The 139870-nt window shown below is 69.6% G+C and overlaps 4 protein-coding genes across 4 annotated transcripts in view; 2 read left to right on the plus strand and 2 right to left on the minus strand.

The window, feature by feature from the left end:
• Positions 1–7096: 7096 nt before the first annotated feature.
• Positions 7097–90258, minus strand: PLEC (plectin). Its single transcript, XM_080338925.1, is given in 35 exon segments — positions 7097–7454; positions 7684–14609; positions 15219–18599; positions 19939–20037; positions 20244–20348; positions 20474–20557; positions 20646–21002; positions 21138–21276; positions 21847–22025; positions 23462–23619; positions 23711–23894; positions 24443–24569; positions 25862–26016; positions 26092–26244; positions 28041–28166; positions 28249–28344; positions 29445–29549; positions 35713–35874; positions 37048–37125; positions 38046–38063; positions 38066–38342; positions 39611–39765; positions 39835–39928; positions 41695–41822; positions 43061–43156; positions 43719–43838; positions 44469–44575; positions 44671–44786; positions 46232–46398; positions 46512–46604; positions 46712–46789; positions 48654–48743; positions 50119–50180; positions 86746–86935; positions 90134–90258. Coding segments are annotated over 33 exon segments (13782 nt in total). The 5' UTR covers positions 86906–86935; positions 90134–90258; the 3' UTR covers positions 7097–7454; positions 7684–8276.
• A 10120-nt stretch (positions 90259–100378) lies between these two features.
• Positions 100379–108199, minus strand: PARP10 (poly(ADP-ribose) polymerase family member 10; the record flags this gene model as incomplete). Its single annotated transcript, XM_080339475.1, has 10 exons — positions 100379–100712; positions 102298–102475; positions 102550–102683; positions 102761–103609; positions 104665–104803; positions 104883–105095; positions 105167–105789; positions 105869–106102; positions 106832–107101; positions 108037–108199. 10 exons carry the CDS (start codon positions 108197–108199, stop codon positions 100381–100383), a joined length of 3135 nt encoding a protein of 1044 aa, XP_080195601.1. The 3' UTR covers positions 100379–100380.
• Positions 108200–109114: 915 nt separating this feature from the next.
• GRINA (glutamate ionotropic receptor NMDA type subunit associated protein 1) lies at positions 109115–120558 on the plus strand. Its single transcript, XM_080364306.1, has 7 exons — positions 109115–109172; positions 114893–115248; positions 115747–115859; positions 115934–116134; positions 117390–117518; positions 119144–119287; positions 119946–120558. The coding sequence occupies exons 2-7, from the start codon at positions 114921–114923 to the stop codon at positions 120093–120095; spliced, it is 1065 nt and encodes a 354-aa protein (XP_080220432.1). The 5' UTR covers positions 109115–109172; positions 114893–114920; the 3' UTR covers positions 120096–120558.
• Positions 120559–129774: 9216 nt separating this feature from the next.
• Positions 129775–139870, plus strand: part of LOC308037590 (sphingomyelin phosphodiesterase 5-like) — a gene marked incomplete at both ends in the record, with an annotated part of 12583 nt that continues 2487 nt past the window's right edge. The window contains 6 exon segments of the mRNA XM_080339476.1: positions 129775–129802; positions 134593–134885; positions 134887–135765; positions 135840–135912; positions 137100–137240; positions 137621–137710. Coding sequence (XP_080195602.1) covers positions 129775–129802; positions 134593–134885; positions 134887–135765; positions 135840–135912; positions 137100–137240; positions 137621–137710 — 1504 coding nt within the window.

Here is a 139870-nt window from a genome sequence, read left to right on the forward strand (position 1 = left end):
GCACGGCTGCACACCCCTTGTGCACAGCTGCACTCTGTGTGTGGCTGCACACTGCATGCACTACTGCACACTCTGTGCACAGCTGCACACTCTGTACACGGCTGCACACACCTTGCACATCTGCACATTTTGTGCACAGCTGCACACTCTGTGCACTATTGCACAATGTGCACAGCTGCATGCCCCTTGCACGGCTGCACACTCTGTGCACTATTGCACACTGTGCACGGCTGCATGCCCCTCGCATGGCTGCACACTCTGTGCACATTGCACACATCTGTGCACGGCTGCATGCCCCTCGCACGGCTGCACACTCTGTGCACTATTGCACACTGTGCACGGGCTGCATGCCCCTCGCATGGCTGCACACTCTGTGCACCATTGCACACTCTGTGCATGGCTGCATGCCCCTCGCATGGCTGCACACTCTGTGCACTATTGCACACTGTGCACGGCTGCATGCCCCTCGCACGGCTGCACGCTCTGTGCACTATTGCACACTGTGCACGGCTGCATGCCCCTCGCACGGCTGCACACTCTGTGCACCATTGCACACTCTGTGCACGGCTGCATGCCCCTCGCACGACTGCACACTCTGTGCACTATTGCACACTGTGCACAGCTGCATGCCCCTTGCACGACTGCACACTCTGTGCATGGTGGCATCATGCCCCTTGCATGGCTGCACACTCTCTGCACTATTGCACACTCTGTGCACATTGCACACTCTGTGCACGGCTGCAACCCTCTTGCATGGCTGCACACTCTGCACTATTGCACACTCTGTGCACAGCTGCATGCCCCTTGCACGGCTGCACACTCCGTGCATGGCTGCAACCCTCTTGCATGGCTGCACACTCTCTGCACTATTGCACACTCTGTGCACAGCTGCATGCCCCTTGCACAGCTGCACACTCTGTGCACTATTGCACAATCTGCACATCTGCATGCCCCTTGCACAGCTGCATGCCCCTTGCATGGCTGCACACTCTGTGCACTATTGCACACTCTGTGCATGGCTGCACGCCCCTTGCATGGCCACACACACCACGGGGGCAGCGACTTAGCCTGGAGCAGCCAGTGCAGCAGCCAGTGCAGCAGCTGGTGGCCCCATCACCCGCAGGGCTGCGAGGCGGCGATGCCACCGCCCTGCAGGCCATGGCGACGGGACCCCCGCGCTCACGGACTGCGGTCAGTGGGGAGGGGGGCTGTGGGGGGCCACGGGCTGCGTGGGCACTGCCAGAATGGCATCAGGAACCGGGGACATGGGCCCTTGTCTGGCCCGCGGGTGTCACCAGCAGGCGCGGGGGCCGTGCCGAAGGGTGTCGCCGCTGCCACCATCCTCGCTCTTGGTGACCAGGACGGGTCCCGCCCGGCTCTGAGCGGTTCTGCCGTGCACCCCGGACGAGCCCGTTACCTGCGGGGCCGGCAGCCGCTTCTCCACCGCGTCCAGCCAGTGCCGCAGCGCCAGCAGCTGCTCCTGCACCTCCAGCCTCCACTGCGGCCCGCTCGCCGCGCTGCCAGGCTCTGCCGAGAGAGCAGGACACGCTGGGGACCGGCTGGCTCCACCGGGCTGGGGACCAGGGACACGGGGACCGCGAAGGTGTCCCCAGCCTCGAGCACCCGTGCACCCCGCCGCCCGGCCAGTCTGCACACCGGGACCCCCCTCGCAGGGCCCCCATCACCGCCCTGCTCCCCGTGCCGACGGCGTGGCCGGTGCTGCTCGGTCACGTCTGCCCCGGCCTTTCGGAGCCCCTACGTGTCCCCAGCCCCACATGTCCCCTGGCGGGGGACACCACACGGGGAGCAGCCCCGGGGCTGTGGCCTCTGCCGGTTCGCTGCCGGCGCCGCTCCCTGAGCCAGTTGGTGACAGAAACCCAGGCTGTCCCCATGTTCCCGTGTCCCCAGAGCCAGCGCCCGTGGCTGCTCCCGTCCCAGCCCGCTGTCCCTGGGGGGGACACTCCGCCCCCACGCGTGACCTGCGCCCTCCCCATCCTGCGGGGACCAGGGCCGGCGGTGCGGGATTCGCCACAGCTGCACCATCGCAGTGCGGAGCCCATCGCACGCACATGGCGCCCGTACCTCTCCACGTCCTCCCCGTCTGGCGACGACCCCTCCGCGCTCCCTCCAGAGACGCCGGCGTTGGCCGCGGCGCCGCGGGTCTGCAAGAGGAGCAGAGGGACGGGTGGGGACGAGGCGCCGGGACCGGCAGAGGGGCAGGGGACGTCTCGGGGTGTCACCGCGTCCCCATGGGGACTGGACCCCCCCAGCTCCGCCCTCTGCTCCCGCCTCGCAGCGGGGCACCGGCGGCTCCGGCTCTGCCGGACCAGCGCAGCGGGGATGCTGCGGTTCTCCCGGATTGCCCCGCTCCTTTCACCGCGGGGTTCTCCCGGGTCTCACTCTGCACCCGCCAGCCCCCTCGGCCCCTTTGGTGTCCCATATCGGTCCCCCACAGAGCACAGTCCCCCACAGAGCACCCGGCTAAACCCAAACCGTGGCCACGGCAAACTGCCCCCGGCACTGCTGTGGCTACACCATTCCCAGCTTGTCCCCACAGCCGCCCTGTCCCCACGCTCAGGATCGGGCCCAGTGCCCCGGCACGGCCCGGGGTGCAGGTGTGGGGCAGGTGTGGGCGAGTGGGGGGATGGTCCTGGTTTGGGGCTTTTCCGGCGTGAGGAGCCGAACCCACGCGCCCCGGAGCATGGAGACGGCACGGGGCTGCGGCACCTGGGACAGGAAATCCCGTCACCGCGCCCCGGGACGTGACAGCGGAGCAAGGGGAGTTGGTGCCGCCTGACAGCAGCGGCGCGGTGCCTGTGGAGGGGTCACCGGTCAGCGCACCGCGGCTGCCGCGGCTCGGAGCACCCCAAGGCTGCTGGGCCACACCGCTGTCCCCACCGCTGTCCCCACCACCGTCACCACCACTGTCCCCGCTGCCATCCCCACTGCTGTCCCCACCGCTGTCCCCACCGCTGTCCCCACCACTGTTCCCACTGCCATCCCCACTGCCATCCCCGCTGCCGTCCCCACCGCCGTCACCACCGCTGTCCCCACTGCCATCCCCACCGCTGTCCCCACCGCCGTCCCCACCGCTGTCCCCACTGCCATCCCCACCGCTGTCCCCACCGCCGTCCCCACCGCTGTCCCCACCGCTGTCCCCACCGCCGTCCCCACCGCTGTCCCCACCGCTGTCCCCACCACCGTCCCCACCGCTGTCCCCACCACTGTCCCCACTGCCATCCCCACCGCCATCCCCACCGCCATCCCCACCGCTGTCACCACCGCCGTCACCACCGCTGTCCCCACCACCGTCCCCACCGCTGTCCCCACCACTGTCCCCGCTGCCGTTCCCACTGCCGTCACCACCGCTGTCCCCACCGCTGTCCCCACTGCCGTCTCCACCGCCGTCCCCACTGCCATCCCCACCACTGTTCCCGCTGCCGTCCCCACGGCCATCCCCACCGCTGTCCCCACTGCTGTCCCCACCGTCGTCCCCACCGCTGTCCCCACTGCTGTCCCCACCGCTGTCCCCACCGCCGTCCCCACTGCTGTCCCCACCGTTGTCCCCACCACTGTCTCTACCACCATCACCACCGCTGTCCCCACCACTGTCCCCACCCCCATCCCCCCTGCAGGGGGTTCAGCAGCCCCGGCGCAGCTCGTGCGGGCCGGTGCCCCCCGGGCTGTCCCTGGGGTGAGGTGGGACGCCTGCGCTGCGGGGGTCCGTGCCCAGGGCAGCGGCCGTGCCGGGGGACGCGGCGCTGGCAGCCCCCCCACGGCGGGGTCAGCGCTGGCGAGGGGCCGTGGGAGAGGCCGCCGCGGCTTTGTGGCCGCGGTACAGAGCGTTCCCAGCGCGGCGCACACCGCGCCGGAGCCAGCAGCCCCCGGGGCGGCGGCAGCGCGGAGCTGGCACGGCTGCGTGCCAGGGGGCCGAGCGGCTGCCGCGGCCCCGCTTGGGCGGCAGCCACGGGAACAACGCGCTCGGAGCGGCTGCGGCAGCGGGACGGGGACCCGCGGCTGACGGTGACACCAGTGACAGCGCTCGGGGCGGGGATGGTGCCCACGGGGGGCCCGGCGCAGCCTGGCTCAGCCGCAGCGTGCCGGCACGGCAAGCGTCCTGCCGGCACATGGCACAGGCTGTTCCCACTGCCCGGTGCGCCGGGGGCTCTGGGGACAGCGAGAGGCCACCGCGCGTCCCCAGGTGCCGCCTGGGGTGACGCTGCCCACGGGAACGGGCTTTGGGGGGCCCGAGTGGGACATGAAGTGGCACAAGGTGGCTGCAGCGGGGGGGACACCCGCCTGGGGGGGACAGGCCTGTCCCACGGCTGGCCCCACGGCACCAGGGCGCACACAGCGCGGATTTAGGGGGTGTCGCTCCCCACCGCGTCCCCTGCGCCCCACACCGGGGCCTGTCCCTCCGCCCGGCCCGTGCCGGGGCTGACACGGGGCTGGGGGGGCATGGGGGTCCCCTCGGCACAGGGGCGCCGGGCCCGGGGCCGTGCAGGACCCGCCGGGTTCCTCTCCCCACAGATGTGGGGCCGGGCAGGACCCGCCAGGTTCCTCACCCCACACATGTGGGGCCGGGCAGGACCCGCCGGGTTCCTCTCCCCACACATGTGGGGCCGGGCGGGGGGTGGGCGCTGGCCGCAGGGTTCCGGGTGGTCTCGGGGGCTGTGAGGGGCGTCCGGCCTCGGGGGAACAGGGACCCCGGTGTCCAGCGGGCAGGGCCCTGCTGCTAATTGCAGGTGCACACTGTAATTCATTAACGGCTCCCGCGCTGCTGCCATCTGCCCTGCGGCTGCTCCCGGCACAGCCTGCGGCTCCCGGCACAGCCCCACAGCTTCTGGCACAGCCCCATAGCCCCTGGCACAGCCCCACAGCCCCCAGCACAGCCCCACAGCTCCCGGCACAGCCCCACAGCTCCCGGCACAGCCCCACAGCTTCTGGCACAGCCCCACAGCCCCCAGCACAGCCCCATAGACCTCGGCACCACCTGCAGTCCCTGGCACAGCCCCCAGTACAGCCCTAAAGCTCCCAGCAGAGCCCCACAGACCCTGGCACAGCCCCCGGCACAACCTGCAGCCCCCAGTCAAACCCAAAGCTCCCGGCACAGCCCCAAAGCTCCCGGCACAGCCCCAAAGCTCCCGGCACAGCCCCATGGCCCCCAGCACAGCCCCACAGCCCCCGGCACAGCCCCACAGCCCCCGGCACAGCGCCATGGCCCCCAGCACAGCCCCATAGCCCCTGGCACAGCCCCCGGCACAACCCGCAGCCCCTGCTCAGACCCCATCAGCCCCAGACGCTGCCCCCAGGGTCCCACGTGGCTGCGGCGCCCCCGGCACAGCGCCCGGCACCACCGCAGGCCGAGCTCCCGGCACCGGGCTCACCTGGCCGGGAGATTCCAGAGCCACCCAGGGCAGCGCCGGGAACTGCCTGAGCAGGCGCCTGTGCCGGCGCCTCCCGGCTTTGCCGCGGCTGCTCCCACTGAACCCTCCAACCTGCCACCAGCTGCCGGGCCAGAGCAGCCCCGGCCCCCCGGCAGCACCGGCACATGCGGCGCAGAGCCCGGGGCGCGGGCGCAGCCCGGCACACAGCGGCACAGGCACCCGGGGACAGCCGCCACCGCCCCGCCGGAGCCACGGAACCTGCCGCACCATGAGCCACCACTGCTCATCCCAAACCAGGGACCCGCAGCACGGGCGGTGCCGTGGGGACGCCAGGCAGGGCTGGGCATGAGCCTGACCTGCCGGTGCCGGTCAGAGCTCTGGGGCCCTGGCACATGGGTGCTGGCGAGACCCCCGGTGCCCTGGTACACCGGTGCCGGTCAGAGCTCTGGTGCTCTGGCACATGGGTGCTGGCGAGACCTCCAGTGCCCTGGCACACCGGTGCCGGTCAGACCCCCGGTGCCCTGGCACACGGGTGCCGGTCAGACCCCCGGTGCCCTGGTACACCGGTGCCGGTCAGACCCCCGGTGCACACTCCATCACAACCCGCGGCCCACGGCACAGGTGAGAGGTCACCGGGCGCGGCGATGCCGCGGCACAGCCACGGCGAGGAGCCGCGAGGGCGAAGAGACGACGCGGAGCTGTTTTCATCAGATCTTTACTGGCGGCGCTGGGAGAGCCCTGGGCCCAGACCGCAGGTTTCACAAACACGCGGCCGTATGTACACGTCATGTTTTAGTGTTTTGCCCCCAAAAGATGCTTTGGATGGCGGACCAGCCCCAGCCGCCCCGCCGGTGACGCCGGTGACGCCGGTGCAGAGCGCGGGGCGCCGAGCCCCAGCTCGCCGGGCCGTGGTGCCGAGCCGCCGCGTCAGCGTGTCATGCAAAAGCAAAACTGGGTAATGAGAATAATGATGATGATAATGGGTGCGCAGCAGTAACGTGAGCGATGGACACGTGGCGATGAGAGCGGGCGAAGGAGGAGAGGAGCGGTGGAGGTCGCGGCTGAGCCGCGGCACCGCGCCGGACGCCGGCCCTGGGGAGGGGGGCACCGCGGACACACGGGGCGAGGGGGGTCACGCCACCGCGTGGGCGTCCTGGGGGCTCCGGGCCCCGTGGGGGCCGGTGCGGTGTCACCGTCACTGAGTCACTTATTGCTTCAGCCCCTGCCCGGGGCCCGGTGCAGCGCGGCGGGGGCCGGGGGGCACCGAGGCAGCCCCCCCGCCTCGGCAGCGCGGCCCCTGGTCCCTTCCCGGGGAATCTGGCAAGCGCCAAGGGAGGGGGAGCGCGTCCCAGCGTCCTCCGGTGCGGTGCCGGCCGTGCCGGCGGTGAGGGGAGGTGGGATGGACATCCAGCCACACTACAACAGAGCGACAGAGAAGATGGGATGAGACGGGGGATGAGACGGGGGGCTGCTGAGCCCCGCGGCAGCACCGCGCGCCCGCCCGCGCCCGCCGGCACAACCGCAGCCGGGAAACCTGCACCACACCCCAAACTGCGCCTGGAGGAATATCGCAGCCCCGGACGCCTCGGTGTCCCCCCCGCGGAACGCGGCACCCGGCAAAGCCCCCGCGCACGCCCGGCGTGGCGATCCCCGGCGCCGGGGCAGGTCGGGGAGGTCGGCGTTACCTGTGCCGGCGAGCGCGGCCGCGGAGCCGCCGCGTCCTGGGCTCCCCCGGCGCCCATCCACGACTTGCCGACGGTGGAGACCCAGCTGAGGAACTCGCCCAGCGGCGCGGGGACGTCGTGGGTGGGACTGGAAAGAGACGTCTGCCAGAGAGAGAGCGCGTTACCGCGGCGCAGCACCGGCGAGGGAACCAGAGCCGGCAGCGGGAGCGGGAAAAGGAGTCCGGTTTACAGAGATGCGCCTGGTTTCTACCGAGAGCGCCGGGCTGCTGCGGCATCCCACGGCGCCCCCGCGCCGGAGGGTCCCAAGAACCTCGCTGGCGAGGGGGGTCCAGGCGCAGGCAGTGCCGGCTCTGCCGAGCTCGGCGCGGGCTCTGGCGGACGCCTGTCAAAGCACCAAGCCAGGTCAGTGTCAGGAAATCAACCTCGTGCGAGCACTTCCCAGATACACCAGCGACAGACAGACAGACAGACAGACGGGCAGCGCGGCCGCCGGCGTGTGCCAGGCGGCCGGGGAGAGCCGAGCACGGCGGCTGCGTCCCGGCGGGCGGGCTGGCGGAGGCGGCGCTGGGAGAAGCGGCGGAGCGGAAGCACCGGGCAGCGCCAGCACTTACGGTGGGGGCGCCGGCTCCGCGGTGGTGGGATGTGCTGGGGGACGTGCCGGGGGATGTGCCGGGGGACGTGCCGGGAGGCCGAGCCGGGGTGGCTCGGGGCCGGGGTGCGGAGGCCCCTCCTCGCCATGCCGAAGGGTCCAGGCGACGGCTCCGGCGCTGGCGCGGGGGGCCGGGTGCGCGGTGCTGGCGCGGAGCTCATGGCGTCCTCCTCTGCGGGGAAAGGGTCGTCTCCTCCTTCGGGGGGCGGGGATGAAGCCGGCAGGGTTAATTAATTACAAAAGAGCCGCTATAGTGGTGAGATCAAAAAGACGAACGGTTTTCCGGCTCTGCCGCGGTGTGGGTGTCGGAGCGGTGGGGGCCGGCAGGGCCGGGGCGGCAGGTCTGGGAGGGTAGTGTGTCTTCTCTCTCATCTCTTAATATACAAATACTGACAGAATAATTGTATATATTAATATATTAGTCTAGTCTTTTTGGTTAAACTTCAGGCACTGCTTTGGAAGAGAACGGAGTTTAGAAGTTAGGAAAGGTGCGGGTGGCCGGGCAGCAGCGGCGCCACCCGCGAGCGGGAGGCGGCGGGATCCTCGGGACGGGGCTCAGGCCACGCGGAGCGGGGTCCCCGGCGCCCCGGGGCGCCCCCCGAGCGCCTCCCGCCCGCAGCCGCCGCTCGGCAGCGCCAGGGCCAGCGCGGCCGCCAGCGCGGCCGCCTCCACGGCGGTCCCGGCGTATCGGCGGCCAAAGCTGGAGGAGGAGTAGGAGGAAGAAGAGAAGGTCATGGAGAAGCCGGAGCCGGTGGCGTCGAAGCTGCCGCGCCGGGAGCTCGAGCGGGAGCCGGTGCGGGAGCCCGAGCGGGAGCCGGCGGCGGAGCCGGCGCCGCTGACGTTGTAGGGGCTGTAGTAGCCCTTGCTGGACTGCGAGGAGGCCTCCAGCAGCCGCAGGCCCGTCCCGTCCTCGATCATGCTCCGGTCCATGGCGTCCTTGTAGGAGATCTTGAGCTTGGTTTTGGGGCAGGTGAGGTACTTGGAGTAGGTGTTGACGTCGCGCAGCTTCTGGGCCGTGCGCGTGTCGATGGTGCCTTTCTGCAGCGCCTCGTCCAGGGACACGCGGCCCGCGGCGTCGGGCTCGATCAGGCCCCCGGTCAGGTACTGCACCTCCAGGAACCGCTGCCCGGCCTCGTAGTACAGCCAGCCCTTCTTCAGCGCCTGCGCCGCCGACATCTTCGTCTTGGTCCGCGGGTCCTCGAAGCCGTAGAAGGCCTTCTGCGCCAGGTTGATGCGGTCCACCATGATCTTGTCCACCAGGCCCTTGCTGACGGCGTCGGCGACGGAGCACTTCTCGCCGGTGCTGGGGTCGATGATGCCACCGGTGCAGGCCTGGGCCTCCAGCAGCCGCTGCCCCGTGATGTTGTCCACCAGGTTGCGGCGCATGGCCTCGGTGATGGACACCTTCTCCAGGGTGTCGGTGTCCAGGATGCCGGCCACCGGCCCGGTCTCCTCGGTCGGGTCGCTCCACATGGAGATCGGGGTGCGCGTGGGGGCCGGGCTGACGGTGTAGGAGGAGGACGAGCCCACGGAGGACGACCGCGACCGGAAGCCGCTCATGTTGCCGGAGAGCATGTCCGCGAACTCGGTGATGGAGAGGGTGCCCGAGCGGTACTGGTCCAGCGCCGACTGGTCGATCAGGCCCTTGCTGATGGCGTCGTCGATGTCGTACTGGCGCCCCGAGCGCCGGTCGATGATCATGGACTTGACCACGCCGTCCGAGGAGGACGTGGTGATCTCCTCCCACTCGCACTCCTGCTCCGACAGCTCCAGGTAGGTGGGGTGGTCGATGAGGCCCTTGCGATAGGCCTCGTACACCGACATCTCCTTGCCCGTCTCCGGGTCGACGATGACCACCCTGCGCTTGCGGACGGAGGACTTGGAGGACGTCTTCCTCTCCCGCTTCTTCTCCTTCAGGGGCAGGAGGCAGAGGCCGGTCTCCGGGTCGGTGATGCACCGCTCCATGAGCTGCAGGTAGGTGAGGTTCTCCTCGGTGTTGGGGTCGAAGAAGCCCTTGGTGTCGTCGCTGGGGTCCAGCAGGATCTCGTTCATCTCCTCGTCGAAGAGGCCCCTCTTGTAGGCGATCTCCACGGGCAGGCGGTGGCTCTCCTCGGGGTCGATGATGCCGCCCGTCGCGATCTGCGCCTCCAGCAGGCGGATCCCGTGGTCCTTCAGGATCAGGCCCTTCTTCATGGCCTGGAAGAGGGAGATGAGCTTCCCGGTGTAGGGGTCCCGGTAGCCGGTGACGGCCCGCTCGGCCGAGAGCAGCTTGTCCTTGAACTCGGGCCCCACGATGCCCATGCGCACGGCGTCCTCCACCGTCAGCTTGAGGCCCTTGATGGGGTCGATCACGTAGCCGGTGGCCGCCTGCGCCTCCAGCAGCTCGAAGGCGGTGCCCGGCCTGATGATGCCCTTCTTCATGGCCTGGTACACGGACAGCCGCTCCTTCGTGGAGTCCACGAAGACGCCAGCGATGCAGCTGGTGCCCTCCAGGAACTTCTTAATGTTCTTGGAGACCTCCTCGACGGAGGTGAGGCCTTCCTGCAGGCGCTGGGCGGTGGCCTCGTCCACCACCTGCGAGCGGACCAGCTCCTCCACCGTGATCTGCTTGCGCAGCCCGCGGAACGTCAGCTTCCTGGTGTCGCAGAGCGGGAGCAGGAGGAGCCCGCTGCCCTCGTCCCGGCGGCAGCGCTTCAGCAGCTGCGTGTAGCTCAGCTTCTCCTCCGTGGACGGGTCCACGTAGCTGCGCACCTCGCTGGGCTCGGACAGCATGTCGTGCGTCTCCTTGTTGATGAAGCCCCGCTGGTAGGCCACCTCCAGCGGCAGGTGGAAGCCCAGGTGCGGGTCGATGATGCCACCGGTGGCAATCTGGGCGTCCAGGAGCTTGAGGGCCTCTTCGCTGGGGATGAGGTCCTTCTTCATGGCCTGGAAGATGGAGATCTTCTGCTCGCTGTACGGGTCCCTGTAACCGGTCACGGCCCTCTCCGCGGACAGCAGCCGGTCGTGGATTTCGGGCCCCACCACGCCCTTCCTGACGGCCTCGTCGACGGTCAGCCTCTCGTTCTTTATGGGGTCGATCATGAAGCCGGTGGCCGCCTGGGCCTCCAGGAGGCAGCGGGCCACCTCGGGGTTGATCAGCCCCTTCTTCAGCGCCTGGTAGATGCTGAGCTTCTGCTTGGAGGACGGGATGTAGATGCCGGCCACGCAGCCCGACCCGTACAGGTACCTCCAGATGGTCTCCACGTCCAGGAGCTCCCGGAAGGACTTGGAGCCCTGCTTCAGCAGGTTGTAGATCTCCTGGGAGATGATCTTGGCCTCGTAGAGGTCCTCGGCCGAGATGCGGCGCCGGATGTAGTCGTAGGAGGTGAGATTCTGCTGCCTGATGATCTCGGTCTTCTCGATGATCTCGATGATGATGATGATCATGCGCTCCTTGGACACGCGGCCCGACTGGAACTCCTCCATGAGCTGCTTCCGCTGCTCCTCGGGCAGCAGGTCCGAGTGCATGATCTCCCACAGCGACATGGAGGAGCCGGCCCTGCTGCCCACGGGGATCTCCACCTGCGTCTCCTCGAACACCTTGCGCGTCTCCGCCTCCGTGTACACCTGCGTGGTCTCCACCACCGCGGGCTTCTCGGGCTCCCGCAGGGGCAGCAGGTACAGGCCCGTCTCCGGGTCCTCGATGCACTTCTCCTTCAGCTGCCTGTACGTCAGGTTCTCGTGCGTGTTGGGGTCGAAGAAGCCCTTGGTGTCGTCGGTGGGGTCGGAGAGGGTGCGGTTCAGCTCCTCGTCGAAGTAGCCGCGCCGGTAGGCCACCTCCACGGGCAGCCGGTGGCTGTTGACGGGGTCGATGATGCCGCCGGTGGCGATCTGGGCCTCCAGCAGGCGGATGCCGTGCTCCTTGACGATGAGTCCTTTCTTCATGGCCTGGAACAGGGAGATGGTGCTGCCCGAGTAGGGGTCGGTGTAGCCGGTCACAGCCCTCTCAGCCGACAACAGCTTCTCGTGCAGCTCAGGCCCGACCACGCCGGCCTTCACCGCCTCGTTGACGTACAGTTTGCGGTTCCTCACGGGGTCGATCAAGAAGCCGGTGGCTGCCTGGGCCTCCAGGAGGACCACGGCAGTGCTGGGCCTCAGCAGGTTCCTCCTCATGGCCTCGTAGATGTTCAGCTTCTCCTTGGTCGCCTCCACGTAGACGCCGGCGATGCAGTCGCTGCCGTGCAGGAACCTCCTCACCGCGTCCGTCTCGGCGAGGTCCTTCACCGTCTTCTTGCCCTCCTTCAGCTGCTCGTACTGGGCTTTGCTGATGATGTGCGACTTCAGCAGCTCGCTGGCGGGCACGGGTGCCCGGAGCCCGCTGAACGTCAGCTTCTCCTGCCTCTTGGTCTCCGCCTCCTCGATGATGGTGATCACAATCTTGATGATCTTCTCGATGGTCACCTTGCCCGTCTTGTACTGCCGGAGGAGCTCCCGCCTGTGCTCCTCCGTGAAGTACTCGGAGTGGATCAGCTCCCAGATGGTCATGGTCCGGCCCTTCATGCTGCCCATGGGCACCTCCACGGTGGCCTTGTCGAAGCACTCCCTGGCCTGGCTGTCGGTGTAGAGCTCCTCCTGCTGCGCCTGGATGGCTCTGTCGGAGAGCGGCAGCAGGCACAGCCCGGTCTGCTTGTCGCGGTGGCAGTTCTTCTGCAGCTGCCCGTAGGTGAGGTGCTCCTGGGTGTTGGGACAGTAGAAGGCCTTGGCGTCGCCTTGCAGCTCGGCCAGAGCCTCGTGGATCTCGGGGTCCAGGTAGCCGCGCTTGTAGGCGACGTCGAGCGGGAGCCGGTGGCTGTTGACGGGGTCGATGATGCCGCCGGTAGCCAGCTGGACGTCCAGCAGACGGACGCCGGTGTCGGTGGGAATGAGGCCCTTCTTGAGCGCCTGGAAGAGGGAAACCGTCTGGCCCGTGTAGGGATCCTTGTAGCCCGTGACCGCCCGCTCTGCGGACAGCAGCTTCTCGTGGAACTCCGGCCCCACCACCTCGGCCTTCACCGCCTCGTCAACGGAGAACAGCTCGTTGCGCACCGGGTCCACGATGTAGCCGGTGGCAGCCTGGGCCTCCAGTAGGGACAGGGCAACCTCTGGCTTCAGCAGGTTTCTCTTCAGGGCGTCATAGAAGGTCAGCTTCTGGCCGGTGGACTCCACCAGGACGCCGGCAATGGCGTCCGTGCCCTTCAGGTACTGCCGCACGGACTCCATCTCCGCCACGTCCTTCACGGTCTTCTTGCCCTGGTGCAGCTGGTTGTAGAGGTCCTTGGTGAGGATTTTGCTCTCCAGCAGCTCGGCGGCCGGCACGGGGGCCCGGAGCCCCTCAAAGCACATCTGGCTCTTCTTCTCGCTTTCCTCCACAACCGTGATGATGATCTTAATGATCTTCTCCACCGTGATCTTGCCGGTCCTGTACTGCTGGATCAGGTCCCGCCTTTGGTCCTCGGTGAAGTATTCAGAGTTGATGATTTCCCAGATGGTCATCGTCTTCCCTTGGAACTTGCCGAACGGCGCTGTCACCGTGGCCTTCTTGAAGACGTCCTTGGCTTCTTTGTCGGTGTAGAGCAGCTCTCTCTCCTTGGCCGCCTGGTCGGTGAGCGGCAGGAGGCACAGCCCCGTGTCGGGGTCGGTCACACACCGCTCCATCAGCTGCATGTAGGTGAGGTTCTCCTGCGTGTTGGGGTCGAAGAAGCCCTTGGTGTCGTCGCTGGGGTCGGACAGCACCTGGTTCATCTCCTCGTCGAAGTAGCCGCGCCGGTAGGCGGCTTCCACGGGGAGCCGGTGGCTGTTGACGGGGTCGATGATGCCGCCGGTGGCGATCTGGGCCTCCAGCAGGCGGATGCCGTGCTCCTTGACGATGAGCTCCTTGGTCATGGCCTGGAACAGGGAGATCTTGTCGCCCGTGTAGGGATCCTTGTAGCCGGTGACCGCCCGCTCAGCCGACAGCATCTTGTTGTGCAGCTCCGGCCCGATCACCCCCTCCCTCACCGCCTCGTTCACCGAGAGCCTCGCGTTCCGCACGGGGTCGATGATGAAGCCCGAGGCCGCCTGCGCTTCCAGGAGGACGAGCGCGGTGCCCGGGCTCAGCAGCTTCTTCTTCATGGCTTCGTAGATGCTCATCTTCTGATTGGTGGGTTTGATTAACAAACCGGCAATGCTGCTCTTGCCCTGCAGGTACCTCTTGACGTCTTCCCTCTGCGAGAGCTCGCCAACGCTCACCGCGCCCTTCGCCAACTTGTCTAGGCTCTCCTTGCTCAGAATGCCGGCGTCAGCCAGCTTCTCCGCGGACACCTTCTGGCGGATGCCCTCGAAGGCGAACTCGGGCTCCCCGTTCTGCGCCAGCCCGTCCACCGCGTCCCTGCCGTTGGGCATGGCCTTGATATCCGGCAGCTGCGCCGCGGTCACCGCGGCCTCCTCGGGCAGGTCGTCCGTCTGGATCATGATCTCTCGCGTCTGGGCCAGGGCGGCCTTGTACTCCTCCTGCATCTGCTCCAGCCTCTCCCTCAGCTTCTTGTTCTCCTCTTCCAGGAGCTTCTCCTGCTGCTGCCGCTGCCTCTCGAGCTGCTGCAGCTCCTCCTGCTTCTGACGGACGTTCTCCTCCGCTTCCTGCTGGTGCTTCTTGGCTTCATCCAGCATGGCTTTCAGCTGCTGCTTCTCCTGCTCCATCTCCTTCTGCTGCCGCTCCTGCTCCGCCTTCAGGTTCTGGGCTTTGTCCACCTCGTCCTTGAAGAGCTTCTCCAGCTTCGACTTCTCCTCCTCGATGAACTTCTCCTTCTGCAGCAGGGCGTCCTTCTCCGTCAGGAACGTCTGCTGGAGGAGCTGGGTCTCCTGGCGGAGCTGCGCCTCCTGCGCCACCTGCATCTGCGGAGGGAGAGAGGACGGGGGTGAGACGGCGGCAGCGCGGGGGACAGGCAGCGCGGTGGCACCAGGCGGGGCTGCGCGGTCACTCTGCTGCGGGGTCATGGGTTAGGGGAGCAGTGCCGGGTTAGGGACAAGCAACACGGGGTGGGACGAGCGGGGAAAGGACACGAGCTCCTGCGCGGGGTCAGGGACTCCCTGCCCGGCACCGCGGCGGCAGCCGGGGACAGCTCTCATCTCTGGAGAGGAACAAGGACGCACCGCGGCGCCGCAACGCTGGCATGGAGGGTGTGGATCCCCCTCCACGGCAGCAGCAGGGGGTGGGAGCTCCTGTGCCGACGCCTCCCGGCCGGGTTCGCCTCACTGCGCCTGGTGCTGGCTCCGCGCACGCCCTGCCCCACGCACGGGGGTGCTGCCCCACACCTGGGGGACGAACGCTGGAGCGGGGGCTCAGGGACGCCGCCTCCTCCCGGTCGGTGCCAGCAGCCGGCTCTGCGCCTGCCCGCGCCGCAGCGAGGGCGTCCCCGTGCACCGCAGCCAGGGCGTCCCCGTGCACCGCAGCCAGGGCGTCCCCGTGCACCGCCACCACCAAGGGGACCCGCAGCCCAGTACCTCCTCGGCCTTCTGCTGCAGCAGCGCTGCCTCCTGCTTCAGCCTCTCCTTCTCCTGCTCCAGGTCGGCAATGGCCTTTCGCAGCTTCTCCGCGTCCTGATCGCTCTGGTGCCGCTGGATCTCCAGCGTGTGCACCAGCGTCATCTTCTCCTGCGTGGCCAGCTCGGTCTCGTGCAGCCTTTCGCTGATGTCCTCCGCCTGCCTCTTGAAGCGCTTGGCCTCCTCCTCGGCCTTGGCCTGGGCCACGCTCATCTCGGCCACCTGCAGCTTGAGGCGCTCGGCCTCGGCCGTGATCTCCAGCTGCCGCCGGCGCTCGGCCTCCAGCGTCTTCTGGAAGCCCTCAGTCTCCTCGGCCAGGCGCTGCTGCATCTGCTCCTTGTCCTCCTGCAGCCGCTTGGCGTGCTCCTGCGCCAGGTCCTTCTGCTTCTGCAGCATCTCCGCCTCCGCCTTCAGCCGCGTGGCCTCCTGCACCGCCTGCATCTTCTCCTTCAGCATCTTCTCCGCCAGCGCCCGCTGCTGCGCCAGGTCGTCCTCGGCCAGCTGCCGCAGCCGGGCGGCCTCCTGCGCCTCCACGCTGAGCCGCGCCACCTCCTCCGCCACCTGCTTCATCTTCTCAGCCTCCTCCGCCAGGAACTTCTGCGTGTTGTCCTTGTCCTTGAGGATCAGCGCCTTGTTCTCCTCCTCGATGCGGCTCTTCAGCTTGGCCAGCTCCTCCATCTGCACGCGCACCTTGAAGAGCTCCTCCTCCACCTGCGCCTTCTGCCGCACGGCGTCGCCCACCTCCTCCTTCAGCCGCTGCAGCTCCTCGTCCAGGATGCCCTTCTGGTGGTCGGTCTCGTCCAGCTGCAGCTTCACTTTGGTCAGCTCCTGCTCCACCTGCGCCTTCTGCCGCAGCGTCTGCTCCGCGAACTTCTTGTGCTTCTCCATCTCGGCGTCCGCCAGCTGCTTCTGCCGCAGCGCCGCCTGCTCCGCCTGCGCCCGCTTGGCCGCCTCCAGCTCGGCCTCCTTGCGCAGCTTCTCCGCGTCCGCCTGCGCCTGCGCCTGGGCCTGCGCCTCCTCCTCCGCGCGCTGCTTCAGCCGCTCGGCCTCCTCCACGCGCTGCCGGGACAGGCTGGCGTCCTGCTCGGCGCGGCCGCGGGCCAGCTCGGCCTCCTCGGCCGCTCGCCGCGCGCGCTCGGCCTCCTCGCGCAGCCGCTCCAGGAGGCTCTGCTCCTGCTGCCGCGTCTGCAGCAGCTCCTGCTCCTTCTGCTGCACGGCGGCCAGGTGCGCCTTCTCCTCCGCCGCCAGGCGCTTCTGCGCCGCCTCCCGCGCCAGCTGGATCTGCCGCTCCGACTCCTTCTCTGCCAGCTCCTTCTGCCGCCGCGCCTCCTCCACCGCGGCGCGCAGCCGCTCCACCTCCTCCAGCGCCAGCCGCCGCTGCCGCGCGGCGTCCTCCTCGGCCGCCACGATGGCGCGCACCTTCTCCTCGGCCTCGCGCCGCCGCGCCTCCTCCTCCAGCGCCAGCGCCCGCTGCCGCTCGGCCTCGCGCTCCGCCTGCTGCCGGCTGCGCTGCGCCTCCTCGGCCTCGCCGCGGATGCGGCCCAGCTCCCGCTCCAGCTCCGCCTTGCCCGCCGACGCCTTCTCGAAGCTGGCCTTGAGCCCGCGGATCTCCTCCTCCACCTGCCGCCGCTGCCGCAGCGTGTCCTCCACCAGCCCCTTCTGCCGCTCCAGCTCGCTCTCCGAGGAGCGCTTCAGCTGGGCGATCTTCTCCTCGATGTCCTGCTTGTGCTGCGCCGCCTGCTCCTCCAGCAGCTTGCGCTGGTACGCCTCGTCCTCCGCCAGCCGCCGCAGCCGCTCGTTCTCCGCCTCCTTCTCCTTCAGCGCGATCTCCGCCTCCGCCTTCAGCCGCGACGCCTCGTTGATGGCCGCCAGCTTCTCCTTGAGGATGCGCTCGGCCTCGGCGCGCTGCCGCCCGGCCTCCTCCTCCGCCAGCTGCCGCTGCCGCTTGGCCTCCTCGGAGAGGGCGCGCAGGCGGGCGGCCTCCTCGGCCAGCTCCCGCAGCTTGCTGGCCTCGGCCTCCAGCCGCTGCTTGGACTTCTCGCTGCTGGAGCGCGACTCCTCCTCCGCCTTGGCCTTGCTCTCCAGCAGCACCTCCATCTCGGCGCGCAGCTTGGCCAGCTCCTCCTCCACCTCCTTGCGCTTCTGGATGGCCTCGCTCACCTCCGCCTTCAGCCGGAACAGCTCCTCCTCCAGCAGCAGCCGCTGCTGCTCCCCGTTCTCCATCTCGGCCTTCAGCCGGATCAGCTCCTGCTCGGCCGCCAGCTTCTGCTGGGCCGTGCCCTCCGCCAGCTCCCGCTGCTTCTCCAGCTCCTCCTCCGCCAGCTCCTTCTGCCGCAGCGCCGACTCCTCCGCCTTGGCGCGCTTGCGGGCCTCCCGCTCCGCGTCCTCCTTCTGCTTCTCCGCCTCCTCCTGCGCCAGCGTCTTCTTGTGGGCCACCTCCTCGGCCTGCAGCCGCAGCCGCAGCGCCTCGTTGGCCTTCTGCCGCCAGCGCTCCAGCTCCTTCTCGGCCTCCTCTCGCGACCGCTCGGCCTCCAGCTGCTGCTTCTTCAGCCGCTCGGCCTCCTCCTGCAGGTGGGCCACCGCGATGTGCTCCTGCTGCAGCGACAGCTCCAGCTGCGCCGTCTTCTCGGCGAAGGACAGCCGCTTGCTCTGCAGCTCGGCCTCGGCGCTGCGCTGCGCCACCTCCTGCGCCACCTGGATCTGCCGCTCCTTCTCGGCCTCCGCCTGCCGCATGCGCCGCTCGGCCTCCTCCGCCTGCAGCCGCAGCTGCTCCAGGTCCGCCAGCGCCTTCTGCTTCTCCCGCGCCGCGTCCCGCTCCGCCTGCACCTTGCGCTTCAGCTCCTCCTCCGCCTCCCGCTTCTTCTGGCTCTCCTCCTTCACCTGCCGCCGCAGGCGCTCGGCCTCCTCCTGCGCCTGCCGCTTCTGCCGCTCCGCGTCCTCGGCGCGCGCCCGCAGCTCCTGCAGCTCCGTCTCAGCGCTCGCCCGCTGCTTCTCGGTGCTCTCCAGCTGCAGGCGGATGAGGCGGATCTCCTCCTCCACCTTCTTGCGGTTGTACTCGGCCTCCTCGATCAGCTTGACCTTGGACTTGATCTGGTGGTCCGAGTTCTGCCGCAGCTGCAGCAGCTCCTGCTGGATGTTCTGCTTCTGCTGCTCGGCGTCCACGGCCACCACCTCCCGCCGGGTGACCTCCTCCTGCATGCGGAGCTGCAGCTCCCGCGCCTCCGCCTCCGCCTGCGCCTTGGCTTTGGCGTGGGCCTCGGCCAGCTGCCGCTGCTTCTCCAGCTGCGCCTCCACCTCCGCCAGCCGCTTCCTCTCCTCCTCCTTCAGCTTCTCGGCGGCTTTCTGGAGGGCAAAGGGTGCAGAGAAAACAGAGAGGGGAGAGAGAGAGAGATCACAAGGGATGCGACCGCGCCGGGGCATCAGCGCCAGCCACAGCCACGCGCCGCCGGGAGATGGGCCGGGCCGGGCGGAGGATGCGCGTGCGATGACTTCTGGTCCCTGAGCCTCCCCACAAGCTGGAGGCGGTGACACCGGCTTCCAGAAGACGTGTGGCAGACGGGACACGCGAGCGCCGTGGCTCACTCAGCACAGCGACAGGACCGAGACAGCGGTGCCAGAAGCAAGATGGCCATGTACCACAGAGAAGAGATGGAGCGCGAGCAAAGCCGCAGGCGACGGAGACGGACGCGAGAGGCGTGCGCACCACCACCGCGCCCGCTGTCCCCGCGGAGAGGAGCCCCCATGCTCCCCATGCGAGAGGCGCCGGCGCAGACACCCGTCACCTTGGAAAAGCGAGACCCAGCGGCAGCACCAGCGCGAGCGGCACAGAGGGAGAGGGAGGCCAATGAGGTGCCAGCAGCGCTTTCCCTGCCGGGAAAGCCTCGACAAGGTGCAGAGCGATCCCAGCGCCAGCCCATGCTGCGCCGAACCCCCAACACCGCCGGCCGCGCACCGCAGGGCCGGCTCAGCTCGTGCGCGGCGCGGGGCTGCGCCGCAGGGCGCCGGTGCCACATGCAGCGCGAGCGAGGCCACCGCAGCGCCGTGCAGGGTGGGGCGGCACACACCGGGGAGCTGGGCCTGGCCCGCGGGGTCCCCTCGTGCCGCGGTGAGGGCGCGGCGAGGGCGCGGGGCCGCGGCAGAGGCGGACAGGAGCGGGCACTGCAGCAGCGGGAGGGGCGCGCAGGGCGAGCGGGGGTGCGGTGGGGACGGGGACATGCGCACAGTGAGTACCTGGTGCAGGGAGGCCAGAGTCATCCTGGGTAATTACCCGCCATTAGATCCCCACCAACGCAACCAGCCCCCAAGACAAAGCACTGGCAAAGCGGCTCGACTTCGAGGGCAGAAACCAAGAGTTAGAGAGGTTATGAAGACAGAAACCAGCGGGCGCCAGCGCCCGAGCCCAGCGCCCAAGCGAAGGCAGATGCCGACTGCGCTACGTGTATCTGGGAAGTGCCGCCTACCAGAGTCTCGCCAGAGCCCGCCGGGGCAGCTGCACGCCAGCCCGGCCAACCCTCTCGGCTTGCGGACCCTCTGCGCCCAGAGCCAGCAGCTTCAGAGCCAGGAGCCCGATCGGAGCGGGGTTAGAGGCCGTGGCCAGCGTTAGTGATGGGGGCTGGCGTCACCACAAACTGCGTGGCGACGCGGCAGAGAGACCGTGGCCGGAGCCGTGCCGCTGCCCTACCTCCTCCTCCTCCAGCCGCCGCAGCGTCTCGGTGATGAACTTGATGTACTGGCTGGTCAGCGTGGTCAGCTCGCTGTACCGCGTCCGCAGCTCCACGTACTGCGGCAGACGGTGGGGTCAGCGGGGCGGCGCACCCACAGCACCCCCACCCCGCTGCCCGGCACCGCGGCGGCACCGGGGCCAAGGGAGCCGAGCCCGGTGCCAGACCCCCATGCCCGCCCCTTCGGCGACGGCCACCGCCCGCGCTCCCAGGAAAGGAGCCGCCGGGGATCGGCCGCGCCCCGCACCCGCAGGTCCCCCCTCACCTCCTGGATGATGCTGTCGGACGCCGACTGCACCTTGGGCTTCTTCGCCGGCGAGGCCATGGGCTCCACCTGCGCCTTGAAGCTCACCAGCTGCAGCTCGTAGTCCTGCGGGCACGGGGCACTCAGGACACCGGCTGGGGTCCCCAGCGAGCCCCCCAGCCCCCCCAGCCCCACACCCGCCGCAGCACCCCGGGACAGCCAGCCTGGCGCGGGCAGGGCCGGCGGCGCACCTTGATGGCATCAATGTACTGCTTGGCGTAGCGCTGGCACTCCTCCACCTTGTCCTTGTTGCGGTCGCACTCTTCCAGAAGTTTCTGGGGGAGAGCTGGGGGTGAGCTCACGCGCCCCGCGGCCGCGGTCAGCCGGCAGCACCGGCGCCGCGCGTCCCGCCGCCGGCGGTACCTTCTCCTGCAGCAGCTGCTCGCGCACCGCCTTGCTGTCGGTGATGGGCACCGCCTGGATCTGCTCCTGGCGCTGCTTGGCGTCCTGGATCCAGCGCAGCAGCGCGTCGCAGCTCTCGCGGTAGTACCGCAGCTGCCGGCCCAGCTGGTCCAGCTCGCGCTGGCGCAGGTCGCTCTGCGCCAGCACCGCCTGCCAGCGCTCCAGCAGCTGCTGCACGCGCTCCCGGTACCGCTCCAGGTCCACGTCGCGCTCGCTGTGGCCCCGGACCATCCGCTCGTTGACGTCCTTGGCCTTGCTCAGGTCGGTCTCCAGCGTGTTGAAGAAGGGCTGGTGGCCCTCGGCCTGCGCTCGCAGCCGCTGCCGCACAGAACGGGGGTCACAGGCTCATCCAGTGGTTGGAAAAGACCCTCAAGATCATCAAGCCCAACCGTTGACCCAACCCTGGCACGAACCCGCGTCCGTAAGAACCTCAGCCCGTCGCGGTGCCGTTACCTTGAGCTCGGCCTTGCTGGCCTCCAGCTCCTTGAGGTCAGCCGGCACGGTCTGCACGTCCTTCAGCTGGTCCTCGTACTTCTTGACCAGCTCCTCCGCGCCCTGCGTGCTGCGGATCACCAGGTTGATGGTCTTCAGCCTGCGGGGAGAGCAGACGGCTCAGCCGGCGCCGGCGGCACAGAGCTCGGGGAGGGGGGACGCGCCAGCGCCGCTGGGACACAGAAATGATCCGAGCTGGAACAGCCCTGCGGAGAAAGGCTGAGACAGCTGGGGGCTCAGCCCGGGCAGGAGAAGCTCCGGGGGGACCTTAGTGCGGCCTTTTCGGACTTAAAATGGGTCAATAGGAAAGATGAGGACGGAGTTTGGAGCAGGGCCTGTTGTGACAGGACAAGGGGTGATGGTTTTAAACTCAAGGAGGGAGATTGGGCTGGATATCAGAATTGTTGCCCTGAGGGTGGTGAGAGCCTGGCCCAGGTTCCCAGAGCGGTGGTGGCTGAACCATCCCTGAGACACCCCAGGCCAGGCTGGACGGGCTCTGAGCACCCTGAGCTGTGAGATGTCCCTGGGGTTGGACCGGTGACCTTCGGAGGTCCCTCCATCCCAAACCGTCCGGCGATCCCGCGATTCCTGCGGGACCCCCCGCGCCCACCCGGCCGGCGCAGGCTCATCCGGCCGGCGATGCTGGAGCCGCGCGGGGTCGGGCACTCACTTCTCCAGGTAGATGCTGGACAGGCTGTACACCTGGCTCATCTTCTGCAGCGTCACGTCCAGCTCCGAGCGCAGCACGGGCGCCGAGCTGGCCTGCTCGGGCTGCGCCAGCACCTGCTCCGTCTTCTCGCTCACCTTGTCCAGGTTCTTCTTGATGCCCTCCAGCTCCAGGTGGGTTTGCTGCGGGGACAGGAGGGTCCCTCACTCCCATGACCCCCATGTGACACCGTGTCCCTGGCCACCCCGCCCTGGGGCTGCAGCCCACCCGTGTGGTGGACACGAGGAGAAACGGCTTTGCGTTAGGGTGACAGAGCACTGAACAGGTTCCCAGGGGGGGGGTCACGGCCCCAACCTGACAGCGCTCAAGAAGAGACTGGACACCGTCCTCAGACACACGGGGTGACCTGTGGGGTGTCCTGGGCAGGGACAGGAAACTGCTTTGTGGTCTCCTAAAAGTGCATCTTTTTGGTCCTGCTGAGATGCTCTTCCAACCACCTTTCACCAGATTTACTGGCCCGGGTACCCAGAGAGGTGGTGGATGAACCATCCTGAGACACCCCAGGCCAGGCTGGACAGGCTCTGAGCACCCTGAGCTGTGAGATGTCCCTGTCATGGTAGGGGGGCACTGGGCGGGTGGGGAGGTCACTCCAACCCAACTCTGTGATTCTGTGGTCCCTGTGGGTCCCTTCCAGCTCAGGACATCCTGTGATTCCATGAGACACCGTGGGGTCTCCTCTGGGGACACCCGAACCCGCCTGGACGTGTCCTGTGCCACCTGCTCTCCTGACCCTGCGCTAGCAGCGCTTGGACGGGGATCTCCAGAGGTCCCTTCCACCCGCACCGTCCCGCGACTGGGGGTTCCGTGACAGACCCAGCCCTGCTGGGGGCGTCAGGGTCCCCGTGTGCGGTGCCAGGGTCCCCGTCCCTGTTACAGGTGCCAGGGTCCCCGTCCCCGTGTGCAGCGACAGGGTGCCCATCCCTGTTACAGGTGCCAGGGTCCCCATCCCCGTGTGCAGTGACAGGATCCCTGTCCCTGTTACAGGTGCCAGGGTCCCCGTCCCCGTGTGCAGTGACAGGATCCCCGTCCCTGTTACAGGTGCCAGGGTCCCCGTCCCCGTGTGCAGCGACAGGGTGCCCATCCCTGTTACAGGTGCCAGGGTTCCCATCCCCGTGTGCGGTGCCAGGGTCCCCGTCCCTGTTACAGGTGCCAGGGTCCCCATTCCCATGTGCAGTGACAGGGTGCCCATCCCTGTTACAGGTGCCAGGGTCCCCATCCCCATGTGCGATGCCGGGGTCCCCGTGTGCGGTGTCAGGGTCTCTGTGTGCGGTGCCACGGTCCCCATCCCCATGTGTGGTGCGGGGTCCCCGTGTGCGGTGTCACGGTCCCCATGTGTGATGCCAGGGTCCCCATCCCCATGTGCGGTGCCGGGGTCCCCGTGTGCAGTGTCAGGGTCCCCATGTGTGGTGCTGGGGTCCCCATCCCTGTGTGTGACGCCAGGGTCCTCATCCCCATGTGCGGTGTGGGGTCCCCGTGTGCGGTGTCAGGGTCCCCATGTGTGACGCCAGGGTCCCCATCCCCATGCGCGGTGCGGGGTCCCCATCCCCTGCGGCCGCACCTGCTGCTCGGAGATGCGCTGTGCGCACTCGCGGGCCGGGTCCTTGTCCAGGGGCAGGCGGATGCGGTGGATGGTGCGGGACTCGCAGCTCTCCAGCTGCAGGCGGATGTCCTTCAGCTGCGAGATGTAGCTCTTGCACAGCGACTCGTCCTGCTCGCCTGCGGGGACGCCGGGGACGGGTCAGCGCCCCCCCGCTCCCTGCGGCCCCGGGGACGCGCGCAGCCCGGGGCGGCGGGACGGGGCGCTCACCTTTCTCCTGGCTGCGCAGCAGCAGCTCGTATTTGTGCGTGCAGGCGTTGTAGTCGCGCTCGGCCTGCAGCCGGTCGTCGGGCTGGAACGCCTGCGAGTCCTGGCTGTCGCGCAGGAACTCCTGGTAGTGGGTGTCCAGGCTGCGCAGGACCTGCCGGCACTCCTCGGCGTGCAGCGAGCGGAACTGCGCGGGAGCAGCGCGTCACCCCGCCATGCGGTCACTGATCCAGTCACAACCCGCCCCGGCACTGCCCCCTGTCCTCAGAACCTCGTGTCCGTCTGTCCAGCCCTCCAGGGCTGGTGACTCCAGCACTGCCCTGGGCAGCCTGTTCCAATGCCCCACAGCCCTTTGGGGAAGAAATTGTTCCCACATCCAAGCTCAACCTCCCCTGGCGCAACTTGAGGCCGTTTCCTCTGCTCCTGGCGCTTGTTCCTGGGGAGCAGAGCCCGACCCCCCTGGCTCCAAGCTCCTTTCAGGCAGGTCAGAGATCAGAAGGTCTCCCCTCAGCTCCTGTTCTCCAGCTGAACCCCCAGGTCCCTCAGTCTCCATCACATTGTGCTCCAGCCCCTCACCAGCTCCGTTCCCTTCTCTGCACTCGCTCCAGCACCTCCAGGGTTTCTTGGCCTGAGGGGCCCAGAGCTGCCCCCAGGGTTCGGGTTTGGCCTCCCCAGTGCCCAGCGGCTCTATCAGCCCCCCGGGACCCCCGGGACCCCGCACTGGGGCCAACTCACGGTGAGGTGCGACCAGGCCTGGATGTGCTGGATGTCGCGGCTCAGGCACTGCCAGGACAGCAGGCAGCGCATGTCCAGGTGCAGCTGGTGCCAGAGCTCCAGGAGCTGCTGGTGAGTGGCCTCCAGCCTGCGGGAGGCGCTGCGGTCAGGGGGGCGCTGGGGACCCCACGGGTGGGGGACACCACGGATGGGGCGACCACACAGACAGGGGCTGAGGAGGCACCCCAGGGATGGGGGGACCCTACAGTGCGGGGAGACCCCACACACAAGGGGGATGCTGTGGATGAGTAGGGACCCCACAGACAGGAAAGATCACACAGACAGGGGGGACCTCAAGGACATGGGTGACCCCAAGGACTGGGGGTCCCCAGGGACTGGGGGATCACACAGACAAGGGGACCCCACGGCTAAGAGAGACCTCACAGACAGCGGGCACCCCACAAACAAGGGAACCCCACAGACTGGAGCACCCCAAGGATGAGGAGGGACCCCATAGATAGGGGGCATATCATAGACACAGGCACCCCAAGGTCATAGGAGACCCCAAGGATGAGGAGGGACCCCACAGATGGGGCATATCATGGATAGGGGGACCCCACGGACAGGGGGACCCCCCAGATCCAGGCACTGCACAGACAGGGGGGACCTCATGGACAAGGGGACCCCACGGACAGCGGGGATCTCATGGTCAGAGGGGACCCACGGACAGCGGGGATTCCATGGACAGAGGGACCCCAGGGACAGGGGAGACCTCATGGACAAGGGGACCCCATGGACAGCGGGGATCTCATGGTCAGGGGTACCCCACAGACAGTAGGGATCCCATAGACAGAAGGACCCCCAGGGACAGGGGGGAACCCCACAGGTGAAGGGGACCCTATGGACAAGGGGACCCCACAGACAGCGGGGATCTCATGGTCAGGGGGGGACCCCACAGACAGCGGGGATTCCATGGACAGAGGGACCCCAGAGACAGGGGGGACCGCACAGATGAAGGGGATCCTATGGACAAGGCGACCCCATGGACAGTGGGGATCTCATGGTAAGGGGGGACCCCATGGACAGTAAGGATTCCATGGACAGAGGGACCCCAGGGACAGGGGGGACCTCATGGACAAGGGGACCCCATGGACAGCAGGGATTTCATGGTCAAGGGGGACCCCACAGACAGCAGGGATTCCATGAACATAGGGACCCCAGGGACAGGGGGGACCCCACAGATGAAGGGGACCCTATGGACAAGGTGACCCCCCAGACTGCCCGGACAGGGGTGACCTCATGGACAAGGGGATCCCATGGATAGGGGGGACCCCATGGACAGGGGACCACATGGACAGAGGGACCCCAGGGACAGGGGAAACCACACAGACAGGTCCCCGCGGGTGGGGGGTCCCCGTGGGTGGGGGTCCCCGCGCTGACCTGCGCACGGCGTCCAGCGCCTCGCTGTTGGGGGGGGGCAGCAGGAAGCAGACGGAGGGGACGATGGCCTCGCTGCCGCCGGCGCTCAGCACCTTCCAGCGGTGCGGCTGCACGTTGCTGAGCAGCGCGCACTCGTCGTTCTTGTGCACCGTGATCTGGGGGGCGCGGGGGCGTCAGACCGGGCGGGGGGCCCCGCGTGTCCCCCCCCCGGCCCTCCCGCGTCCCCGCACCTCGATCTGCTTGTAGTCGCAGACGGCCCGGATGGGGGGCCGGCCGTGCAGGGGGGCGCCCGCGCCGCGCGGCTTCAGCTGCACGATGGTCTTGGCGCGGCGCGCCAGCCCCTCGAGCTGCGCCCCGTACTCCGCCAGCTGCTCCTTCTGCTCCTGCAGCACCAACGCGGGGTCAGGGGGGCCGCTGCGCTCCCCGGGGTGTGGGGCTTGGGGGGTGCTGCAGCAAGGTTGGGGGGGGATACTGGGGGGTCACTCCTGAAGCGGGGTCTGTGTGTGGGGAAGGTGTCACTGCAGTGTAGGGGGTGTAGCGGGGGGTGCTTGGGGGGATCATCCTTGCGGGGCTGCAGGGGGATGGGGGTCACCCCGGGGGCTGCAGGGGGATGGGGGTCATCCTGGGGGCTGCAGGGGGCTCAGGGATTGGGGAGTCACCCTGGGGGCTGCAGGGGGCTCAGGGATTGGGGGATCACCCCGGGGGCTGCAGGGGGCTCAGGGTTTGGGGGTCACCCCGGGGGCTGCAGGGGGCTCAGGGATTGGGGGTCACCCTGGGGGCTGCAGGGGGCTCAGGGATTGGGGGGTCACCCCGGGGGCTGCAGGGGGCTCAGGGATTGGGGGTCACCCTGGGGGTTGCAGGGGGCTCAGGGATTGGGGGATCAACCTGGGGGCTGCAGGGGGCTCAGGGATTGGGGGGTCACCCCGGGGGCTGCAGGGGGCTCAGGGTTTGGGGGAGTCACCCCAGGGGTTGCAGGGGATACCGCATGCACACAGGGGTCACCATGGGGCTGCAGTGGATCTGGGGGTGACCCCAAGGGTTGCAGTAGGTCTGGGGGCCATCACGGGGCCACAGTGGGGGCTCACGCATTGGGGGGGTCACCCCAGGGCTGCAGTGGGGCTGGGGGGGTCATCCCTGGGGCTGCTTGGGGGCTCATGCATTGGGGGGGATCACCCTGGGGCTGCAGGGGGTCTGGGTGTGACCCCGGGGGTTGCAGTGGGTCTGGGGGTCACCCCAAGGGCTGCAGGGGGTCTGGGTGTGACCCCGGGGGTTGCAGTGGGTCTGGGGGTCACCCCAAGGGCTGCAGGGGGGCTGGGGGTGACCCCGGGGGTTGCAGTGGGTCTGGGGGTCACCCCAAGGGCTGCAGGGGGGCTGGGGGTGACCCCGGGGGTTGCAGTGGGTCTGGGGGTCACCCCAAGGGCTGCAGGGGGGGCTGGGGGTGACCCCGGGGGTTGCAGTGGGTCTGGGGGTCACCCCAAGGGCTGCAGAGGGGCTGGGGGTGACCCCGGGGGTTGCAGTGGGTCTGGAGGTCACCCCAAGGGCTGCAGGGGGGCTGGGGGTGACCCCGGGGGTTGCAGTGGGTCTGGGGGTCACCCCAAGGGCTGCAGGGGGGCTGGGGGTGACCCCGGGGGTTGCAGTGGGTCTGGGGGTCACCCCAAGGGCTGCAGGGGGGCTGGGGGTGACCCCAGGGGTTGCAGCATATTCTAGGAAGTCACCCCAGGGGCTGTAGTGCGGCTGGGGGGCCATCCCTGGGGCTGCTTGGGGAACTGGGGGTGACCCCGGGGGTTGCAGGGGGTCTGGGGTCACCCCAGGGGCTGCAGGGGGGCTCACACATTGGGGGGGTTCATCATCCTGGGGCTGCAGGGGGTCTGGGGGTCACCTTGGGGGCTGCAGGGGTCTCAGGGATTGGGGGTGGTCAGTCACCCCAGGGGTTGCAGGGGGTCTGGGGGTCACCTTGGGGGCTGCAGGGGTCTCAGGGATTGGGGGTGGTCAGTCACCCCAGGGGTTGCAGGGGGTCTGGGGGTCACCTTGGGGGCTGCAGGGGCGCTCAGGGATTGGGGGCAGTCGTGTTACCCCTGGGGTTGCAGGGGGTCAGCCCAGGGCCGCAGGGGGGTCCCACTGGGGGTTCCCACCGGGGGTCCCACGGGGGGGTCGGAGCCGGGGTCCCGGGGGCGCTCACCAGGCAGTCCTGCAGCAGGTCCTCCAGCCGCGTCACCGTGATGCTGCGGTCACACGAGTATTTCTTCCTCATGTTCTCCTGTGTCTTCCGCAGGAACTCCTCGGCCTCCCGCACGTCAGCAAAGAACTGGGGGGCCGGGGGGTCAGCTGGGTCGTCACCCGGAGGGGGTGACCCCAGGGCCCCCCACACGCCCCCCGAGCCCCCGTACCTGGAAGTAGGCGCTGTTCTCCTTCAGATGCGCCTCGATGCAGCAGCACAGCTGGAGCATCCAGCTCCACTGCGTCTGCAGCGCCGCCTGGAACGCCTGCAAGGGACACGGGACGCGGGACGCGGGTCAGGGTCACCTGCCCATGCTGCCACTGCCACCGCCATCGCCACCGCTATCACCACCACTGCCACCGCCATCGCCACCACCACCATCGGCATCACCACTGCCACCGGCACCAGCATCGCCACTGCCACTGGCACCGCCACTGCCACCACCACCACTGCTACCGGCATTGCCATTGCCATTGCCACTCTCACCACCACTGCCACCCCCGGCACCAGCATCACCACCAGCACTGCCAGCGCCACTGCCACCAGCACCACCACTGCCACCGCTACTGTCACCAGCATTGCCACCGGCACCAACCAGCCACCCAGACACCCCTGGCCCCCATCAGCCCCCCAAGAACCGCTCCAGGCCCCATGGCTCCCCCCAGCTCCCCAAGAGCCCCCAGGTCCCCTCAGCCCCCACCAGCCCCCCAGGAGAGCCTCCAGGTCCCCCAGGTCCCCTCAGCACCTCCTGACCCCTTCTCAGACCCTCAAGACCCCCCCAGCCCCCCCCAGATCCCCCCATACCAGCCCTGGCCCCCTTTGGGCCCCCCCAAGACCCCCTGTGCCCCCTCAGGGACCTCAAAGCTGCCCATGGCCCCCATGGCCCCCCAGCCCCACCTCCAGCGTGTGCTGCACCAGATGCTCAACCCACTGACAACCCCCCCTGACCCCTCAGACCCCCCCAGGCCCCCCATGGCCCCCAGGCCCCACCTCCAGTGTGTGCCGTGCTGGGTGCTCGTCCCACTGACAACCCCCCCGGGCCCCCAGACCCCCCATGGCCCCCAGGCCCCCATGGCCCCCAGACCCCCCTCAGGCCCGCCATGGCCCCCATGGCCCCCCCGGCCCCACCTCCAGTGAGTGCCGCGCCGGGTGCTCGTCCCACTGACACCCCCCCGGGCCCCCAGACTCCCATGGCCCCCAGACCCCCATGGCCCTCAGACCCCCCCCAAACCCCCCAGGCCCCCGGCCCCACCTCCAGCGTGTGCCGCGCCGAGTGCTCGTCCCACTGACACCCCCCCGGGCCCCCAGACCCCCATGGCCCTCAGACCCCCCCCCATGGCCCCCCATGGCCCCCCATGGCCCCACCTCCAGCGTGTGCCGCGCCGGGTGCTCGTCGCGCAGCAGCCGCTCGGCCGAGCTCTGCAGCTCCTTGATGCGCCGCTCCCGCAGCTCCAGCTCCCGCATCAGCGCCTGCGCGGGCACGGACAGCGCGCGTGGGCGTGTGCACGGCCACGGACATCTGTCCGGCCATGGACGTCTGTCCTGCCGTGTGTGCATGTGTTTGTGTGTGCGTGTGTCTGTGTGTGCGTGTGTCTGTGTGTGCATGCCTGTGTGTGTGTGTGTGTATGCCTGTGTGCCACATGTCTGTGTGTGTGTGTGTGTGTGTCTATGTGTGCCACGTGTGTGTGTCTCTGTGGTTGTGTCTGTGCGTGTGTGTGTGTGTGCGTGTGTGTGTGCGTGTCTCTGTGTGTGTGTGTCTGTGCGTGTGTGTGTCTGTGCGTGCATGTGTCTGTATGTGCGTGTGTCTGTGTGTGTCTGTGTCTGTGTGCGTGTCTGTGTCTGTGTGCGTGTGTGTCTATGTGCGTGTGTCTGTGTGTGTCTGTGTGCGTGTGTGTCTGTGTCTGTGTGTGTGTGTCTGTGTGCGTGTGTCTGTGTGTGTGTGCGTGTGTGTGCGTGTGTGTGCGTGTGTGTCTGTGTCTATGTGTGTGTGCGTGTCTGTGTCTATGTGTGTGTGTGCGTGTGTGTGTCTGTGTGCGTGTGTCTATGTGTGTGTGTGTGCGTGTGTCTGTGTCTGTGTGTGTGTCTGTGTCTGTGTGTGTGTCTGTGTCTGTGTGCGTGTGTCTATGTGTGTGTGTGTCTGTGTCTGTGTGTGTGTCTGTGTCTGTGTGTGTGTCTGTGTCTGTGTCTGTGTGTGTCTGTGTGCGTGTGTGTCTGTGTCTGTGTGTGTCTGTGTGTGTGTGTCTGTGTGCGTGTGTGTCTGTGTCTGTGTGCGTGTGTCTATGTGCGTGTGTGTCTGTGTGTGTGTGCGTGTGTCTATGTGCGTGTGTGTCTGTGTCTGTGTGTGTCTGTGTGCGTGTGTCTGTGTTCGTGTGTGTCTGTGTCTGTGTGTGTGTCTGTGTCTGTGTGCGTGTGTCTATGTGTGTGTGTGTCTGTGTCTGTGTGCGTGTGTCTGTGTCTGTGTGTGTGCGTGTGTGTGCGTGTGTGTGCGTGTGTGTGTGCGTGCGTGTCTGTGTGCGCGCGTCTGTGTGTGTGTGTATATGTGCCATGTGTGTGTGTGCATATGTGCCGTGTGTGTGTGTCTGTGTCTGTGTCTGTGTGTCTGTCTGTCTGTGTGTGTACCACGTGTGCGTGTTCGTGTGCCCATATGTGTGTGTCTGTGTCTGTGCGTGTCTGCCTGTCCACATGTCTGTGCACCCGTCTGTGTGTCTGTGCATCTGTCTGTGTCTGTGTGTCCAGCTGTGTCTGCGCATCCATTCCTGTCTGTGCATCTGTCTGTGTGTCTGTGTGTCCATCTGTGTCTGTGTGTCTGTTTGTGTCTGTGCATCTGTCTGTGTGTCCATCTGTGTCTGTTCATCCATTCGTGTCTGTGTATCTCTATGTGTGTATCTGCATGTACGTGTGTCCACCTGTGTGTCTGTCTGTGAGTCTGTCTGTGCATGTCTGTGCATCTGTCCATGTCTGTGCGTCCATCTGTGCACACCTGTGCACCTACGTGTCTGTGTGTCCATCCGTGTGCCTGTGTTTGCGCACATCTGTGTGTCTATGCATGTCTGCGCATCTGTCCGCACGTGGCTGTGTGTCCGTGGCCGTGTGTCCGGCCATGCATGTCGTGTGTGTCTGTCTGTCTGTGTGTCTGTGCGTGTCTGCCTGTGTGTTTGTGTGTCTGTCTGTGTGTCCATCTGTGTGCCTGTCTGCAGGTCTGTGTGTCTGTCTGTGTGTGTCCATCTGTGTCCGTGCGTCTGTTCCTGTCTGTGCATCTGTCTGTGTCTGTGCATCCATTCGTGTCTGTGTATGTCTGTGTGTCCATCTGTGTGCGCCCGTTCACGTCTGTGCATCCAGCTGTGTCTGTGTGTCCATTCGTGTCTGTGTGTGTCCATTCGTGTCTGTGTGTCCATCTGTGTCCGTGCGTCTGTTCCTGTCTGTGCATCTGTCTGTGTGTCTGTTCCTGTCTGTGCATCTGTCTGTGTGTGTCTGCATGTATGTGTGTCCGTCTGTGTGTCTGTCTGTGCACGTCTGTGCGTCCATCTGTGTATGTCTGTCTGTGCATCTGCGTGTCTGTGCGTCCATCTGTGTGTCTGTCTGTGTGTTGGTGCACATCTGTGTGTCTGTGCACCTGTCTGTGTGTCCAGCTACAGCTGTGTGTCTGGCTGTGCATGTTCTGTGTCTGTGTGTCTGTCCGTGTGCCCTTATGTGCACCCATGTCTGTGCGTCTGTCTGTGTGTCTGTGCATCTGTCTGTGTGTCTGCCTGCACATCCGTGCATCTGTCTGTGTGTCTGCTCACGTTTGTGCATCTGTACGCACACATCTGCACGTACGTGTGTCTGCCTGTGTATCTGTCTGTGCGTGTCTGTGTGTCCATCTGCGCATATCTGCCTGTGCATCTGCATGTCTGTGCATCCATCTGTCTGCCTGTGCGTCTGTCTGTGTGTTCGTGCACGTCTGTGTGTCTGTCCGTGCGTGTCTGTGTGTCCATCTGTGTGCCTGTGCATCTGTCTGTGTGTTCGTGCACGTCTGTGTGTCTGTCCGTGCGTGTCTGTGTGTCCATCTGCGCGCCCCTGTGTCTGTCTGTGTGTTCGTGCACGTCTGTGTGTCTGTCCGTGCGTGTCTGTGTGTCCATCTGTGTGCCTGTGCGTCTGTCTGTGTGTTCGTGCACGTCTGTGTGTCTGTCCGTGCGTGTCTGTGTGTCCATCTGTGTGCCTGTGCGTCTGTCTGTGTGTTCGTGCACGTCTGTGTGTCTGTCCGTGCGTGTCTGTGTGTCCATCTGTGTGCCTGTGCGTCTGTCTGTGTGTTTGTGCACGTCTGTGTGTCTGTCCGTGCGTGTCTGTGTGTCCATCTGTGTGCCCGTGTGTCTGTCTGTGTGTTCGTGCACGTCTGTCTGTCTGTCCGTGCATGTCTGTGTGTCCATCTGCGCGCCCCTGTGTCTGTCTGTGTGTTCGTGCACGTCTGTGTGTCTGTCCGTGCGTGTCTGTGTGTCCATCTGTGTGCCTGTGCGTCTGTCTGTGTGTTCGTGCACGTCTGTGTGTCTGTCCGTGCGTGTCTGTGTGTCCATCTGCGCGCCCCTGTGTCTGTCTGTGTGTTCGTGCACGTCTGTGTGTCCATCTGTGCGTGTCCGTGTGTCCATCTGCGCGCCCGTGTGTCTGTCTGTGTGTTTGTGCACGTCTGTGTGTCTGTCCGTGCGTGTCTGTGTGTCCATCTGTGTGCCTGTGCGTCTGTCTGTGTGTTCGTGCACGTCTGTGTGTCTGTCCGTGCGTGTCTGTGTGTCCATCTGTGTGCCTGTGCGTCTGTCTGTGTGTTCGTGCACGTCTGTGTGTCTGTCCGTGCGTGTCTGTGTGTCCATCTGCGCGCCCCTGTGTCTGTCTGTGTGTTCGTGCACATCTGTGTGTCTGTCCGTGCGTGTCTGTGTGTCTGTGTGTCTGTCTGTGTGTTCGTGCACGTCTGTGTGTCTGTCCGTGCGTGTCTGTGTGTCCATCTGTGTGCCTGTGCGTCTGTCTGTGTGTTCGTGCACGTCTGTGTGTCCATCTGTGTGCCTGTGCGTCTGTCTGTGTGTTCGTGCACGTCTGTGTGTCTGTCCGTGCGTGTCTGTGTGTCCATCTGCGCGCCCGTGTGTCTGTCTGTGTGTTCGTGCACGTCTGTGTGTCCATCTGTGCGTGTCCGTGTGTCCGTGTGTCTGTCTGTGTGTCCTCGGGGCTGCAGCCCCTCCTGCCCCCACCCTGAGGACCCTGTGGCTGCTGGGGACACGGGGGTCTCAGGGAGGGGACACGGGGCCTTGGGGGATCTCAGGGAGGTCTCAGGGAGGGGACACGGGGGTGTCAGGGGTCTCAGGGGGTTCTCAGGGAGGGGACACAGGGGTCTCAGGGGACAGGGAGGGGACAGGGGGGTCTCAGGGAGGGGACACGGGGGCTGGGGGGGACATGGAGGGACACAGGGGTGTCAGGGAGGGGACACGGGGGTGTCGGGGGTCTCAGGGGGTCTCAGGGTGCTCAGCCTCAGCGCACAGATGCGGCTCCGGTCAGTGACAGCGAGGGGACAAGGACTCCGGCCCGGTCAGGGAGGACGGGCAGAGCGGGTGGCACGAGGGGACAGAGCGGCTGGAGCTGCGGCACAGCGCGGGGACACGGCACGGACAGGGCCACAGCAGGGACAGCACAGCACGGGGACACGGCAGGGATAGCACAGTGCAGGGACACGGCAGGGACAGCACAGCACGGGGACACGGCAGGGATAGCACAGTGCGGGGACACGGCAGGGACAGCACAGCACGGGGACACGGCAGGGATAGCACAGTGCGGGGACACGGCAGGGACACGGCAGGGATAGCACAGTGCGGGGACACGGCAGGGACAGCACAGCGCGGGGACACGGCAGGGACACGGCAGGGATAGCACAGTGCAGGGACACGGCAGGGACACGGCAGGGATAGCACAGTGCGGGGACACGGCAGGGACAGCACAGCACGGGGACACGGCAGGGATAGCACAGTGCGGGGACACGGCAGGGACACGGCAGGGATAGCACAGTGCGGGGACACGGCAGGGACAGCACAGTGCAGGGACACGGCAGGGACACGGCAGGGACAGCACAGTGCGGGGACACGGCAGGGACAGCACAGCGCGGGGACAGTCACACACAGGGACAGGGACACGACTGTGCAGGGCCAGTGAGGGACAAGGACAGGACTGTGCAGGGACAGGGACAGGGACATGGAGGGACAGGGATGGCCAGGGAAAGTGACACAGAGGGCCAGCGAGGGACAAGGACAGGACTGTGCAGGGACAGGACCACACAGGACAACAGCACACAGGGACAGGGAGGGACAGGACTGCGCAGGGACAGGGACAGGGACACAGAGGGACAGGCACGGACAGGGACAGGACTGCGCAGGGACAGGACTGTGCAGGGACAGCACTGTGCAGGGATGGGGACAGTCACACACAGGCACAGGGACAGCACTGTGCAGGGACAGCACTGTGCAGGGATGGGGACAGTCACACACAGGGACAGGGACAGCACTGTGTAGGGACAACACTGTGCAGGGATGGGGACAGTCACACACAGGGACAGGGACAGCACTGCGCAGGGACAGCACTGTGCAGGGATGGGGACAGTGACACACAGGGACAGGACTGTGCAGGGACAGTGACACACAGGGACAGGGACAGCACTGTGCAGGGACGGGGACAGTGACACGCAGGGACAGGACTGTGCAGGGACAGTGACACACAGGGACAGGGACAGCACTGTGCAGGGACGGGGACAGTGACACGCAGGGACAGGGAGGGACAAGGACAGGACTGTGCAGGACAGGACTGTGCAGGGACAGCCATGTGCAGGGATGGAGACAGTGACACGCAAGGACAGGGATGGACAGGGATGGGACTGTGCAGGGACAGGGACAGTGACACGCAAGGACAGGGATGGACAGGGATGGGACTGTACAGGGACAGGGACAGTGACACGCAAGGACAGGGATGGACAGGGATGGGACTGTGCAGGGACAGGGACAGTGACACGCAAGGACAGGGATGGACAGGGATGGGACTGTGCAGGGACAGGGACAGTGACACGCAAGGACAGGGATGGACAGGGATGGGACTGTGCAGGGACAGGACTGTGCAGGGACAGGACCACACAGGACAACAGCACACAGGGACAGGGAGGGACAGGGACAGAACTGCGCAGGGACAGGGACAGGGACATGGAGGGACAGGGATGGACAGGGACAGTGACACGCAGGGACAGGGACGGACAGAGACAGGACTGCGCAGGGATAGGGAGGGACAGGGACGGGACTGTGTGGGGACAGGGAGGGACAAGCACAGACAGGGACAGGGACATGCAGGGACAGGGACATGCAGGGACAGGGACATGCAGGGACAGGGCCAGACCTGTGCAGGGACAGGGACAGTCACACCCAGGGACAGGGACAAACAGGGACGGACAGGGACGGACAGGGACGGACAGGGACGGAGAGGGAGGGACAGGGACAGACAGGGACGGACAGGGAGGGACGGGGAGGGACAGGGAGGGACAGGGAGGGACAGGGACGGACAGGGAGGGACAGGGAGGGACAGGGAGGGACAGGGACGGACAGGGAGGGCCGGGCCAGTGCCGCGCAGGGCGGGGGGGCCGTACGGAGTAGCTGTCCTTCTTGGCCGCCATGTTGGGGTTGCGGTCGCTCCAGTCGAACGTCACCTCCTCCTCCTCCTTCTCGTTGAGCCACATGAGCTCCTTGGTGGCGGCGCCGACGAAGCCGTGCAGGCTCTCCAGCTGCCGCAGCCGCGCCCGCGACGAGCTCTGCGGCACAGCACGGCACGGCATGGCACGGCGTGGCACGGCACGGCATGACATAGCATGGCACGGCATGGCATGGCATGGCACGGCATGGCATGGCATGGCATGGCACAGCACCGCACGGCACAGCACCGCACGGCATGGCACGGCACAGCACCGCACGGCATGGCACGGCGCGGCATGGCATGGCACAGCACCGCACGGCATGGCATGGCGCGGCACAGCATGGCGCGGGAGGGGTGCGCTGAGCCACAGCTGCACCCAAACTGCACCCCCAAACCTGCACCCACTGTGACCCCAAACTGCACCCAAACTGCACCCAGACCTGCACCCAAACCCGCACCCCCTCAAAACCTGCACCCCAAACCTGCACCCCAAACCCACACCCCCCCAAAAACCTGCACCCCAAACCTGCACCCCAAACTGCACCCCACATCTGCAACCCCAGCCCTGTGGCCCCAAACCTGCACTGCAAACCTGCACCCAAACCTGCACCCCCCCCAAAACCTGCACCCCCCAAACCTGCATATCCACCCATGTGTCCCCGTGTCCCCCCATGTCCCACACCCTGCCGTGTCCCCCACGGGTCCCCCCATGTCTCACATCCCCCCCGGGTCCCCCCATGTCCCACCCCACCCGTGTCCCCCTGTCCCCCCATGTCTCACATCCCACCCGTGTCCCCATGTCCCACACCCCCCATGTCCCCCATGTCTCACATCCCCCCACGTGTGCCTGTGTGGCCTCACGTCCCACCCCCCCATGTCCCCATGTCCCCCCATGTCTCACATCCCCCCTGGGTCCCCCCATGTCCCACCTCCCCATGTCCCCGTGTCCCCCCATGTCTCACATCCACCCCGTGTCCCCATGTCCCACCCCTCCATGTCCCCGTGTCCCCCCATGTCTCACATCCCCCCGCGTGTGCCTGTGTGCCCCCATGTCCCACTCCCCCGTGTCCCCATGTCCCCCCATGTCTCACGTTCCCCCTGGGTCCCCCCATGTCCCACATCACGCCCCATGTCCCCATGTCCCCCCATGTCCCACACCCCTCCATGTCCCACATCCCCCCCACATCCCTGTGTCCCCGTGGGTCCCCCCATGTCCCACATCCCCGTGGGTCCCCCATGTCCCACACCGCCCCACGTCCCCGCGTGTCCCCGCGCCCCGTCCGGCTCTCACCAGCAGCGCGGCGTACTGCAGGTCCAGCTTGCCCAGGCACTCGCGGTAGGCGCTGCGGGGGCCGGGGGACAGCTGCGCCTGGGGGGCGCCGTGAGACGGCGGCGCCTGCCCCCAGCACCCCCCACCCAGGGGGGACCCCAACAGCGGGGAGGGAGCGCGGGGGCGGGGCTGGGGGCACCCCTGAGGGGTTTGGGACCCCCGGGAGCAGGGTGGGGGCACAGGGCACCCTTGAGGAGTTTGGGACCCCCGGGAGCAGGGCTAGGGCATAGGGCACCCCTGAGGGGTTTGGGACCCCCGGGAGCAGGGTGGGGGCACAGGGCGGACCTGAGGGGTTTGGGGACCCCTGGGAGCGGGGCGGGGGGCACAGGGCACCCCTGAGGGGTTTGGGACCCCCGGGATTGGGGTGGGGGGCACAGGGCACCCCTGAGGGGTTTGAGACCCCCGGGAGCGGAGCTGGGGGCACAGGGCACCCCTGAGGGGTTTGGGGACCCCCGGGAGCAGGAGCAGGGGCAGCTCTAGGGGACCCCCAGGAGCAGGGGTGGGGGCAGCCCCAGGACTATTGGGGACCCCCAGGCACAGGGGCAGCCCCAGGGGTCTTTGGGGCTCCCAGGAGCAGGGGCAGCCCCAGGGGTTTCGGGGACCCCCGGGAGCACGGTGGGGGCAGCCCCAGGGGTTTCGGGGACCCCCGGGAGCGGGGCGCACGTGGCACCCCTGAGGGGTTTGGGACCCCCGGGAGCGGGGCAGGGGGCACGGGGCACACCCGTGGGGTTTGGGAGCCCTGGGCATAGGGTGGGAGGCAGGGGGCACACGCGTGGGGTCTGTGCCCACAGGGCGGGGGGCACGGGGCACGGGGCACACGCGCGGGGTTTGGGACCCCCGGGAGCGGGGCGGGGGCATGGGGCACACCCGTGGGGTTTGGAATCCCTGGGCGTGGGGCGGGGGGCACGGGGCACACGCGCGGGGTTTAGGACCCCCGGGGCGCGGGGGGTCCCGCTCACCTCGTCGGCGCGCGCGCGCGCTCGATCTTGGCGCGGAACTCCTCGACGGAGTGGTGCAGGCCGCGGTGCGCGCCCAGCTGCGCCTCCACGGTGGGCAGGTCCACGCCCCACTCGGCCGCCGCCAGGCGCCGCTGGTTCTCCTCCACCCAGCCCAGCAGGTCCTGCAGGTACCGCAGCGGCGCCTCGTCCGGCTCCGCGCGCGGCCGCTGCGCCGGCACCGCCGCCACCACCCCCGACTTGAGGCGCAGGTTGAACTCGGTGCGGATGGCCACCAGGCGCTCGTGCAGGCGGTACACCCTGCCGGAGCCGCACGTCGGCACGGGCGCCGCCACACCGCCAGGCGGGGAACCGAGGGGACGTGGGAGGGACAGGGGGACGTGGGAGGGAATAGAGGAAAGAGAGACACAGGGGACATGGGGACATTGGAGGGACATGGGGACATTAGAGGGAATAGAGGAAAGAGGGACATAAGGGACCTGGGGACACTGGAGGGAATAGAGGAAAGAGGAACACAGGGGACACAGGGACATTGGAGGGACATGGGGACATTAGAGGGAATAGAGGAAAGAGGGACATAAGGGACATGGGGACATTGGAGGGACATGGGGACATTGGAGGGACACACGAAATAGAGGGAAGAGAGGGAAAGAGGAAATAGAGTGCAAGAGGGGCATAGGGGACATGGGGGCATTGGAGGGACATGGAGACATTGGAGGGACATGGAGACATTGGAGAGAATAGAGGAAAGAGGGATATAGGGGACATGGGGACATTGGAGGGACATGGAGACACTGGAGGGAATAGAGGAAAGAGGGACATAGGGGACATGGGGACATTGGAGGGACACGCGAAATAGAGGGAATAGAGGAAAGAGGAAATAGAGTGAAAGATGGACATAGGGGACATGGGGGACACGGGGAACATTGGAGGGACAAGGAGGAAATAGATGGAATAGAAGAAAGAGGAAATAGAGGGAAAGAGAGAATAGAGGGACACGGGACATTGGAGGGACATGGGAAATAGAGCAAATAGAGGAAAGATGAAATACAGTGAAAGAGGGACGTAGGGGACATTGGAGGGACAAGGGGGAAATAGAGGGAATGGAGAAAAGAATGACATAGGGGACATGTGGGACATTGGAGGGACAAGGGGACATGGAGGTCAGGGGTGAAACAGAGGGAAGAGAGACATGGGGGGCACAGGGGACATGGATGGAAAGGGGGACACAGGGCACACAGAAAGCAAAGGGGATATGGGGAGCACAAAGGACATGGGGGGCATGGAAGACACGGGGGACACGGGGAGCACAGGGGACATGAGAGTCACGGGGGACATGGAGGACACAGAAAATGTGGGGCACGAGGGACATGGAGGCTAAGGGGGATATGGGGGGCACAGGGGGCACAGGGCACGTGGGGGACACAGGTGACATGGGGGCACAGCCAGACAAGCACCAGGGCGCCCAACGTGGGACACAGCACGTGGGACATGCCACACGGGTCCGGTGCTGCAGCCCCACGGGTCCGGCGCTGCAGCCCCTCGGGTCCGGCGCGGCGCGGCCGTACCTGCGGTACATCTGCTCCCCCTGCGGGTGCCGCCCGTCCTTGAGGGTCTGCACGTCGTTGAAGAGCAGCCGGATCATGGCGTCCGCCTTGTCCAGGTCCCGCTCCACCTCGGCCGCCTTCTGCGGCGCCTTCCCCGCGTTCAGCAGCCGCACGTCCTGGGGGGAGCCGCGGTCAGGGCCGGGGGGACGCGGGCGGGACGGCCCCCCGGCGGCGACCCCGCTCACCGACTGCAGCAGCGCGTCCGCCTGGTTGAGCTGCTCCTCGCACAGCCCCGACTCCATCTGCAGCTTGCTGACGATGCGCTGCAGCCGCTCCAGCCTGCGGGACGCGCGGGGACGGGGGACACGGGGACAGGGGGACACGGGGACAGGGTCAGCACGGGGCAGCGACCCCACCTGCCTGCGGCACGGTGTTGACCCACGGCACTGACCCCATCCGTGCACAGCACCGATCCCACCCCACGCAGCACAGACCCTGCCCATGCAAGGTGCCGATCCTGCCCATGCAAGGCACAGATCCTGTCCATGTGGCACAGACCCTGCCTATGGAAGGCACAGACCCTGCCCATGCAAGGCACTGATCCTGCCCGCGTGGCACAGACCCTGCCTATGGAAGGCACAGATCCTGCCCGTGTGGCACAGATCCTGTCCCTGCATAGCGTGGATCCCAGCCACGCACGGCACAGATCCCATCTATGTGCACACAGCACAGACTTTGTGCCAGCACAGAACAGATCCCACCGCTGCACGGCACAGATCCTGTCCATGCACAGCGTGGATCCTGCCCATGTGGTGCTGATCCCGTCCATGCACAGCATGGATCCTGCCCACGTGGTGCTGATCCTGTCCGTGCACAGCACGGATCCTGCCCATGTGGCGCTGATCCCGTCCACGCCCAGCACGGATCCTGCCCATGTGGCGCTGATCCCACCCATCCACACACAACACGGACAGTACGGATCCAGCCCTGCCTGGCACGGATCCCATCCATGCACAGCCCAGTTCCCGCCCCATCCAGCCCCGATTCAGCCCCGTGGGGCACAGATCCCATCCCTGCCCATGGGGCACAGATCCCATCTCCACCCAGATCCTGCCCATGGGCCACAGATCCCATCTCCACCCAGATCCAGCCCATGGGGCACAGATCCCATCCCTGCCCATGGGGCACAGATCCCAGCCCCGATCCCGCCCCCGCCCAGCCGGATCCGCCCCCGCACGCCCAGCAGCGACTGTGCCCGCCCAGCCCCGACCCCGCCCCTGCAGCCCCGGATCCCGGATCCCAGATCCCAGCCCCGACCAGTTCCCTGTCCCCATCCCCATCCCCATCCCATCCTGCTCCCCGTCCCCATCCCACCATCCCCATCCCATCCCGCCCCCATCCCCGTCCCACCGTCCCGTCCCGCTCCCCACCCCGTCCCCTCACCTCCACGCCGCTCCACCCCCGGGCGAGCTCCAGCCCCTCCCGCCCTGTCCCCCCCTCCCACCTGCGCTGCCGCCACCTCCCCCCGCTCCGCTGCGAGCCCCCCGGGCCGGGCCGGGCCGAGCGGAGCCGAGCGGAGCCGAGCGGAGCCCGGCAGAGCCCAGCCCAGCCCAGCCCAGCCCAGCCCAGCCCAGCCCAGCCCGGGCTGCGCTCTACCCGGCGGCCGCGCTGACGTCCCGGAGCCCGTGACTCACTCACCCGCGGCTCCACCGCCGGGGGGGCCCGGGGGGCCGGGACACCCCACCCGGCCCAGCCCAGCCCGCGGTTTGGCCGCGGGGAGCGGGAGCGGCGCCAGCGCAGCGCGGACCCCCGGACCCATGTGTCCCCATCCCAGGGACATCCCCCGGCCAGTGCCCCCCTGCCGGCTCCCCCATCCCAGTGCTCCCCAGCCGAGTCCGCATCCAGTGCCCCCCCCGTCGGGTCCTCTATCCAGTGCCCCCCCGCCGGGTCCCCCATCCAGTGCCCCCCCCGCCGGGTCCCCCATCCCAGTGCCCCCCCCGCCGGGTCCCCCATCCCAGTGCCCCCCCCGCCGGGTCCCCCATCCCTGTGCCCCCCTGCCGGGTCCCCCATCCCTGTGCCCCCCTGCCGGGCCCCCCCGCACTCGCCTCTCGAACTCGGCGCGCAGCAGCTTCTCCCGCTCCAGCACGGCCACGTGCAGTTTGCCCCATTCCTTCTCCACGTCCAGCGGGTGGTACCCGGGGGGCACCTTCAGCTGCCCCGACTGCACCGCACCCTGCGGGTGCCCCCCCACCCGTCAGAGCGCGACTGGGACCGGGGGCCAGGGCAGGACCCGGGGTGGGGGGTGAGAGCAGGACCCGGGGTGGGGGGTGAGAACAGGACCCGGGGTTGGGGACGAGGGCAGGACCCGGGGTGGGGGGCGAGGGCAGGATCCTGGAGTTGGGGGGTAAGGGCAGGACCCGGGGTGGGGACGAGGGCAGGACCCGGGGTTGGGGGACGAGGGCAGGACCCGGGGGTGGGGGGTGAGGGCAGGATCCTGGAGTTGGGGATGAGGGCAGGACCCGGGGGTGGGGGGCGAGGGCAAGATCCTGGAGTTGGGGACGAGGGCAGGACCCGGGGTTGGGGGACGAGGGCAGGACCCGGGGGTGGGGGGTGAGGGCAGGATCCTGGAGTTGGGGATGAGGGCAGGACCCGGGGGTGGGGGGCGAGGGCAGGACCCGGGGGTGGGGACGAGGGCAGGATCCTGGAGCTGGGGATGAGGGCAGGACCCGGGGGTGGGGGGCGAGGGCAAGATCCTGGAGTTGGGGACGAGGGCAGGACCCGGGGGTGGGGGGCGAGGGCAGGACCCGGGGGTGGGGACGAGGGCAGGATCCTGGAGTTGGGGATGAGGGCAGGACCCCGGGGTTGGGGATGAGGGCAGGACCCCGGGGTTGGGGACGAGGGCTGGACCCGGGGTTGGGGATGAGGGCAGGACCCCGGGGTTGGGGACGAGGGCAGGACCCGGGGTTGGGGCCACATCCCGGCTGCTCCACACCAGAGGAGCACCCAGAACCCCCAGGAGCCCTGGACCCTGAGAATTCCAGCCCCTTGAGACCCCCAGTCCCTCCCAGCATCCTGGACCCCTGAGACCTCCAGCCCCTTGGGAACCCCAGAGTCCCGGGTCCTCCAGGTCCCCCTCTGGACCCCCCACCATCTTGGGATCCCCAAAGCCCTGGGACCCCGGCCCCTCAGGATTGCAGCTCCCTGTGACCCCCAGCACCCCCAGCATCCCAGACCCTCTGGGATTCCCAGTCCCCCCCCCTGCCCTGGCACCCCGGGACCCCCAGTCTCCCCCAAGCTCCCCGGGACCCCAGACTCTTGAGACCTCCAGCACATTGGAACGCCCTCAGTCCTCCAGGACCTCCAAGCACCTGAGGACACTGGATGTCTGGGACCCCCGACCCCCGGCAAGCCCCCGGCCCCCCTGTGCGCAGGCCCCCGGCCCCGCGGGACCCGCGGCGCGGCGCGGCGCACCTCCAGCGCCTGGAAGATGGCCTTGGAGCGGTTCTTGTCGGCCTCCTTGGCCGGCAGCTCCGTCTCCTTGAACTTGAGGAACTGGCGCCAGAGGATCTGCCGAGAGGGGGCGGTTCAGGGGGGCAGCGGAGCCCCCGGGCCCCTCGCGACCCCCTGCTCGGGTCACCCCCCCAGCCATTTTCCATGTGTGTGCAGCGGGGCAGGAAGGGGCCGGGCAGGCGCTGGTGTTGGTGTTTGCCACCGCTGACTCATGGCAGCCTGGAAACTCTGAGTCAGCGGGGCCCTCCCTGCCCGGGGAGCCCTGGCTCTGCCGCGCCACGGAGCCCCACGGCTCCCCCGCCCCATGGCACCGAGCCCCCCGCCCCACGGCACCGAGCTCCCCGCCCCATGGCACAGAGCCCTCTGCCCCACGGCACCGAGCCCCCCGCCCCACGGCTCCCGGCCAGGCCGTGCTGGGGGGCCGGCAGAGCCGCAGCACCGGCTGGTCCCCGGTGGCGCGGCGGTGCTGGGTGCGTGCCGGCCCGGCGCTGCCCGCACCGGGCACGATGCAGCCCGCGGCCGGGCCGCCCGCCAGCTGGGCCGGCTCCAGGCGGCTCCCGGGCAGCGGCGCCGCGTCTCATCCCGCGCCAGCGCCGCGGCACCCGCGCGGCTCCCTCACCTCGACCTCCTCGTAGCTGGCGGGGAAGCGGCGCTCCTCGAACAGCACCGTGTGCTGGCGCAGCCACTGCAGCAGCACCGTCACCAGCTCGTAGTACTCCTGCCAGCGCAGCTGCAGCTCCTGGGGACCCAGATTGTGAGGATGGGGACGTGTGGGGACCGGGACATGTGGGGACCGGGACGCACAATGGGAGGGCGATGCACATGGGGACAGGGAAACTTGGGGATGGGGACGCACATGGGGAGGGGGACACACGTGGGGACAGGGAAACGTGAAGAGGGGACACACATGGGGATGGGGATGCACAAGGGGACAGGGAAATATGGGGACAAGGATGCACGATGGGAGGGTGATGCACATGGGGACAGGGAAACTTGGGGATGGGGACGCACATGGGAAGGGGGACACACGTGGGGACAGGGAACCGTGAGATGCACATGGGAACAGGGAAACGTGAAGAGGGGGACACACATGGGGACGGGGACGCATGAAGGGATGGGGACACGTGGGGACGGGGATGCACGTGGAAAAGGGGACATATGTGGGGACAGGGAAACGTCGCCAGGAAACAGGGGACATGCATGGGGACAGGGACGCACGAGGGGATGGGGACATGTGAGGATGGGGACACGCATGGGGATGGGGACGCACGAGGGGCCGGGGAAACACGGGGAGGGGGGTGGACAAGGGGAGGGGGCGTGGGGATGTGACAGATGGGAACGGGGACACGTGGGGCCGTGTGCCACTCACGTTGGCCTTGACGCCGTCCTGCACCTCGGGCACGCGCGGCATGGCGTCGTACAGCGACGACACGTAGGTGATGATGGACTTCTCGTCCGGCTGCGGCACGTCCACGTCTGCGGAGCGGGGCGGTGAGGGGGGCACGCGGGCCCGCGGGGCCCCGACACCGGCCCGTACCCGTACCCGGCCCCGTACCCGGCCCTGTACCCACCTTCGGGGTCCAGCAGCCGCGTCACCCCCAGGTCGCGCTCGGCCACGGTGAAGGCCTGGTCCAGGTTCTCCAGGTTGCTCTGGCGGTAGACGCGGTTCATGTCGATCAGCATCGGCCTGCGGGCAGCGTGGCGGGTCAGCGTCCCAGCGGGGACACCGCGCCGTGGGGACGGGGGCCAGAGGGGACGGGGACTGGCAGCAGCGTCCTCTGCCCCACGGTGCAGGGTTCGGCAGCTACGGCACCGGCTGCTTGGAGGAACCCTGGGGGTGACGGGTCCTGCACCCCTGCCCGTGCTGCCTGCACCCCTGCCCGTGCTGCCCGCGCTGCCTGCATCCCTGCCTGTGCTGCCTGCATCCCTGCCTGTGCCGCCTGCATCCCTGCCCGTGCTGCCTGCACCCCTGCGCGTGCTGCCTGCACCCCTGCCCGTGCTGCCCGCGCTGCCTGCACCCCTGCCCGTGCTGCCTGTGCTCCCTGCACCCCTGCCTGTGCTGCCCATGCTGCCCGCACCCCTGCCCATGCTCCCTGCACCCCTGCCCATGCTGCCTGTGCTGCCGGCACCCCTGCCCATGCTGCCCATGCTGTCTGCACCCCGCCCATGCTGCACGTGCTGCCTGCACCCCTGCCCATGCTGCCTGCACCCCCCGAGCCGCCCCACACCCAGCAGCCCCCCACCCTGCCCCACGGCACCAGCGGGACCCCCACCCCCAGCCCACCGGCACCAGGAGCCAGGGCCCCCCGGCAGCCCCATGCAGGGCCCTGGCACAGGGGGTGTCCCCGTGTCCCCCGGCCCCGGTGCGTCCCCACGTCCTCCCATCCCCCGGTGCCTACAGCTCCCGGAGCCGCAGGCTGCGCTGGATGGAGTACAAGGAGCCGGTGACGCCGGTGGCCGCCGGGTGCTCGGGGACGTCCTCGCAGAGCATCACCACCCCAGCCCCCAGCCCCGGTGCCGAGCTCCCTGCGCCGCGGTGCCGCGGCTGCTTCCTGCCCCGACGCCGCCCGTGCCGCTCCATGCCGGGGCCGCCGAGCTCCTGCCACGGCGGCAGCGCGGTGCGGAGTGCCGCACGGCACCGGTGCCGCCCCCGCCCCGCCTGGCCGCGCCGGCACGTACTTGTACTCCCGGCGGCACGACGGCCCCGGCAGAGCCCGCGGGGACCTGCCCGCCGCGCCCCGGCACGCCGCGCGGCACCGCGCCCGCTGCCGCGGGGAGCAACGCCTGCCCACGCAGGCAGCAGGTCGGCGGGAGCGTGGGAAGGCGGCGCAGCCGCGCGGCTCCCCGTGCTGCCGCGGCGCTGCCGATGGGCCGGGGCTTGCCGGGAGCACGTGCCCACGGCACCACAGAGCGGGATCGGTGCAGCCGGCCCCGGCGAGCTCACACCTGCCCTGCGCGCGGCATCACCCGGCACCACCAACAGCTGCCGGCACCGAGTTCTGCCAGCGCGGCTGCCGGGAATGGGGACATGGGGGTGCGGGGCCGGGTCCCTGCCGCGGAGCCCGAGCGCTGTGCCCGCAGGCAGGTTCGGCGCTACCCCGGCACACGGTGAGGAGCCGCCGCGCCACCTACTTGTGCCGGTGGATGATGGCGTTGAAGAGGCGGCCGTCGCGCCAGCTGGTGGTGAAGTTGTCGCAGCGCAGGCCCTGGTAATCCTCCACCATGCGCTGCGACCACAGCAGCAGCTTCTCCTTGGCCGTCATGTCCTCCGACTGCCCCGTCACCTGGATGTCCGAGATCTGCGGGGACGCGGCGGTGACGCCGGGCACGGCTCCACGGCGCCGCCGCCTTCCCGCCGCGGCCCCCGCCACCGCCCCACACCGGGCACCAAACCCGCGGTGCCGGCGCCAACCTGGAAGTGCAGGATGATGGTCCAGATGAGCCCCAGGGTCAGCTTGGGGTTCCCGTCGGCGATGTCATCGTTGCGGATGTTCACCAGCTTCACCTGCGGGAGCAGCGGCGGCTGCAGTGCGGCGGCACCAGCCCGGGGACCGGGGACCGGGGGTCCCGGGGGTCCCGGGGGTCCCAGGGGTCCCGGTGTCCCCCCCTCACCTGCCGGTGTTTCAGGTAGTTGAGGGCGATCTGCACGTTCTGCAGCTTGTGGAAGCGCATCCGGCCCTTCTCGCGGGGCTGCGGGGACAGAGCCATGAGCCGCGGCACAACCGGCACCGCCGGCTGCTCGGCACCGGGACCCCCCCGCCCCTCCCCGCTCCAAACATGCCGGTGCCACACGCCCGCCGCGCTTTGTCCCCGCGCGGAGGGGACGCCCCCCCCCGGCCCCGGCAAAGCCTCCAGCCCCAACCGCCACCGGCACCGCGCCGGGGCCACCGCGGCGCTGCCGAGGGAAGCCGAGCGCCAGGCAGGGCCGGAGCGGTGTCCGCGGAAACCCCCCCACCCCCGGCACCAGCGCTGCCAAACCGCGGCAGCTGCCTGTGTGGGCTCTGCCAGATCCCACCAAGCTGCCGGGAAATCCTGTGCCCGTCCCTGGGGCCGCGGCAGGAAGCGCCGCCGGGCCGGACAATGGCGAGCGCGGCAGCCGAGCCAACAGATCCGGCACCTGCTCGGCCCGGCCATGCAGGAGCGCTGGCCCCACCGGACCGGCACAGCCAGACCCGCAGCACTGGCACAGCCAGATGCACAGCATGGCATGGCCAGACCCACAGCATGGCATGGCCAGACCCACGGCACAGCCACACCCATGGCACAGCCATAGCCAAACCCACGACATCAGCATGGCCAGAGCCACAGCAGCACTATAGCCAGACCCACGGCACAGGCACAGCCAGACCCACGGCACGGCACGGCCAGACCCACGGCACTGGCACAGCCACACCCATGGCACAGCCATAGCCAGACTCACGACACCAGCATGGCCAGACCCACGGCAGCACTACAGCCAGACCTGTGGCACTGACACAGCCAGACCCATGGCACAGCCATAGCCAGACCCATGGCACAGCCCAGCCCGGCTCTGCCCCTGCCCACGGCGCCCCGGCAGCACCGCTGGCCCTGCCCTCGCCAGCTCCTCGCCACGCGTCCCGCCCGTGCCGATGTGGCAAGGCCGCGCTGGAGCCGGCACGTGGCTCCTGGCACGCTCCGGTCTCACCCCATGGCTCCCCGGCACGCTCCAGCCCCTCCCATGGCTCCCGTGGCTCCGGTCGCACCGCAGGCAGGGACCGGCAGCCCCCACACCGGGTGACCCCCCGCAGGAACCTCCCCTATGTTCCCTGGGCAGCTCCTGCTGGCCCCCCAGCCCCTGGTGACGCCGTCGCTCCCGAGAGCGGCCGCCGGAGCCCCCGGTGCCGCTCGGTCTGTCCCCAGGGACCCGCGGCCGGCCGGGGCAGGTCCGGTCCCGGTGGCAGAGCCGGGGCAGGCGCGGTGCCGCCCGTCACCAGAGCATCCCTGCGGAGCCGTGCGGCACGTGGCGCCGGGAGCCCCGCGGCGCAGCTCCCGGTGATGCCGCGTCCTATCTTGGCGCTGCAGGCGCGTCCCGGCCCGGGGAACCCGCCCCACGGCGCTGGACCCGGCTGGCCCGCGGTGCCGGCGCGGCGGGGACGGCGCAGCCGCGGGGGACGGCGCAGGAACGTGTCGCCATGCGGGGCCATGCGGAGAGCGAACGGCAGAACCACTCACCAACCGCAAGTTCCTGATCACGTCGCGCTCCCTCGGCTGCCCCGGCGGAGCAGGAGGAGGCGGCGCGGCGGGGACGGGATGGGACGGTCAGGACGGGGCCCAGCGGAGAAGCGGAGTCACCAAAGCAAAGAGACGTCGGCTGTTAGAGGCTGCGGTGGGGCGGGGGTGCGGGGGCCCGGCGCGGTGCGGCCGCTCGCCGGGACGGGCCAAACCGGGAAGAGGCGGAGAAGCGGGAGCAGAGAGAGCGGAGAGAGCGGAGGCCGGGGCGGCCCGGCCGGGGTGGCGGAGCCGGGGGCGGCGGAGCCGGGGGCGGCGGAGCCGGGGGGCGCGGGCGGCGCGGCGGCGGTTCGGCGGCACCTACCAGCGTGTCCCCCGACAGCACCTCCAGCAGCGAGATGAGGTTGTGCCCATCGCGCAGATCCTCGTACAGGTCGTTGACGTGACGCTGCGCCTGCGGGACCGGGACGGCGTCACCGCGGGGCCGGAGCCCGGGGACCCCCACCCTGCAGCCGGTGCACACACGGCCCCAAGCGCAGCCCGGTGTCCCCAGCCCCGCGTCCCCACAGCGCACACGGCAGCTCCCCCCGCCCCACGGAGCAGTGACCGTGCCGGCTGCGGCATCGCTCTGGCACACGTGGACACCCGCTGCCCCCACGCCGGGGGGCTCAAACACACTGCCCCCCAGCCCAGCAGCCATGGGGGCTCAGACCCGCTGCCCCCCAGTCCAGCAGCCATGGGGGTCAGACCTGCTGCCCCCACCCTGGCAGCAATGGGGGCTCAGACCCGCTGCCCCCCGCCCCGGCAGCCATGGGGGGTCAGACCCGCTGCCCCATGCCGGGGGGCTCAGACCCACTTTCCCCCTCCCCGGCAGCCATAGGGGGGTCAGGCCAAGCATGGGGGAAGGTGTGAGAAGAGCAGAGCGGGGGCAGCCGGACAGACCTACCTCTGCTCGCCAGTGCTGCGGGGGGAGAGAGACAGAGAGACGGGGGGGTCAGGACAGGCAGCGAGAGGAGGCGGCCGGGGGGGCCGGGGGGGCTGGGACCTGCCCGGGCAGCCCGAGCCGGCGCTGACGCCGCGGCGCCCGTGGCACCGGGCCGGGTGCCGGCGCGCGGGGACACGTCTGCGCGCGGGGCTGGGGAGATGCCGCAGCGTGTGCCAGGAGCTGCCGCGGGGCTGTGCCCGCCGCGCCGAGGGGACAGGCACCGGCACGCTGGAGGGGCCCCGGCGCCGTTTGGTTGGGCGCGTGGCCCCGGCACAGGGAGGCGTGGGGACAGCAGGACGGGGGTGCTGGGGGGCAGGAGGGGCGCGGGCAGCCCGGTGCCCAAAGGAAGTGCCGGTGGTGCCGGGGGGCAGGGTGCCCCACGGAGCTGCCAGGATCCCACCACCAATGGCCACAAAAGGGCCCCTTGTGCCCAGGGCCAGGACATGGACCCCTGGAGCACAGGGACCCACAGCCACCGTGGCCATGAGGCGGCACAGCCCCCGGCACAGGGAGGGCACAGCAATGGGATGGCCACAGGATGGCACAGCCCCCACCGTTGCCACGGAGCGGCACAGCCTCCGGCACAGGGAGGCACAGCCACGGGACGGCCATGGGATGGCACAGCCTCTGGCACAGAGAGGCACAGCCATGGGACGGCCACGGGATGGCACAGCCACGGGATGGCCACGGGGTGGCACAGCCCCCGGCACAAGCGGACAGGGGACTTCACTGCCCAGGTCTCCGCCGCGCTGGCACGCTGGGTTTGGAGCTGGGCCCGCTCCGGTGCTGCCCCCGGCACAGCGGCATGGCCAGCCCGCGGCTCTCCGGCGGTTTGCGCCCGTACCTTGATGAGGTGCTTGTTGACCCATTTGGTGAAGGTTTTCTTCTGGACGCGGTCCCGTTCATCTGCAAGAGAGCGGAGCGCAGGGTGAGGGGCCGCAGGAAGCGCTGAGCAACGGCTGCGGCGCGCGGTGACTCACGGGGCGGCCAGGGGAAGGAAACGGTTAATGGGGACGGGCCCCTGCGTGCCTGCGGCACCGCGGTGCCAGCGCCAGCGATGAGCAATGCCGGGGGTGCCCGGCCCTGCCCGACACCCCCACCGCAGCCCAGAGCCCGGGCGCCGCCCCGGCGCAGCCCCCGGCACCAGGAGCTGCATGGTACGACACCGGGACGAGCCCAGGGGTGTCTGCCCCGGCGCGGCCCCCGGCGCGGCACCATCGCCCCGAGCACGGGCCCATGGGGCGTCTGCCCCACGGCAGCTGCAGGTGCGGCACCCTCACCCCAGCCAAACCAGTACGGGACGGGGACGAGCCCACGGCCAGTCTGCACCCACCCGGCCCCGCCGCCGGTGTCTGGGGTGCAGCTGAGCCTGGGGGTGTCTGCAGCGGCACGGCCCCCGGCACCGCACCATCACCGCGAGTGGGGCGTGCTGGGGACCAGGGGGTGTCTGCGGCGGCACAGCCCCCGGCACAGCCCTATCACCGCAATTGGGGCGTGTTGGGGACCAGGGGGTGTCTGCGGCGGCACGACCCCCGGCACAGCACCATCACCACAAGTTGGGCGTGCTGGGGACCAGGGGGTGTCTGCACCAGCACAGCCCCCGGCACAGCACCATCACCACAAGTGGGACGTGTTGGGGACCAGGACACGCAGTCCCTGGCACGGCACCATCACCACAAGTGGGACATGTTGGGGACCAGAATGAACCCAGGGCGTGTCTGCACCAGCACATCTCCCGGCACAGCCCCATCACCACGAGTGGGACATGTTGGGGACCAGGGGGTGTCTGCACCAGCACAGCCCCCGGCACAGCCCCATCACCATAAGTGGGACGTGTTGGGGACCAGGACACACAGCCCCTGGTACAGCACCATCACTCCAAGCAGGACACATTGGGGACTAGGGGGTGTCTGCACCGGCACAGCCCCGGCTGCAGCCCCATCACCACGAGTGGGACGTGTTGGGGACCAGGATGAAGCCGGGGGGTGTCTGCAGCGGCACAGCCCCGGCTGCAGCCCCAGGCCCAGGGCTGCTCTCTGGGGTGGGGGTGGCCCTGGGGCGGCTCCTCTAGGGACACCCCAGATCTGATGTGGGGTGCGATTGCCGTCCCCGCTGCACGGGCAGCGCAGGCAGAGCCCGGGCCCCTCGGCTGCCCACGGCGCAGGCAGGGCCGGGGCCCAGGGCGGCACGGTGCCCCCTGCCCGCTGCCCGGCCCTGGGCATGGGCACAGGGGACACAGGGGCTGGGCACCCGGCTGGGATCGCCCGCACCCGGGGGGCACAGCCCCGAACCCCGCTAACGGGCACCCACATGTGCAGCCCGCTAACGAGTGCCCACCTTGTGCATCCCATCCCCTGCACCCCGCTAACGGGCACCCACATGTGCAGCCCGCTAACGAGCACCCACCTTGTGGTGCATCCCATCCCCTGCACCCCACTAATGGGCACCCACATGTGCAGCCCGCTAACGAGCGCCCACCTTGTGGTGCGTCCCATCCGCTGCACCCCACTAATGGGCACCCACATGTGCAGCCCGCTAACGAGCGCCCACCTTGTGGTGCGTCCCATCCGCTGCACCCCACTAACGGGCACCCACATGTGCAGCCCGCTAACGAGCGCCCACCTTGTGCATCCCATTCCCTGCACCCCACTAATGGGCACCCACATGTGCAGCCCGCTAACGAGCACCTATCCCCTGCATGTCCCGCTAACGGGAACCCATCCCCTGCACCTCGCTAATGAGCACCCACCCTGCACATCCCACTAATAGGCACCCATCCGCTGCACCCCACTAATGGGCACCTACATGTGCAGCCCATAATGAGCACCCATCCCCTGTACCCCACTAACAGGCACCCATCTCCTGCACCTCACTAATAAGCATCCAGCCTGGACATCTCGCTAATGAGCACCCACCCCCTGCCCTGCACCCCACTAACGGGCACCCAGATGTGCACCCCACTAACGGGCACCCATGCCCTGCACCCCGCTAATGGGCATCCACATATTCAAGCCGCTAATGAGCACCTATCCCCTGCATATCGCATCCCCTGCCCCCCACTACCGGGGCCCCCATCCCCACGTGGGCACCGCGCCCCCTCGCCCCCAGCGTCAGCGCGGCGCCGGAGCCAGGCTCAGCCAGCACCCGTCGGGTTGGGTGGCAGCAGGGGACACCTCGGGCACACGGGGTGATGCCACCAGCCCCACGGCCGCCGCCCCACAACAACCACCCCCCCGGGGCCGCTGCGATGCGGCGGGGCCGGGATGGTGCATGCCCGGTCCTGCCCGCCGGAGCGTGCCGGGATCTGCCCACGCAGCGCCCGGCGCCCGCCCCGCAGCCCGGGCACCTCGGGCACCCCGAGCCCACGGACCCCACCGGGACCGCGCGGGGAGCGCGGCAGGAAGGAAGCGCGTGGGGCGCGCTCGCTCGGCGGGTACGTGCGCACCGGGGCGGGCAGCCCCACCGCCTCACCCACCCGCGGGACCCGCACCCCAAATCCCCGGCAGCGCGGCGGGACGGGGGCCGGGCCACGGGCAGGACCCACGGGCAGGACCCACGGGCAGGACCCACGGGCAGGACCCACGGGCACGCCGCGGGCAGGACGGGCAGGGCGGGGGAGGAAGTGGCGGCACCGCGGGCAGGGCTGGCGGCAGCGCCCGGGGCTGGCACGGCGGGGGGGACAGGGACAGGCGCGCCACACGGGGACCCCACCCCCCGACTGCCTGGGCATGGGGGGCAGCCGGTCCTGGCCCCCATCGCCAGCTCCGGCCCCATGGTGCTGCCCCACAGCCCGCTCCGGGGACACCGCCCCAGCGTGGGGGGGTCTGGCCCTGGGGACACCGCCCCAGCATGAGAATCTCACCCTGGGGACACCGCCCTACATCAGAATCTGCCCCACAGCGCGCTCTGGGGACACTGCCCCAGCGTGGGGGTCTGCCCCATAGCCTGCCTTGGGGACACCACCCCAGCGTGGGGGTCTGTCCCTGGGGACACCGCCCCACATAAGAATCTGCCCCATAGCGTGCCCTGGGGACACCGCCCCAGCGTGGGGGTCTGCCCCACAGCGCGCTCTGGGGACACCGCCCCAGCGTGGGGGTCTGCCCCATAGCCTGCCCTGGGGACACGGCCCCAGCGTGGGGGTCCGTCCCTGGGACGCGGCCCCGGCGCGGGTCCGGCCCGCAGTGGGGCGCAGTGGGGCGCCCCGCGGCCGGTACCTTTCCTGCCCTCGGAGGCGCGCAGCACGGCCAGGTACAGGTTGTCCTCGGAGCCCGAGCGCTGTCCCCCGGCCAGAGCCTCCTCCTGGCTGCGCAGCCGCTGCCGGGACATGCTGCTGCTGCTGCTGCTGCTGCTGCTGCTGCTGCTGCCGCCGCGCTGAGCCCCGACTCAGCTCAGCCCGGCTCAGCTAAGCCCAGCTCAGCCCGGCCCAGCGCCGCTCCGCCCGCCGCCGGCAGCTCTGGGGCGGCCCCGGGGAGGAGACTGGGGTTCCCTCCCCCCGCCCCGGCCCACAGGAAACCTCCGGCCCGCGGCCTTAACCCTCCCCTGCCCGGGGCCGCGCCCGTGGGGCCGGACCCCGCGCTGCCCCCGGGAGCCGGCACCCCCGGCCCCACACCGCGGGACCCCCGGGCTGGGAGTCTGGGGGTGTGGGATCCCCGGTCCTGGTCCTGGCGTTCCCAGAAACCTGCTGCCCCACGTCCCGGAGCTGCAGGACCCCCGGTGCCCACAGCCTGGGGCCTCGGGACCCCCAGGTCTGTGAGTCCAACGGGTTTGGGACTCCCAGCCCCGCATCCCAGAGCCGCAGGACCCCCGGTGCCCACACCCTGGGGCCTCGGGACCCCCAGGTCTGTGAGTCCAAGGGGTTTGGGACCCCCAGCCCTGCATCCCAGAGCTGCAGGACCCCTGGTCCCAACAGACCTGAGGCCTTGGGATCCCCAACTCTGTTAGTCCAAGGGGTTTAGGACCCCCAGCCCCACATCCCAGAGCTGCAGAACCCCTGGTCCCAACAGACCTGAGGCCTTGGGATCCCCAAGTCTGTAAGTCCAAGGGGTTTGGGACCCCCAGCCCCACATCCCAGAGCTGCAGGACCCCTGGTCCCAACACCCTGAGGCCATGGGACCCCCAGGTCTGAGTCTAGAGAGTTTGGGACCCCCCAGTCTCCACATCACAAGACCTCGGGATCCCCTGGTCTGTGAGTCCGGGGGATTTGGGACCCCCCAGTCCCCACATCCCAGAGCTGCAGGACCCCTGGTGCCCACACCCAGGGAACCCCAGGATTCCAAGCCCAGAGGCTGGGGACCCTCAGGTTCACAAGCTCAGGACATCCCGTCCCACCACGCAGAGTCCTCGGGACACACCTGTCCCCAAGCTCAGCGGCCACAGCCCCACAGCCCCCCAGCTGGGCCCCCCATGAGCCCCCAGGCCCTGCCCCAGCGGCCTTGGCACCACTCGGGTCCCATGTCCAGGGTCCTCAGGACCTGGGGAACCACGTCCCACATCCCGGAACGTCCCACACTTGGGGCATTCAGAGCCCGGGGGACACAGCACGGAGCATCCGCGTGGCCATCGGCACACACCGCGCTGACCGGTGACACCACCGGCCTCGGGGACCGCGGGAAGGATCTGGCCAGTGACACCACCGGCTTCGGGGACCGCGGGAAGGATTCAGGGCTCACATCCCACCAGGTGACATGTCCCACCTGGGACCATGTGGGACCCCACCCGGCCACACGTCCCCGCCTGGGGACCCGGCTCTGGGGACCTCTGGGCAGGGTGGTGGCATCGGGGGAGCCCACGGCCGCTCTGCTGCCCGCCCTCCGCACCCACCGCTCGGGGACATCGGGGTGGCACAGGGACCTCAGGGTGGCACGAGGACCTCGGGGTGACACAGGGACCTTGGGGTGGCCCATGGACCATGGGGTGGCACAGGGACCTCGGGGTGGCACAGGGACCTCGGGGTGGCAGGGGGACCCCGCAGGGCTCCAGGCCACCCCCTGCCCATGGCACCCAGGTCACCGGGCACGGGGACACAGGCAACCAGGGAAAGCGTCGCCGCGGGCGCCCCGGGCGCTGCCAGCGCGGCACAGCCCAGCGCCGCGGCCCGCGCCCACATCCTGCCCACGCAGCCCCAGCACCAACGCCAACACCAGTGCCAGCACCAATCAACGCCAATGCCAGCACCAACCAACGCCGGCGCCGGCGGGCGCAGCCTGACCCTTGAGCGGAGTCCAAGGGCCACGGGGCCGGCGCGTTGTCCCGCGGTGACTCACGGCGCACCCTGCCCGAGGCTCCGTGTGCCGTGGGAGCGCCGGCAGCGCCCACCTCCGCGGGCAGCCTCGCCAAGGCCAGCCGCGTGGGACCAGGCCCGAGGCCGAGAGCCGGTGGCACGTGGGCCGGAAGGATTTGGGGCGCGGTGAGACGGGGCAGAGGGGCTGTGGGACCCCCAGGCAGCCGGTGGCCGCGGTGGGTGTGCAGGGGCTGCCGGAGGAGGCGCCCGGCGCAGGCAGCACCGCGCTGCCGGCACGCTGCCCGCCGGGGCAGGGCCGGGCGGCTGCCCAGGAATGCAGGCGGCACCGCGCTCCACACGCACACTTTCCGCCCGGAGCACATCTGGCGCAGGCCACATCTGGCACGGGGAGCCCGCTGACGCCGGCGCACGTCAGAGGGCAGGGACATACCAGAGCCGCTGCTCACCGCACCGTGGCCGGCACGTGGGCACCGCGACACGGGGCGACGGCACCGCCGACGGGCAATGTGGGGCCGGGGCAGCGGCGCTGCCGGGTGACGCACGGTGGCACCGTGCCAGCCCAGGGCACCTCGTGCTCCTCCACCTGCGCCGGGGCGCTGGCACAGTGGGGCCGGCGCTGGCACAGGCACCGGCACCGGCACCGCCTCCACCTGCACAGACAGCCGAGCCGTGGCGGTGCCGCTGCGCAGGGATCCGCACCGCGCAGCCAGGAGCTTTCCTGAGCCCCAGGGCTGTGGCACCGTCCGGCACGACGCCGGCAGCCCGGGCACCGTGCAGTGACAGAGCAGCACAGGCTGCTGGCGAGCGCCGGGCAGGAGCCACCCCTGGTCCGGCACATCCTGGCACAGCCAGCGCGTCCCAGGGTGACACACCGGGCTGGGGCCCTGCCCGCGCTCGGTCACCATAGTCTCACCACCACCGCCGCATGCGCCGACCCACGGCCCTGGCACCGGTGTCCCCGAGCCGGTGACATCCCGCAGCCTTGCACCAGCCCCACCCGTGTCCCCGGGGCTGTGGCAGCTCCCGGCGCGGCCGCACCGCCCCGGCTGCCAGACCCCAGCAGGCACCGCCGGGGAACAGCCACCGCGCCCGGCACGGGGACACGGGGACACAGCTCCTCGCCAACAGCCACCGCGCCCGGCACGGGGACACGGGGACATGAGAACACGGCTCCTCGCCAACAGCCACCGCGCCCGGCACGGGGACACGGCTCCTGGCCACAGGCAGGAGGACCGGGGCCCGCGGGCAGCGTGGGTGGGGACGCGGCAGCCAGCGCCGTGGGCGCTTTGAATTGCTGAAGAGGCACAAGAGCCGGCACAGCCCCCGGTGCAGGCAGCGCTGCCGGCACAGGCAGGGCCCCGGTGCAGGCAGGGCCCCGGTGCAGGCAGGGCGCCTGGTGCAGGCAGGGCGCCTGGTGCAGGCAGGGCCCCCGGTGCAGGCAGGGCCCCCGGTGCAGGCAGCGCTGCCGGCACAGGCAGGACCCCGGCATAAGCAGGGCCCCGGCGCAGGCACAGCCCCCGGTGCAGGCAGGATCCCCGGCACAAGCAGGGCCCCGGTGCAGGCAGGGACCCCGGTGCAGGCAGCTCTGCCGGCACAGGCAGGGCCCCGGTGCAGGCAGAGCCCCCCGGTGCAGGCAGAGCCCCCCCGGTGCAGGCAGGGCCCCGGTGCAGGCAGAGCCCCCCTGGTGCAGGCAGAGCCCCGGTGCAGGCAGAGCCCCCCGGTGCAGGCAGGGCCCCGGTGCAGGCAGAGCCCCCCTGGTGCAGGCAGAGCCCCGGTGCAGGCAGAGCCCCCCGGTGCAGGCAGAGCCCCCCGGTGCAGGCAGGGCCCCGGCGCAGGCAGCTGGCAGCCCGGCCCGGCCGGCCGGGCAGGAGCAGCCCCAGCCCTCGGCTCCAGGCCCGCGGGTGCCGGCACCGGCCGCACCGGCACAGCCGCCTCCCACGGCCCCGCCCAGCGGCCGGGAGCAGACGGGGCCGCGGCGCCCCGGCTCCCGCCCTGCGCAGGACCCCCCCAACCCCCACCCCCGGAGCACGGCGGCACCGCCGGGGTGATGGACAGCGAGGGGGGCACCCAGGGACCCCAAAGCACCGGCACACGGGGCGCACTCAGCGGGACCCTTCGCGGGACCCTTCGCAGCACCCTCGCCCCTCCCCATGGCACCCAGACCCCCCAGCCAGAGCGCGGCTCCCCCCGCCTGCACCGGCCGCCTGCGGGCAGGAAACGGGCGCTGCCGGCCCGGCCGCCAGCACCAGTGCCACAGGGGGTTCCCGGCGCGGGCAGCCCCGCCCGCCCCAGCCCCGCACCCGCTGCGGTTCGGCGCGGGCAGCCGGCGGGAAGCGGTTCCCACCACACCGAGCCAAAGCGCGGCCCGACTGGGCCGACAAGGCGGCGAGAGCGCCGTGAAACGCCGCGGGTGCTTCCGCCGGCGCAGGAGGAACGCGGCTGCACCCACGGGTGGGGACCCTGAGCCCGCCCCGCCGGGGAGGCCGCGGCCGCGCGTGGGGACGCTGGCACAGCGCCCACGGCTGCGGGGACACGGCACCGAGGGTCACATGGGGCTAGGGGTCTGCTGGGGAGGGGGCTCAGCACAGCCCGGCCCAGCTCAGCTTGGCCTAGTTCAGGCTAGCTCAGCACCGTCCAGCTCAACTCAGTCCAGCCCAGCTTAGCTCAGCTTAGCTCGGCTCGGCTCAGCTCAGCCCAGCCCAGCTCTTGGGGGCGGGGCTCTCGGGCAGGCCCCGCCCCTCCCCGGCTTCCCCCCCCGTCCCGGGGCTCCCCCCCGTTCCCGGGGTCTCCCCGGACGCGCAACGTCCCCGGTCCCGCTCCCGTTCCCCCCGCCCGGAGCGAGTCCCGGCCCGGCCCTGCGGGGCTCCCCCCGCCCCGGTTCCCCCGTCCCGGTTCCCCCCCGCCCCGCTCCCGCCCCGGGGCCGCCCCACGCACCGGCGCAGCAGAGCCGGGCGCTCAGGAACCGCCGCCGCTCGGACTCGGAGCCGCCGCTCAGCCAGGGCCCGGGGGGGCCGGCGGGGCTGCCGGGGGGGCTGCCCGCCATGCTCGCTCCGCGCCCGCCGCACCGCCCGCACGGCAACGGGGCCGCAACGGCGACGGCAACGGGGACGGGGCCCGAGCAGGACCCGCCCCCCGCCCCGCCCCGCCCGGCCCGGCCCGCCCCGCCGGGCCCGCACCCCCGGGCCCCGGGGACCCCCGCACCGCCCGGGCGGGACCCGTGTGCTAGGGACCGAGCCAGCACCGGCACCTCCTCCTCTCTGCACCCAGAGACCCCCTCTGCAACCAGAGACCCCCTCTGCACCCAGAGATCCCCCCTGCAACCGGAGACCCCCTCTGCACCCAGAGACCCCCTCTGCAACCGGAGACCCCCTCTGCAACCGCAGACCCCCTCTGCAACCAGAGACCCCTCCCCTCTGCACCCAGAGATCCCCTCTGCACCCAGAGACCCCCTCTGCACCCACAGACCCCAACTGCACCCAGAGAACTGCACCCCCCTTTCTGCAGGACCGGCGGCCCGCTCCTTCCCGCTGCGGCAGGCGGGGTTGGGGTTCCCCCAGCACCCCGCTCCCGTGAGCTGCAGGCAGCTGCCTGCGCCTGGCACGAGCCCCCGGGAGCCCCCACAGCCCCGCAGCCACGGGGCACCCCAACATCACCCCCCGGCGCCCCCAGCCCTCCCCGGCACCGCCCCCCGGTACGGAACCTCCCCGGCATCGCAGACCCGGCGTGGGGAGCGGGGCAGCCCCGGGGGGACACCCCCCGGGTCCCCACGCAGAGAGAAGCCCCCGGCACTGACCCCCCGGGAGCTGCCGGGACCCCCCGTGCCGGCACCCACGCAGCAGCTGTCACCCCACACCCCGCGCCACGGCCCGCAGCCCCCCCGGGCCCGGCGCAGGACGGAGCCCCCGCGGGACGGGGGTCCCGGGGGACGGCACCGCGGGGACACCCCGGCACCTGCCTCCTCGGCCGCAGCAGCAGCAGCACAGCTCGACCAGCATCGTGCCGTCCCGGCCCGGCCGCGCTCCCCCGGCTCCCCCCGTCCCACTCGGGCTGGGCCGTGGCCGAGGGGGCGCGGAGCCGCGGCCGGTGACTCAACCAGCCCACGGCCGCTGCCAGCGCGGCCCCTCCTGCTCCCGGCCCCATCCCGGCCAGGGACCGACCCCCCCGCGCTGGGACCCCCCAATGCCACCGGGGGCGGGGACGGGACCCCGAGCAGCGCCAAGCCCGGGGGGTTCGGGGTTTGCAGCACTCGAGGCGCGGGGAGTTGGGGGGCTCGGCACATCCGTGCAGCCGGGGAGCGGGGGCTTGCGTGCCAAAACTGGCCGTGGTGCCAGCAGGACGGGACGAGCCAGGCCGCGCCGGGCGTGGGGGCTGGGCACGGCACCGACCCACGGCTCTGCCCCACGGCCCAGCTGCGCCGCGCAGATAACGAGCTGCGGGGAGCGGGGGGGCCGGCCCGGGCCGGTTCGTGCCCGGCGAGCAGGAAACGCCGCCTGGAACCGGGACATGTTTCCTTCGGGACGAGTGTGCTGCCCTGGCCACGCTTGCCACGGCCCCAACACGGCTGCCACGGCCCCAACACGGCTGCCACGGCCGCCCCCAGCCCGCGGGGGAGCCCCTCGCCTCATGGGCAGAACCGTGGGGGCCGTGGGGCAGCGTGGGGAAGAGTCTCCCCACACCGGCTGGGTGCCGTGCGACGGCTGTGCCGGGAGCTGTGCCGGGGGGGCTGTGCCGGGGGGGCTGTGCCGGGGGGGCTGTGCCGGGGGACCCAGCTGCTGCCAGCGCGGGCTGTGGCTGTTTCCCATGAATCCGATGAGTCACCGGCCAAACTGCAGCCGGCGGCAGCATCCGACCCCCCCGGCCCCCACGCTGGCACAGCCGGAACCACCAGCGCGGTGGAAAAGCTGAGTGGAGAGGGCGGGGGGGGGTTCCCAAACCTCTGGGGGCTCCCCCGCCCACCGCTGCGGCCGCCACGTCTCTGGCTACAGTTCTGGCAGCCCTGGCAACGGGAGCGGGGCCCAAACAAACAGCCGGCAGCATCCTGGCCCTGCTGCCGGCAGCGCTGCCATGGCCACCAACACCCCGCGCGCTGCCACCACCGTGCCACCACCACCACCGTGCCACCACCACCACCGTGCCACCGCCGCCACCGTGCCACCACCACCACCGTGCCACCACCACCACCGTGCCACCACCCCCGGCCCCACCTGGCCCCAACCCCTCCGCACCCCCAGACCGACCACCCTGCCCAGTCCCTGCTCCATCTCGGCCCCACAGTAGCCAGGGGGGAGCGCTGGGGGGGGCCTGGCCTCGCCTGGAGATGGGCCAGGGGCTCCCCCCGCGCTGCCCCCCCGGGGTGTCCCTGCTTGGGGCACAGGGACCGGGGACACGGCGCCCGCGGCAGCACCAACGCTCTGCCGAGCATCCCCCAGGGACCCTCCCTGCTCCCCGGGCCGGCAGCGGCTGCAGGACAGGGATGCCCCCCCAGCACAGCTGGGGCAGGGATGGCCCCCCCGGCACAGCTGGGCGCAGGAATGGAGAAACCGGACACGAGCATTGGCCATGCCGCGGTGCCGCGGTGAACACCTGCCAGGTGCCGTGCCAAAACTGCAACGTGCGTGGGCGGTGCGGAGCTGGGCAGCCCCTCCCGGCACCGAGACAGCCCCCCCGCGCGTGTTCCAGGAAGGATGCTCAGAAATAGCCCCCCCGCTCACCGCCCCAGCCCCCCCGGCGCATGTCATGCTGTGGCACAGGGACCATGGGCAGAAACCCCCCCGGGCGCAGGAGGGACCAGGGAGGCGCAGAACAGGGTCCGGTCGGTGCTGCCGGAGCCCCCCGGCCCGCCCCCCGCGCGGGGAGGTCACGGCACAGCGCGGCAGGATGACGGGCCCTGGCAGGTGTGACCTTGGGGGTGCCCTTCGGCCAGCGCTGGGCGGGCGCCAGGGACAGCGGCCCCCCCAGCCCGTCAAGGTGCCCTGCCCGCCTTATCTGGCAGCGGTGCTGCCTGCGCAGGCAGCGGCACGGGCAGCGGCACAGGCCAGGCCGCTCGCTGCCGGGGCGGCTGCAGCATCTCCCACCGGTGCGGCTCACCGCGGCGAGTGCGCGGCTGCGGTTTCCCCAGCTCGGCTGCCGTGGCGGAGGTGCCGGAGCTGTCCCGGAGCGGGCAGCACGATGCAGGCAGCACGATGCGGGCAGCAGGACATGGGCAGCACGATGTGGGTAGCGTGACAGCTCCCAGTGCCGTGCACAGATCGACGGAAACCGCAGCCAACGCCCTGGAAAGTGCTGGGGGGGGGGGCGGGACCGCGGCGGGGGGAGCAGGACCACAGCAGCTGGCACCGCGGCTGCCGGTGTCACGGCACATGCGGATGTGGCCCTGGCAGGAGGGATGCACCTGGCTGCGGCCGCACGAGCGAGGGCTGCCAGGGGTCTCATGGGACCCCAGGATGCGGCTTTGCCGATGGGGATGGCGGCGTGAAAAGGGGGGGTCCCACGAACCCACCGAATAACCTGCACCGCCTGCCAGCGCTGGCATCTGCACCAACGCCGCAGTGTCCCTGCCCCGGCCCCCGCCGTCCCGCCGTGTCACCAGATCCCTGTCCCCAAAAATATTTGGCGCCTTCCCACCCGGGGAAACACCTGCTGCTTGCCGGCAGCGAGACGGCGGCTGTCGGATCCCCAAAAATGATGGGGAGGGGGCTGGGGATGCTGCGGGGGCGCCGAGAGGGGCTGGACCGGGACACGACATCGACGTCCCCGCCCTGGGGGCGCTGCTGCTCGTACCCCCACTCGCAATGGTGTCGGGGCGGGGGGGTCACGGCGCTGAGTCACCGCGGGTACCGGGATGCGCCGCATCCCCCCCCGGCAGGTGGGCACCCCCTAAACCCCCAGGGGCCGCCTCCCCGCCCCGCGGGACAGCAGGTCCCTCCTCCCCCTCTCCTCCCCCCTCTCCTCCCACACCCCCCCGGTGGGGGTGGGCGGGGCGAGGGGCCGAGCCGAGCGGAGCCGAACGGGGCCGAACTCACCTGCATCCCCCGGTTCGGCCCGACGGCGCCAGTACCAGACCAGGGCCAGGGATGCTGCGTGTCCCACGGCCACCAGCGAGGGGAAGAGGTGACCGGTGTCCTCCATGGGGACACGGCTCGGGCTCGGCTGGGGCTCGGCGGGGCAGGGACGCTGCAGCGCCCGCCCCCCCCGGGGCAGATCCTGCTCCGCCTTAACCCCTCCCGCTCCGCGGCGGGGAGACGCCTTCCTCACAGCTCTACCGGCAGGATCGAGCCCCCCCCCCCAGTGTCCTCGGCCCCCCCGCCCCGGTCCGCCCCCCCCATCACTCACATCTCTGCTTTTTATATCCCGTCCGGGTGGCGCCAGCGCTCCCCCCGCCCCCCCTTCCCTCGTTCCGGCGGGTCTCACCTACCCGGCACGACCTTCATGGGCAGGCAGCGAGCGGGAGGGCGCAGGCAGGCGCGGGCAGGGCGCAGGCAGCAGCGGGCAGCGCGGAGCGAGGGTGCAACGCGGCTCCGCCGGTGGCGGGGGCAGGGGGGGGCGGGCAGGGAGCGGGCGCCGATATAAATAACCGGGGCCCGTCACCGAGCCCGAGTTAGAACATGACACGGGTGGGGGCGGGACGGGGCGGCCGCGGCACCCCGGGACCCCCGGACCCCCGGCGCCGGGGGGGTTAACCGGGCCGCCACCTCGGAGAGTTAATTACAGCGGCACTAATGACTGCAAACGGGCCCGCCGGTGCAAGAACGCGCCCCGCCGGGCCGGGCACCGGGCTGGGGGAGCTGGAGGGGCGGCGGGAGCCGCTCCACCCCGCGGGGACCCCCGCAGCCCCCCGCCGCCGGCGCGACCCCGTCCCCGCCAGCCCGGAGTCCAGGCCTGGTTTTCCCGCAGCGGCTCCCCGGGGCGGAGGGAAAACCCGGCCCCGGATCCGGCGGAGCGGCGGGACGGCGCAGCGCCGGGAAGGGCTGGGGCTCTGCGGCCGCGCCCCACGGGACCCCCCGACGCGGGGCACGGTCTCGGGCAGCCCCCAGCCCCACGGGATCCCCCCCACGCGGGGCACGGTCTCGGGCAGCCCCCAGCCCCACGGCCGGTCCCCCCGCGCCGCAGCACCCACCCGCGGTCCCGCAGCCCAGCGCGGGGAGCGACCCTCGGGCGGGAGGGGAGACCTCGGGGGACCCTCCAGGGTCGTGGGACGGGGTCGTGGGGGGGGGGCGCACGGCGCCCCTGGGCTGTGGGAAGGGGCGAGCGGGGCAGAGCCGGGGGCGAGCGGGGGATGCGCTGAGCGAGACGCGGCCGCCGCGGCGGGGCCGCCCCACGCAGGACCACGCAGCCACGGGGACAGCGGGGGCCCGGCCCCCCCCGGCGGCCGGTGACTCACGGCGCTGGCAGCGAACGAGGCCGGCGCCTCCGGGCTGGAAACTTGGAGCAGCGGCTGCCCAGGGGCTGCGGGACTGAGTCACCGCCGGGGGGGCGGGTGGGACCGGCGGCCGGGATGGGGGAACCGGCAGCCGGTGGGGGGGAGGGTCTCTCACCGCGGCCTCGGGCACCGGCTGCAGCCGCCCCGCCCGGGGCAGCCGAAGCCCCGCGGCCCCGCCGGATCCAGCTGCCGCGATCGTGTGTCGGGATCGCGTGTCGCTGGGGGGAGCCGGGGCGGGCACCCCCCGCAGGCCCGGCCGCGGGCAGCCCCCTCCCCACCACAGCCCTGCCCGCCCCAGCTGCCGCTGTCCGTCCGTCTGTCCGTCCGGACCCACTCCGTGCACAGCAGGGAGCCGGGGGTGCGGCCCCCCCACGGCACAGCTTCTCCCACAGCGCAGCCGCCCCACGGTGCAGCCCCCTGCCCACCGTGGGGACCCCGGCGGGGGGCGGCAGCACTGACACCCCCGGAAGCACCGAGTGTCCCCTTGGGCACTCCGGGGAGCCAACCAACTGCACCCCGGCACACCCCCCCACCCCGGGACTACCGGGACCCCCAGAGTCGCCCCCAGCCCCAGCACTATGTGCCCCCCCGCGCCCAGCCCACAGGCAGGGGGTACAGCAGGGCCCGGCCCCCCGCCCCACAGGCCACCAGGAGCTCTGCCGGGATGCTGGGGACGCGGTGGCCCCCGAGCCCCCCAGGACCGCTCCTGCGGCACCGGGCTGCAGGTGACCCTGACCTTGGCCGCACAGGGGGGGCCGCCTGCCCTGGGGCTGGGGACGGGGGACACGGCACCAGCTCAGCACGGGGAGCTCTCTGGAGCGGGGGCTGCTGAGCCCCCCCCGGGAGCCAGAAGGGTGAAGATGCCCCTGCACGCCCCCACCCACGGGAGCACCCAGGGGGCACCCGGGGGCGAAGGCAGACGGACCCTCCTCCCGCCCAGCCCGGGGGTCCCGGCGCAGGGCTCCCCGCCCGCGGCTGCCGCTCGGTACCTGGGGCTGGGCCGGGCTGCGGGGGCGGATGTGACACTCCCCCCGCAGCGGTGGCCGCGACGGGCTCCACGTGCCGCTCGCCCTCCTCCTTCCTGCGGTAGAGCCGGTCGGTACCGGCGGGACGCGTCCGACCGGTGCCGGTAGCGGTGTCGGCGGCGGCGGGGCGGCGGGCAGGGGCGGCGGGGCGGCGGGTGCGCTGCAGGGACAGCGGGACGATCTCGGGGGGCAGGCGCAGGTACTGGCGCAGGTAGGCGATGCCCTCATCCGTCAGGTACCAGTAGAAGTGCCGCCAGGCAAAGGTCTCCCGCACCAGCCCGCGGGAGCGCAGCGAGGCCATGGCGCGCAGCACCGCCACGTTGGGCACGCCGGGCAGCTGCGGGTGGGCGCGCTGCGGCCGCGGGTCCTTCTCGGCCACCAGCACGCCCTCGCGGAACAGCAGCTCCAGGATGGCGCGGAGCCGCTCCAGCGGCATCAGCATCCCGGCCACCATGGCGCGGTTCGGCGCGGCTCGGCGCGGCGCACGGCACGGCTCACTAGCGCCCGGCTACGGCTCGGCACGGCCCGCGGTGCTCTGGCACGGGTCACCGCAGCTTGGCACGGCTCGGCACGGGCTGGCACGGGTCACTGCTGCTCGGCACGGCTCTGTATGATCTGGCACGGCTCGGTGTAGTGTGGCACGGCTCGGTACGGTCTGGCACGGCTCGGTGCGGTCTGCTACGGTTCGGCACGGCCCGCTGTGCTCTGGCCCGGCTCGGCACGGCTCGGCACAGCCCGGCACAGCCCGGCGAGCGCTGGCTGCCTGCGGGGCGCAGACGGCGGCGGCTCCTCCCCCGGGCCGGGGGGGTCGGGGAGGCCGCGCTCCCGCCGCTCGGCCCAGCCCTGACTCAGCGGCCCCTCCCCGGCCCCGCCACCCGCCGGGGGGGCCGCAGCCGGGCCCGCTCCCCCCGCGCTGCCACCGCCGCTCCGGGGCGGGGACGGGACGGGACGCGCCGCCCGCCCGACCCACCCGGCCGGTTCCGCGTGGGAACCCCCCGGGCCCGCCCGCCCCCCGCCCCGCCCCGCCCCGCGGCCGCCGCCCGGCGCCGGGGGAACCGGGAGGAGCAGCGGCGGGGGGAACCGGGCCCGGGGGGGGCGGGGGCGGCCGCCGCCTGCCCGAGGACGTGGCCCCCGCGGCCCCGGGAGCAGCTCTCCGGATGCAGGCAGGAGGACGGGCAGGGATGCGGGCAGGGATGGGATGTGCCGGCAGAGCTGCGGGCAGCGCTGCGGGAGGGGGCAGGCAGGGATGGACCTGGGATGATGGCAGGCAGTGCAGGCAGGGCTGTGCAGGCAGGGATGGAGGCAGGGCTGCAGGCAGCGCTGCGGGGAGGGGGGCAGGCAGGGATGCAGGCAGGGCACAGGCAGGGATGCAGGCAGGGATGGCAGCAGGGCACAGGCAGGGATGGAGGCAGGGATGGCGGCAGGGCACAGGCAGGGATGGAAGCAGGGCACAGGCTGGACTGCAGGCAGGGCACAGGCAGGGCTGCAGGCAGGGCACAGGCAGGGCTGCAGGCAGGGCACAGGCAGGGCTGCAGGCAGGGATGGAAGCAGGGCACAGGCAGGGCTGCAGGCAGGGCACAGGCAGGGCTGCAGGCAGGGATGGAAGCAGGGCACAGGCAGGGCACAGGCTGGGCTGCAAGCAGGGCACAGGCAGGGCGTAGGCAGGGCTGCAGGCAGCGCTCCAGGGGCCCATCCTGCCAGTGTCAATATTTGCTCCGCTCCTGCCCTGTTTGTGCGGGGGGGCCGGGCCGGCCGGGCGGCTGCAGCCCCGGGGGGACACACGTCCCATGTCCCCACGTCCCCAGGGTCCCGCAGCAGCCGGTGGGGCGGGCGCTCGTCCCCAGGCCCGGCAGCTGGGGACGGGGCAGCTGCCACCGCGGCCACCGCCAGCAGCACCGGCACCGGCAGCTGCTGCCACCCACGCAGCGGCACCGTGGGGCCCGGCGTGGCCGCGCCACAGCCTGGGGACGCCGAGCACCGCGTGGGGAGAACCCCCCGCTGCTGGCAGCCCGGATCCGCACCCGCGGGCACACTCGGCCCTGTGGGGGTGCGGGTGCCACCCGCGGGCACCCGGATCGTTTCCTGCTGCCGTCACGTGCCAGCGCCCGTGCCGAGAGCAGCCGGGACTCTGGCCAGCCCGGGTGCCGGGGACTCGCCCGTCCCCACGTGACATCCCCGTGGAGCCCCGGGGGCCCGCGGCAAAGCCACTGAGGGTCCCTCACCCCACGGGGTCCCCACGCCAGGGGGTCCCAGCCCCACAGCCCTGAAACAGGACAGGGCCACCACCGCCACCATGCCTGACCCCCCGGCCAACGCACTGGGGCACGGGGACACCCTGACCGTGGTGGGACACCGGGACATTCGGACCATGGTGGGACATGGGGACACTTGGACCATGGTGGGACATGGGGACACTGACCATGGTGGGACACGGGGACACTGACCATGGTGGGACATGGGGACACTGACCATGGTGGGACACGGGGACATTCGGACCATGGTGGGACACAGGGACATTCGGACCATGGTGTGACATGGGGACACTCTGACCATGGTGGGACACAGGGACACTGACCATGGTGGGACACAGGGACACTCTGACCATGGTGGGACACAGGGACATTCGGACCATGGTGTGACATGGGGACACTCTGACCATGGTGGGACACAGGGACACTGACCATGGTGGGACACGGGGACACTGACCATGGTGGGACATGGGGACACTCTGACCATGGTGGGACACGGGGACACTCAGACCATGGTGGAACATGGGGACACTGACCATGGTGGGACATGGGGACACTCTGACCATGGTGGGACACAGGGACACTCTGACCATGGTGGGACACAGGGACATTCCGACCATGGTGTGACATGGGGACACTCCGATCATGGTGGGACACAGGGACATTCAGACCATGGTGGGACACGAGGACACTCAGACCATGGTGGGACATGGGGACACTGACCATGGTGGGACATGGGGACACTCGGACCATGGTGGGACATGGGGACACTGACCATGGTGGGACATGGGGACACTCGGACCATGGTGGGACATGGGGACACTGACCATGGTGGGACATGGGGACACTCGGACCATGGTGGGACATGGGGACACTGACCATGGTGGGACACGGGGACACTGACCATGGTGGGACATGGGGACACTCAGACCATGGTGGGACATGGGGACACTGACCATGGTGGGACACAGGGACACTCGGACCATGGTGGGACACAGGGACACTCGGACCATGGTGGGACATGGGGACACTGACCATGATGGGACATGAGGACACTCGGACCATGGTGGGACACGGGGACACTGACCATGGTGGGACATGGGGACACTGACCATGGTGGGACACGGGGACACTCGGACCATGGTGGGACATGGGGACACTGACCATGGTGGGACACGGGGACACTCGGACCATGGTGGGACATGGGGACACTCTGACCACAACAGCACCCGGCACAGGAGGGACCCCCTGGCAGCTGTGGGGGGCGGGGGACCCTGGGGACACTGTGGCCTCGGGGACAGCGCCATCTGCACAAGTGGCACCAGCACCGGCGCCCCCGTCCCTGCTGATGGCACCACTGGGAGCACAGCGGCAAGGGGGGCTGAGATTCACGGGCACAGGGGACAGGGACCCTGGCACGGGCACAGAGACCCCTGCATGGGGCACAGAGACCCCTGCATGGGGGACAGAGACCCCAGCACAGGGCACAGAGACCCCGGCACAGGGCACAGAGACCCTGCCATGGGGGAGACTGAGACCCCGCTAGAGGTGACAGAGCACAAGGGAACAGAGACCCCAGCATGGGGCACAGAGACCCCAGCATGGGGGACAGAGACCCCAGCATGGGGCACAGAGACCCGGCACAGGGCACAGAGACCCTGGCATGGGGGACAGAGACCCCGGCACAGGGGACAGAGACCCCGGCATGGGGGGGACTGAGACCCCGCTAGAGGTGACAGAGACCCCAGCACAGGGCACAGAGACCCTGGCATGGGTGGGACTGAGACCCCACTACAGGTGACAGAGACCCCGGCATGGGGGACAGAGATCCCGGCACAGGGGACAGAGACCCAAGCACAGGGCACAGAGACCCCGGCACAGGGGACAGAGACCCTGGCATGGGTGGGACTGAGACCCCACTACAGGTGACAGAGACCCCGGCATGGGGGACAGAGATCCCGGCACAGGGCACAGAGACCCCGGCACAGGGGGCTGCCCCCCGCTGCCCCAGCGCGCCGGCACAGGCGGTGGCAGCCGCGGTGGCAGCGCCGGGAGGGCCTCGCGCCGGGACTTGCACAACTTCCCCCTCCCACTAATGCGGGGGGAGCGGAACCCCCGAGAGCAGCAGCCGGTGCCAAACCCCCCGCGGCGTTCCGGAGCACAGCACCCGGCCCCGTCACCAACACCCGGCCCCGTCACCAACACCCTGTGGGGACGGGGACAGCGATGGGGACAGTGACAGGGGAGCAGTGATGGGGACACCGATGGGACAGCAATGGGGACAGTGACAGGGGAGCAGTGATGGGGACAGCGATGGGACAGCAATGGGGACAGTGACAGGGGAGCAGTGATGGGGACAGTGATGGGACAGCAATGGGGACAGTGACAGGGGAGCAGTGATGGGGACAGTGACAGGGCAGCAGTGATGGGGACAGCGATGGGACAGCAATGGGAACAGCAATGAGGACAGCAATGCGGACAGTGACAGGGGAGCAGTGATGGGGACACTGATGGGGGCAGCGATAGGACAGCAATAGGGACAGTGATGGGGACAGTGAGAGGGGAGCAGTGATGGGGACAGCGATGGGACAGCAATGGGGACAGCAATGGGGACAGTGACAGGGAAACAGTGATGGGGACAGTCACAGGGCAGCAGTGATGGAGACAGCAATGGGACAGCAATGGGGACAGCGATGGGGGCAGTGACAGGGGAGTAGTGATGGGGACACTGATGGGGGCAGCGATAGGACAGCAACGGGAACAGTGATGGGGACAGTGACAGGGGAGCAGTGATGGGGACACTGATGGGGGCAGCGATAGGACAGCAACGGGAACAGTGATGGGGACAGTGACAGGGGAGCAGTGATGGGGACACTGATGGGGGCAGAGATAGGACAGCAACGGGGACAGTGATGGGGACAGTGACAGGGGAGCAGTGATGGGGACACTGATGGGGGCAGAGATAGGACAGCAACGGGGACAGTGATGGGGACAGTGACAGGGGAGCAGTGATGGGAGCAGTGATGGGGACAGCAACGGGGACAGTGATAGGAACAGTGACAGAGGAGCAGTGATGGGGACAGTGACAGGGAGACAGGGATGGAGACAGTGATGGAGACAGTGATGGGACAGCAATGGGGACGGTGACAGGGGAGCAGTGATGGGGACAGTGACAAGGGACAGGGATGGAGACAGTGATGGGGACAGCAATGGGACAGCGATGGGGGCAGCGACGGGGACAGCGATGGGGCAGCGATGGGGCAGCGATGGGGACAGCGATGGGGGCAGGGACGGGGGCAGCGATGGGGGCAGTGATGGGGCAGCGATGGGGCAGCGATGGGGACAGCGATGGGGGCAGGGACGGGGGCAGCGATGGGGGCAGTGATGGGGACACGGACAGAGGGCAGTGGTGGGGCAGCTGTGCCCCCAGTGCAGGGCTGGTGCAGGAGCGGTGACACCCCGGGTCACCCCAGCCCCTGGTGCTCCCTCCCAGTGCTGGGGGGCAGAGGGCAGGGAGGGGCGGGGAGGGGCGGGGGCCGCGCTGTGTGACCGGGGACAGACGGACAGACGGACGGACAGATGGCCATGGCCTGTGGGGACACGTGTCCCCCTGTGCAGCCCCTCCCGTCGCCGTGACCCCCAGCCCTGCCCCCCTGGTCCCCCGGCAGCACCAGGACCCGTCCCCGTGCCGGCGGGCGCAGGGACACGAGCGTGGCCACCCCAGGACAAGGCGCCCACAGCCCGGGCCCCGTGGCCAGGTCGCGGCTGCGCCATCCGGCGCCCACCGGGAAGTGCCGCGTCAGCGCCCGCCGCAGTGATCCAACGCGATGTGACAGCCCCGGCGCCAGCGTCCCCCCCGCCACACGTGTGCCGGGGACACCGGGCGCGGTGCCGCCAGCCCCGCACCCACCGCTGCCCAGAGCCGGCTCAGTGCCGGCTCGGCCCATCCGGCGCTGCCGCAGCCGCTGCCGGCCCCACCGCGACCCGGCAAACGGCACACGGTGCTGGGCTCCCCCGCCCCACTGCCGGGGGCTGACCCACAGCTGGGCCTTCGCCCCATGGAGCCCCCGGGCAGGCGGCACAGCCCGAATGTGGGGCAGGCTGGTGGGCAGCGGGGCAGGCAGCAGGGCGGCAATGGGGCAGGCAGCGGGCAAGATGTGGGGCAGGCAGGTGGGCAGCGGGGCAGGCAATGGGGCAGGCAGGTGGGCAGCAGGGCAGGCAGCAGAGCAGGGTGGGGCAGGCAGTGGGGCAGGCAGGGCCCCGCAGGCAGTGGGGGCAGGCAGGTGGGCAGTGGTGCAGGCAGCGGGGCAGGCAATGGGGCAGGCAGGTGGGCAGCAGGGCAGGCAGTAGTGCAGGGTGGGGCAGGCAGCAGTGCAGGGTGGGGCAGGCAGTGGTGCAGGCAGGGCCCCGCAGGCAGCGGTGCAGGCAGGGCCCCGCAGGCAGCAGCTCCTGGCCACAGGCCCATCACTCCCGTCCCCACGCCGGCACCACCGCCAGCACCGGTGCCGGCTCTGTGCGCGCTGGCAGGGCCGGAGGATCCCGCGCCGAGCAGAACAAAGGGCCGGCTGTTCACAGAGGGCACCGCGGTCAGAGCCGCGGGCACCGTGCGCTGGGGGCCGCGGCCAGCGCCGCGTTATTAACGAGGCCGGGGTCGGGGGTCCCCCGGCTGTGCGGGTTCTCACCATCAATCAGCCCACAGCAGCCCGGGCTCTGCTGGGGGGGGCACAGCCGGGCTCACCGGCCAGGCCTGCGGCACCAGCGCGGCACCGGCGCCACCGCGGCACCGGCACCCCAGAGCGAGCGTGGCTGCACCCCGACCCCCACCGGGGCCCGTGCCAGCGCCGCGGTGGCTGCCAGGCGCTGCGCTCACACGGGCGGTGGGGGCCGGCCGCCCCGTGACCAGCGCCCGCGGTGCCCGTTACTCACGGCCCAGTGCACCGGCTCTGCGGCACAGCACGGCCCCGGCACAGCCCCCCGGCACAGCCCCTGGCACAGCCCCCCGGCACAGCCCGGGCCCCAGCACAGCCCCCCCGGCACAGCATGGCCCCCCAGCACGGCACAACTCCTGCCGACCCCCCCGGCACAGCATGGTCCCCAGCCCCACGGTGCTGCCAAGGGCTGGGTGACACCAGAGCAGCCCCAGTGGCACGTGGGACCCCCCACCCCTCCTGCCTGCACTGCAGGCAGCTGCCGGCACCACCAAGCAGGAACGGCACAGGAAGGATGCACTGGACACCCCCAGAGATGCGCCGGACCCTGCCGGGGATGCGGTTGGAACCCCCGAGGATGCAGCTGGACCCCCGGGGATGCGGTTGGAACCCCCGGGGATGCAGCTGGACCCCCGGGGATGCGGTTGGAACCCCCGAGGATGCAGCTGGACCCCCGGGGATGCGGTTGGAACCCCCGGGGATGCAGCTGGACCCCCGGGGATGCGGTTGGAACCTCCGGGGATCTGTCGGAACCCCCGGGGATCTCTCAGACTCCCCGGGATGCAGTTGGACTCCCCGAGTTCTATGAGACCCCTCGGGATGCAGTTGGACCCCCGGGGATCTGTCAGAGCCGCCGGGATGCGGTTTGACCCCCCGGGATCTGTCGGAGCCCTCGGGGATCTCTCAGAGCCCCCGGGATGCAGCTGGACCCCCCGGGATCTGTCGGAGCCCCCGGGGATCATTCAGAGCCCCCGGGATGCAGCTGGACCCCCCGGGGTTCTATCGGAGCCGCCGGGGATCTGTCGGAGCCCCCGGGATGCGGTTTGGGGCCGCCCCGCCGGTACCTTTCAGGGAGATGATCTCGTGGTGGATGGAGCGCGACGCCTCCATGGCCGCCCCCGACCGCTCCCGATCGCTGCCGATCGCCGCCGATCGGTCCCGCAGCTCCGCGCCGGCCCCGCCCCCGCCCCGCCCCCCCGCCGCAGCCCACCCGCCGCTGCGGCACCGCCCCCCCGCTCCCACCCCCCCCGCACCTGCCGCGACCGGCCCCGCATCCCCGGCCCCGCACTCCCGGCCCCGCCCGGCACAGCGCGGACCCCCATCCGCACACACCCCCAGTGCAAACCCCCGTCCCAGTACGGCACAGGCCCCCCATTACGGCACAGACCCCCAGTACGGCACAGACCCCCCAGTGCGGCACAGACCCCCCAGTGCGGCACAGACCCGCAGTACAGCACAGACCCCCAGTACGGCACAGACCCCCAGTACGGCACAGACCCCCCATTACCGCACAGAGCCCCCAGTACGGCACAGACCCCCAGTACGGCACAGACCCCCAGTACGGCACAGAGCCCCCAGTACGGCACAGACCCCCCAGCACGGCACGGACCCCCCAGCACGGCACGGACCCCCCAGTACGGCACAGACCCCCAGTACGGCATAGAGTCCCCAGTACGGCACAGAGCCCCCCATTACAGCACAGACCCCCCAGTACGGCACAGATCCCCAGTACGGCACAGACCCCCCAGTACGACATAGAGTCCCCAGTACGGCACGGAGCCCCAGTACGGCACGGAGCCCCAGTACGGCACAGACCCCCCAGTACGGCACAGAGCCCCCAGTACGGCACAGAGCCCCCAGTACGGCACGGACCCCCCCAGTACGGCACGGACCCCCCAGTACGGCACAGAGCCCCCCATTACACCACAGACTCCCCAGTACGGCACAGATCCCCAGTACGGCACAGACCCCCCAGTGTGACACAGACTCCTCAGTGCGGCACAGAGCCCCCAGTACGGCACAGAGCCCCCCATTACACCACAGACCCCCAGTACGGCACAGACCCCCCAGTATGGCACAGACCCCCCAGTACGGCACAGAGCCCCAGTATGGCACAGAGCCCCCAGTACGGCACAGAGCCCCAGTACGGCACGGACCCCCCAGTATGGCACGGACCCCCCAGTACGGCACAGAGCCCCAGTACGGCACAGAGCCCCCAGTACGGCACAGAGCCCCCCATTACAGCACAGACTCCCAGTACAGCACAGACCCCAGTACGGCATGGACCCCAGTAGTCCTCCCATCCCCACTCAGCACTGCACAGCCCCCCCCACCAGCACAGCCCCCCCCATGCGCACAACACCCATCCCAGCCAACACAGCACAGCCCCCCCGTGTGCTCGGCCCCTCCATCCCCTGCTGCTCCCATGTGCCCTCCCCACTGACACAGCCCCCCATGTGCCCCCCCAGCCCTGGCCCGGCACAGCCCCGGCAGCAGAGCCCATCACCGGGGCACCAGGCCCCAGAGCCAGCGCTGCCCGCGCCGGAAGGGGACAAGGGACCAAGGGGGGACAGAGCGAGCGGACCCTCCACCAGGAGCGCTGGGGGTGTCTGTCCTCGGGGAGGGACATGGGAGAAGGGATACCTGTCCCCCCCAACCTGGACAAGGGTTCAGGTCACCCTGCAGCATCAGCCTCCACCCCCATACAGCATCACCCCACTCAGTGTCAACCCCCAGCATCACCGCACTCAGTGTCACCCCCCAGCATCACCCCACTGCAGTGTCACCTCCCCGCAGTGTCACCCCCCAGCATCACCCATCCCGTCGTGTCACCCCCCAGCATCACCCTACTTTAGTGTCACCCCCCCGCAGTGTCACCCCCTAGCATCACCCCACTGCAGTGTCACAGCCGTGCAGTGTCACCCCCCAGCATCACCCCACTGCAGTGTCACCCCCCCGCAGTGTCACCCCCTAGCATCACCCCACTGCAGTGTCACACCCCAGCATCACCCCCACGCCAGTGTCACAGCCCTGCAGTGTCACCCCTCAGCACCACCCCCCGCAGTGTCACCCCCCAGCATCACCCCACTGCAGTGTCACCCCCCCGCAGTGTCACCCCCTAGCATCACCCCACTGCAGTGTCACCCCCCAGCATCACCCCACGCCAGTGTCACGGCCCTGCAGTGTCACCCCCTAGCATCACCCCACTGCAGTGTCACCCCCCTGCATCACCCCACTGCAGTGTCACAGCCCCGCAGTGTCACCCCCCAGCATCACTCCCCGCAGTGTCACCCCCTAGCATCACCCATCCCATAGTGTCACCCCCCAGCATCACCCCACCGCAGTGTCACAGCCGCACAGTGTCACCCCCCAGCCCACTTCAAATCCAGGCACAGCCCGGGGCGGGGGCAGAACCCCCTTGTGCGAGGGGGTCAGCGCTGCCCCCCAGCCCCGGCAAAGCCCCGGCTGCCCCAGCGGGACCCCCGTCCCGCTCCCCCCGGGGCGAGCACCGGCACCCCGTGACCGGCCCCCCCGGTGCCCCGCCCGCCCGGCTCGGTGCCCGGGGCCGCCCGGCTCCGCGGGGCCGCGCCAGCGCCGGGGCTGCCGGGAACCGCTGCCGCACTGCGGCCGGCCCGGCCCCCCCGCTGCCGGGGTCCCCCCCCGCTGCCGGGGTCCCCCCGCGCTGCCCGGGTCCCCCCGCGCTGCCCGGCACAGCCGGGGCCCCGCCCGCTCCGCTGTCCCCAGCGCGGCGACAGACGCCACACGGAGCCGGCCCGGAGCGCCGAGCGCAGCGCGGCCCGGGAGCCCCGGGCGCGGCTCTGGCCCCCGGCCAGGTTTCGGGTCCTGCCGGCCGCTCCCGGCGCCGCGATAAACGTCTCTAATCGGGAAGCCACGAGGCGGCCCTGAAAACACCCGGCAAACGCCCGGCAAACAGCCGGCAAACGCCTGGCAAACGCCCGGCAAACAAACAGCCGGCAAACGCCCGGCAAACAAACAGCCGGCAAACGCCCGGCATCTCCCCGCGGCCCCGGCTGCCACCCACCTCAGCCAAGGTCACCGGCACAGGGCACCCGGCACCCCCGTTCCCTGCCAGAGCTGCCGCCCTCTCCACCAACCCCGTTCCCCGGTGGATCCCCCCGCCACTCCTGCCCAGCGCCGGCGACACCGGCGCGGCACAGCCCGCCACAACCGGTGTGGCAGAGCCCGCCACAACCGGCGCGGCACAGCCCGCCACAACTGGCGTGACACCGCCCGCCACAACCGGCGCGGCACAGCCCACCACAACTGGCACGACACTGCCCACCACAATCGGCATGACACTACTCGCCACAACCAGCGTGACACCACCCGCCACAACCGGCGAGACACCGCCCGCCACAACCAGCGTGACACCGCCCGCCACAACCGGTGTGGCACAGCCCGCCACAACCAGCATGACACCATCCGCCACAACCAGCATGACACCATCCGCCCCAACCAGCGTGACACTGCCCGCCACAACCGGCGTGGCACAGCCCGCCACAACCAGCACACCGCGGCAGCCAAGACCCCCGCTGGCCGGGCCCCTCCTGCCACTGCCGCATGGCAGCGCGTCCCCCCGCCCGGCCACCGGCAGCTCCCGCTGCAGCGCGACATCGGTGCCACCGGTGCCACCGGCTCAGCCGCCGGCACAGCAGCTCTGGGCCCCGGGGGCTCCGCAGACGCGGGGCTGGCAGAGGCGCCAGGCCCCGGGCTCCCCGCCAACCGTCTCCTCTCTGCGGGGGTGTCACCGCGTTTGGCAGCGCCCCGGGGCTGGGCCGGTGCTTCCCAGCTCCGTCCTGGCACTGCCGGGCCCGCCGGGCAAACCACAGCCCTGTGTGACCCACGGGTGGCGGAGCTGCTGCCAGAGACCCCACTGTCCCCTGCCCCATTGTCCCCTGCCCCACTGTCCCCTGCCCCACCATCCCCGCTGTCCCTTGCCCTACTGTCCCCGCTGTCCCCTGCCCCACTGTCCCCTACTCCACTGTCCCCGCTGTCCCCTGCCTCTGTGTCCCCCGCCCTACGCGTCCCCTGCCCCATGTGTCCCTGCTCCCCTGTCCCTTGCCCAACATGTCACCTGTCCCCCTGCCCCACGTGTCCCCTTCCCCGCCTGTCCCCTGCCCCTCTGTCCCCTGCCCACTGATCCCCTGTCTTTCTATCCCCTGGCCCACGTGTCCCCTTCCCTGCATGTCCCCTGCCCTACATGTCCCTTGCCCTGTATGTCCCCTTCCCTGCATGTCCCCTGCCCTACATGTCCCCTGCCCTACATGTCCCCTGCCCTGTAGTCCCCTGCCCACGTGTCCCCTTCCCCGCAGAGCAGGCCCAGTGCATTCAGGCAGGACCGTCCCCTGCGTTTGGTTCTGCCCGCGCGGTGCCGGCGGCTGCACCGCGTTCCCCAGCCCCGGCCCTGCCGGGGGCCGCGCTCCCTGCACCGTGTGCCCCCCCGGCAGCAGCACCGGTGCTTCGCGGGCCCCGCCAGGCTCAGGCAGGCTGAGCTCCTCCCGGCACCCACCGGCAACACCGCTGGTCCCTTGGCCACGGCACCGCCTGGCCAAGGCCACGGCGCCAACTGCAACAGCACCAACCGCAACAGCACCGCCTGGCCCGCGGGCCAGGGACCCTGTCCTGCCGGCGCTGGGGGTGCCAGCGCAGCCAAGGCGGCACACGCACCCTCACACACCAGGACACCGCGGCAGGAGCCGCAGGCAGCAGCCGACACCAGCCAGGCCGTGATGGCAACACCGCACCCGCGGCGCCGAACCAGCTCAGCTGCCCCCGTCACCCAGACCGCGGCTGCTCAGGGCTCGGGCTGCGGCTCTGGTGCTGGGGGCACTGAGGGCTCATGGGAGCGGCTGTGCCGGGGCAGCACCCACAGACCCAGGGACCCCGCAGGGCGGGCGGCTCCTGTGCCTGCGGCAGCTGCCCCAGGGTGACAGTGGTGACACCCGGGGACACCCAGTGCCCCAGCACCCCCAGCACTGGGGAAGGGGCTGACCCCCCAGCTCCAGCCATGTACAAGCAGGGGCAGGCAGGGCAGGCAGGGCACAGGCAGGGCACAGGCAGGGGCAGGCAGGGGCAGGCAGCGCGCAGGCAGCGCGCAGGCAGGGCAGGCAGGGCAGGCAGGGCACAGGCAGGGCACAGGCAGGGCGGGCAGGGTGGGCAGGCAGGGCAGGCAGGGCAGGCAGGGCACAGGCAGGGCACAGGCAGGGCGGGCAGGGTGGGCAGGCAGGGCAGGCAGGGCACAGGCAGGGCACAGGCAGGGCACAGGCAGGGCAGGCAGGGCAGGCAGGGCAGGCAGGGCACAGGCAGGGCAGGCAGGGCAGGCAGGGCAGGCAGGGCACAGGCAGGGCAGGCAGGGCAGGCAGGGCAGGCAGGGCAGGCAGGGCACAGGCAGGGCACAGGCAGGGGCAGGCAGGGGCAGGCAGCGCGCAGGCAGCGCGCAGGCAGGGCAGGCAGGGCACAGGCAGGGCACAGGCAGGGCGGGCAGGGTGGGCAGGCAGGGCAGGCAGGGCAGGCAGGGCACAGGCAGGGCACAGGCAGGGCACAGGCAGGGCAAGCAGGGCAGGCAGGGCAGGCAGGGCACAGGCAGGGCAGGCAGGGCAGGCAGGGCAGGCAGGGCACAGGCAGGGCAGGCAGGGCAGAGGCAGCTCTCGCTCTCCCTCCCCTTGTAAGGACACGCTGGCGGAGGCCGCGGCCCCACGCTGGGCCACCCTGTGCCCCCCCGCCACGCGCCGCCCCGGGGCAGCCGCGGAGCTGCCGAGGTGATGATGCCACCACCGGGCTCCGGAGCTTGTCCCCTGGGGACACGTGGCCCTGAGATGCCAGCGGCACTGCCCAGTACCAGTGCCAGGGCCCCGGATGCCAGCGCCACCGATGCCACCGCCGAGCACCGGCACCAGTGCCCTGAAACGCCAGTGCCACTCACGCCACCACCCAGCACCAGCGGCTGTGCCCCAAGGTGCCGATCCCACCGATGGCACCTCTGAGAACTGGGTCTCGTGCCCCAAGGTGCCGATCCCACCGATGGCACTGCCAAGGAGCGGCACCAGTGCCCTGAGATGCCGGTGCCACCGGTGCCACCGCCGAGCACCAGAGCTTGTGACCCATCTGCACTGGCCCCCAGCCACAGCCCCCCTGTCACCTCTGCCCCCTCCCCATGGCACCTCCAGCGCCCACCCCAAACCCCCGGCAGCACCCACTGCCCCCAGCCCACCAAACGGGACCCCCGGCCCACCGAGCGGGTCCAACCCCCCTAGCACACCGAGTGTCACAGACCCCGGGGGGACACGGGCACAGACCCCCCAGGGGACACAGGGACACACCCTGGGGGGAAATGGGCACAGATCCCTGGGGGGACAACAGGGACAGACCCCTGGGGGGCACAGCCCTGGGGGTCATGGGCACAGACCCTGGGGGCAAATGGCCACAGATCCCTGGGGTCACAGACCCTGGGGGACACAGGCGCAGATTCCTGAGGGACATGGGGACAGAGCCCTGGGGGGAAATGGGCACAGACCCCTGGGGGACATGGGGACAGACCCCCGAGGACACAGACACAGCCCCTGCCTGTCCCCACCAACACCCCAGTACAGCCACCGCCCCCCCGGCCGGGCCACCCACGGGTGGGGGCAGCCAGAGGGGTCCCCGGTTTGTGGCCGCGGCCCCGGCGCTGCCCGCGGGCGCCGGGGGGGTGAGCCGGGTGCCGGGGGCCGCGGCGCCGCTTGACGTGACCTATTATGGGAATGAGCGGCCGAGCTCCCCCGGGGGCCCCCCCGGCGCCCCCCCCCCAGCCCGGACCCCGCCGTAGGGCAGCGTGGGGGGGTCGCTACCTTTGTATCGCTCCCGCACGTCCTCGTAGGCCTGGATGAAATCCTGCTCGTCGGGCTGGGGGGGCAGGCGCCCCGGCTCGGGGGCGGCCATGGCGGGGGGGGCCGGGACTGCCGGGGGTCCGGCCGCTGCGCAGCCCCGCGGAGCCCGGCCCGGCCCGGCGGGGACGGGGACACGGGACACGGGACACGGGACACGGGCACGGCGGGACATTCCAGCCCGCCCAGCCCTTAAAGGGACCGCCGGACACCGCCCCGGCCCCCCCCGGCACCGCCCGCTGCCGCCCCCCCGGCACCGCACCCGGGAGCGGCACCGGGAAACCCCCGGGAATGGAAACCCGGGAACGGCACCCAAAAACGGCACCGGGAAACCCCGGGAATGGAACCCCGGGAACGGCACCCAAAAAACGGCACCGGGAAACCCCCGGGAACGGCACCCCAAAAACGGCACCGGGAAACCCCCGGGAACGGGAACCCGGGAACGGCACCCCAAAAACGGCACCGGGAAACCCCCGGGAATGGAACCCCGGGAACGGCACCTCAAAAACGGCACCGGGAAACCCCCGGGAATGGAACCCCGGGAACGGCACCCCAAAAACGGCACCGGGAAACCCCGGGAATGGAACCCCGGGAACGGCACCCAAAAAACGGCACCGGGAAACCCCGGGAATGGAACCCCGGGAACGGCACCCAAAAAACGGCACCGGGAAACCCCGGGAATGGAACCCCGGGAACGGCACCCAAAAAACGGCACCGGGAAACCCCCGGGAATGGGAACCCGGGAACGGCACCCCAAAAACGGCACCGGGAAACCCCGGGAACGGGAACCCGGGAACGGCACCCCAAAAACGGCACCGGGAAACCCCCGGGAACGGCACCCCAAAAACGGCACCGGGAAACCCCCGGGAATGGAACCCCGGGAACGGCACCTCAAAAACGGCACCGGGAAACTCCCGAGAATGGAACCCCGGAAACGGGAACCACAGCACCCCCGGGAACGGCACCCCAAAACCGGCACCAGGAAACCCCCGGGAACGGGAACCACAGCCCCCCATGGCACCCATGGGGCACAGCCCCCCCATGGCACCCCCAGACCACAGCCCCCCATGGCACGAATGGGGCGGGAGGGAGCACCCGGTCAGACACAGTCCCGTGTCCCCACCCCACAGCACCTGGGGGGGGGGCACGGACAGCCCCACGGGGGCCCCGAGGAGGCGGGGGGGGGGTGACAGCAGGGGTTGGGGGCACAGGAGACACGCATGGGATGGGGGTGCTGGAGACACCCCCCAGCAGCACCGGACCCCCAGCTCCCACCCTCGTGTGCCCACCCAGTGCCCCCTCCCCAGTCTCACTCAGGGGGGCCGATGGGGCGACCCCCACACACACAGAGACCCCCAGGTCCTGCCCCTGGGGACCCATCGCATGTCCCCTCCCGTGGGGACATCACGGCCCCCCCGCCCCCGGCTGCCGGCCCCATGAGAACAAGGGGTATTTTTAAAGCTCCCGACCCAGCCCCAGCTGCCACCGTCCCCAAGTGCCCCAGCGCCGCGGTGACAGCGCTGCGCCCCGGACCGCCCCGGAGCGGCCCCGCCGGGGCCCGTCCCGGCCGTGGGGCTGCCCCTCGGCCCTGCCCCACGGCCCCACAGCCGGGGACACGCGGGTGGCCCTGGGCGAGGGGGCGGGTGACAAACGCAGCGGGACGGAGCCTCGTCAGCCCTAAATATAGAGCCCAAAGCCCCGGGAAACCCGAGCGCGGCCGGGGGGGACGGACACGGCCGGGGGCACGGAAATAGATGGGGGGCTGGGCTGGGCGGGGGGGCGTGGGCACGACATGGGGACACAATGGGCACGACATGGGGACATGCTGGGCATGGCCCACAGTGACACGCTGGACGTGACCTGGGGACACACTGGATACAGCATGGGGACACAATGGCTGCAACACGGGGACACACTGGACGTGACATGGGGACACACTGGGCATGGCCCACGGGGACACGCTGGACGTGACCTGGGGACACACTGGGTACAGCGTGGGGACACAATGGGCACAACATGGGGACACGCTGGACGTGACATGGGGACACACTGGGTACAGCATGCGGACACAATGGGCACAACACGGGGACATGCTGGACGTGACCTGGGGACACACTGGGTACAGCGTGGGGACACAATGGGCACAACACGGGGACACGCTGGACGTGACATGGGGACACACTGGGTACAGCGTGGGGACACAATGGGCGCAACACCAGGACATGCTGGACGTGACATAGGGACTTGCTGGGCATGACACAGGACACAATGAGGACACAGTAGGTGCTGTACTGGGACATACTGAGCACCCCATGGGACTCAATGGGCACCCCATGGGGACACAATGGGTGCTGTACTGGGACATACTGGGCACCCCATGGGGACACACTAGGTGCTGTACTGGGACATACTGAGCACCCCATGGGACTCAATGGGCACCCCATGGGGACACAATGGGTGCTGTACTGGGACATACTGGGCACCCCATGGGGACACAGTAGGTGCTTTACTGGGACATACTGAGCACCCCATGGGACACAATGGGCACCCCATGGGGACACACTAGGTGCTGTACTGGGACATACTGGGCACCCCATGGGGACACAATAGGCACCCCATGGGGACACACTAGGTGCTTTACTGGGACATACTGGGCACCCTATGGGGACACAATGGGCACCCCATGGGGACACAATGGGTGCTGTATTAGGACATACTGGGCACCCCATGGGGACACAATGGGCACCCCATGGGGACACAATGGGTGCCGTATTGGGACATACTGGGCACCCCATGGGGACACAATGGGCACCCCATGGGGACACAATGGGTGCCGTATTGGGACATACTGGGCACTCCATGGGGACACACTAGGTGCTGTACTGGGACATATTGGGCACCCCATGGAGACACGCTGGGTGCCGTATGGGGGCACACTGGGCACACATTGGGGACACACTGGGCACACACTGGGGACACACCAGTGCCTGACCCCCCTGTCACCAGCAGGGACCTCAGGGGACCCCCAGCAGGCTGGACCGAGGGGACCCTGTCACCAACCGGGACCCCAGAGACCACAGGGACCCCCCAGGCTGCACCGAGGGGACCCCATCGCCCCAGGGGACCCAGGGACCCCGTCACCAGTGGGGACCGGGGGGCCATGGGGACGTCCCCACTACGCTGGGCCCCCGGTCCCGGGGGCTGCAGGGACGATGGAGGGACAGGGCGGCCGGGGGGTGACAGTGGCCGGGCCAGCCCGTGTCCCCAGCCCCGGGGGCTGCAGGGACGATGGAGGGACAGGGCGGCCGGGGGGTGACAGTGGCCGGCCAGCCCGTGTCCCCAGCCCCAGGGGCTGCAGGGACGATGGAGGGACAGGGCGGCCGGGGGGTGACAGTGGCCGGCCAGCCCGTGTCCCCCCGCCCCCGGGGGCTGCAGGGCTCGGCTGCCCCGGCTCAGCCCCCCAGCCGCGGGGCCGCAGGTGCCGCAGGGCGGGGGGGGCACCGGCCGCCCTGCTAAATCGGGGACAGCACGGGTGCTGGAAACAATTCCGGCCGGGGGGGGGGACAGGGCCCTGGGGCGGTCACAGCCACGGCCGGACGGGCGGGGGACACGGGGCCCCCTGCTGGGGACATGGGGATAGTGGGGGGGACACATGGGGTCCCACTGCTGGGGACATGGGGATAGTGGGGGGGACACAGGGCCCCACTGCTGGGGACACGGGGATAGTGGGGGGGACACAGGGCCCCTCTGCTGGGGACATGGGGATTGTGGGGGGGACACAGGGCCCCGCTGCTGGGGACACATGGGGACCCACTGCTGGGGACATGGGGATAGTGGGGGGGACACAGGGCCCCACTGCTGGGGACATGGGGATTGTGGGGGGGACACAGTTCAGGGGACACTGCTGGGGACACAGGGGGCTGGGGGGGTCACAGGGCCCCACTGCTGGAGACATGGGGGTGGTGGGGGACACACAGGTTTGGGGGGACACACAGGGCCCCACTGCTGGGGACACGGGGCTGGGGAGTGCAATGGGGCCGGGGAGTGCAATGGGGCCGTGTGGGCACAGAGCCCCGCTGTTGGGGACACACGGGGCTGGGGGGGGACACAAAGTTCCAAGGGCAGGAGCAGGAAGCGGGGACACAGGACCCCCCTGGGGGCCGAGGGGACCACGAGTCCCCCCCGGGGACCGCACTGCTGGCCGCTGTCCCGGGGGTGTCCCCAGGGTGTCCCCAGGGTGTCCCCGCGGCCGCAGCAGCGCCAGGGCACTGTCCCCACCGGAGGGTCCGACCCCGGCCGAGGGGACACCCCCTGTGTCCCCCCCAGCCCAGGGGACACACACGGCCCTGGGGGCCCTCTGACGGCCACCGCTGTCACTGCAGCGCCTTGGGGACAGCCCGCCCCGGCCAGCACGTGTCCTGCTGCTGCGGGGACACCCTGGGGACACGGCCGTGCGGGGACACCCTGGGAACGTGTCCTGGTGCTGCGGGGACACCCTGGGACACGGCCATGCAGGGACACCCTGGGAACGTGTCCTGGTGCTGCGGGGACACCCTGGGGGAACCCTGGGAACGTGTCCTGGTGCTGCGGGGACACCCTGGGAACATGTCCTGGGTGCTGCAGGGACACCCCGGGGACACCCTGGGAACTGTCCTGGTGCTGTGGGGACACCCTGGGACACGGCCATGCGGGGACACCCTGGGAACATGTCCTGGTGCTGCGGGGACACCCCGAGGACACCCTGGGAACGTGTCCTGGGTGCTGCGGGGACACCCTGGGGACACGGCCATGCGGGGACACCCTGGGAACGTGTCCTGGGTGCTGCGGGGACAACACGGGGACACTCTGGGAACGGGTCCTGGGTGCTGTGGGGACACAACCACACAGGGACACCCTGGGGACATGTCCTGGGCACTGCAGGGACACAACCACACAGGGACACCCTGGGGACATGTCCTGGCTGCTGCAGGGCCACAACCACATGGGGACACCATGGGGGACACAGTCACACAGGGTTACCCCAGGGACATGTCCTGGGCACTGCAGGGACAGGGCCATGCAGGGACACAGGAGGTGACATGTCCTGGGTGCTGTGGGGACACTCCGGGGACACAGCCATGAAGGGACACACAAGGGGACATGTCCCAGGTGCTGCAGGGACATGGCCATGCGGGGACACTTTGGGGACACGGCCACGAAGGGACATCCCTGGGACATGTCCTGGGTGCTGCAGGGACACCCTGGGGACACGGCCATGCAGGGGCACACAAGGGGACATGTCTCAGGTGCTACAGAGACACAGTCACACAGGGACATCCCAGGACCCCTTGGCCACCCCTGTGTCACCAACTGGGGCCCCATGGGACCCCGAGAGGCCTCAGCCCCACATACCCTGGCACGGCACAGCCAGACACACACCATGACCCTGGCACGGTGCTGCCAGATGCACACCTGCACACCTGCATGGCACAGCCAGACACACACCCAGACCCTGGCACGGTGCTGCCAGATGCACACCTGCACAGCACAGCCAGACACACACCCGGACCCTGGCACGGTGCTGCCGGATGCACACCGGCACGGCACAGCCAGACACACACCCGGACCCTGGCACGGTGCTGCCGGATGCACACCTGCACAGCACAGCCAGACACACACCCAGACCCTGGCACGGTGCTGCCGGATGCACACCTGCACAGCATAGCCAGACACACACCCGGACCCTGGCACGGTGCTGCCGGACCCACACCCGCACGGCACAGGCAGACCCGCACCCACACAACCGCCGAGCCATGTCCTGCCCTGACACCAGCCCCACACGGGGACACCGGGGTCCCTGCTGCCAAGAGGTGTCGTGGCACGGCATGATGCGGCATGGCACAGCACAGCATTCCCCATGGCGGCACTGCCACCCTGACCCCGGCACAGCACAGGCCCCAGTCGCGGCATCACCCCGTGGCACCCTGGCCTGGGGCTCCCTCTCACACCCATGTCCCCACGCCTGTGCTGGGGCCCTCCCCATGGCACCGGCCCCCTGTGCCCCATGGCAGCGCCCCACGGCAGCGCCCTGCCCCCCAGGACGTCCCCTGTGGGACCACGGGCACACACCGGCCAGGGCTCCTCGGCACCTGTGCCCTCCCCAGCATCACCTGCCGGCACAGCCCTGGCCCCCGGCACACGGACCCTCCGCACCCCATCAGTGGCACGCTGCCCCACGGCCAGGGACACCACGGCACACAGTCCCCACGTTCCCATGTCCCCCGGCACACGGTCCCTGTGTCACAGAATCACAGCACCCCAGGATGTCAGGGGTGAAGGGTCCCCAAAGCTCATCCAGTGCAGCCCCCCGGAGCAGGAACACCCAGCTGAGGTGACACAGGAAGGTGTCCAGGGGGTTGGAATGTCTGCACAGAAGGAGACTCCACAACCCCCTGGGCAGCCTGGGCCAGGCTCTGACACCCTCACCCCAACAAGTTGCTTCTCCTCTTTCAGCGGAACCTCCTGTGTTCCAGTTTGCACCCATTGCCCCTTGTCCTGTCCCTGGTTGTCACCAGCAGAGCCTGGCTCCATTCTCCTGACACTGCCCCTTTCCATCTTGATCCCCAGCAATGAGTCCCCCCTCAGTGTCCTCTTGTCCAGCTCCAGAGCCCCAGCTCCCTCAGCCTTTCCTCACACGGGAGATGCTCCACTCCCTGCAGCATCTTGGTGGCTGCGCTGGACTCTCTGCAGCAGTTCCCTGTCCTGCTGGAGCTGAGGGGCCACAGCTGGACACAAGATTCCAGGTGTGGTCTCGCGAGGGCAGAGCAGAGGGGCAGGAGAACCTCTCTTGTCCTCTCTGTATCCCCACAGCTGGGGGCTCCCGGTGCAGCCCCCCCCCGCGACGCTGCCGGTTCACCGGGACCCCCCCACCATGCCCGCGGCACACGAGCCCACCGCCCGCCCTACCTGCGATCCTGATGACGGCCCGCTCGGCGGGGTCCAGCACCGTCCCGTTGCCGGCGGCCACTTTGGTGCGTTTGGAGCGCTGGTGCTTGGACAGGTTCCAGGGCAGCGTGTCCCCGGCGCCGGGGGAGCCGCTGCTGCCGCTCGAGCTCTCCTCCGCCATCCCCGCCGCTGTCCGCCCCGAGCCCGGCTCCTGCAGACAGGGACGGCGTCAGGGACCCCGGCACCGGGCACGGCCCTCCCACCCCCGGCACCGACCGACCCCCGGCACTGACCGACCCAACCCCTGGCACCGCTCACCAACCCGACCCCCCGCACCGCTCACCGACCCCCGGGCACTGAACCTCAGCACCACTCACCAACTCCCTGGGCACCGACCCGACCGCCAGGCACCAAACCTTGGCACCCAGCCACCAACCCGACCCCCAGCACGGCTCACTGACCCGACCCCCGGCACTGCTCACTGACCCCCGGCACCGCTCACTGACCCCCGGCACTGCTCACTGACCCCCGGGCACCGCTCACTGACCCCCGGCACTGCTCACTGACCCCCGGGCACCGCTCACTGACCCCCGGGCACCGCTCACTGACCCCCGGCACTGCTCACTGACCCCCGGCACCGCTCACTGACCCCCGGCACTGCTCACTGACCCCCCGGCACCGCTCACTGACCCCCGGCACTGCTCACTGACCCCCGGCACCGCTCACTGACCCCCGGGCACCGGGCATGGCTCTCTGACCCCTGGCACCGACCGACCCCCCAGGCACTGACCGAACCCCAGCACCGCTCACCAACCGCTGGGCGCTGAACCCCAGCACCGCTCACCAACCCCCCAGGCACCGACCTGACCCCCGGGCACTGAACCCCGGCACCCAGCCACCGACTCGACCCACGGCACCGTTCACCAGCCCCCGGCACCGGGCATGGCTCTCCAACCCCCGGCACCACTCATCGACCCCTGGGCACCGAACCACAGCACCACTCACCAACCCCCCGGGCACCGACCGACCTCCGGCACCGCTCACCGAACCCCGGGTACCAAACCCTGGCACCACTCACCGACCCGATCTCCGGCACCGCTCACCGACCCCCGGCACCGCTCACCGAACCCCGGCACCGCCCCGCGGTCCCCGGCGGCACCGCCGCTCCCTTCCCTTCCCTTCCCTTCCCTTCCTTTTCCTTCGGGCGCGCCCCAACCGTCCCGCCTCGCACCTGTCGCCGGGTTCCCGCCACAGCCGCCCCGCACCCGGCCCTGCGGCCGCACCGGCAGCCCCGGGAAGCACCGAGGGAACCGGGCGCTGTGCCGGTCGGTGCTGCCGAGGGGCCGCAGCGGTGCCGGGGCGGGAGGGGGACGCGCCGAGGACGGAGCCGCCGCCCCGGGGCAGACGGCGTGTGGGACACTGGGCACGCGCCTGCGGGGACCCCCCGCCCCGGTGACACCCGACAGCCCGTCCCCGCGGCTCGGGGCAGGGACCGACCCGCCAGAGCGGAGCAACCGGGGACGGCGCCACAGGCCAACCGGCCGGTTCGGCGCTGCCCAGCGACCGCCGGCCCCGCGGTGCCGCCCCCGCTCCGCGCCGGGGGAGCGGGACGGGGGTGCCGAGCGGAACCGCACGTCAGAGCCGGCAACGGCGCGGCCGCCTCCGCCACCCCGGCACCGCCACCGTCACCCCCCGCACCGCCACCCCGGCACCGCCACCGTCACCCCCGCACCGCCATCCCGGCACCGCCACTGCCACCGTGGCACTGCCATCGCCACCCCGGCACCGCCACCGTCACCCCCGCACCGCCATCCCGGCACCGCCACTGCCATCGTGGCACTGCCATCGCCACCCCGGCACCGCCACCGTCACCCCCGCACCGCCATCCCGGCACCGCCACTGCCACCGTGGCACTGCCATCGCCACCCCGGCACCGCCACCGTCACCCCCGCACCGCCACTGCCATCGTGGCACTGCCATCGCCACCCCGGCACCGCCTCCGCCACCCCGGCACCGCCACCACCATCATGGCACCGCCACCCCGGCACTGCCACCACCAACGTGGCACCGCCATCGCAGCACCGCCACCACCATCGCGGCACCATCATCGCGGCACCGCCACCACCATCGCGGCACCACCATCGCGGCACCACCATCGCGGCACCACCATCGCGGCACCGCCACCGCCACCCCGGCACCGCCTCCGCCATCGCGGCACCGCCTCCGCCACCCCGGCACCGCCACCAGCCGCCGCGGTGACACCAGCTCCGGTTATTCTCCCCCGGGCCCCGCAGCGCTCGGCGCCGGGAAGCGCCGGGCAGCGAGAGCGGGTCACCGCCCCCGCCGGCCCCGGGGGGCGCGGACAGACCCCGCCGAGCCCCCCCGGTGCGCCCCCCCCGGCGCTGGCGCTGCCGAGGCGCCATTTGCAGAAGCTGCAAACCGCGGGTTCCCGGCCCGGGGGGGCTGGGCCATCGCAGCCAAAACCCCCGGGGGCCGCGCAGGGACCGGAGTGGGGACAACCTGCCCCCCCGCAGCCCAGCCGGGTCCCACGGGTGTCGCCAGGGCCCCCCAGCCAAGCACCCGAGCGTGGGGGTGGGCACGCGGGTGTGAGGTGACCGTGGGGCCGGTGTGGGGTGACCGTGGGGTGACCGTGGGGCCGGCAGCGCCGCACGTGCCCGTGCCAGCCCGGACTCACCGGCTCCATCCCCGCGCCCCCCCGGAGCCCCCGGCCCCACGCAGCCCCCCGCACCCCAGGCGTGACCCACAGCGTCCGTGGCACCCCCACCCCGAGCCCCCACGCTGCCCCCTCTCCCCAGGGACGCGCTGCCTGAACCAGCCTCAGCCCCCCAGAGCCTGCCCCACATCCCCCCGTGCTGCACAGACCCCTCTGCAGCCCCTGACCCCTCTGCACCCCCTGACCCCCCCGTGCTGCACAGACCCCTCTGCACCCCCACACCCCTCGTGCTGCACAGACCCCTCTGCACCCCCTGACCCCTCTGCACCCCCTGACCCCCCCCGTGCTGCACAGACCCCTCTGCACCCCCACATCCCCCGTGCTGCACAGCCCCCTCTGCACCCCCTGACCCCTCTGCACCCACACCCCCCCATGCTGCACAGCCCCTCTGCACCCCCACACCCCCCGTGCTGCACAGCCCCCTCTGCACCCCCTGACCCCTCTGCACCCCCAAATCCCCCCATGCTGCACAGCCCCTCTGCACCCCCACACCCCCCGTGCTGCACAGCCCCCTCTGCACCCCCTGACCCCTCTGCACCCCCAAACCCCCCCATGCTGCACAGCCCCTCTGCACCCCCACACCCCCCGTGCTGCACAGCCCCCTCTGCACCCCCTGACCCCTCTGCACCCCCAAACTCCCCCATGCTGCACAGCCCCTCTGCACCCCCGGCTCACCCAGCGCCGCGCTGTCCGCCGGGCCGCGCCGGTCGGGCATGACCGGGGGGGCTGCGGCAGCGGGGGCTGCACCGGGAGCTCCGCCCGCACCGGGGCCGCACCGGCAGCGGCGGCTGCAGCGGCGGCTCCGCCCGCACCGGCTCCGGTTCCGCTCCGCAGCGGCGGGGGGCGGGGCGGGAGGGAGGGAGGGAGGGGGGCGCGTATCTCGGCTCCGCACCCGCACCCGCCCACGGGCCGCGGCAGCCGGCGGGGAGCAGACCAGTGCTCCCAGTGCTCCCAGTGCAGCCAACGGGGGAGCCGACCAGTCCTCCCAGTGCAGCCGGCAGGGAGCCGACCAGTGCTCCCAGTGCTCCCAGTGCAATCAACGGGGGAGCCGACCAGTGCTCCCAGTGCTCCCAGTGCAGCCAACGGGGGAGCCGACCAGTGCTCTCAGTGCAGCCGGCAGGGAGCCGACCAGCGCTCCCAGTGCTCCCAGTGCAGCCAACGGGGGAGCCGACCAGTGCTCCCAGTGCAATCAACGGGGGAGCCGACCAGTGCTCCCAGTGCTCCCAGTGCAGCCGGCGGGGAGCCAACCAGCGCTCCCAGTGCTCCCAGTGCAATCAACGGGGGAGCCGACCAGTGCTCTCAGTGCTCCCAGTGCAGCCAGCGAGGAGCCAACCAGTGCTCCCAGTGCTCCCAGTGCAGCCGGCGGAGAATCGACCAGTGCTCCCAGTGCTCCCAGTGCAGCCAGCAGGGAGCCGACCAGTGCTCCCAGTGCTCCCAGCGCAGCCGGTGGGGAGCCGACCAGTGCTCCCAGTGCTCCCACTGCAGCCAGCGGGGAAGCGACCAGTGCTCCCAGTGCTCCCAGTGCAGCCAACAGGGAGCCGACCAGTGCTCCCAGTGCTCCCAGTGCAGCCAACGGGGGAGCCGACCAGTGCTCCAAGTGCTCCCAGTGCTCCCAGTGCAGCCGGCAGGGAGCTGACCAGTGCTCCCAATGCTCCCAGTACAGCCGGCGGGGATCCGACCAGTGCTCCCAGTGCAGCCGGTGGGGAAACCGACCAGTGCTCCCAGTGCAGCCAGTGGGGGAACGGACCAGTGTTCCCAGTGCACCCAGTGCAGCCAGCAGGGAGAACTGACCAGTGCTCCCAGTGCAGCAGCGGAGGGGAACCGCCCAGTGCTGCCAATGCAGCCAGCATGGGAAGGGTTAACGCCGCCCAGTGCTGCCAGTGCAGCCAGCATGGAAAGGGTTAACGCTGCCCAGTGCTGCCAGTGCCACCAGCAGGGCGCTTGACTGTCACCAGTGCAACCAGCGTGGGAAGGGTTAACCGGACCAGTGCTCCCAGTGCCCGGGCACATTGGGGTTTGGGCCCCGCCTGTTCACCCTGCAGCCCATCCCCCCGCGCCACCGTAACCGCCACCACCGCCATCCCCACCGGGGGGTGCTCGCCCACCCGCTGCACCCCAGCAGGTGCTGCCGGTGCCGCGGCCGCCGGTAGCACCGTGCAGGTCCGTGCAGGACCGTGCAGCACCGTGCAGCGCCGTGCAGCAAGTGCAGCACCGTTCAGCACCGTGCGTCACCGTGCAGCACCGTGCGGCACCGTGCGGCACCGTGCAGCACCGTGCAGGACCGTGCGGCACCGTGCAGGACCGTGCGGCACCGTGCAGCACCGTGCGGCACCGTTCAGGACCGTGCGGCACCGTTCAGGACCGTGCGGCACCGTTCAGCACCGTGCAGGACCGTGCAGGACCGGCTCCCCCCGCGTGACCCGGTTCCTGCCGCCGGCGCAGCCGCCCCCGCTCCGCCTGTCTGCGCCACCGGGACGCCGGGGACACCGGGACGCTGGGGACACCGGGACCCTGGGGACACGCACCGCGGGGCGGCCCCGAGGGCGGTGACGCCGAACGGTGACAGCGCCCCACGGCGTGGGCACGAGGGGGCGCCGGCTCCACCCCCCCCGGCCTGGCTGCCGGTGCCGTGGGCAGAGCGCTGCGGCGCCGGGAGGAGCCGGCGGCCGTGCGGGCAGCGCCACTGCGGGCAGCGCCACTGCCGGGCAGCGCCATTGCCGGATAGTGCTATTGCGGGCAGCGCCAGTGCGGGCAGCGCCAGTGCGGGCAGCGCCATTGCCGGATAGTGCTATTGCGGGCAGCGCCAGTGCGGGCAGCGCCAGTGCGGGCAGCGCCACTGCCGGGCAGCGCCATTGCCGGATAGTGCTATTGCGGGCAGCGCCAGTGCGGGCAGCGCCACTGCCGGGCAGCGCCATTGCCGGATAGTGCTATTGCGGGCAGCGCCAGTGCGGGCAGCACCATTGCGGGCAGCGCCCTTGCCGGGCAGCGCCATTGCCGGGCCGCGCCATTGCCGGATAGTGCTATTGCGGGCAGCGCCATTGCGGGCAGCTGTACGGGCAGCGCCATTGCCAGGCAGCCGTACGGCCAGCGCCATTGCGGGCAGCGCCATTGTGGGCAGCGCCATTGCCGGGCAGCTGTACAGGCAGCGCCGGCGCCAGGTGGCCGTGCGGGCAGCACCGTTCCCAGCACCATTCCAGCACCGTTCCCAGCACCGTTCCAGCACCGTTCCCGGCACCGTTCCCGGCACCGTTCCCAGCACCGTTCCAGCACCGTTCCCGGCACCGTTCCCGGCACCGTTCCCGGCTGCTGGTGCCGCAGCCGCGGCCACGTGAGCCGCGGGGGGATGACGGAAGGAACCGGCTCACCCGCCACGCGGGTCCGCGCCCCCTACCGGCACAGCCGCTGCGCCCTGCCCGCTCCTGCCTGCGCCCTGCCCGCTCCTGCCCGCGCACTGCCCGCTCCTGCCCGCGCCCTGCCTGCTCCCTGCCGGCATCCTGCCCACTCCCTGCCTGTGCCGGTTGACAGTGCTGGGAACAGGATGGTGCTGGGCTCAGGATGGTGCTGGGAACAGGACGGTGCTGGGAACAAGATGGTGCTGGGAACAGGGGATGGTACTGGGAACAGGGAATGGTGCTGGGAACAGGGGATGGTGCTGGGAGCAGGGAATGGTGCTGGGAACAGGGAATGGTGCTGGGAGCAGGATGGTGCTGGGCACAGGATGGTGCTGGGAATGGGGCCGGTGCTGGGCACAGGGGGCAGTTGTGGCTGTCCCACAGTGTCCGGAGCCGCGTGGAGCCGGTGACACGGAGCCATGGGTGCCCGGTGGCATGTTGGGGTGCGGGTGCCCGGCCACACGTGTGCACACCCACACATGCACACGGGTGTGCACACACGTGAACAGAGCTGCACGCACGGGCAGGTGCACACACACACGTGCACACACGCACACCTGCACACACATGCACTTGCATACACACATACGTGCACACACATGCACTTGCACACGCATACGTGCATGCATATGTATGCACACATATGCACGCAGACATAGATGCATGCATGCACACATACATGCATGCACACATACACATACACATGCACACACATACACACGCATGCACAGACACGCACACTAATGCACATGCATGCACATATGCATGCACCCGGATATAGATGCATGCACCCACAAGCACTCATACATGCATGCACACAGATGCACATGTGTGCACACACACATACACTCATGCACAGACGTGCCATGCACACATTAATGCACACACATGCACATATGCATGCACACAGATATAGATGCATGCACCCACAAGCACACAGACATGCATGCACACAGACATGCATGCACACACATGCACACAGATGCACATGCATGCACACACTCTTGCACAGACATGCCATGCACACATTAATGCACATGCATGCACATATACATGCACACAGATATAGATGCATGCACCCACAAGCACACAGGCATACATGCACACATGCACATGCATGCACTTGCATGCACACAGATGCACATGCATGCACACACACACAGTCATGCAGAGACATGCCATGCACACATTAATGCACATATGCATGCGGACAGATATAGATGCATGCACCCACAAGCACACAGACATTCACACATGCACGCATGCATGCACACAGATATAGATGCATGCACCCACAAGCACTCATACATGTATGCACACATGCACATTCATGCACACATATGCACACATGCACACAGATGCACACGCATGCACACACATATACTCATGCACAGACATGCCATGCACACATTAATGCACATGCATGCACATATGCATGCACACAGATATAGATGCATGCACCCACAACCACACATACATGCATGCACACATGCACATGCATGCACACACATGCACACGCATGCACACACACACTCATGCACACGCATGCACACAGATGCACATGCATGCACACACATACACTCATGCACATGCATGCACAGATACACATATGCATGCACACACACACACTCATGCACAGACATGCCATGCGCTCATTAATGCACATGCATGCACGTATGCATGCACATGGATATAGATGCATGCACACATAGATGCATGCACACATGCACATGCATGCACACAGATGCACATATGCATGCACAGACATACAATGCACACATTAATGCACATGCATGCACACATGCATGCACACATACATGCACATGGATATAGATGCATGCACCCACAAGCACACAGACATGCATGCACACATGCACATGCATGCACACATATGCACATGTGCACACGCAGGCACATAGATGCACACGCATGCACAGACACACACACTCATGCACAGACATGCCATGCACACATTGATGCACATGCATGCACACATGCACACACACAGATATAGATGCATGCACCCACAAGCACACAGACATGCACGTGCACATGCACGTGCATGTGCACATGCACACACATGCACATGCATGCACACACACTCATGCAGAGACATGCCATGCACACATTAATGCACATGCATGCACATATGCACACACACAGATATAGATGCATGCACACAGAAGCACACATAGATGCATGCACACATACACATGCATGCACACATATGCACATGTGCACACGCATGCACACAGATGCACATGCATGCACACACATACGCTCATGCACAGACATGCCATGCACACATTAATGCACATGCATGCACATATGCACACACACACAGATATAGATGCATGCACTCACAAGCACACAGACATGCACACATACATGCATGCACACATATGCACATGTGCACACAGATGCACACGCATGCACATACACTCATGCACAGACATGCCATGCACACATTAATGCACATGCATGCACATATGCACACACACACAGATATAGATGCATGCACTCACAAGCACACAGACATGCACACATACATGCATGCACACATATGCACATGTGCACACAGATGCACACGCATGCACACACACTCATGCACAGACATGCCATGCACACATTAATGCACATGCATGTACACATAGATGCATGCACCCACAAGCACACATAAATGCATGCACACATTCACATGCATGCACGCATATGCACATGTGCACACGCATGCACACAGATGCACACGCATGCACACACACCCTCATGCACAGACATGCCATGCACACATTGATGCACATGCATGCACACACGCACACACTTGCATTCACACATGCAGATGTATGCACATATGCCCAAACTTGCACACGTGCGCACACATGCCCGCCTGCACATCACAGTATGTTTGCACGCCTGCACACGCCCGTGCCCGCCTGCCGTACGCAAGCCCGTTGCCACAGGCGAACACACACACGTGTGCAGACGTGGAGCAGCCCGACCACGCGTGTGCAGCCCCCACTGCCTGCGCACACCTGCACATGCAGGCACAGCCACGGCATGCACACCCGTGCCCTCCTGCACACACACACCCCCACACACACACAGGCACAGGCTCGGTGTGCACACCTGTGACAACCTGCACCCACACACACCCACACCCACACACACCCACCCACCCACACACACACAGGCACAGGCACGGCGTGCACACCCGTGCCAACCTGCACCCACACACACCCACACCCACACCCACAGGCACAGACACGGTATGCACACCTGTGACAACCTGCACCCACACACACCCACACACACAGAGGCACAGGTACGACGTGCACACCCGTGCCAACCTGCACCCACACACCCACCCCCCCCCCCCCAACACACCCACCCACCCACACACACCCACACACACACACCCACCCATCCACACACACACCCCCCCGATCTGGCGGGTGCCGGGGGCTCCGCTCACCCCATCCCTGTGCCCATCCAGCTGGGTGCTGTATCCCACTGCGCCCCACACGTGCCACTGCCCCACGGCGCCCACCTCACTGTGTCCCACACCTGCCACTGCCCCACAGCACCCACCCCACTGCGCCCCACACCTGCCACTGCCCCACAGCACCCACCCCACTGCGCCCCACACCTGCTGGCACCCCACAGCACCCACCCCCACAGGTGACCAAACTCTGCCCCACAGTGCCCAGGATGATGCTCCCCCAGCTGTGCCAACACACTCGCATGTCAGCCCCACACCTCCCAGTGCCTCCAGTGCTCCCCGATGCCCCCCAGTGCCCCCAGTGCTTCCTGATGCCCCCCAGTGCCCCCCAGTGCTCCCCGATGCCCCCCAGTGCCCCCTGTGCTTCCTGATGCCCCCCAGTGACCCCAGTGCTTCCTGATGCCCCCCAGTGCTTCCTGATGCCTCCCAGTGCTTCCTCATGCCCCCAAGTGCCCCCAGTGCCCCGCAGTGCTTCCTGATGCCTCCCAGCACCTCCCAGTACTTTCCAGTGCTTCCTGATGCCCCCCAGTACTTCCTGATGCCTCCCAGTGCCTCCCAGTGCTTCCAGTACTTCCTGATGTCTCCCGGTGCTTCCCAGCACCTCCCAGTGTCTCCCAATACTTCCCAGTACCTCCCAATACTTCCTGATGCTTCCCAGTGCTTCCCAGTACCTCCCAGCGTCTCCCAGTACTTCCTGATGTCTCCCAGTGCCCTCCCAGCACATCCCGGTGCTTCCCGGCACCTCCCAGTACTTTCCAGCGCTTCCTGATGCCCCCCAGTGCCCCTCCCCCCCGTGCCTCCCAGTGCTTCCCGTACCTCCCAGTGCACCTCAGTGCTTCCCAGTCCCTTCCAGTGTCTCCCAGTACTTTCAGTGCCTCCCGATGCCCCCCAATGCCTCCCGGTACCTCCCAGTGCTTCCTGATGCCCCCCAGCGCCCCCCGGTGCCTCCCAGTGCCCCCCAGTCCCTCCCAGTGCTTCCTGATGTCCCCCAGTACTTCTCGGTACCTCCCAGTCCTCCCGGTGCCTCCCGGTACCTCCCAGTGTCTCCCAGTACTTCCAGTGCCTCTCGGTACCTCCCAGCACTTTCCAGTGCTTCCTGATGCCTCCCAGTGCTTCCCAGTACCTCCCAGTGTCTCCCAGTACTTTCCAGTGCTTCCTGATGCCCCCCAGCGCCCCCCGGTGCCTCCCAGTGCTTCCCAGTACCTCCCAGTGCCTCCCAGCCACAGGGAGCCCCGGCACAGCCCCCCGTGTCCCATCTCCCAGCGCAGTTGTCACCGACGGCCGTCCCCAGGGGCGCGGGGACCCCCGGGCGCCCCGGCCGCCGCTCACCGTGTGTCCCCCTGCGCGGCCCCGCGATGTCCCCCGGGTCCCACCCGCGGCGCCGTCACGTGCGGGTCCCGGCACCGGAGCGGCGAGTGACACCGCTCGCCAGGAGCGGGGACAAAGGGGCCCTTTCAGCGTGGCGCTCGGCCCCACGGGCCCCTCGGGGCCAGGGGACAAAGGTCCGGCTCGCTTGGCACCGGTGGCACCGGGTTGGCCCCGGCAGCCGCCACCGCACCCCCCGGGGGACAGCGGGCCACGGGGGGACTGTCCCAGCCCCGCGGGGGGGCCGTGACGTCACGGGGACACCCCTTCGGCAACCCCCGGGGCTGGGGACACCCCCGCAGGGGAGGAGGGGACAGACCCCCCCGGCCCTCCCGTTGTCACCGGGACCAACCCCGCCAGGGGGATGCGCGACGCCGGGATCGGGCCCCGCAGCGGGGGGGACAGGGCTGCGGGGACAGGGCTGGGGACACAGGGCTGGGGACACAGGGCTGGGGGGACACAGGGCTGCGGGGACAGGGCTGGGGACACAGGGCTGGGGACACAGGGCTGCGGGGACACAGGGCTGGGGGACATAGGGCTGGGGGACAGAGGGCTGGGGACACAGGGCGGGGGGACATAGGGCTGGGGGACAGAGGGCTGGGGACACAGGGCTGGGGACACAGGGCTGGGGACATAGGGCTGGGGGACACAGGGCTGGGGGGACACAGGGCTGGGGGGGACACAGGGCTGGGGACACAGGGCTGGGGGGACACAGGGCTGGGGGACAGAGGGCTGGGGACGCAGGGCTGGGGACACAGGGCTGGGGACATAGGGCTTTGGGGACAGGGCTGGGGGGGACACAGGGCTGCGGGGACAGGGCTGGGGACACAGGGCTGGGGGGACACAGGGCTGGGGGACAGAGGGCTGGGGACGCAGGGCTGGGGACACAGGGCTGGGGACATAGGGCTTTGGGGACAGGGCTGGGGGGGACACAGGGCTGCGGGGACAGGGCTGGGGACACAGGGCTGGGGGGACACAGGGCTGGGGGACAGAGGGCTGGGGACGCAGGGCTGGGGACACAGGGCTGGGGACACAGGGCTGGGGGGGACAGGGCTGTCCCTCGGAAGCCCCCGCTCCTGCCGGCCCGAACCCTGTCTGGCTCTGACACCCTGTCCCAGGTCCCCGTGTCCCTGCACCCCGCGTGTCCTCTGCACCCTCCGTGTCCCCTGAACCCCCGTGTGTCCCCCGCACCCCCGTGTGTCCCCCGCACCCAACGGACACCCTGCCAGCCATGGGGCGCTGCCGTGGGGTGTCCCCGGTCCCCTGTCCCCATCCCTGCCCGCTGCCCCCGCCATGGGGCCAGCCCGAGGCGGGCAGGGCAGGCAGGAGCAGGCAGGGGCAGGCAAGGCAGGCAGGGGGCCGGCAGGGGGCAGGCAGGGCAGGCAGGGCAGGTGGGGCAGGAAGGGGTAGGCAGGGGCGGGCAGGGGCGGGCAGTGCAGCCAGGAGCAGGCAGTGCAGGCAGGAGCAGGCAGGGGCAGGCAGGGGCAGGCAGGGCAGGCAGGGCAGGCAGGAGGCAGCAGCACGGGCAGGGTTAACGGCAGCAGGGGAAGGAACATTCCGACCCGTTCCCGTTGCTGCCAAACCCGGTGCCAAAGCTGCTGCCAAAGCCGCTGCCAAACCGCAGAGCCGAGTGGCCGCGCCCGGCCGGGGGGGGGGGCAGGAAGGGCCCGATCCCGCCCCGGGGCCACATGTTCCTGGGGTGGGGAGGGGGGACCCCAAGGGCAGCCGGGGGGGGGTGGAATGAACCCGGCACCCCCCCGAGGGACCAACCCCGGCACGGGGGGACAAACCAACCTGGGGGGCCCGTGTCCCCCAGACATGGGATGAGCCCAACGGGACCCCAACCCGCAGCCCCCCCGGGAGACACGGGCTAAAGCTGCACCTTTATTCCCCCTTCCACCGCGACTGCACCGCTGCCCCTCAGCCCCCCCACATCCGGGGGGGCAAAGTGGGACCCTCCACGGCCTGAGCCCCCGGGGCCCATTGGGGAGCCCCCAGAGCCCAAACTCCCCGGAGCACATTGGGGAGCCCCCAGACCCCAAACCCCCCGGAGCACATTGGGGAGCCCCCAGACCCCAAACCCCCCGGGGCCCATTGGGGAGCCCCCAGACCCCAAACCCCCTGGGGCGCATTGGGGGCCCCAGTGCCCCCCAGCAGGGCTGGTGGTGCCAGGGGTCTGGGGGGTTCGGGGGGGCAGGGGGTGTGTGGGGGATCAGGGTGGGTCACGGGTGCCCCGGGGGGCTCAAGGGGGGCCAGGGGGACTCATTGGGGCTTGGGGGGGATCTGGGGGGACTTAGGGGGGGCAGGAGGGTTTGGGGGGGCTCAGGGTGGGTCAGAGGCCTTAGAGGGGTTCAGGGAGGGCTCATGGGGGGGTCGGGGGCTCAGGGGGTTTGGGGGTGCTCAGGGGGCATCAGGGGGGGCCCATGGGGGTTTGGGGGGGCTCAGGGGGCATCAGGGGATTTGGGGGGGCTCAGGAGCCACCAGGTGGGCTCGGGGGGGTTTGGGGGTGCTCAGGTGGGCTCAGGGGGTTGGGGGGGCTCAGGTGGGCTCAGGAGCCATCCGGTGGGCTCGGGGGGGTTTGGGGGTGCTCAGGGGGGCCCAGAGGGATTTGGGGTGCTCAGGTGGGCTCGGGGGGCTCAGGAGACATCAGGGGGGTTTGGGGGTGCTCAGAGGGTATCAGTGGGCTCGGGGGGGCTCGGGGGGTCCCCGCGGTGGCGGCAGGTGAGCAGGTACAGGGGGTAGGCCTGGGTGTCGTTGAAGATGACGAAGATGGCGGGGTGCCGCGGGTCGTCCACCACGCTGTCGAAGCGCCGGGGGGGCCCGGGGCCGGGCCGGGGGGGGGGCACGCGCAGCCCCGGCGCCCCCGCCGCGAACGCCCCGGTCAGCACCTTGGCCACGAACACGAACTTGCAGCCGCCGGGGCCGCGCGGCGAGTAGCGATCCCGCGCCGACAGCGCCGCGCGCGCCGCGAAGTACACGCCGAGCCCGTACAGCGCCGCTGCGGCACCCGCGCCGTCACCCCAACGCTCCCACCCACGGCACCCCAAACCACTGCACCCCAAACCACTGCACCCCAACCCACGGCACCCCAAACCCATTGCACCCCAAACCACTGCACCCCAACCCACGGCACCCCAAACCACTGCACCCCAAACCACTGCACCCCAACCCACGGCACCCCAAACCCATTGCACCCCAAACCACGGAACCCCAAACCATGGCACCCCAAACCACTGCACCCCAACCCATGGCACCTCAACCCACGGCACCCCAACCCACAGCACCCCAACCCATGGCACCTCAACCCACGGCACCCCAACCCCTTCCACACCAACCCATGGCACCTCAACCCATTGCACCCCAACCCATTGCACCCCTACCCATGGCACCCCAAAACCATTGCACCCCAAACGCATTGCGCCCCAACCACTTCCACCCCAACCCATTGCACCCCAACCCATGGCACCCCAACCCCATGGCACCCCAACCCCTTCCACACCAACCCATGGCACCCCAACCGCTTCCACACTGACCCATGGCACCCCAAACCCTCCACACCAACCCATGGCACCTCAACCCATTGCACCCCTACCCATGGCACCCCAACCCCATGGCACCCCAACACATGGCACTCCAAAACCATTGCACCCCAACCCCTTCCACACCAACCCATGGCACCCCAACCGCTTCCACACCAACCCATGGCACCCCAACCCCATGGCACCCCTACCCATGGCAGCCCAAAACCATTGCACCCCAACCCCTTCCACACCAACTCATGGCACCCCAACCGCTTCCACACCAACCCATGGCACCCCAACCCATGGCACCCCAACACATGGCACTCCAAAACCATTGCATCCCAACCCCTTCCACACCAACCCATGGCACCCCAACCACTTCCACACCAACCCATGGCACCCCAACCCCTTCAACCCCAACCCATGGCACCCCAACCACTTCCACGCCAACCCATGGCACCCCAACCCCTTCAACCCCAACCCATGGCACCCCAACCCATGGCACTCCAAAACCATTGCACACCAACCCCTTCCACACCAACTCATTGCACCCCAACCGCTTCCACACCAACCCATTGCACCCCAAAACCGTGGCACCCCAACCCATTGCACCCCAAACCCTTCCATGCCAACCCACTGCACCCCAAACCCATTGTGCCCCAAACCCTTCCACCCCAAAACCCATTGCACCCCAAACCCACTGCACCCCAACCCCTTCCACACCAACCCACTGCACCCCAACCCATTGCACCCCAACCCACTGCACCCCAAAACTCCCATTCCACCCCCAAAATCCCAGTTTCACCCCCAAAATCCCAGATTTCACCCCCAAAAATCCCAGATTTCACCCCCAAAAGTCACTAATTTCACCTCCCAAAACCCCCAATTTCATCCTCCCCCAAAACCCCAATTTCACCCATGAAAACATCCCCAATTTCACTCCCTAAAACCCCCAGTTCCACCCCAACCCCTCTCGTTCAGCCCCATGGCAGCACCACCGGTGCCAGCGCCCCCCGCCCCGGCGTCCCTGCCCGGGGTTGCGGCGCCGCGGCGGCCGCTCACCGTTCCTGCCGCAGAAGCTGCGGTTGAAGCCGTGCAGGCAGATCTCGCGGCTGGCGCTCTCGGTGGTGCCGTGGAACAGGACGCGCTCCACAGCGGTGCCGGCGTCGCCGGCGCGCTCCATGCTGCCCTTCTTGAGCCGGTACTGCTCGTACAGCAGCGGGTGGATCAGCTTCTGCACCTGCCGCGGCACCGTGGGCGCTCAGCCGGGGTCGCCGCGCGGCTCCCGCGTCCCCCGGCGCCGCCGGCGCCCACCTGCACCACGGTGATGGTGCCGCCGAGCTCGTCCAGCGTGGCGTAGAAGTGGCCGACGGCGTCATGGAACTCGGGCGAGTCCTCGGGCAGCGGCAGCAGCCGCACCTCGTCCTCCGGCCCCGGCGCTCCCAGCCCTGCCGCACACGGCCCCGGTGAGCGCGCCGCGGCACCGCCCCGCGGCGGGGGGCAGCGCCGGGGCAGCCGCACGCACCGAGCAGGCCGGCGGGGGGGCAGCTGCGGGAGATGGTGGCGACGGCGGCGGTGCCGACGTCCAGCTCCTCCATGCGCCGCAGGTCGATGGCGACGGGCCGCCCGTCCAGCAGCAGCTCCAGCCGGCGCTCCCGGCGCTGCCACGCGTGCTCCAGCAGCGCCGCGGCCTCGGGGCCGTAGGGGACGGCGGTGCCGCCGCGGTCCCAGCGCACCCAGCGCGCGGCGGGGGGCTGGTGCTGGGGCAGGCGCTGCAGCAGCCGCGCCAGGTCGCGGGCGGCAGGCGCGGTGTACTCGGCGAAGCCGCGCAGCGTGGCGGCGCCGGCGCGCAGGTCCAGGCGCACGGCGTGCCGGCGCTGCAGCAGCGCCAGGCAGGGCCGCACGGCGCCCGGCAGCGCCCGCAGCCGCTCGCTCGCCACCTCCCGCGCCCGCAGGCGCCGGCACAGCGCCCGCTCCAGCTCCCGCGGCGCCGCCGCCGCGTCCCGCTCGAAGGCATAGAACAGCTTCACCTGCGCCTCGTCCGCCGCCGCCGCCGCCTCCTCCAGAGACGCCTCCAGCGCCGCCAGCAGCCCCGCGGCTGCTGCCTCCTCCTCCTCCTCCTCCTCCCGGCGCCGGCAGCGCAGGGACAGCGCGGTGGCGCGCGCCAGCTCCTCGTCCTCGCGCCACGAGCTGTCCATGGAGCGCTGCACCGCAAGCGCCAGCTGCGCCTCCTCCTCCGCCCCAGCGTCACCGCCGGCGCCGGGATCGGCCTCGGGCTCCTGCTCCATGGCCGTGTCCCCGGGGGGCAGTGGGGCGGCCTCATCGCCAGCGGCTTCATCGGGACGCAGAGCGGCCAGCAGCTCCTTGATCTCCTCTGCCGGGGAGGTGGGGTCAGTGCCGGCACTGGCCACGGCACCAATGCCAGCCCTGAGCGCGGCATCAACCGCAGACCCAACTGTGGCATCAACCGCAGACCCAATCATGGCGTCAACCATAGACCCAACCACAGTGTCAACCGCAGACCCAACTGTGGCGTCAACCATAGACCCAACCATGGCATCAACCACAGACCCAACCATGTTGTCAACCATAGACCCAACTGTGGCATCAACCACAGACCCAATCACGGCATCAACCACAGACCCAACCACGGCGTCAACCGCAAATCCAACCACGGCGTCAACCACAGACCCAACTGTGGCGTCAACCATAGACCCAACCGTGGCGTCAACCACAGACCCAACCACGGCGTCAACCATAGACCCAACCGTGGCATCAACCACAGATCCAACCGCGGTGTCAACCACAGACCCAACCGCGGCGTCAACCACAGACCCAACCACGGCGTCAACCACAGATCCAACCATGTTGTCAACCATAGACCCAACCGTGGCATCAACCACAGACCCAACCGCGGTGTCAACCACAGACCCAACCATGGCGTCAACCACAGACCTGACCACAGCATCAACCACAGACCCAACCGCGGTGTCAACCGCAGACCCAACCGCGGTGTCAACCACAGACCCAACCACGGCGTCAACCGCAGACCCAACCGTGGCATCAACCATAGACCCAACCGCGGTGTCAACATTAAGCCCCACTGCAACGTCAACCACAGACCTGACCACGGTGCCAACCACAGCACCAACTGTGGCGTCAACCATAGACCAAACCGTGGCGTCAACCATAGAGCCAACCGTGGCATCAATCGCAGACCCAACCGCGCCGTCAACCTCAGACCCAACCGCCGTGTCAACATTAGGCCCCACCGCACCATCACCCAGAGCCGACTGCGGCGTCAACCACAGCACCAGCCTCAACACCAAACACCAGCCCCAACCGTGGCACAGGGGGACCCAGCACCCCCAGCCCCTCCCGCGGTGGCCCTGGCACAGCGGGTACCAGAGCAGCCCCCCCGCCCCTCACCGATGTTGGAGTGAACGCTGTCCCCATCGTCACCGTCGCCCCCGTCGGTGTCATCGTGCAGGTCGTGGTGCGGCGCGGGCGGTGCCGCGGGCAGGGGCTCCCATTGGCAGCTCGGGGGCAGCAGCTCCAGCAGCTCCAGCTGCGGCGTCAGCGGACGCGCCGGCGTCACCGCGCGCGGCAGCGACCGGTACAACCCCCCCGCCCCAGCGCGGCGGTACCTGCGGGTCCGGGGGGCTCCACGCGGCGCCGTGCAGGTGTGCCACGCACTGGTAGCGCCGCTCCAGCTGCCGCAGGACGCTATGGCCGCCGCTGTCGCGCAGGAAGCGCGCCACGCCGGGGAGCCGCAGGGTGACGCTCTGCGTGCCCACGCTGCCCAGCAGGCTCTGCACGAACTCGGCGGCCGCGCGGCACCGGCCCGGCTCCCCGCGCACCTGCCAACGCGCCGCGCGGTCAGCTCCGCGCCGGGCACCGCGGCGCCGAGAGCCGCCCGCCCGCCACTCACCCGGAAGCCGGCGATGTCGTCGCCCTCCAGCGGCAGCAGGGACACGTCGGCGATGCTGCCCAGCAGGTCCTGGTAGTGCCGCTGCAGGTACCGCACGGCCCCCGGCTCCGCCGGCACCAGCACCTCGTCCTGTGCCGGCCCCTTCTGGCACCAGCCCGCGATGGTCACGTCCTCGGCACCGGCTGCATCGGCACCGGCCACGTCCCCATCAACAGGCCCCTCCGGCACAGCAGCCGGTGGCTCCCCCGGCACCAGCCTCGACGCCTGCGGCTCTGCCGGCTCTGCCGGCTCCAGTCTGGCAGGTGCCGGGGGGAGCGCGGCTGGTGGTGGTGCCGGCTCCAGTGGGGGAACCATGACTAGTGGGGGAACCATGACTAGTGGTGGCTCCGTGTCCAGCAGGTCCATGTCCAGCGGGTTCACGTCCAACAGGGGCTCCGTGTCCGGTGGGGGCTCCATGTCCAGCGGGGGCTCTGTGTCTGGTGGGGGCTCCGTGTCCGGCGGGGGCTCTGTGTCCGGCGGGGGCTCCGTGTCCCCCTGGGGCGGCTCCAGGAAGGGGTAGTGTGGGGTGAGCGCCAGCGCCGTGTCCTGCAGCCGGTGTGGCCTCTGCAGCACCCGCTGCGCCGCTGCGGGGGGACGGGATGGGCAGCGGCGCCGGGTGCGTTCCCCGGCATCGCCCGGTGCGGCCCCGGCGTCCCTGCTCACCTGCCAGCTCCCGGAAGGTGATGATGGCGGCGGAGGCGCCAGGCAGCAGCCGCACGTCCCGCACGCTGCCGCCGCCGCTGCGCCGATTCTCGAAGTAAAGCTCCAGCAGGTCGCGGCTCAGCGCCGGCGCCGCCGCGCGCACCAGCACGCTGGGGGTCTGTGGCAGCCGCAGCAGCGCCAGCGCCGACCCCCCCGGGCCCCCCCGCTGCGCGCGCTGCTCCGCCGCCGCCAGCTCTGCCGGGACAGCGGGGCTGGGGACACGCGGCAGCACCCGGTGCCGCGGCGCCGCGCCCCGAAACACCGCCCTGGTGCCGGGCGATGCCACAGACCCCGCAGCCCAAAGCAGCATCCTGGTGCACGGCAGCACCACAGCCCCGCACCCCAAAATGTTGTCCTGGCACCGGTGCTGCACCACGGACCCTGCGCCCCTAAACACCGTCCCAGTGCCAAGTAGCAGCACAGACCTGGCACCCCAAAACACTGTCCTGGTGGCAAGCAGTGCCATAGACTGCACCCCAAAACACCAGCCCGGTGGCAAGCAGTGCCACAGACTGCACCTCAAAACACCGGCCCGGTGGCAAGCAGTGCCACAGACTGCACCCCAAAACACCGCTCTGGTGCCAGGAAGCACCACAGCCCCGAATCTCAAACCATCATCCCAGTGCTCCCAGCACCCCAACCCCCCATCCCAGTGCTCCCAGCACCCCAACCCATCGTTCCAGTGCTCCCAGCACCCCAACCTATCACCCCACTGCTCCCAGCACCCCAATGCTCACCCCAGTGCTCCCAGCACCCCAACCCATCGTCCCAGTGCTCCCAGCACCCCAACCCCCCATCCCAGTCCCCCCAGCACCCCAACCCATCGTCCCAGTGCTCCCAGCACCCCAATCCCCACCCCAGTGCTCCCAGCCCCCAAGCCCGAGCGAGGGGGTCCCGCCCCCCAGCCCCCGCGCCGCGTCCCACCTGCGGGGCTCAGGGGGTCCCGCAGGCTCAGCAGGGCCGTGCCGGGCATGGGGCCCCGGCACACGCCGACGGTGCCGCGGGGCCGGCCCAGCAGCGGCTCCAGCAGCGGCTCCAGCAGCGGCTCCAGCAGCGGCTCCAGGCGCTCGGGGGGGGCCCGGGGCTCCAGGCCCCCCAGCAGCAGGTGCCGGGGGTCCCAGGGGGGCGCGGGGAGCACCCCCAGCTCCAGCCCCCCCAGCCGGTGGCTGCCCTGGGACAGCACGTTCTGGGCATCTGCGGGGGCACACGGGGTCATCCTGTGCCAAACGGGGGCGCAGCACCCACCAGTGCTCCCGGGTGGGGCTGGGGGACCCACAACACCCACCAGTGCTCCCGGGTGGGGCTGGGGGACCCACAGCACCCACCAGTGATCCCAGTGGGGCTGGTCACCCAGTCCGTCCCAGTGCTCCCAGTGGGAACAGGGACCCCATGGTGCCCCATCCCAGTGCTCCCAGTGACAACAGGGATCCCATTGTGCCCCATCCCAGTGATTCCAGTGACAACAGGGACCCCATTGTGCCCCATCCCAGTGCTCCCAGTGGGGCTGGGTCCCCTAGTCTGTCCCAGTGCTCCCAGTGACAATAGGGACCCCATGGTGCCCCATCCCAGTGCTCCCAGTGGGAACAGGGACCCCATTGTGCCCCATCCCAGTGCTCCCAGTGGCAACAGGGACCCCATTGTGCCCCATCTCAGTGCTCCCAGTGGCAACAGGGACCCCATTGTGCCCCATCCCAGTGCTCCCAGTGGCAACAGGGACCCCATTGTGCCCCATCCCAGTGCTCCCAGTGGGAACTGGGACCCCATTGTGCCCCATCCCAGTGCTCCCAGTGGGAACCGGGACCCCATTGTGCCCCATCCCAGTGCTCCCAGTGGGAACAGGGACTCCATTGTGCCCCATCCCAGTGCTCCCAGTGACATCAGGGACCCCATTGTGCCCCATCCCAGTGCTCCCAGTGGGAACAGGGACCCCATTGTGCCCCATCCCAGTGCTCCCAGTGACAACGGAGACCCCATTGTGCTCCATCCCAGTGATCCCAGTGCCAACAGGGAACCCATGGTGCCACATCCCAGTGCTCCCAGTGACAACAGGGACCCCATTGTGCCCCATCCCAGTGCTCCCAGTGGCACTGGGTCCCCCAGTCCGTCCCAGTGCTCCCAGTGGCGCTCACCGCGCTGGCTCTCGAAGGTGAGGAAGAGGAGGGGCCCGAGGCGCTGGCAGCTGCGCACCGGGCCCCCCCCCGAGCGCCGCCGGCTCTCGAAGTACAGCACCAGCAGCTCCTCGGGGGTGCCGGGGGGGGCGCCCCGCACCGCCAGCACCGCCCCCGCCTCCATCTGCGCACACACGGGTTGGGGAGACCCCAGCACCCCCCACCCCATCTGCGCACTCACGGGTTGGGGAGACCCCCAGCACCCCCATCCTGCCACCCCCTCCACGAGTTGGGGGGACAGGACTCTCTTCACCCCCCGCCCCCGTCCCAGTCAAGTCTGCCCCCCCGACCCCCAGGGTGCCCCCAAGGACGCAAACCCCACGTACCGCCCCCCATTCCCCAGACCAGGGACCCCCTGGTGCCTGCCAGCCCCGGGGTGTCCCCCCGCCACCAAAGACCCCCCAACACGCACCCACGTGTGACCCCCCCAAGCCCCACGTGCCCCCTCCATTCCGCGGCCCATGGACCCCGTGGTTCCCCCCAGCCCCCGGGTGAGGCCTCGGGGCAGGACCCCCCCCCACGCACCGGGCAGCGCTCGAGCTCCGCCCCGGCAGCGAAACGAAACCGAAACGGGGCGGGGGAACCCGGGAACGGGAAGTGGCGGGAGCGGGGGCGGGGCCTCGGGGGTGGGGGACACGGGACAGGCCCCACGCGTGACATGGGGAAACCAGCCCTGGTCCCGGGGGACGGGCGGGAACGGGAACTAACGGGGACAAACGGGAACAAACAGGCACGAACGGGCGGGAACGGGAACAAACAGACACGAACGGGCGGAAACGGGCGGCAGGCGAGGCAGCGCCGCGCCGCGCCACACGGGGGCGCTCTGTGCGAGGCCACGCCCATCCCGGCAAGCCCCGCCCCGGCGGTCGCAGCGCTGCGGCACAGCCCCGCCCCTCCCTCAGGCCCCGCCCAATAAGGGCGGAGCACCGCCTCAGTGCCCCCGCCCCTCCACAGACCCCGCCCAATAAGGGCGGAGCACCGCGGCAGTGCCCCCGCCCCCTGGCTGGAAGCCCCGCCCCCGCCGAGGCGCCGCCCGTCCCCGGAGGCGCGGCCCAGCGGAGCGGAGCGGAGGCAGCGCTGCCGCACGGCCCGGCCCGGTGAGCGGGGTCCGGGGGTAAGGGGGTCCCGCCGCACCGGAGGGGGGGTCCCGGTGTGCGGAGGGAGGCCGCGGAGGCCTCGGCGCCGCCCCTGAGCGCGCCCCCCCCCGCAGCGCTCTGTCGCATTCCGCAGCGCGGCCGGGCCGGGGGTGTCGCAGCCGGGCGGCGGGGGGGACCGGGCGGGCCGGGCCGCACTGCGGCCGCTCTCCGGGCGGGACCCGGTCCCGTGGGCACGGGGGGCCCGCGGCCGCCCCCGCTGCGGGGATTAGGATTGGTGCTGCCGTAAATAGGCCGCGCTGGGGCATTACCGGGCGTCACGGCAAAGCCGCTTACGGGCTCCGGGAACAACCGGCGGGGGGGCAGCCCCTGCACCCCGTGCCACAGCCAGCTGTGCAGCCTGCACCCCCTGCCACAGCCAGCTGTGCAGCCTGCACCCCCGCACCCCTGCACCCCGTGCCACAGCCAGCTGTGCAGCCTGCACCCCCTGCCACAGCCAGCTGTGCAGACTGCACCTCCGCACCCCTGCACCCCTGCACCCCGTGCCACATCCAGCTGTGCAGCCTGCACCCCCGTACCCCTGCACCCCGTGCCACATCCAGCTGTGCAGCCTGCACCCTGCAACCCCGCACCCCGTGCCACAGCCAGCTGTGCAGCCTGCATCCCCGCATCCCTGCACCCCCCAACCCTCTGCCACATCCAGCTGTGCAGCCTGCACCCCCGCACCCCATGTCACATCCAGCTGTGCAGCCTGCACCCCTGCACCCCCCAACCCCCTGCCCCATCCAGCTGTGCAGCCTGCACCCCCGCACCTCTGCACCCCCCACGCCCCCTGCCACATCCAGCTGTGCAGCCTGCACCCCCGCACCCCGTGTCACATCCAGCTGTGCAGCCTGCACCCCTGCACCCCCCACCCCCTGCTACATCCAGCTGTGCAGCCTGCACCCCCGCACCCCTGCACCCCCCACGCCTCCTGCCACATCCAGCTGTGCAGCCTGCACCCCCACATCCTCCACACCCTCTGTACTCCCTGCACCCCTGCACCCCACATCCAGCTGTGCAGCCATCACCCCCACATCCCTACACCCCGTGCCACATCCAGCTGTGGAGCCTGCACCCCTGTACCCTCTGTACCCCCTGCACCCCGTGCCACATCCAGCTGTGCACCCCATGCACCCTGTGCTGCATGGAGCTGTGCAGCCTGCGCTGCGGCTGCCCCATGCACCCCTGCACCCCGTGTCACACGCACCTCGTGTCGTATGCACCCCGTGTCACACGCACCCCCTGCACCCTGTGTCACATGCAGCCCCTGCACCCTGTGTCACACACACCCCATGTCACATGCACCCCCTGCACCCCGTGTCACATGCACCCCATGCACCCCGTGTCACACGCACCCCTGCACCCCGTGTCACACACACCTCGTGTCGTATGCACCCCGTGTCACACGCACCCCCTGCACCTCGTGTCACACGCACCCCATGCACCCCATGTCACACACACCCCATGTCACATGCACCCCCTGCACCCCGTGTCACACGCACCCCATGCACCCCGTGTCACATGCACCCCCTGCACCCCGTGTCACACGCACCCCTGCATCCCATGTCACACACAGCCCATGTCACGTGCTCCCTGTGCGCAGTGTGCCACCCCTGTCACACGTGCCGCATGTCACACACGCGCCATCTCACACACACCCCATGTCACACGCACCTCCCTGCGCCCCGTTCTGCATCCACAACTGCACCCCATGCACCCTGTGCTGCATGCACCCCTGCACCCCGTGGCACATGCACCCCATGCACCCTGTGTCACATGCACCCCATGCACCCCGTGTCACATGCACCCCATGCACCCTGTGTCACATGCACCCCATGTCACATGCACCTCATGTCACACGCACCCCATGTACTCAGTGCCCCCCCATGCTGCCTGCACCCCTGCACCCCACATTTCATGCACCCCGTGTCACCCATATGGGGTGCACCCTGTGCCACATGCCCCCTGCACCCATGCAGGGTGCCCCCCACACTGCATGTCCCCCCTGCACCCCATGCTGTGTGCACCCCATGCTGGGTGCCCCCCTGCACCCCATGCTGTGTGCCTCCTGCACCCCATGCTGTGTGCACCCCATGCTGGGTGCCCCCCATGCTGTGCCCCCTGCACCCCATGCTGGGTGCCCCCCATGCTGGGTGCCCCCTGCCCCCCATGCTGTGTGCCCCCCCTGCCCCCCATGCTGTGTCCCCCTTGCCCCCCATGCTGTGTGCCCCCTGCACCCCATGCTGTGTGCCCCCCATGCTGTGTCCCCCCTGCCCCCCATGCTGTGTCCCCCCTGCACCCCATGCTGGGTGCCCCCCATGCTGTGTGCCCCCTGCCCCCCATGCTGTGTCCCCCCATGCTGTGTCCCCCCATGCTGTGTCCCCCTGCACCCCGGTGCCGCGGTGGCGCTGGTGGCCCTCTCCGGGCCGCAGTGCCGCAGCCGAGCGCCCGCCCTCGCGGTGGCACCGGGCCCGGTGTGCCGTGGGCCGGCAGCCCCGGTTGCGCCGCACGGGCCGTCCCTGGCCTGGCGCTGGCCCGGCCGCGGGCCCGGTGGCACCGGCGCGGGGCTGCGGCACCGGCTGTGCCGCGGAGACCCACTGCGCAGGGCCGGCCCCGCTGCCGCTGCCAGCCTGCGGGAGCTGCCAGCCTGCCGGAGCTGCCAGCCTGCGGGAGCTGCCGGCCTGCCGGAGCTGCCAGCCTGCGGGAGCTGCGGGCCCTGCCCGGCCCTGCCCGGCCCTGCCTGGCCCCCTGCCCGTCCCTGCCTATCCCCTCCTTGTCCCTGTCTGTCCCCCTGTCTGTCCCCCTGCCTGTCCCCTCCTTGTTCCTGCCAGTCCCTCTGTCTGTCCCTCTGTCTGTCCCCCTGCCTATCCCCTCCCTTGTTCCTGCCAGTCCCTGCCTCCCCCTGCCTGTCCCTCTGTCTGTCCCCCTGCCTGGCCCTGCCAGTCACTGCCTGTCCCCTCCTTGCCCCTGCCTGTCCCTGTCTGTCCCCCTGCCCATCCCTGCCTGTCACCTCTTGTCCCTGCCAGTTCCTGCCCATCTCTGCCTGTCCCCCTGTCTGTCCCTACCTGTCCCCCTGCCTGTCTCCCTGTCTGTCCCCTCCTAGTCCTGCCTGGCCCCCTGCCTGTCCCCTCCTGTCCCCCTGCCCATCCCTGCCCATCCCCTCCTTGGCCCTGCCAGTTCCTGCTTGTCCCCCTGTCTGTCCCTGCCTGTCCCCCTGCCTGTCCCCTCCTGTCCCCCTGTCTGTCCCCTCCTAGTCCTGCCTGGCCCCCTGCCTGTCCCCTCCTGTCCCCCTGCCCGTCCCTGCCTGTCACCTCCTTGGCCCTGCCTGTCCCGCTGCCCATCCCTGCCCGTCCCCTCCTTGGCCCTGCCAGTTCCTGCTTGTCCCCCTGTCTGTCCCTCTGTCTGTCCCTCTGCCCGTCCCCCTGTCTGTCCCCTCCTTGTGCCTGTCTGTCCCTGCCCATCCCCCTGTCTGTCCCTGCCTGTCCCCCTGTCTGTCCCCCTGTCTGTCCTCCTGCCCATCCCTGTCTGTCCCCCTGCCTGTCCCCTCCAGTGCCTGCCTGTCCCTGCCTGTCCCCCTGCCCGTCCCTGCCTGTCCCCTCCTTGGCCCTGCCAGTTCCTGCTTGTCCCCCTGCCTGTCCCCTCCTGTCCCTGTCTGTCCCTGCCTGTCCCCCGCCCCTCCGTGCCGGTCCGTGCGGTCCCCGGTGCCGGTCCCGGTCCCCGCGGTGCGGGCCGCTGAGGGCTCAGCCGTTTCCGCTGTTGCAGTCGCGGCCCCGGGCGTTGCCGGTGAATGGCGGCCGCGGGCTGCGGCGCAGCGGGGGCGGCGGCTCCGCTCGGCCCGCGGGGGGCGCAGCGGGGCCGGGGCCGGGGCCGGGGGCCGCGCCGCGGCCTGAACGGGCCGGGCCGCCCTGCAGGTGCCGCGGCGGCCATGGGGTTGCCATGGCAACGGGCCTGCCGCCCGCCGCCATCTTGTGCGGGCCGGAGCGGCGGGGCCGCCACCCCCGCGGTACCGGGGCGCGGGGACCCCACGCTGCGGGGCACGGGGGGACGGGGACCCCACACTGCGGGGGGACGGGGACCCCACACTGCGGGGGACAGGGACCCCCACACTGGGGGGAAACAGGGACCCCCACACTGCGGGGGGACGGGAACCCCACACTGAGGGGGGATGGGGACCCCACGCTGGGGGGGCACGGGGACCCCCACACTGGGGGGACAAGGACTCCACGCTGCGAGGGGACAGGGACCCCCACACTGCGGGGGGACGGGGACCCCACACTGGGGGGGGACGGGGACGGGGACCCCACACTGCGGGGGACAGGGACCCCCACACTGGGAGGAAACAGGGACCCCACACTGAGGGGAACAGGGACCCCATACTGTGGGGGACAGGGACCCCATACTGTGGGGGCACGGGGGAATGGAGACCCCACACTGCAGGGGGACGGGGCTGCCTGGGGGGTAACCGGGGTAGGGGGATGATGGCCAAGGGGGGTTATGACCGTTGGGGGGTGTTATGACCGTTGGGGTGTTATGACCGTTGGGGTGTTCTGGCTGTTGGGGGTTATGGTTTTGGAGGTTGATGGCCAGGGGGGTGATGACCATGGGGGTGATGGCCATGGGGGTGTGGGTGGTGGGAGTGGTGACTGGGGGGTTAATGGCCATGGGGGGGGTGGGTGGTGGGAGTGGTGACTCTGGGGTTAATGGCCATGGGGGGTGTGGGTGGTGGGAGCGGTGACTGGGGGGTTAATGGCCATGGGGGCAGTGGGTGGTGGGAGTGGTGGCTGGGGGGTTAATGGCCAAGGGTGATGGCTGGGGGCCTGTGGCCCTTGCGGGGCTGTGGTCTTGGGGATGATGGCCGTTGGGAGTGACAGCCATGGGGGTGATGGTTGTGGGGGGGTTATGGCTGGGGGTGATCTCCATGGGGTGATGGCGGAGGGTGGGTTATGGCCATGGGGGGGTTATGGCTGTTGAGAGTGATGACTGGGGGGTAGATGACCACAAGGGGCTGATGGCTGGGGGTGATGGCCAAGGAGGTGATGGCCATTGGGGGGTGATGGCCATTGGGGGTGATGGCCATTGGGGGTGATGGCCATTGGGGATGATGGCCATTGGGGGGTGATGGCCATTGGGGATGATGGCCACTGGGGAATGACGGTCATTGGGGGTTGATGGCCATTGGGATGATGGCCATTGGGGTTGATGGCCATTGGGGATGATGGCCATTGGGGGTGATGGTCATTGGGGGTGATGGCCATTGGGGTGATGGCCATGCGGGTGATGACCATCGGGGGCTGATGGCCATTGGGGTGATGGCCATGCGGGTGATGACCATTGAGGGGTGATGGCCATTGAGGTGATGGCCATGCAGATGATGGCCATTGTGGGGTGGTGGCCATTGGGGAGTGATGGCCATTGGAGTCTGATAGCTGTGGGGGTGATGACCATGGGGGTGATGGCCATTGGGGTCTGATAGCCGTGGGGGTGATGACCATGGGGGTGATGGCTGGGAGTCTGATAGCCATGGGGGTGATGACCATGGGGGTGATGGCCATTGGGGTCTGATAGCCGTGGGGGTGATGACCATGGGGGTGATGACTGGGGGTCTGATAGCCATGGGGGTGATGACCATGGGGGGTGATGGCCACCAGGCCTGACCCCTCCTCTCTCCCCTCTCCCCACAGCGGAGGCGGCAGCAGCCGAGGGGCCAAGATGTCCCACGAGAAGAGCTTCCTGGTGACCAGCGACGGCTTCGGGGGCCAGCAGCCCACGGCCCCCCCCACCTACGCGCAGCCCCCGTACCCCCCCGCCCCGTACCCCCAGCCCCAGTTCGCCCCCCCCGCGCCCTACAACCAGCCGGGCTTCCCGCAGGGGCCGGGGCCGTACCCCACCCCGGCGGGGCCGTACCCCACGGCGGGGCCGTACCCCCCCGGGCCGTACCCCCCCGGGCCGTACCCCCCCCCGGGGCCGTACCCCCAGGGCCCCTACGCGCAGCCGCCGTACGCGCAGCCGCAGCCCATGGTCCCCGGCGACCAGGACTGTAAGTGGCGGGGTGGGGGGGACAGGGGGCGTCTCCCCGTGGTGGGTGCTGATGGGGTGGGGGGGGGGGGCTGGCTGGTAGCTCAGGGCTGTGGGACCCCTGGGGGGGTGTTGTGCCCTGTGAGCCCCCCAGATGAGCTAATTGGGGGGGGGGGCCCTGCTCACTGAATCAGGGTGCCAGTGGTGGCCCTGGCACTGGGGACACCGCTGGGGTTGTCATCTCGGTGGGGACAGCGGTGCGAGCCCGGTTTTGGGGGGCTCAGAGCTCTGCCCCCCCTCAGCCCCATCTGTGCTCTCCCCCCCAGCCAGAGCCGGGCCCCGCCGCGGGCTGTGGACGCCGGGCACCGCGGTCACCCGCGTCAGTGAGCGGCACCGCGGCAGCGCCAGGATGGGGACACGATGGGCTGGGCCAGGGACAGGACGGGGCAGGATGGGGACAGGCAGGGACGTGGCGGGTACAGGCAGCCCCCTGAGCCCCCCCGACCCCGTGTCCCCGCAGCGCCCCTGCACAGCACCTACCACGAGGACGGACCCCCCTCCTACTATGACAACCAGGACTTCCCCAGCGCGCACTGGGACGACAAGAGCATCCGGCAGGCCTTCATCCGCAAGGTGGGGCCGGGACGGGCCCCGGGGGGGACGCGGGGCTTCGGGGTGTCCCCCCGTCACCGCTGCCTGTCCCCCAGGTGTTCCTGGTGCTCACGCTGCAGCTCAGCGTCACCTTCTCCTTCGTGGCCGTCTTCACCTTCGTGGGGGGCGTCAAGGGCTTCGTGCGGCGCAACGTCTGGACCTACTACGTGTCCTACGCTGTGTTCTTCATCTCCCTCATCGTCCTCAGCTGCTGCGGGGACTTCCGCCGCAAGCACCCCTGGAACCTGGTGGCCCTGGTGAGCGCGGCGAGGGACGGGGACGGGTGACACGGTGACGGCAGCCCCGGCACTGGGGACGCCCGGTGGGAGCTGTGGTGACACTGGTGGCTGTGCTGCCATCAGACCTGGACAGGCAGGGGGGAAATGTAATGGAATAGAACAAGTGTAGAGTGTTGAATTTGGGCAGAACAACCCCAGGTTCCAGTGTAAGCTGGGGAATGACCTATTAGAGAGCAGCGTAGGGGAAAGGGAGCTGGGGGTCCTGGGGACAGCAGGGTGACCATGAGCCAGCACTGGGCCCTTGTGGCCAGGAAGCCAATGGGACCTGGGCTGGGTTAGCAGGGTGGTCAGTAGGTCAGAGAGGTTCTCCTGCCCCTCTGCTCTGCCCTTGAAAAGAGGGTTTAGTTCAGATACCATCAGGATATACTCAGGGAACTTATATATAATGTATATATAATACATACAGCCGTACAACCCTGAGACCACCCGATCTCATCTGATGTGGGAAGCTAAGCAGGGTCGGGCCCGGTCAGTACTTGGATGGGAGACCAGCTGGGAACGTCAGGTGCTGTGGGCTGAGCCAGCACTGGGCCCTTGTGGCCAGGAAGCCAATGGGACCTGGGGTGGGTTAGAAGGGGGTGGTCAGTGGGTCAGAGAGGTTCTCCTGCCCCTCTGCTCTGCCCTGGGGAGACCACACCTGGAATCTTGTGTCCAGTTGTGGCCCCTCAGTTCCAGCAGCACAGGGAACTGCTGCAGAGAGTCCAGCGCAGCCACCAAGATGCTGCAGGGAGTGGAGCATCTCCCGTGTGAGGAAAGGCTGAGGGAGCTGGGGCTCTGGAGCTGGACAAGAGGACACTGAGGGGGGACTCATTGCTGGGGATCAAGATGGAAAGGGGCAGTGTCAGGAGGATGGAGCCAGGCTCTGCTGGTGCCAACCAGGGACAGGACAAGGGGCAATGGGTGCAAACTGCAACACAGGAGGTTCCACTGCAAGAGGAGAAGCAACTTGTTGGGGTGAGGGTGTCAGAGCCTGGCCCAGGCTGCCCAGGGGGTTGTGGAGTCTCCTTCTGTGCAGACATTCCAACCCCCTGGACACCTTCCTGTGTCACCTCAGCTGGGTGTTCCTGCTCCGGGGGGCTGCACTGGATGAGCTTTGGGGTCCCTTCACCCCCTGACATCCTGGGATCCCACGAATGGCGCTGGGCACGTGGCGTCGCCATCAGCAGGTGGTGGCCGAGCTGGCGTGACCGGCGTCTGTGCGTCTGTCCCGCAGTCCATCCTGACCGTCAGCCTGTCCTACATGGTGGGGATGATCGCCAGCTTCTATGACACCGACGCCGTCATCATGGCCGTGGGCATCACCGTCGTCGTCTGCTTCACCGTCGTCATCTTCTCCCTGCAGGTCAGGGCAGGGGGACGGGGGGGCCCTGCTGAGGCTGGGGCTCCAAACCAAGGGGGTGACCCCCCAACCCTCTGCTGGGTCTGGGGGCTCCAAATTTGGTGTATGGACCCCCTTGTTCCTTGCTGGGTCTGAGGCTCCAAATGGAGTGTACAATGCCCCCCAGGCACTGCTGGGGCTGGGGCCTCCTAATCTGGTGTATGACCCCCTCTTGTTCCCTGCTGGGTCTGGGGGCTCCATGCTGGATGTAGGACCCCCTCAGCTCCCTGCTGCATCTGGGGCCTCCAAACCAGGCGTATGACCCCCCCTTGTTCCCTGCTGGGTCTGGGGGCTCCAAATTTGGTGTATGGACCCCCTTGTTCCTTGCTGGACCTGGGGGCTCCAAATGGGGTGTACAATGCTCCCCAGGCACTGCTAGGGCTGGGGCCTCCTCATTTGGTGTATGACCCCCTCTTGATCCCTGCTGGGTCTGGGGGCTCCAAACCAGGCGTATGACCCCACCTTGTTCCCTGCTGGGTCTGGGGGTTCCAGGCTGGATGGGGGCTCCAAATCTGGTGTATGAGCCCCCCTCACTCACTGCTGGGGCTGGGGGCTCCAAACCAGGCGTATGACCCCCGCTTATTCCCTGCTGGGTCTGGGGGCTCCAAACCGGGCGTATGACCCCCCCTTGTTCCCTGCTGGGTCTGGGGGCTCCATGCTGGATGTAGGACCCCCCCAGCTCCCTGCTGCATCTGGGGCCTCCAAACCAGGCGTATGACCCCCCCTTGTTCCCTGCTGGGTCTGGGGGCTCCAAATTTGGTGTATGGACCCCCTTGTTCCTTGCTGGGCCTGGGGGCTCCAAATAGGGTGTACAATGCTCCCCAGGCACTGCTAGGGCTGGGGCCTCCTCATTTGGTGTATGACCCCCCCTTGATCCCTGCTGGGTCTGGGGGCTCCAAACCAGGCGTATGACCCCACCTTGTTCCCTGCTGGGTCTGGGGGTTCCAGGCTGGATGGGGGCTCCAAATCTGGTGTATGAGCCCCCCTCACTCACTGCTGGGGCTGGGGGCTCCAAACCAGGCGTATGACCCCCGCTTATTCCCTGCTGGGTCTGGGGGCTCCAAACCGGGCGTATGACCCCCCCTTGTTCCCTGCTGGGTCTGGGGGCTCCAAACCAGGCATATGACCCCAGCTTGTTCCCTGCTGGTTCTGGGGGCTCCGAACCAGACATATGACCCCTCCTTGTTCCTTGCTGGGCCTGGGGGCTCCAAAGGGGGTGTACAATGCCCCCCAGGCACTGCTAGGGCTAGGGTCTCCTAATTTGGTGTATGACCCCGCCTTACTCCCTGCTGGGTCTGGGGGCTCCATGCTGGATGTAGGACCCCCTCAGCTCCCTGCTGCATCTGGGGCCTCCAAACCGGGCGTATGACCCCCCCTTGTTCCTGCTGGGTCTAGGGGCTCCAAACCAGGCGTATGACCCTCCTTGTTCCCTGCTGGGTCTGGGGGCTCCAAACCTGGCATATGACCCCCCCTTGTTCCCTGCTGGGTCTGGGGGCTCCGAACCTGGCATATGACCCCCCTTCTTCCCTACTGGGTCTGGGGGCTCCGAACTGGGCGTCCGACCCCCCCTCGCTCCCTCTGCCCCCCAGACCAAGTACGACTTCACCTCGTGCCGGGGCGTGCTCATCATCTGCCTGGTCGTGCTCATCATCTTCTCCATCCTCTGCATCTTCATCCGGAACCGCATCCTGGACATCGTCTACGCCTCGCTGGGGGCGCTGCTCTTCACCTGCGTGAGTGGGGGGCCTGCCTTTGGGGGGTCCCCACCCTCCCGGGGGGGTCACCAGCCTCCCACGGGCTCTCCATCCTCCTGGGGAGTCCCCATCCTCCCAGGGGGGGTCCCCAACCTCCCAAGGGGGTCACCAGCCTCCCACGTGGTCTCCATCCTCCTGGGGAGTCCCCATCCTCCCAGGGGGGTCCTTGTCCTCCTGAGGGGGTCCCAGTCCTCCTGGGGGGGTCTGCATCCTTCTGGAGGGATCCCCAGTTTTCTGGGGGGCTCCCTGTCTTCCTGGGGGGGGGTCTGCATCCCCCTGGGGGGTCACCATTACCCTGCAAGGGGTCCCCATCCTCCTGAGGGGTTCCCTGTCCTCCTAGGGGGGATCCCCATCCTCTGGGGGGGTCCCATCCTCCTGGGGGGTTCCCTGTCCTCCTGGGGGTGTCCCCATCCTCTGGGGTGTCCCATCCTCTGGGGGGGTGTCCCCATCCTCTGGGGTCCCCCATCCTCTAGGGGTGTCCCCATCCTCTGGGGTCCTCCATCCTCTGGGGGTCCCACCCTCCCCAGGGTGCTGCTGAGCAGAGTTACGGGGGAGCAGGGGGTCCTGGGGCGGCTGTGGGGTTGTGTGTGGGGCGTGGGGTGCTCGTGTCCCCCCCCAGTGACGTCCCCGTCCCCAGTTCCTGGCGGTGGACACGCAGCTGATCCTGGGGAACAAGCAGCTGGCGCTGAGCCCCGAGGAGTACGTGTTCGCCGCGCTCAACCTCTACACCGACATCATCAACATCTTCCTCTACATCCTCGCCATCATCGGCCGCGCCAAGGAGTAGCGGCCCCCGCAGCCCCGGTTCGTGCCCCCGCCCCCCGTAGCCGGTTCTGTTCGGTGTTCTCATCGCGCCCCTCGGTTCTCCCGTTAGAGTTTCTTTGGCCCCGGGGCCCTCACGTCACCTCCCGGGCCGGGGGGGGACAGGGGGCGTGGGGGTCCCGCGGGTGACAGCGCTGTCCCCCGCCCCGCTGTGAATACGGCCCGTCCCCCCCGTGCGTTCGACGCGGACTGGAAGCACTTTGTCCCTGTGTCCCTGTGTCCCTGCGTCCCCACCCCGCTCCCCGCGCACGCTGCCCCGGCCCGGCGCGCAGGCAGGGCCCCCCGGCCCCGGCGCGGCTGCTGCGCACCGCGGCAGCGCCCCGGTCCCCTCCGCGCCCTCAGCCGCCGGCCCCAGCCCTGCCGGGGTCCCGGCGCCCCGGCCGCGGCTCTGTTCTGGCTCCAGCTCCTGCTGTTAATAAACTCCCTCGAGTTCAGCCGGGCCCCGGCTCTGCTTCCCGCGGCGCCAGCACGGCCCGCGGCACGTGGCGCTGGCACTGGTCACACTCGGGCTCTGGCACTGCTGGCACTCGGGGTGGAAATGGGGACACTCAGGGTCAGTCACTGGTGGCACTCGGGGTCAGTCACTGGTGGCACTCGGGGTCAGACACTGGGGACACTCAGGGTCAGTCACTGGTGACGCTCGGTCTGTCACTGGTGGCACTCGGGGTCTGTGCCTGGTGGCACTCGGGGTCAGTCACTGATGACACTTGGGGTCAGTCACTAGTGACACTCCGGGTCAGTCATTAGTGGCACTCAGGGTCTGTCACAGGTGGCACTTGGGCTCTGTCACCAGTGACACTTGGGTCAGTCACCAGTGGCATTTGGGGTCTGTCAGTGGTGGCACTTGGCGTCAGTCACTGGTGACACTCGGGGTCAGTCACTAGTGACACTCAGGATCAGTCACTAGTGGCACTCAGGGTCTGTCACAGGTGGCACTTGGACTCTGTCACCAGTGGCACTTGGGTCAGTCACCAGTGGCACTCGGGGTCTGTCAGTGGTGGCACTTGGGGTCAGTCACTGGTGACACTCAGGGTCAGTCACTAGTGGCACTCAGGGTCAGTCACCAGTGGCACTCAGGGTCTGTCACAGGTGGCACTCGGGCTCTGTCACCAGTGACACTTGGGTCAGTCACTGGTGGCACTCGGGGTCAGTCACTGGTGACACTTGGGGTCAGTCACTGGTGCCACTCAGGGTCTGTCACTGGTGGCATTTGGGGTGAGTCACTGGTGTCACCTGGGTCACTGGTGACACTGGGGGTCAGCCACTGGTGTCACTTGGGTCACTGGTGACACTGGAGGTCAGTCACTGGCGACACTTGGGTCAGTCACCGGTGGCACTCGGGGTCAGTCCCCGCTGGCCGTGGCTCAGCCACGCACGGTGCTTTATTCAGCCGGTGCCCATGGCCGTGTCCTCTGCGCCCCGTCCCTGTCACCATCGCCACCCGGCTCTGCCACCCTGGCCGTGCCCGTGGGGGCGGCAGCTGCTGTGGGTGCCACCGCGCAGTCCTGGTGGCGGTGACCGCGCGGTCCTGGTGGTGGTGACCGCGTGGTCCTAGTGGTGGTGACCACGCAGTCCTGGTGGTGGTGACCGCGTGGTCCTGGTGGCGGTGACCATGCAGTCCTGGTGGTGGTGACCACGCAGTCCTGGTGGTGGTGACCGCGCGGTCCTGGTGGCGGTGACCATGCAGTCCTGGTGGTGGTGACCACGCAGTCCTGGTGGTGGTGACCGCACGGTCCTGGTGGCGGTGACCATGCAGTCCTGGTGGTGGTGACCACGCAGTCCTGGTGGCAGTGAGCACGCAGTCCTGGTGGCAGTGACCATGCGGTCCTGTCCTGGTGGCGGTGACCACACAGTCCTGAAGGTGGCGGTGACCACGCAGTCCTGGTGGCGGTGACCACACGGTCCTGGTGGCAGTGACCACACAGTCCTGGTGGCAGTGACCATGCAGTCCTGGTGGCGGTGACCACGTGGTCCTGGTGGTGGTGACCGTGCGGTCCTGATGGCGGTGACCGCGCGGTGCGGGCAGGTCCCTCTGTGACATCACCGCGGAACCTTCCGCCACCGCCAGTGTCACCCCGGCCGCCCACGTGCGGCAGTGAGCGAGGGGCCTCCCGCCGCCCCGGCGCCGCCACCGGCCGCAGGACACCAGCGAGCGGCACGGCCGCCGCCACCATGGCGGCGCCAACCACGGGGCCCACGGTGTTCGCCGTGTACGACCAGCTGCGGCGGGAGATCCAGGCGCTGCTGCAGGAGAACGAGGACCTGAAGCGCATCGTGACGCAGCTGCGGGAGCAGCGCAACCAGCGCCACAACGTGCGCGGCCCCCCCGGCTCCCTGGTCCCCAGCTCCGCGCCGCCCATCCTGGGGACCCTCCCCGGGCCCGGCGCCGGGCAGTTCCCCTTCCCCGGCTCAGGTGAGGGACGCGCCGGCGCCGCAGCAGCCCCGCGCTGGCGCCCGCGGCTGCCGACACCCCCGTGTCCCCGCAGGCAGCAGCCTGGACTCGTCGCTGGGGCTGAGCCAGCTGTTCCACAGCCAGCCCTCCGGCCACGCCGGCACCGGCAGCCTGGACTCATCACTGGGGCTGAGCCACTTGCACCGCAGCTACCCCTGGGAGTCCACGCGGCTCAGCACCCTGGAGCCGTCGCTGGGGCTGAACCGCCTGTTCCAGAGCCAGCCCGGGGACGCCAGCACCATGGACTCGCTGGGGCTGAACCGCCTGTTCCAGAGCCAGCCTGGGGACGCCAGCACCATGGACTCGCTGGGGCTGAACCGCCTGTTCCAGAGCCAGCCCAGGGACGCCAGCACCATGGACTTGCTGGGGCTGAACCGCCTGTTCCAGAGCCAGCCCAGGGACGCCAGCACCATGGACTCGCTGGGGCTCAGCCGCCTGTTCCAGAGCCAGCCCAGGGACGCCAACACCATGGACTCGCTGGGGCTCAGCCGCCTGTTCCAGAGCCAGCCCAGGGACGCCAGCAGCCCGGACTCGTCGCTGGGGCTCGGCCGCCCGTTCCAGAGCCACCTGTGGGACACCACGCTGAGCAGCGGCAGCCTGAGCAGCCTGGGCTACCCCAGCTACCCCAGCTTCAACACCAGCATCAGCGGCGGCAGCTTCGGTGGCAGCGACATCAGCAGTGACCTCTTCATCGAGTCCTTCGCGCCAAACAGAAGTACGGGGGGTGGGGGTCAACCCCAAAGGGCCACCCTCATCCCCACACATCCCATCCAATTGTGTCCCCATCCCATCCCATCCATCCATCCCATCCATCCATCCCATCCATCCATCCCATCTCATCCCATCCATCCATCCCATCCATCCCATCCCATCCCATCCATCCATCCCATCCATCCATCCCATCCATCCATCCATCCCATCCATCCATCCCATCCCATCCCATCCCATCCATCCCATCCCATCCCATCCCATCCCATCCCATCCCATCCCATCCATCCATCCCATCCCATCCCATCCATCCATCCATCCCATCCATCCCATCCATCCATCCCATCCATCCCATCCCATCCCATCCCATCATGTCCCCATCCATCCATCCCATCCATCCATCCTATCCCATCCCGTCCCATCCCATCCCATCCCATCCCATCCCATCCCATCCATCCCATCCCATCCCATCCCATCCCACCCCATCCCATCCCATCCCATCCCATCCATCCCATCCATCCCATCTCATCCATCCATCCCATCCCGTCCCATCCCATCCCATCCCATCCCATCCCATCCATCCCATCCCATCCCATCCCATCCCATCCCATCGTGTCCCCATCCCGTCCCATCCCATCCCATCCATCCATCCATCCCACCCATCCCATCCCATCGCATCCCATCCCATCTCATCCCATCCCGTCCCATCCTGTCCCATCCATCCCATCCCATCCCATCCATCCATCCATCCATCCATCCATCCCATCCCATCCATCCCATCCATCCCAACCCATCCCCACGGTGGCTGTCACTGTGTCCCTGTCCCCGCAGGCCTACCGGTGCCAAAACACTATTACTACGGCCCCCAGCGGTGGGAAATTACCTGTCCTGGTCGCATTGAAACTGGTCCCAGCGTGCCCAGTCCCAGCGGTCCTGGGCCCAGCGGTGCCATTGCCAGCGGTCCCAGCGGTCCTGGTCCCAACGGTCCTGGTCCCAGCGGTGCCGGTCCCAGCGGTGCTGTTGCCAGCGGTCCCAGCGGTGCTGTTGCCAGCGGTCCCAGCGGTGCTGTAGCCAGTGGTCCCGGTCCCAGCGGTGCTGTTGCCAGTGGTCCCAGCGGTGCTGTTGCCAGTGGTCTCGGTCCCAGCGGTGCTGTTGCCAGCGGTCCCAGCGGTGCTGTTGCCAGCGGTCCCGGTCCCAGCGGTCCCAGTCCCAGCGGTGCGGGTTCCAGTGTTCCCGGTCCCAGTGTTCGCGGTTCCACTGGTTCTGCTCCCAGTGTTCCTGGTCCCAGTGGTCCCAGCCCCAGCGGTGCCAGTCCCAGCAGTGCCGGTCCCAGCGGTGCCGGTCCCAGTGGCCCCAGTCCCAGCAGTGCCGGTCCCAGTGTTCCCAGTCCCAGCGGTGCCGGTTCCAGTGTTCCCAGTCCCAGTGGCCCCAGTCCCAGCAGTGCCGGTCCCAGTGTTCCCAGTCCCAGCAGTGCCGGTTCCAGTGTTCCCAGTCCCAGTGGCCCCAGCCCCAGCAGTGCTGGTCCCAGTGGCCCCACTCCCAGTGGCCCCAGTTCCAGTGGTGCCAGTCCCAGTGGCCCCAGCCCCAGCGGTGCCAGTCCCCGTGGCCCCACTCCCAGCGGCCCCAGTCCTGGTGGCCCCAGCCCCAGTGGTGCCGGTCCCAGTGGTGCCGGTCCCAGTGGCCCCAGTCCCAGTGGCCCCACTCCCAGCGGTGCCAGTTCCAGTGTTCCCGGTCCCAGTGGCCCCAGCCCCAGTGGCTCCAGTCCCGGTGGCCCGAGCCCCAGCGCTGCCGGTCCCAGCGGTGCCGGTCCCAGTGGCCCCAGTCCCGGTGGCCCCAGCCCCAGCGGTGCCGGCCCCAGCGGTGCCGGTCCCGGCAATGACGCCATGCAGCAGGTGGTCTCCCTGCCCACAGGCCAGCAGCTGTTTGCTCATGAAGCCAGCCGGACCCTGGCTGGCCTGAGGCCGCTGCCGAGCTCCGGTGAGTGCCGGCGCAGTGCCGTGGCCCGGCTGCGACACCCCCCCGCGCCCCAGCTCCGGGGCAGGGGGACGTGAGCTCCGGTCACCCCGTGCTGGGGACGCGCAGGGAACCGGGCAGCGACAGCCGCCCTGGGAACACCACGGCAGCACCAGGCGCGGTGCCGGCAACGCCGGCATGTTGGCATTTGGAGACCCCGCCACAGCGGGCGCAGGGCACGGGGACCCCCACAGTGGGCACAGCGGCCAGCCTGGCCCGGGGCTCCATGGGGACATGCTGGGGGTCACAGGGAGATAGATGTTGGGGGGCTCCATGGAGACATGGTGGGGGTCATGGGGAGATGTTGGGGGGCTCCATGGGGACATGCTGGGGTCACGGGGAGGTGTTGGGGGGCTCCATGGGGAGATGTTGGGGGTCACAGGGAGATGTTGAGGACTCCATGGGGACATGCTGGGGGTCATGGGGAGATATTGGGGGGCTCCATGGGGACATGGTGGGGGTCATGGGGAGATGTTGAGGACTCCATGGGGACATGCTGGGGGTCATGGGGAGATATTGGGGGGCTCCATGGGGACATGGTGGGGGTCATGGGGAGATGTTGGGGGGCTCCATGGGGAGATGTTGAGGGGCTCCATGGGGACATGGTGGGGGTCATGGGGAGATGTTGGCCATCATGGGGAGATCTCAGTGGTCATGGGGAGATGTTGGGGGGCTCCATGGAGAGGTGTTGGGGGCTCCATGGGGACATTTTGGGGTCATGGGGAGATGTTGGGAGTCATGGGGGCATGTTTGGGGTCATGGGGAGATGTTGAGGGGCTCCGTGGGGACATGTTGGGGTCATGGGGAGATGTTGGCCATCATGGGGAGATCTCGGGGGTCACGGGAGATGTTGGGGGTTCCATGGCGAGGTGTTGGGGGCTACATGGGGACATTTTGGGGATCGCGGGGATATGTCGGGGGTCACGGGGAGATGCTGGGGGCTCCATGTTCAGGACGTCCCAATTCCACAGACGTGCCGCTGTACTGTCAGCTGGTGGGGGAGATGGTCTACCAGCTGGACCGGCGCATCCTGGCCCGCGTCTTCCCCACCCGGCAGCGCTTCTACGGCTTCACCGTCTCCAACATCCCCGAGAAGATCACGGTAGGTGCGGTGCGTGCCGCGGCCGCAGCCCGGCGGCGCCGGTCCCCGCGGCGCCGGCTGCCTCTGCCACGTCTGTCCCCGCAGGCCACCGTGGCCAACCCGCAGGACTACGTCGCCACCTGCACGCGCTACTCGGAGATGATGGCGCTGCTGCGGCGCCACGGCTACAACCCGCAGATGCACCCGCTGTTCTGCGAGGCGCTGGTCAACACCTACGGCACGCTGAACGAGCCCGGCAGGCCCGCGGCGTTCAAAGGCGTGCCCGTGGACGTGCTGCGCCACGCCATCGAGGAGGTGGTGCCGCCGCGCGCCCGGCTCGACGCCTCCATCATGCTGGACTGCCTGCTGCTCATGGTCAGGATGGACGGGGGGCACCTCTTCATGTACTGAGCCCTGCGCCGGCACCGCACCGGCAAACACCGGCGCCGGCAAACACCGGCACCGGCAAACAAACAGCGGCCCCTGCCCCCGCACCGCGGCAGGCGCAGCCCCGCACCGGCAATAAACCTGTAGCAGCGCCCGCAGCGCCTGGTGCTGCGGCAGCTCCGGCAGCTCCGGCAACAGCCGGGACCGGATGCGGTTGGGGGAGGAAACGGGCTGTGGGCAGCAATGTTGGGGTGCAGGCAGCGACATTGGGGTGCGGGCAGCAATGTAGGGCTGCGGGTGGCAATGTTGGGGTGCAGGTGGCAGTGCTGGGGTGCAGGTGGCAGTGCCGGGGTATGGGTTGCAGTGTTGGGGTGCAGGTGGCAGTGCCGGGGTGCAGGTGGCAGTGCTGAGGTACAGGTGGCAGTGCTGGTGTACAGGTTTCAGTGCTGGGGTACAGGTGGCAGTGTCGGGGTGCAGGCTGCAGTGTTAGGGTGCAGGTGGCAGTATCAGGGTGCAGGTGGCAGTGCTGGGGTACAAGTGGCATTGTCAGGGTGCAGGTGGAAATGTCGGGGTGCAGGCCGCAGTATCAGGGTGCAGGTGGCAGTGTCGGGGTGCAGGCGGCAGTGCTGGGGTGCAGGTGGTAGTGTTGGGGTGCAGGTACCAGTGTTGGGGTACAGGTGGCAGTGTTGGGGTGCAGGTGGCAGTGTCAGGGTGCAGGCTGCAGTGTTAGGGTGCAGGTGGCAGTGTCGGGGTGCAGGTGGCAATGTTGGGGTACAGGTGGCAGTGTTGGGGTGCAGGTGGCAGTGTCGGGGTGCAGGTGGCACTGTCAGGGTGCAGGTGGCAGTGCTGGGGTGCAGGTGGCAGTGCTGGGGTGCGGGTGGCTGTGTTGGGGTGCAGGTGGCAGTGTTGGGGTGCAGGTGGCACTGTCAGGGGGCAGGTGGCAGTGCTGGGGTGCAGGTGGCAGTGTCGGGGTGCAGGCAGCAGTGTTGGGGTGCAGGTGGCAGTGTTGGTGTACAGGTGGCAGTGTCAGGGTGCAGGTGGCAGTGTCGGGGTGCAGGTGGCAGTGTCAGGGTGTGGGTGGCAGTGTCGGGGTGCAGGTGGCAGTGTCGGGGTGCAGGTGGCAGTGTTGAGGTGCAGGTGGCAGTATCGGAGTGCAAGTGGCAGTGTTGGTGTACAGGTGTCAGTGTCAGGGTGCAGGTGTCAGTGTTGGGGTGCAGGTCACAGTGTTGGGGTGCAGGTGGCAGTGCTGGGGTGCAGGTGGCTGTGTTGGTGTACAGGTGGCAATGTTGGGGTGCAGGTAGCAGTGCTGGGGTGCAGGTGACTGTGTTGGTGTACAGGTGGCAGTGTCGGGGTGCAGGTGGCAGTATCGGGGTGCGGGTGGCAGTGTCAGGGTGTGGGTGGCAGTGTCGGGGTGCAGGCAGCAGTGCTGGGGTGAAGGTGGCAGTGTTGGGGTGCAGGTGGCAGTGTCGGGGTGCAGGTGGCTGTGTTGGTGTACAGGTTTCAGTGCTGGGGTGCAGGTGGCTGTGTCGGGGTGCGGGTGGCAGTATCGGGGTGCAGGTGGCACTGTCGGGGTGCAGGTGGCACTGTCAGGGTGCAGGTGGCAGTGTCGGGGTGCAGGTGGCTGTGTTGGTGTACAGGTTTCAGTGCTGGGGTGCAGGTGGCAGTGTCGGGGTGCAGGTGGCATTGTCGGGGTGCAGGTGGGAGTGTCAGGGTGCAGGTGGCATTGTCGGGGTGCAGGTGGCAATGTCGGGGTGCGGGTGGCAGTATCGGGGTGCAGGTGGCACTGTCGGGGTGCAGGTGGCACTGTCAGGGTGCAGGTGGCAGTGCTGGGGTGCAGGTGGCAGCGTTGGTGTACAGGTGGCAGTGTTGGGGTGCAGGCGGCAGTATCAGGGTGTGGGTGGCAGTGTCGGGGTGCAGGTGGCAGTGTTGGGGTGCAGGCGGCAGTATCAGGGTGTGGGTGGCAGTGTCGGGGTGCAGGTGGCAGTGTCGGGGTTCCGGCTGCAGTGCGCGGGTGCGGGTCACGGTGCCGGGCGCGGGCGCGGGCGGCGGCGCGGGCGGCGTTCGGGTGGGTCGCGGTCGCCCCGCGGTCAAGGCCGCGCTCGGGCTCCTGTCGCCGCGGGCCGGGAGCCGCTCGGACGCGGAAGTGGCAGCGGGAGCGGCTCCCGGGACCCCGGCGGAGCCGCCGCCGGGCGGTGCCGGTGCCGGTGCCGGTGCCGGTGCCCCCGGCACCACACGGCACGGCCGCTCAGGGCTGGCGGGGCTCTCACGGCCGCCCGCGCACCCGGGGGCTCCGGGGGTGCCGGCGGAGGCGCTGGGGCGGTTGGGCACCGGTTGGGCACCGGTTGGGGACCAGTTGGGGACCAGTTGGGGACAGGTTGGGGACCGGTTGGGGGTGCGGTTGTGCGGCCACCGTCTGCCGGTGGCGGGAGGGGAAACGGCGGCAGGAAGCGACCAAACCGCCCCAGCGGGAAATGCCATTGCAGCAGTCCGTGCTGAGCCGCGCCAGGCCGGGCCGGGCCGGCTGGTGGCCGTGGCAGCACCCGGGTAGGTGTCGGGGTGTCGGGGACCCTCGTGTCCAGCCCGTGGGGGTGTTCGCCTCCCCGGGGGGGCCGCTGAGGACAGGAGGGCGGGGACACCCGCAGCGGCGCAGCGGGGAGTGACAGCGGTGGCGGGGGGGATGCGGGCTCCGGGGGCCCCCCCAGGGTGTGCCCCCCCCGTGGCGGGGCGCGGCGCGTTCGGGCGGGGTGCGGGGACACGCAGCGGTGACCGCCCGCTCCACGCTTCTCACCCCCGCGGCAGCCAAGGGGTTAAAGCGCCGGGCAGGCCGGTCCGGGTGTCACCGGGCAACGTGCAGCGGCCGGCGGTGGCTGCGGTGCCGCCTGGGACGGCCCCAGCGGCGACACGCGCGCCCGGGGACGTGGGGTGTTTGTCACCCGCCGAGCGCGGCGCGGGTTGTCACCCCGAGGGGCCGCTGCCCGTTAGCGGCCGGTGGCGGCGGCGGCGATGGCCCCGAGCGCCGCGGGGCGCGGAGGTGAGCGGGGGACACCGGGGACTCCGGGGACTCCGGGGACACCGGGGACACCGGACATGGCGTGGGCTGCGGAGAGAAACAGGTGGCGGTGCGGGAGGTGCGGGCAGGGAACGGTACGGGCGGGGAACGAGTGCGAGCAGGGATCCAGCACTGCCGGGGATCCATCCTGAGCAGGGATCCATCCTGAGCAGGGACCCGTCCTGAGGAGGGACCCGTCCTGAGCAGGGATCCATCCTGAACAGGGACCCGTCCTGAGCAGGGACCCGTCCTGAGGAGGGACCCGTCCTGAGCAGGGATCCATCCTGAACAGGGATCCGTCCTGAGCAGGGACCCGCCCTGAGCAGGGATCCGTCCTGAGCAGGGACCCATCCTGAGCAGGGACCCATCCTGAGCAGGGACCCATCCTGAACAGGGATCCGTCCTGAGCAGGGACCCATCCTGAGCAGGGACCCATCCTGAACAGGGATCCGTCCTGAGCAGGGACCCGTCCTGAGCAGGGACCCATCCTGAGCAGGGACCCGTCCTGAGCAGGGACCCATCCTGAGCAGGGACCCATCCTGAACAGGGATCCGTCCTGAGCAGGGACCCGTCCTGAGCAGGGACCCATGCTGAACAGGGATCCGTCCTGAGCAGGGACCCGTCCTGAGCAGGGATCCAGCACTGCCAGGGATTCATCCAGAGTCGGGATCCAGCACTGCCAGGGATCCATCCAGAGTCGGGATCCATCCTGAGCAGGGATCCAGCATTGCCAGGGATCCATCCCAGACAGGGAACCGGTGCGGGCAGGTACCCATCCTGAACAGGGATCCATCCCGGGCAGGGAACCGGTGCGGGCAGGTACCCATCCTGAACAGGGATCCATCCCGGGCAGGGAACCGGTGCGGGCAGGTACCCATCCTGAACAGGGATCCATCCCGGGCAGGGAACCGGTGCGGGCAGGTACCCATCCTGAACAGGGATCCATCCCGGGCAGGGAACCGGTGCGGGCAGGTACCCATCCTGAACAGGGACCCATCCCGGGCAGGGAACCGGTGCGGGCAGGTACCCATCCTGAACAGGGATCCATCCCGGGCAGGGAACCGGTGCGGGCAGGTACCCATCCTGAACAGGGATCCATCCCGGGCAAGGAACCGGTGCGGGCAGGTACCCATCCTGAACAGGGATCCATCCCGGGCAGGGAACCGGTGCGGGCAGGTACCCATCCTGAACAGGGATCCATCCCGGGCAGGGGTCGGGCACAGGCGACGCGGGAGCTGCCCGGCCCCCGGGAGCGGGAGCGGGAGCGGCCCCGGCAGCGCAAGCCGGGCCGGGGCCTCCGGGCACAGGCAGCGCGGGCAGCGGGGAGGGCTCGGCCAGCGCGCCCGCCGGGCAAACAGCCCGTGGGGCCCGGGCTGCCGGGTGAGGCTGCCGAACATGGCGACAGCGGGGACAATGGCCTCCCTGCTGCCGGCACATGGGGACGGTGCCAGGTCCTGCTGCCGGCACCTGGGGACAATGGGGACGATCGCCTTCCTCCTGCCAGCACCGAGGGGACATTCCCGTGGCTATTGCCAGCACCGAGGGGACAGTGCCCATGGCCACTGCCAGCACCGAGGGGACATTCCCGTGGCCGCTGCGAGCACCAAGGGGACATTCCTGTGGCTATTGCCAGCACTGAGGGGACAGTGCCCGTGGCCACTGCCAGCACCGAGGGGACATTCCCGTGGCTATTGCCAGCACCGAGGGGACAGTGCCCGTGGCTATTGCCAGCACGGACGTTCCCGTGGCCGCTGCTCCCATCCTGGCCCCGCACACTCAGGCTCCTGTGACAGCAAATTATGGGCCCATGGGAGTCGGGGTGTCCCCACACCCAGGAAATGCCGGGGTGACTCAGTCCGGCCAAACGTGCCGCTGTGGCCACTCATGGGGCTGTGGGGCAGGGGGAGGTGCCGTGGGGCAGGGGGAGGTGCCGTGGGGCAGACAGATGTGCCACGGGGCAGAGGTGTGGGGCCGCCCTCCCCAGCACCCCAGTGATCCCAGTGACCCTAGCACCCCAGTGACCCCAGCACCACAGTGACCCCAGTGACCCCAGCACCTCAGTGACCCCAGTGACCCTAGCACCCCAGTGACCCCAGCACCACAGTGACCCCAGTGACCCCAGTGACCTCAGGAACCCCAGTGACCCCAGTGACCTTAGCACCCCAGTGACCCCAGTGACCCCAGGAACCCCAGTACCCCAGTGACCCCAGCACCACAGTGACCCCAGTGACCCCAGTGTCCCCAGTGACTCCAGCATCCCCAGCACCACAGTGACCCCAGTACCCCAGTGACCCCAGGAACCGCAGTACCCCAGTGACCCCAGCACCACAGTGACTCCACCACCACAGTGACCCCAGCACCACAGTGACCCCAGTGACTCCAGCACCCCAGTGACTCCAGTACCCCAGTGACCCCAGGAACCGCAGTACCCCAGTGACCCCAGTACCCCAGCACCACAGTGACCCCAGGAACCCCAGTGACCCCAGCACCACAGTGACCCCAGTGACTCCAGCACCCCAGTGACCCCAGTACCCCAGTGACCCCAGTACCCCAGTGACCCCAGCACCACAGTGACCCCAGGAACCCCAGTGACCCCAGCACCCCAGTGACCCCAGCACCACAGTGACCCCAGTGACCTCAGGAACCGCAGTACCCCAGTGACCCCAGCACCACAGTGACCCCAGTGACCCCAGGAACCCCAGTGACCCCAGTACCCCAGTGACCCCAGCACCACAGTGACCCCATCACCACAGTGACCCCAGTGACCCCAGCACCCCAGTGACCCCAGTACCCCAGTGACCCCAGCACCACAGTGACCACAGTGACCCCAGTACCCCAGTGCCTCCGGCACCCCAGTGACCTCAGGAACCCCAGTGACCCCGGTGACCCCAGTACCCCAGTGACTCCAGTGACCCCAGGAACCGCAGTACCCCAGTGACCCCAGGACTAGAGCAGGACACAGGCACAACTAGGGCAGGACTTGGGCAGGACTCGGGCAGGACTAGAGCAGGACGTGGGCACAACTAGGGCAGGACTTGGGCAGGACTCGGGCAGGACTCAGGTTGGACTCAGGCCGGATTTGGGCAGGACTAGGGCAGAGGTCAGGCAGGACTCAGGCAGGGGTTGGGCAGGAGTTGAGCAAGACTCGGGCAGAACTCAGGTTGGACTCAGGCAGGACTCAGGTTGGACTCAGGCAGGACTCAGGCAGGACTCGGGCCGGATTTAGGCAGGACCCAGTTTGGACTTGGGCCGGATTTAGGCAGGATACAGGTTGGACTCAGGCAGGACTCAGGTTGGATTTGGGCCGGATTTAGGTAGGACTCAGGCCAGCTTTAGGCAGGACTCAGGTTGGACTCAGGCCAGATTTAGGCAGGACTCAGGCTGGATTTAGGCAGGACTCAGCCCAGACTCAGGCAGGACTCAGGCCGGACTCAGGCAGGACTCAGGCTGGCTTGTAGGCAGGACTCAGGCTGGACTCAGGCCGGATCTAGACAGGACTCAGTCCGTATTTAGGCAGCACTCAGGCCGTATTTAGGCAGGACTCAGGCCGTATTTAGGCAGGACTCAGGCTGTATTTATGCAGGGCTCAGGCAGGACTCAGGCAGGTCTCAGGCCTTATTTAGGCTGTATTTAGGCAGGACTCAGGCTGGACTCAGGCAGGACTCAGGCTGGACTCAGGCAGGACTCAGGCTGGCTTTAGGCAGGACTCAGGCTGTATTTAGGCCGCATTTAGGCAGGACTCAGGCCGTATTTGTGCAGGACTGAGGCAGGAGTCAGGCCGTATTTAGGCTGTATTTAGGCAGGGCTCAGGCAGGAGTCAGGCCGTATTTAGGCCGGCTCTAGGCAGGCCTCAGGCAGCAGTCAGTGGCCGCAGGTGCCGGCGGGTGCTGTGAGGTGGCGGCCGAGGAGCCGGTTCGGGGCGCGGACGCCGGGGAACCCGTCGGGCTGGTCGCGGGCTCACCCGCAGCCGCCAGAGCCCCGAGCCGGCGGGGGACGCAGCCCCGAGCCCCGCGGGCAGGTGAGCGGGTCACACGGGGACACGGGGGGGCGGCGCAGGGGGGCGCCAGGGGGTCCTGGCTCCGGGGAGTTCCCCCGCAGCACCTGCCCGAGGCGGTTTGGGGGTGTCGGGACCCCGGGGGCCCGCAGGGACGCGGCGGGACAGCTGCTGCCGCCCCTGGGACCGCGGGGGCCGCTCCCGGTGCAGCCGCGGGGGCCGATCCCAGTACAGCCGCGGGGCCGCTCCCGGTACAACCGCGGGGCCGCTCCCGGTGCAGCCACGAGGCCGCTCCTGGGGCTGCGGGGCCGCTCCCGGAACAGCCGCGGGGCCGCTCCCGCACAGCCGCGGGGCCGCTCCCGGAACAGCCGCGGGGCCGCTCCCGCACAGCCGCGGGGCCGCTCCCGCACAGCCGCGGGGCCGCTCCCGGAACAGCCGCGGGGCCGCTCCCGCACAGCCGCGGGGCCGCTCCCCGCACAGCTGCGGGGCCGCTCCCGGAACAGCCGCGGGGCCGCTCCCGCACAGCCGCGGGGCCGCTCCCCGCACAGCTGCGGGGCCGCTCCCGGAACAGCCACGGGGCCGCTCCCGGTGCAGCCGCGGGGCCGCTCTCGGTACAGCCGCGGGGCCGCTCCCGGAACAGCCGCGGGGCCGCTCCCGGGGCTGACGGGGCCGCTCCCGGAACAGCCGCGGGGCCGCTCCCGAGCGCGGGAGGTTCCCACGGCGGCGGCCGGCCGGGAGGGTTCCGCTCCCGGCGCTGACCCGGGTGTCTCTCCCGCAGGTCACGCCCGTGTCACCGGAGCCCCCGGGCAGGAGCGGGGGGACGTCGCGATCCCGCTCAGCCCGCCGGGCGCCCCCGCCGCGGCCCCGCGCCCCCCGGCCATGCTGCCGCACGACTCCCCGTTCCCCAACCGGGCGCTGGCGGCCCTGGACCGCCTGGCCGAGGGGCTACTGGCCCCGGGCTTCTGGGCCGCCAACGGCCTCCTGGACCTGCGGCCGACCACGGCGGAGCGGAAGCGGCGGCGGCGGCGGCGGTGCGGGCGGTGCCGGGGCTGCACCGGGGCGCTGCTGGCGGGGGGGGGCCTTGGTGGCCGTGCTGCTGCTGTCGCTGCCGGTGACGGCGCTGGGGCTGCTGCTGTGGCTGCCGCTGCAGGCGGCGCGGCGGCCGTTCCGGTACCGGTACACGGCGGGGACGGCGGCGGCGGAGCCCTGGGACCTGCGGCAGCCGCGCACCTTCACCTTCCTCAGCGCCAACGTCTGCCTGCTGCCCAGCGGGCTGGCCAAGTTCAGCAACCTGGGCGACACGGCGCAGCGGGCCAGCGCCATCGCCCGCCTGCTCGCCCCGCGGCCACCGCCCGCCCCCGGCGCCCGCGCCGGCCTGCTGGAGCCGCGCCGAGAGAGCGCCGGCTACGGGGGGACGCTGCGCACCCCCGCGGCGGCGGTGGCGCTGGCGGTGCCGGAGGCGACCCCCGCGGGGACACCCCCCGTGACCCCCGCGGGGACATCCACAGTGACCCGCGCGGGGACACCCACCGTGACCTCCGCGGGGACCCCCGCCGTGACCCCCACGGGGACAGCCCCCGTGACCCCCGCGGGGACACCCCCCGTGACCCCCGCGGGGACATCCACCGTGACCCTCGCGGGGACCCCCGCGGGGCCAGAGGCGGCCGAGCCGGTGCTGTCGGAGCGTTTTCCCGCCGACCCCGACTTCGTGTGCCTGCAGGAGGTTTTCGACGGCGCGGCCGCGTCCCGCGTGTGCGGGCAGCTGGCGGGCGCGTTCCCGCACGTGCTGTGGGACGTGGGGGCGCGGGGGCTGCGCGGGGGGCGGCCGGTGCTGCTGGGCAGCGGGCTGCTGCTCGCCAGCCGCTTCCCGCCGCTGGCCGCCCGCTACCGCCCCTTCCCCAACGGCCGCGGCGAGGACGCGCTGGCGGCCAAGGGGCTGCTGGTGGCGCAGGTGAGCGGGACCCCCCCTCGGGGCTGGGCCCCCCCGGCCCGGCCGGCCCGCCCTGAGCGTCCCGTGTCCCGCAGGTGCTGCTGGGCTCGGCGCGGGGGCGGCGCGTCGTGGGGTACATCGGCTGCACGCACCTGCAGGCGCCCGCAGGTCAGCGGGGGGACGGGGCTGTGTCCCCGTGTCACTGCGGGGGGGGCGCCGGGGGGCGGCGTCGCGTGTGTCCCCGTGTCACTGTGCGGGGGGCGGGAGGTGCCAGCGCGGGCGGTGATGCCGCGTGTGTCCCTATGTCACAGCTAAAGGGGGTCTGGGCCGTGGTATCCCGCGTGTCCCCATGTCACTGCGGGGGGGAAGGCCGGGGAGGTGGTGTCCCGTGTGTCCCCGTGTCACAGCTAAGGGGGGGTCTTGGCAGTGGTGTCATATGTGTCCCCATGTCACAGCTAAGGGAGCTCTGGGCCGTGGTGTCGTGTGTGTCCCCGTGTCACTGCGGGGGAGGTGGTGTCATGTGTGTCCCTATATCACTGCGGGGGGGGTCCAGCTGGTGCCAGCACGGGCGGTGGTGCCCCGTGTGTCCCCATGTCACAGCTAAGGGGGGGTCTTGGCGGTGGTGTCATGTGTGTCCCCATGTCACTGCGGGGGGGTGGTGTCATGTGTGTCCCCGTGTCACTGCGGGGGGTGTGGTGTCATGTGTGTCCCCATGTCACTGCGGGGGCTCCCGAAGGTGCCAGCACGGGCGGTGATGCCGCGTGTGTCCCCATGTCACTGCCGAGGGGAGGCCGGGGGGATGGTGTCGCATTTGTCCCCGTGTCACTGCCGAGGGAGATCCCAGCCGTGTTTGGGGGGTCCCGGCGGTGTTTGGTGGGGTTCCGGCGGTGTTTGGGGTATCCCGGTGGTGTTTGGGGTGTCCCGGCGGTGTTTGGGGTGCCCCGGCGGTGTTTGGTGGGGTCCCGGCGGTGTTTGGGGTATCCCGGTGGTGTTTGGGGTGTCCCGGCGGTGTTTGGGGTGTCCCGGCGGTGTTTGGTGGGGTCCCGGCGGTGTTTGGGGTATCCCGGCGGTGTTTGGGGGGTCCCGGCGGTGTTTGGGGGTCCTGGCCGTGTTTGGGGTATCCCGGTGGTGTTTGGGGGGTCCCGGCAGTGTTTGGGGGGTCCCGGTTGTGTTTGGGGTCTCCCGGCCGTGTTTGGGTGTCCCGGTTGTGTTTGGGGGGTCCCGGCGGTTTGGGGGTCCCCGCGGTGCCAGCGCAGCGGTGACGCCGTGTCCCCCCGTGTCCCCTGTGTCCCCCCGTGTCCCCCCCGTGTCCCCTGTGTCCCCCCGTGTCCCCCCGTGTTGCCCGTGTCCCGCAGCCGATGCCGCCACGCGGGAGGCGCAGCTGTCGCTGTCGCTGCGGTGGCTGCAGCTGTTCCGGGAGGAGCAGGAGCAGCGCGGGGACCTGGTGGCCTTTGATGTCCTGTGCGGGGACCTCAACTTCGACAACTGCTCCCGGGGTGGGGACACGGGGGGGCGGTTTGGGGACACGGGGGTGGCGGTTTGGGACACGGGGAGTGGCGGTTTGGGGACACAGGGGTGGCGGTTTGGGGACACAAGGGGCGGGGCTTTGGGGACACGGGGAGTGGCGGTTTGGGGACACGAGGGTGGGGGTTTGGGGACACAAAGGGCGGGGTTTGGGGACACAAGGGGTGTGGGTTTGGGGAAACAAGGGGCAGGGTTTTGGGGACGCAAGGGGTGGCGGTTTGGGGACACAAGGGGTGGTGGTTTGGGGACACAAAGGGCGGGACTTTGGGGCCACGGGGAGTGGCGGTTTGGAAACCATGGGTGGCTTGTGTTTTGGGGACACGGGGGTGACAGTGCAGACGTGTCCCCGCAGGTGACGAGCTGAACCAGCGGCACCAGCTGTTCCAGCTGTACCAGGACCCGTGCCGGCGGGGGGCGGGGCTGGACGCCCCCTGGGCCATGGGTGGGACCCCACTCCCCACCGCTGGCCCCCGAGCGACACGGCGTCCCGCGCATCCCGTGTCCCCTCCCTGTCCTCTGAGCGACACGGGGTCCCGCTCACCCCGTGTCCCCTCCCTGTCCTCTGAGCGACACGGGGTCCCGCTCACCCCGTGTCCCCTCCCTGTCCTCTGAGCGACACGGGGTCCCGCTCACCCCGTGTCCCCTCCCTGTCCCCCGAGCGACACGGGGTCCCGCTCACCCCGTGTCCCCTCCCTGTCCCCCGAGTGACACGGGGTCCCGCTCACCCCGTGTCCCCTCCCTGTCCTCTGAGCGACACGGGGTCCCGCTCACCCCGTGTCCCCTCCCTGTCCTCTGAGCGACACGGGGTCCCGCGCACCCCGTGTCCCCTCCCTGTCCTCTGAGCGACACGGGGTCCCGCTCACCCCGTGTCCCCTCCCTGTCCCACGAGTGACACGGGGTCCCGCGCACCCCGTGTCCCCTCCCTGTCCCCCGAGCGACACGGGGTCCCGCTCACCCCGTGTCCCCTCCCTGTCCCCCGAGCGACACGGGGTCCCGCTCACCCCGTGTCCCCTCCCTGTCCCCCGAGCGACACGGGGTCCTGCGCACCCCATGTCCCCTCCCTGTCCCCCGAGTGACACGGGGTCCCGCTCACCCCGTGTCCCCTCCCTGTCCCCCGAGCGACACGGGGTCCCGCTCACCCCGTGTCCCCTCCCTGTCCCCTGAGCGACACGGGGTCCCGCGCACCCCGTGTCCCCTCCCTGTCCCCTGAGCGACACGGGGTCCCGCTCACCCCGTGTCCCCTCCCTGTCCCACGAGTGACACGGGGTCCCGCTCACCCCGTGTCCCCTCCCTGTCCCCTGAGCGACACGGGGTCCCACTCACCCCCGTGTCCCCTCCCCGTGTCCCCTCCCTGTCCCCACAGGGACCCTGCTCACCCCGTGTCCCCTCCCTGTCCCACGAGTGACACGGGGTCCCGCTCACCCCGTGTCCCCTCCCTGTCCCCTGAGCGACACGGGGTCCCACTCACCCCCGTGTCCCCTCCCCGTGTCCCCTCCCTGTCCCCACAGGGACCCTGCTCACCCCGTGTCCCCTCCCTGTCCCACGAGTGACACGGGGTCCCGCTCACCCCGTGTCCCCTCCCTGTCGCCACAGGGACCCTGCTCACCCCCGTGTCCCCTCCCCGTGTCCCCTCCCTGTCCCCACAGGGACCCTGCTCACCCCGTGTCCCCTCCCTGTCCCCAAAGGGACCCTGCTCACCCCCGTGTCCCCTCCCTGTGTCCCCTCCCTGTCCCCACAGGGACCCTGCTCACCCCCGTGTCCCCTCCCCGTGTCCCCTCCCTGTCCCCACAGGGACCCTGCTCACCCCCGTGTCCCCTCCCCGTGTCCCCTCCCTGTCCCCACAGGGACCCTGCTCACCCCTTGTCCCCTCCCTGTCCCCACAGGGACCCTGCTCACCCCCGTGTCCCCTCCCCGTGTCCCCTCCCTGTCCCCACAGGGACCCTGCTCACCCCGTGTCCCCTCCCTGTCCCCAAAGGGACCCTGCTCACCCCCGTGTCCCCTCCCTGTGTCCCCTCCCTGTCCCCACAGGGACCCTGCTCACCCCCGTGTCCCCTCCCCGTGTCCCCTCCCTGTCCCCACAGGGACCCTGCTCACCCCCGTGTCCCCTCCCCGTGTCCCCTCCCTGTCCCCACAGGGACCCTGCTCACCCCTTGTCCCCTCCCTGTCCCCACAGGGACCCTGCTCAGCCCCGTGTCCCCTCCCCGTGTCCCCTCCCTGTCCCCACAGGGACCCTGCTCACCCCCGTGTCCCCTCCCCGTGTCCCCTCCCTGTCCCCACAGGGACCCTGCTCACCCCTTGTCCCCTCCCTGTCCCCACAGGGACCCTGCTCACCCCCGTGTCCCCTCCCCGTGTCCCCTCCCTGTCCCCACAGGGACCCTGCTCAGCCCCGTGTCCCCTCCCAGTGTCCCCTCCCTGTCCCCACAGGGACCCTGCTCAGCCCCGTGTCCCCTCCCCGTGTCCCCTCCCTGTCCCCACAGGGACCCTGCTCACCCCCGTGTCCCCTCCCAGTGTCCCCTCCCTGTCCCCACAGGGACCCTGCTCAGCCCCGTGTCCCCTCCTCGTGTCCCCTCCCTGTCCCCACAGGGACCCTGCTCACCCCTTG

The sequence above is a fragment of the Nesoenas mayeri genome, assembly GCF_963082525.1.
Source record: "Nesoenas mayeri genome assembly, chromosome: 2".
Lineage (NCBI taxonomy): Eukaryota > Metazoa > Chordata > Aves > Columbiformes > Columbidae > Nesoenas > Nesoenas mayeri.

Excerpts from the sequence above, each read along its gene's own strand:
- GRINA (XM_080364306.1), top strand. The coding sequence starts at position 114,921 with ATGTCCCACGAGAAGAGCTTCCTGGTGACCAGCGACGGCTTCGGGGGC. Across the intron at positions 116,135-117,389 it reads CCTGGAACCTGGTGGCCCTG|TCCATCCTGACCGTCAGCCT; the intron begins GTGAGCGCGGCG and ends TCTGTCCCGCAG. Across the intron at positions 119,288-119,945 it reads GGGCGCTGCTCTTCACCTGC|TTCCTGGCGGTGGACACGCA; the intron begins GTGAGTGGGGGG and ends CCCCGTCCCCAG.